The 144,179-nt window shown below is 40.4% G+C and overlaps 6 protein-coding genes across 14 annotated transcripts; 2 read left to right on the plus strand and 4 right to left on the minus strand.

Moving 5' to 3' along the window:
- Positions 1–1,570: 1,570 nt before the first annotated feature.
- Positions 1,571–11,430, plus strand: lad1 (ladinin). The gene is made up of 14 exons (XM_049582385.1): positions 1,571–1,753; positions 2,454–2,633; positions 3,141–3,420; positions 5,473–5,546; positions 6,153–6,324; positions 6,664–6,756; positions 7,070–7,113; positions 7,201–7,243; positions 7,436–7,479; positions 7,584–7,650; positions 7,761–7,895; positions 7,993–8,082; positions 10,645–10,770; positions 10,858–11,430. The coding sequence occupies exons 1-13, from the start codon at positions 1,716–1,718 to the stop codon at positions 10,741–10,743; spliced, it is 1,359 nt and encodes a 452-aa protein (XP_049438342.1). The 5' UTR covers positions 1,571–1,715; the 3' UTR covers positions 10,744–10,770; positions 10,858–11,430.
- Positions 11,431–13,346: 1,916 nt separating this feature from the next.
- On the plus strand, positions 13,347–27,088 carry tnnt2a (troponin T type 2a (cardiac)). Of its 3 annotated transcripts, none has more exons than XM_049582409.1 (12): positions 13,347–13,458; positions 17,233–17,289; positions 19,984–20,013; positions 20,285–20,306; positions 22,959–23,022; positions 23,140–23,256; positions 23,344–23,421; positions 23,532–23,642; positions 23,735–23,844; positions 24,013–24,103; positions 24,210–24,250; positions 26,832–27,088. In XM_049582409.1, the coding sequence occupies exons 5-12, from the start codon at positions 22,969–22,971 to the stop codon at positions 26,863–26,865; spliced, it is 636 nt and encodes a 211-aa protein (XP_049438366.1). In that variant the 5' UTR covers positions 13,347–13,458; positions 17,233–17,289; positions 19,984–20,013; positions 20,285–20,306; positions 22,959–22,968; the 3' UTR covers positions 26,866–27,088. The 3 variants fall into 3 exon arrangements, with proteins under 3 accessions (XP_049438366.1, XP_049438365.1, XP_049438364.1); XM_049582408.1 differs by lacking the exon at positions 13,347–13,458 and adding an exon at positions 14,916–14,973; XM_049582407.1 differs by lacking the exon at positions 13,347–13,458 and adding an exon at positions 16,885–17,117.
- Positions 27,089–30,200: 3,112 nt separating this feature from the next.
- On the minus strand, positions 30,201–57,403 carry LOC125892383 (plakophilin-1). The gene is made up of 15 exons (XM_049582368.1): positions 57,043–57,403; positions 52,798–52,916; positions 44,617–44,799; positions 44,333–44,526; positions 42,974–43,115; positions 42,468–42,675; positions 40,671–40,839; positions 39,820–39,937; positions 36,596–36,763; positions 36,346–36,513; positions 35,780–35,933; positions 35,488–35,674; positions 34,826–34,910; positions 32,940–33,055; positions 30,201–32,791 (listed from the first exon to the last, which is right to left on the minus strand). The coding sequence occupies exons 1-14, from the start codon at positions 57,212–57,214 to the stop codon at positions 32,981–32,983; spliced, it is 2,142 nt and encodes a 713-aa protein (XP_049438325.1). The 5' UTR covers positions 57,215–57,403; the 3' UTR covers positions 30,201–32,791; positions 32,940–32,980.
- Positions 57,404–64,016: 6,613 nt separating this feature from the next.
- Positions 64,017–86,284, minus strand: tead3a (TEA domain family member 3 a). 5 transcript variants are annotated; one of them, XM_049582394.1, is made up of 13 exons: positions 86,071–86,284; positions 78,986–79,228; positions 72,381–72,445; positions 71,210–71,272; positions 70,083–70,094; positions 69,558–69,668; positions 69,410–69,453; positions 69,237–69,298; positions 69,023–69,147; positions 68,762–68,932; positions 66,935–67,075; positions 66,677–66,829; positions 64,017–66,518 (listed from the first exon to the last, which is right to left on the minus strand). In XM_049582394.1, exons 2-13 carry the CDS (start codon positions 78,990–78,992, stop codon positions 66,405–66,407), a joined length of 1,068 nt encoding a protein of 355 aa, XP_049438351.1. In that variant the 5' UTR covers positions 78,993–79,228; positions 86,071–86,284; the 3' UTR covers positions 64,017–66,404. The 5 variants fall into 5 exon arrangements, with proteins under 5 accessions (XP_049438351.1, XP_049438350.1, XP_049438352.1 ...); XM_049582393.1 differs by lacking the exon at positions 71,210–71,272 and adding an exon at positions 71,381–71,443; XM_049582395.1 differs by lacking the exons at positions 71,210–71,272; positions 86,071–86,284 and adding exons at positions 71,381–71,443; positions 85,477–85,810.
- Positions 86,285–105,865: 19,581 nt separating this feature from the next.
- On the minus strand, positions 105,866–108,437 carry LOC125892397 (adenosine receptor A3-like). The gene is made up of 3 exons (XM_049582398.1): positions 107,306–108,437; positions 106,745–107,214; positions 105,866–106,603 (listed from the first exon to the last, which is right to left on the minus strand). Exons 1-3 carry the CDS (start codon positions 107,641–107,643, stop codon positions 106,353–106,355), a joined length of 1,059 nt encoding a protein of 352 aa, XP_049438355.1. The 5' UTR covers positions 107,644–108,437; the 3' UTR covers positions 105,866–106,352.
- Positions 108,438–113,699: 5,262 nt separating this feature from the next.
- Positions 113,700–135,051, minus strand: LOC125892402 (transcription factor Spi-B). Of its 3 annotated transcripts, XM_049582403.1 has the most exons (8): positions 134,948–135,051; positions 132,254–132,332; positions 116,557–116,992; positions 116,346–116,380; positions 115,088–115,295; positions 114,878–114,996; positions 114,570–114,729; positions 113,700–114,407 (listed from the first exon to the last, which is right to left on the minus strand). In XM_049582403.1, exons 4-8 carry the CDS (start codon positions 116,364–116,366, stop codon positions 114,100–114,102), a joined length of 816 nt encoding a protein of 271 aa, XP_049438360.1. In that variant the 5' UTR covers positions 116,367–116,380; positions 116,557–116,992; positions 132,254–132,332; positions 134,948–135,051; the 3' UTR covers positions 113,700–114,099. The 3 variants fall into 3 exon arrangements, with proteins under 3 accessions (XP_049438360.1, XP_049438359.1, XP_049438361.1); XM_049582402.1 differs by lacking the exons at positions 132,254–132,332; positions 134,948–135,051 and having other exon boundaries at positions 116,557–120,355; XM_049582404.1 differs by lacking the exons at positions 116,557–116,992; positions 132,254–132,332; positions 134,948–135,051 and having other exon boundaries at positions 116,346–116,547.
- Positions 135,052–144,179: the final 9,128 nt, after the last annotated feature.

The following is a 144,179-nucleotide window of genomic DNA, read 5'->3' on the forward strand; positions in this document are numbered from 1 at the left end:
GGAGGGGCTCTGACTCTCTGGGCCCCTGGGCCTTTCATGATGTGGCTTGGGTCCAACAAACCACGACTTTCACCCAAGAGAACGGTGTTCGTGTCCTGTAAGATTCTAAAGCTAAACCCTGTTCTTTTCCCTAAATCTAACTACGTTTTTGTTGCCTAAACCCAACCATGTGTGTTTGTTGTTGAAAGAAAAAGACATGTCAACAACCAACGCACCCAGGGTACCTTGCACATCGTATGTGAATGTGGAAACCAAACGTCAATGTGTGACGAGGTCAGAGTGAGAATGTGTTATATTGTCAGACTTCTCTTAATCAATATTCTTTCACAAATCTTTTTATCAATTTTCTATCAGATTTATGGGCAGTATACAATGACATATTAATGATGTCATAGCGAACTGGTCTCTGGTTGGTATACAAAACCTACAACAGTGAGAACATGAACTGAACCTATACTGTTAATTCGTACCCTAATCTCCCATATTCCTATACCCCTCCCACCCTTACTCAAAGTGATAATAATAAAATAAATATTCAAATCAAACATCAGACACAGATTGAAAATGATAATAGCAATAAGATAAGGGAAAAAAGTGGAAAAGGGAAAAAAGGGAAAAATAAAACAGAATAAATAATAAAATAAAATAACATGAAAAATAAATAAATAAAATGACATTGAAAATAAATAAATAAATAAAATAGGATAAAATAAAATAACAATAAAAATAAATAATTTAATAAATCAAATAAGATAAAATAAAATAACACTGAAAATAAATTAATTAAGATAAAATAAAATGACATTAAAAATAAATAAATACATACATGAAATAGGATAAAATAACATAAAAAATAAATTAAACAAGATAAAATAAAAATTAAAAAAAGAATGAATAAAAACAAATAAAAAGCAAAATGAAAATAGCAGTTATTATCCAAGTGAATGGTAGCCTTGCTCAAAAACTCCATAAAGGGCTTGCAGGTCTTATTACAGGTAGATTTACCAGTATCTCTTAATCAATATTCATTAAAATACAGAGGACCATCTCTTTGGAACGACCTTATTCAATCTCTACAATCATCATCTACATTATTATTATTCAAAAACATCTGAAAAGGACTATAATTTGCAAAGACTTTCAACACTTAATTGATATATTTGTAATTTATTTATTTTTTGTTTGTGAATTGTACATCTTTAACCATTTTATAATACTCCTTAGTCTGGAACTATTATTCAATTATGTATATATATCTTTTTTCTGTTTATGTGTGCAATATTGAATGCACATTGTTTTGACTTTTAATGTCTTTTTCCGGTATTTTCTATGCATGTATGTGCAAATAACCTATGTGTTATTTGCTGAGTAACTACCACAGCTTCCTGTTAACTGCATCACCTTTGCCTTGGTTATTACTGCCAACTGTGTTAGCTTTACTTGTGTCGCAGTGTCACGGCTATAATACCTGCCACATTTGCACCATACATGGAGACACACTCTCGCTCTGTCTCTCTCACTCTCAGGTGGGTCGCTTACCTTTGCAGTCACGTGACGCCTCAGTGAGCCGCAGCAGGGTAAAGGTGCACCGCTTTGTGCCGCACTGACTGTAATCTGACTGCCGCCCACAGAGTGCCCGTCAGTCGACTCTTTCCTGTCCGTGAGCGAAGTGCACCTGGAAACTTTTATATCTTTTTTTTTTTTTGTCGTCCAATATGTCCATTAGTCGGAAGAACTGGTCGGTTTTGTCCAGGTAAGATTAAATCTAGAGCTTTCTTTATAAGAGAAAAGACACCTGTGTTTGACAGCACCATCTGCTGCTGCTGCTTTTTGACAGTGGATGTTACAGACTTTGACTTTAGTCACTATAGTAGCATAGAAGTAGCTCACCTTTGCCTACATTAACAAAAGTAAGTTAATAATATTAAGTTAGACACTTTATAATATGTGTAGTCAGCAGTTGTGAAACACTGAGCTATTTCCTGTCTCCTTTCGTACCATTATTCTCATCACAGCCTCTTTAACCTTTGCTTTTACATTTGAATAATGTGCTATAAAGTCGCAGCTGGCTTTTTCAGGTTAAAGTCTGGAGATAACTAGATCATTTCAGAGTAAATAAATGCATGTGTTCCTCCAGAGGAAACATCAGCTCACTGTAACTGATAATAAATGCTGTGTTTTGCACACACATCCTGCATAATACTGGACTGAATGGTTTATTTAAGGTTGTTCAGACAGGCAAGCAACAGTTGATAGACGAGTAAAGCAGGTTCTGTGTAACCGTTATTACAACTCTAATCTCTCCTTTGCAACAACCAAAACAAGCCTTTAATTTAGATTTCATGGAAACTTGCATGTTGAGTATTGGACACCATTTTGTGTCTCTGTTTCATTTTCTGTTTCACGTTCTTGTTCTCTGATTATTATATGCGTGTCTTTCTAACTGTCCTCAGCCTAGCTCGCCAGTGGACGATGGAAGATGAGGAGGAGGTGGAAAGGGAGAGGAGGAGGAGGGTGAAGAGCTCCACCGCTGACCCCGATGATGACTTCAGCCACACAACCAGAGACACGCCCACCAGCGATAGCGCCTTTGGGACAGACTCCACAAGCGAGATGTCCCAGGGCCTCAGCAGGTTATTCTCACGATTTAGTAAAATACTTTTATTCGTTTGTACGTGTCAAAGCTTGATTTGTAGACTGTTTGAACGTGAGTCTGTTGCTGGAGGTGTGTGCTCCCCTCTTCTTCTCTCAGCTTGTGTACGCATGGCTACTGTGTCTTCCTGTTTCATTCTCTACATCTGTCTTGTATGTTAGAGGCCACAGGGATGTAGGAAATCATGGTCTTTTTTAGTGGATGGATTTCAGTAGCAGAGAGCGAGAGGATTCTTATACTTTTGTCCCATGGGTATGTGTCATTTGTATACTTTCCAAACACATGAAGAAACCCAACACCATGCAGTGAAAGTTTGAAAAGTTGTCAGAAACACCACCAGCTGAGTTCCTGGAGCAGAATCAGTCTTCAAAGAGAGAGAGGAACTATAGAGCCATTCACTGGGGAAACCTGATCAGATACAGGACTGACAGGTCCTTTCCCTCGCTAGAGACGATCCATATAATACGTACATGCTTTCTCTTTTCAGCATGGAGCAGATGCAGCTGGACTTTGTGGAGATGCTGCGTGTCCGCGATGAAAAGCGGAGGTTGAGGCACGTGGAGACATTGAGGAGACAGAAGGAGGCAGAAGAGGGCAAAGCAGAGGCTTGCGGGGGAGGAACCAGGGTGGAGCTACTGGGGGACATGGATGAGGAGCAGGATAGTGTGTTGCCCTCTGTGAACACCACGTCCAAACCACAACCAACCCCAAATACAGCTACTTACAACCCCACCAACAGCAGCAGCACTAACACCACAAACAGACAAGTAAGACTGGAGTCACTTATTACAGTACTTGTCAGCACTGTGAAATAAACTCAAGAGTCTGCCGAGAGCTAGAGGCTCTGTGTGGGAGGACTTGGGTATAGTGGGCTTTGAGCAAGCACTAAATACAAAGGACAGCATAGGCTGATGGGAATGTTATTAGTTTTGCAGTATTCAGTAGTCTTCAAAGTGAAATTTTGACCTGATGATCACACTACATAAAAAGCCACTCGATCATCAAAGCGATTACATCATCTGGAAACCATGAATGTCTGAACCAAATTTTATGCTAATCCAGGCAGTAGTTGTTGAGACATTCTAAGGGATATGTGGAAACTTTGACCTGTTCATGATGCTAAAGGAAAAGTGACCGAATCACCGAAGTCATTAGCATTCATCTTCTAGGGATCAAGAATTAGCTATGCACCAATAAGGGTCAATAGTAACTCAAACACCTGGAACGGGTCACAATGGGGCCGATGTATTCAATTCCATGCGACGTTTATGTCATGCACGTACAAGCAGCACACTGGTAGTACATTTTCTTTAGTGTATAATCACCTGAAAAAAAAAAAAAGTTTTGTATTTTCTTTACCTTAGAATGAGCTATTTCTATCTACATAGGAAGCAGGCCCTCATTTATGGAGACCGCCATGTTGCACCACCATGTTTCTACAGTAGCCCAGAACGAACAAACCAAACACTGGCTCTAGACAGGGCCATTTGTGTTTTTGCATTTTCGTTTCGGCCACAGTAGTTAGAAGCCAATCTGCGCCAAGCAGCGTCAGAAAAACACAGATTTTTCAGTGTTTTTACTGGTGTAAATTACTGGGTCTGTTTGTTTGAAGAGGAAGAGACCTCTGTGGATAATTCCTTCTGTTAAAAACCTCCTGAACAATGAACACTGGAGGATTTCTAACCAGAAGTAGTTTTAGCTGGCTGTAATCTACAATCCTAACTACTAGGTTCCACTAAATCCCCCTAAATCTTACACACTGGACCTTTAATTCCTGTTTGTGTTTTGACCAATTTGTTGCTGCATTTAAAAGTTGTACACTTCAACTCTAATTCCTGCTAAATCTGATTTTTTTTTTTTTTTTTTCCAACAAATTGCTGGTTGGTATTTGTTAGTCCCTGTCAGTCAAGCTTGATGTAGCCTTACATATAGCAGAATGATCCCGGTCACCTCCGCACAGCGAGGCATACAGCTTATAAACTCTGGTGTCGGATTGGTCCTCTGTATCGGCCGATACCCAAAGCCCATACAGTCAGCACAAAAACTCATGGCAATCCATCCAATAGTTGATGAGAAACTTCAGTCTGGACTAAATTGGTGGACTGAACCACCAACACTGCCATCCCTAGACTCATGCCGCTAGCGCATCAAAGAGTGAACCGCTTTCACTGACAGACAAATATTTTGACAAGACAGGTAGACAAACACTCCAAGCTATTAATGCATCACCCAGTCATGACACAATACTACCAACAGTGCCACCCTGCAGTGTGGTTAACCACAGTTAGCTGTTACCCCACGCGGAGGGAGAGACAAGTTAATCATTTCCTAGATTCTACAACAACAACTTTTTTTCCTCTCAGGGGAAGATATTTAAGTTACATGCACTGTTAAGACAAAAACTCTGAGTGTACATTACTGGCAATGTTTAGGTGAACAAAGCCAGACAGACAGACAGATATGTATTCAATAGTTATAAACAACTGTGGAATATTTTCTTTGAGACGCATCAGACCATAGAGATCAATAACAGACTTTGAGGAAAATACTGTAGGGGTCATTTCATGTGTCATTATTGGACTTGCATTTTTCCAGTGAATCAAATGACCATGCAAATCACCCATAACACTTTGATAAGGTGTGCTTAAGGTCATAATTTGAACTTTATCTTTTATGACTCTGGCAGGCAGCTCTAATTCAGTCTACCTGCAAATTAGGCCATAACCGCACTTATGTAATGCGAGGCGTGTCTCAGGTGTTCAAAAGCTTGTATGCTGTGCGCTCATGTTGATTGTCTCTCATGTTTGTTTCTTTGTCAGCACGAAAATGGAGAGTCGGCGAGCAAAGATCCCGTCCCCAAGCCATCGTCCAACCCGGCTCGCAAGTTTGTCAGGTTAATAAGCACAATTTTTTGTTGTTTTCATAGGTTAGTCATCGGGAAGGATCAAACATTTTTTAAGATGAGATAAGATAAAGGTTATTGATTCCAGACAAGGAAACGAAAGTGCAGCAAAGGAGAAAAACAATGTAGCAGAGCAGTCGAACAGCAACCAAAAGCAATACATCCTCCAAGTATAAAAGTGATTATAATGGCTTAGTTTATTGTTTAAATAATAACATTATGAAGACAACCATATGTGCTTACAAGCCAGTCTTCAAGAGCCACATTGGAGTATTTGACATGTGCCTGAATATCACTACAGTACATACAATAGCAGGATAGCTGGAGAGATTACTGTCTAAGAAGTTCGGATAATAAGACAGCAAGGAAGCCTTATATACAAACAAGTTCCCCATTGCATCATTTTATCATTTCAAAGCATTATGCCTGTCTTTATTATGCCAGGGGTGGACACAGATCTTAGACAAAAGGATACTGGTGCATAGGATGCAATAAAGACTTTAATACAGGATCAGGACAGAAGCAGGATCACTGGTTGCTTTCTCATGCACATCTCCAACCAACCTTTCAGCTCACTTGTATTTCTGGTATTTGCAGTTCTGTCTCCATCTCGCTCGACAAAAGCCCCTCCGCCAGCGGGTGCACAAGTCCCATGAGCCCTCGCTCCCCGACGGCCCCCCTGTCACCTCAACAACACCGGCCGTCGCCTTGCCAGAGCCCGTCTCCTCGGGGAGCTCAAAGCCCCGTCCCGAATGGTCACACACAGGAGGTATTTTGACACATGAACACACTGTTTGATGACATAATTCACAGCATAACAATCTATGCTTCATGTGTTGCTTGTCTCATGGAGTTTGGCTGCAAAGTGATGACACCACCGCTCATCAGTTCAGTGAAGCAACAGCACACTCTAGTGTTAAAAAGGAAAAGTTGCAGCCTTTGTGCCAATAAATAAAACATAATTGGCTCCATAGTTGTACCTGAAGCTTGCACTAGGTCGTAAACGGTCTTGAAGAATAGAAGAGATGCTCACTTGAGCTTCATCTTCATCTGATTAGGATTATAAACCTGATCTTGTGTGGCAGTAAATCATTTTTCTTTACCCTAGACCAGAGTGAACGGCTCTTCCTCCAACAGCAACTTTGAAGAGACAACCAAACCTGCGTTCGTCAGGCAGAGCTCCAGGACTATATCTTTCAGGGTAAGCACATCCAACACATGCACACACACTCCCTGCTAAATGCCAGCATTAACTTTTGCCTATTTGACTGTTAAAACACGATTTAATCTCGCATCAGCTGTTCGACTATCAGTTCAGGGTCATTTGCTTGCGCCACTTAAGCTTCAGCCTTACAGCCGAAGCAATGTTTACCAGCCTTTAACTGCTGACTGGTTGCTTTGTTAACACTGATGTATTGCAAGAGACAGGATGACTCTGCTGGTCATTAGCTGCTGATGTTTGGACGACTGTGAGATCTGCTAGCACACATTCATATATGCTTGGATTTCCACAGATGATGAGGAAGAAAGAAGAGGAGAGTGCGCCACTCCAGAGGAGGTAAGGAAACGTCCTTGTCTTTATTTTTAGTCTCTTTTCTATCCGTCTGCTTCAGTTTGATAGCTGATTGTCTTTATTCTGTTGTAGCGCGAGTGTGAGGATTGCCTCCAAGAAGTTTGAATCCAACACAGTAAGATAAGAATTTACATTTACCTGATGACACTGAATGCAAATACTATAATTAAGTTTGTTTGTATCATCGAGTTATCACTGTATTCTTTTAATATCGACTGACAGAAAGATCACAGATGTTGACTTGAGTCTTGGGTGTGTTAAACTTGTACATGGCTGATTTACAGAGTGTGTTATGTTAATTATCCAGGACCAAAATGAAGACGAAGACAAAGCATCATCTCTCCAGAGAAAGTGAGTTTAAACAGCCAAACTTTTTTTGCACCTCTTATTGTTATCTCAGTCAGGTTAAGTGTACACACCTGGACCCGTGTATATGTGCATTGTGTTTTGTACAGCTCTAGGCAGAGGATTTCATCCAGGTCCATCCGGGAGAAGATGGAGAGACTTGCTCAGGCTGCACAGGTCAGACTCTCTTCAATCAGAATAATGCAACTTGAGTAACTGTACAAGTAATCATTTCCTTACCCTATGGTAACATTTTTTTCTTGACTTTGCTTCCTACATGTGTGTAGAAGTCAGAATGCCCGCGATCCCCAGACGTGACCCAGAGGACCCTCTTCCTGCTGGACGAGGTGTCCAGGAAGAGATGCCTCTTTGAGAAGGAGCAGCAGGCAGCGAGCCCCACCAGCCCCGGAGTTTCCAGACAGGTACAGTCCCTTATTAGATGTACATGTTCCATCAATGCATGACATCATTAGCATATATATGTTGTTATTGTTTCACATCTCCATCTGAAATCAACAGGAATTTAGGAGCTTCACATCAGGAATGTCAGATCGCATCAACCGCTGGCTCAACAAAACCAACCAACCCGGGTCTTCACACATTGCAACTGTGAGGCTATTTGCATTGTTTAATTCCCACTAAAACTGCATCATGGAAGAGGTTATACAAGTGTAGCAGCTAGAGGGCAGTAGTGCTCTTTCTACTGTACTGAATGTGCCTCTAATGTCCTCAGCAGGGTTCATTTTTTCTTCCTGCTGCTTACTTTTGATTAGTAAGCTCATTCAGATTACGATCCTTGTTGTCTTTACAAATCGGTTTTCTCCTCCTGTTGTGGCAACTGATTAAACATTCAGTCTTCATTAATTCTGTTATGTTATAGTGGTGGATATTTGTCTTAAGTTTGGTGCTTAGAGACTTTGCTCTCTTAAGGTTAACTGGATAACTGGTTGACTAAACTTCAGAGGTTTAGTTTTAAAGTTAATTCCCAATTTCAAAAAAGTTTCTATGACATACTGCTGTTATTCCGCACAAAAATAAAATCTTTTTGGTTATCATTGATAACAGAGAAATGTTTGACAGATACCAGTATATACACACAAATATAAACACAGCACTTGTGCATTTGCCCCCATTTTTCATGAGTTAAGATAAAAGACCTAAGACGAACACACAAAAGACTTTTCTCAAATTTTGTTCACAAACTACTTAAAATTCCTGAGCACTTTGCCAGCATAGCTGTTGTCCCTGAATTGAGTGTTCGTTTCCGAGAATTTGGCAGTTCATGAAGCTGTTTGGCAGCATCTTGATATGCCATACCTGTCAGCAGGGTGTCTACAGATGTCAGACAGTAAATGTTAATGCTTTTCAAAACCTGTTCAAGATAACTTTTGACCAAATGTAAGACAAATATTTGGAGTAGTATATATGTGATCTTGTGCAGAGGTGTAGGAATATGGTTATTAGAATGAGTAAAGTCAAACTACATTTTGCCAACAGGTAAGTGCAAGTATGAAGTAAAATGACGTATTATAGTTTTTTTTTAAGATTTATAACATTAGAAATGTGGGCTTTTACACTGAAAGGCTTCACTCATTTTCAAGAAATTAAAAAAATGGATAAATGAGATAAAATGTTTGAAGTAGTTAAGACCTCACAAATTCAAATTTAAGACTATTTAATGACTTTTAAGGCCTTATTGTTATGACATTGAATTTAAGACTTTTTAAGACCTGTAGACACTCTGGTTAGGTGGGATGCATCACGGTGGCAAAGTGCTCACGAACACGGATTTAAATGAATTTGTGAACAAAATTTAAGAGAACTAAGTCTTCTGTGTGCATAGAAAAAGTCATATAAATATGTATACATATATACAAATATGTATACAAGGGGAGGAAAAGAAAGAGCACAAATGTTTTTTTTCTCCTCACTGTATTAAAGGAGCAGTGTGTAGGATTCATAGGATTTAGTGGCATCTAGCAGTGAGGACTGCAGATTGCAACCAGCTACACTTTGTGAACTTCCAGGTAGATTTCCTTACGTGTTCATTGTTCAGGAGGTGTTTTACCGGTATTTGAATTATCTGTAAAAGTCTCTTCCTCTCCACAACAATCTGACCTGGTGATTTAAACTGGTGAAAACACTGAATAAGCAGCTTCACGTTACAAATCAGTGTTTCTCCTATGCTGTTTGGCGCGTCACAGACAGGCCGCTGGCCCAGCACCTGCTAATGTGTGCTCACCTTATTTTTCCGATAACTTAAGATCCAGATGTTTAGAAGGTTTTTATCAGGAGCCGCATTATTCACAGAGGTTTCCTACTCCCTAAAACAAAAAATGGACCGATGATTTAAACCAGTGAAATTCTGAATAAAGCAGTTCAATGTTAAAAATAAATCAGTGTTTTCTGATGCTTCCTGTTGTGGAGGGGCAGCTAACTACGGCCTCGCTATGTAGATAAAAACGGCTCACTCTAAGTGTAGCGGCCGTGTCAACATACCACAGTTCCTGGGACACTTTGACTCGTATTTGTGTTCCTATTCTGGAGATCCACAGTACTTGCATGAGGAAGGGGAAAAGTTGAACAAGGTTTATTGAGAATACAAAAAAATAAACATACTGTCATGGCCGGCCAAGTCCTATTCCAAAATTACAACCTGTATGGTCCACTACCGACTTGATGTCCTTTTTATATATATTCTCATCGTATTCCCGTAACTACACTACAACACTGCATAACACGGTCAAAAACGTATTATGATCCAAATCAACACAATCTTCACGTCGTCTTTCACGCATGCCGCTGTCTACAATCTCCTACTGTCATGCGCACCATGGCACCACACCTGGCATAAATAAGTTGTGCCTGTATTCTAACACATAAATAAAGTAAATATAAACATAACTTGATAGCACTCCACTATTATAAACTATTCAAAACATATAGAAACTGTTGTGTAAACTTAAATATCGTCTGAAGCTATACGACATGCCATATCAACACAGAAATTCTTTCCAAATATTAATATGTGCTTAAATGGCTCTTACACTAATGTTACAACAACATACATATTATATTCAATTTCTGCCCAGATAACTCCCTAAATCCTCCACACTGAACCTTAAAGGACTGATTGTCTCCTAAAAATGAATTAACTATTTCTATTTGCAGGACTTGAGACATGTGGACATCACCAGTAAGAGGAGCCTGTTTGAGAACAGAGAGGAGGAGAGTGTCCCAAAAACCAGCCCTGGAAAAATCTACAAGTGACCGAAGTCCATTTATAATGCCTAGCAGGTACGTTTACTGTCCCACGCTGCACTTTGACAGAACATGTGTTTTCTTAATCATTAATTTCTCGCCTTTCTGTGCCCTTATTTGTAGGATTTAGCAGACAGCGAGAGAAGATGAAGACAACTGGAGGATTAATGGATGCCATGACTGACTGATTCTTTCTTCAAGCTTTTTACTTGATTTTTTTATTCCCTGCCAGACCACATGAGAAAAACAGACAGAAAAAGAGAGTTTAGCTGTAAAGGACTGAATAGGAGGATATTGTTTTTAAAGTTAGGAGGCTTAAATCATACACTTCTGCATCGCTTCTTGAAGTACAAGTATGTCTTATTTCCAAAACTGAAACTGTTTAATGTGTGAGGAAAAGAGTGGGAGGCAAAGTGGACATGAGAGGACAAGACATGTGACAGAAAACAAGGAGGACAGTGACATATATCTGAAAATGCTTCAGCTATTTGCCTTAACTTTGTGTAATTTTTCAAGCACTTTAAACAGGTAAGGGTCTTAATGGTGCCTTTTTTTTTTTAACCGAATTACAGTAGCAGGAATTCTGGAGCTGTAATTGTATGTTTTTGTCCAATCTGCAAAATATACCTTTTGTTCTGTGTTAATGTGGGCAAGATGCTGCCTGTCTGAGAAATAAAATGTTTTATTACCACAAAAGTCTGTCGTAAATTTCTTTTACTGGCTCACTTACACAACAAGGAAACACCCTCTAGTCTTAAATGCACATTGACTCTGTAACATCATTGATCTCAGCGGAGGGGGGGGGGTTGTAGATAAGAGCTGGATGCCTGTGTTTTGTCAGTGGCAGGATGCCATACAAGGGTGTGAAAATGTGTATGTGTGTGTGTGTGTGTGTGTGTGTGTGTGTGTGTGTGTGTGTGTGTGTGAATCATTGTCTGTGAGCAACTGTGGCTTTATCTGGATCTTTTTGGCATGGCGACCCACGCTCTTGCACACAGCGGCCTTTTTTGGGAATGGTGATAATGGAGAGTACATGCTATCTAAAAAGTTATTAATAACACAACAAGGGGTCCTAGAGCCTTTTCTCCGCTGCACAGTCTGTCCCTTTACCCTACGAGACTCACCTCACATTCCTCTCAGTGAGAGTAGGGACCCTCTGCTCTGCGGCACACCAAGTCTCGCCATCAGGTCACTTTCGTCAGCACTCTTACTCAGGTAAGTTTCACTGATTATGCGTGTGAATGCAACCAGAACACAGGGTTGGAAATCAACTTTTGAAACAGCCATTTGGATTTTTTGCCAGCATTTGGGCGATTGCTTGTGCTAATTTCTAACCCTGCCAGAACACAGTATTTACTCTATAAAATATTGATATGAATAGAGCTGGGCAATATATTGATATCATGATATAGGACTAGATAATGTCTTCGATTTTGGTCATCTTTCCCTGATTTTAAAGGCTGCATTACAGTGAACTGATGTAATTATTAAAACTTTCCAGACTGAACTGGCTATTTTATAAATACCCATTTCCCGGTAGTCATTATATCCACCTTAGTGATGGTTGTTTATAAAAAATATCATTGTGTAAACACTGTGAAAGCACCAACAGTCAATTCTATAATATCGATATTGAGGTATTTGGTCAAAAATATTGCCATATTTGATGTTCTCCATATCGTCCAGCCCTTGTTACGAAGCTCTGGGTGATTTCTGGGTGAATTCACAGCTTAATTTTTCATGTCCAGATCCACTGCTGCGCACCTGAACGCTCCCTGCCATGTCTGACAACGAGGAGGTGGTGGAGGAGTACGAGGAGTAGGTTCAAGCTCTCATTTGTTATGCATCACACAAAACCTCTTATGCATGTTAATGCATGAATGTACTGTACGTGTCTTGTGGAACAGTAAAAATACGCTATGTTAGACAACTATAATGGCAGGGTTTTTTTTTAACATATATTTCAATGACACCTTTATGATGTTAAAATGTGATGACGGACTGTTATGTACATCTGCCTTTATATGAGAATAATAACTCATGTATACGCGTTTGATTTTCACAGGGAGCAGGGAGGTAAGGACTCTCATCATGACTCACCATCACATACTGTACATGATCATGAGAGCACTGACAGATATGAGCTACTGTTAAAACTAAACCCATGTAGTTTTGACAGATGTTTTCTTTAGGTAATCCATTTGGATTATATAATAACGTGATACTACGGTATACGCTATGGAGTGTTACGTGGTTCTCAAAGGAATGTAAAGACATTTTTATGGTGTCTCCTGTGAATGAAAATGTCACTGATGTATGAAATGTAAATGCTCAGCATGTCTGTTCAGTAAACAGCTCCCATAACTGTAGCTGATGTACGTACAGTTGAAATGAGCGAGACACAGTACTGTATGAGTGAAAGGTTTGAGGCTTATCATAATGCAGCACAAAGTGTGTTTGTACCAAAACACTTCCTTGTAGAGTCAAAGACTGCAGTAGGTTTTTTTTGGCAGATCCACAGGATGTTAAGGTTATTTCTTCAAGGTTTTCAATAATGACTTCCTCTTCCTGTTCCTTCTTTTGCATTGAACTAGTTGAAACACTACAGCAAAGGTAGTTGTGAGCGTATAACGTGCTGTACTTTTCCTCATGTGATCACATTTGTATGTCCTTTCTGTTGTGTGTGTTCCCGGCTCTGTGATTCAGAAGAGGAGGCTGCCGAAGGTATGAGACATTTATAAATGAAGCTCTGGGTCATCGATGAGGGATTTGTGGTCATGTTTTAGTAGGACTCTTACCAGAACAACAGGTGGAATGATGAACATTGACAGTCAGGGTGCATGTGGTTAAAATACCACAGCTGTGAGTCAGTGGTGGAGGAAGTATTCAGATGTAAAAGTACTAATACCACACTGTAGAAATACTCCATTACAAGTCCTGCGTTAAAAATGTTTCACACAGAAGAAACTGGTTCCTCAGTGGTTCTTTGGCATGGGATGGGGTACTATATAGCTACCACACAAAGAACTCTTTAAGCCCCTGTATTGTTCTCTAGAGGTTCTCTATTGGTTTTTCTGCTTAGCTAAGTTTACTATGGAAAGACTAAAACACAACATTAAACAGTCTACAAACAGTGTATTTCCAGAGGATAACACACTAAAGGAATGTCTCTCAACCTCCTGTCCGCATGAGTATGAAAAATATTCCAGCATCCCCCACAGAGGACATGATAACCTGTCCCACAACTCCTAAGAAATGATTAATAATCATTTCATTCAGGAACACTTTAGTCAAAGAAAACTTTATGTCCATTTGCAGTATTGTATTTGGTGGTATGGTTCTGTAGGCAGGACAAAGCACTTTAAATAAGGCGTCCTGAATGAGATTCAACAATTGGTTGCATAGAAAAAAATCATGTGATCTATCAGCTGATCCACCAGTTGACTGGGCTGTTTGAGATCAGCTGATGTAGCTGGGATGTGGGCTGAGCTTGACATTGTGTCCTGCCTGAGCTAACGCTATGCTCAATTTATATTTTCAGTAAACGTGTCACTTAGAAGCATCTTGACTCGTCCATGGTATCATTCAAGGGCCCCCAGGCTCAAAAACAAAAACAATACAGTACTATGTAACCTCTCACAGTTCTATATAGCGATATTTGAAAAAGTCGCTATATGGTACCCCCTTTAAAAGATGGGTTCCATATAGCACCAAAATAGGTTCCCCTACAACCAACTTATCAATTTATCAAATAATAATTTCAGCTTCGCTTTAATACTGTTGGGAAGTTAAATTTATAACAAAGCTTTGAAACAATTAATAATGCAAAAATATTATTTGTAAAGTAACAACACAATATGTTGGTACTATGTGAATTGTAGTGGAGTAAAAGTAGAGAGTGGCATGATAATAACATTCTCAAGTTAAGTACAAATATCTCGAATATGTACTTAAATACAGTACTTATAGAGTAAATGTACTTAGTAACATCCCAACAATGGCTGTGTGATTCACATTTGTGAATGATTACAGAATCATTCATGCTTGATTTCATCATGCTTTGAAAAACTCTCTTCTTTCTTTCTTTCTTTCTTTCTTTCTTTCTCTCTGTTTGAATGCGGCTGGCTGCTTCGCTGGCTGACTGGCCTCACTTAACGGCTCTGTGCTTTTGCTCGGCAGGGGAACAGGGGGTAGAGGAGGAGGAGGAGGTGGAGGAGCAGGAGGAGGCGGCGGAGGAAGGTACTGCTTGAGCTCAAAGCTTTTTTTTCCCCCAGACTCTCCATAGACGGAAAATGTTGGCTGTGTTTGTGGACACAGTGCCAGTGCCAGGAACTTTTGCCTGTAACAATGACCTTTTAATCACAAACACACCACATGTAGAGTGATGAAGTTCACTGTGCACTTACACAGTATCTGGCCTTAAATATTACAATACAAAATATAACCTAAAGTAAAGATGTTCCAATATTATTTTTTTCCCCGATACCTACTGTGATACCTGAACTTGCATACTGGCCAATACTGAGTACCAATCCTACACCACTGCATAAAAAAATAAAAATGAACAGGTGTATACTACTAAGCCTGTATGCATGTGAAATGATTGCTATCATTGTTTTATGTCACGACTCAGAAATAATAGGACATTCCAGTGTAAAATACTGCCAAATATCGGACATTTTACGAACGGCAAATGTTACCCTATTAAAAAACTGAAAACTGCCATTTTATCCGGGTGTGAAACTACTTTAAAGGTCATAAATCAAATAGCTGCATAGACTAGAGTTGCAACTGTATAAGATTTTCACGGTACGATAATAACCGTCTCAGAAAATATCGCGGTATCACAGTATTACACATTTTATATTTTTATCATTTGAACAAACGTTTTATTACTATAACTGAAATGTGAAACCATTTTGTTAATGGAAATATGTGTAAAAAGTCTCCCCTTTGAAAAAAAAAAACTAAAATAAATGGGAGATTCAATGTCCAGTTGCATTTTCTTTTCAATATCATAGATAAGCAAATGTGCATAGTATGATAACCGTCACCTTTAACATCACGGTATACCCTGAAACTGGTATATCCCTGCAACCCTAGCATAGATTTGATACTACTTGATCCAATATTTTAGGCAGTATCAGAGACATTTCCCATACTGGTATCAGCATCGGAGTAATTTTAAAAATATAAGTCCTTAAAAGTAATTTAAAAAGTCTTAAAAATTTACAGTATTAATTAAATATTCTAGCAGACTATCCTGGGTTCTGACATCTCAGGAATATTATTGAAAAATAATGCCTGAACTGAAAATATACATTTGGCAAGCAAAGAGACAGGTACTATATGTACACAGTATGAAAAATGAATTAATCAATAAATAAAATATAAATAAATGCATTTCTTATTTATGTCTGTATTCCAATGCTGCTTTAGTGCAAGGTTAGCACCATCCACCCCATTACACAGACAAATAGACATAAATCTAAACATAGAAATATAAAAATAAATAAATACGTTAGAGACGTTCAGTCATTTAAATCACAATTCTACAATTATAAAATATTTATTTTGATTATATGTTTCTGTACTTTTTTCATCATTTGATGATGTATCTATTCTTTTATTTATGTATTTATTTCAGCATTTATTTAGGTACGCATTTATTTATTCATAATAAATAACTGTATGATCAGTCCTCTGTGGAGGAAGACTGATCCAACTTTTCTGGATTAGCAGTGTAAACTACCAGAAGCCCAAATAAACATTGTCTGGGTCCACAAAGTCAGCCTGTGTTTGCCGTCAATAATGGAGATATTTCCGCAAGTGTCACCTGATGAGATCAAATATTTGGGACTCTGCCACTTTGTTCTCTCTTATCTGAAGTTCCCAAATACTGACTGAACTGACTGTGTCCCAGTGAATGCTGTTTTTGTTTTTAAATGTGGGCCTTATCACAGGATAACAGATCCCATGTCAGAGTTGAGAAGATATTGTGCCATCACATCTATTGCATCCAAAATACACACACACATGCGCTCACACACACACACACACACACACACACACACACACACACACACACACACACACGCTCCGTCTCACCAGCTCTTGAGTGCTGTCTGCTTTAAATACCAGAGGTGGGTAGCTCACTCTGAACACTTGTTATCTCTCTGCAAGGTTTTCCATGGTGTCTGAACAAACTGTTTTCTATTATGCTAATACAGCGTCAGTCCAACAACCAAACTCACATCACCAAAGAGTGCGAACAAGCTCCTGGAAGCAAGAATGAGGGAAAAGAGAAAACAACACATTTAATTAAGTTCAGCAGCTGCTTTCTCCTAAAATTCCTTTCACTACGAACTTATGAAAAATGACAGGTCATTATCAAGGGAGCGATGCTTCCAGTAAGGCAGTGAGTCAATATCACACCCAGTGAGTGTTGAGGTTTCTCTCTGATATGTCACTATGTGCTGTCACTAACTTCTCTGACAGAGGCCGTGCAGGAAGAGGACACACCTGCTGCAGAGGGGGAGGCCAATGAAGAACAAGGTGAGGAGTTGGAGGGGAAAAAGCATGTCTGAGAATCCACATTAACAAACATAAATTCAACATATTGTTAGCAAGGCCTAAAGACTTCTAGTTTAGTTGACACAATTTTACGTCCACGGTCGTAACTATAGACTAAATATAGAGACGCACAGTGCATCTCCACTTACACCCACCATACAAAACTGAAGCCAAAATATCCTTGATAAAGTTGCTACCGTCTTGTGCTGGTGATATCATTTGGAGCCAGCATTTGTGCAGTACCGACCTCTTTGGTTTCAAGTTCTTGCCCGTACAACCGTCCGACCTATTGCAAGCAGTGCCAGTACACCGATTGGCACACACAGCTGTCAATCATGATGTCAACCCCCTTTTTTATAGCATCAAATAACTAATTAAAACCACAGTTATTAGGAAAACGAACACGTAATTATACAACAGCTTGATAAGAACCATATGAAATGACAGAAACCATCTTTGGGAAACATTTAGGCTAATATACAGTACACAACACTGATGATAGGCTAGCTAACGTTAAATCACTGTGCAGCACCTGTCCATAACAGCGAGGCTAACAGTTACCATTGATTCAAATATATTGGCCAGTTGGCTGTATCATTATTCCAAGTGTATGTACATTTATGTGGGCCACAATGGAAGTTTTGTAATTTTTCAAGCAAGTGAGGTCATACATGGCGCTTTAGACAACCCTACACGTTACTGCAGGCCCAGATTATACGCATATGCAGCTCACTTTTATACAATATATGTAGTAGGGGGTCCCTGCTCGATCCCATTTCCACTTAGACCCTGATTTAAACTGAAGACATGGAGTCAATGCTGATACTGTGTCAGCTTTGGTTACTAAGTGTAGTGTCGGGTGTTAACAACGCAGCAATGATGATTAATTTATTGTCGGTAATCATCACTCATCACGGGAAAATGATCTGCTATCTCAGTCACACTTCACTTTGGTATGTGACAGTCTGCAGCGACATGATGAGGTCGAGCTCTCATGTTTTCCTCGTTGTCTCCCTCTCTCTTAGTCACGCCAGACATAGCCACTGGGTGGAAGTAATCCCCAGGTCTTTCTGCCCTCCCAGCCCTCAGGCACCTGCCTATTAGTCAGAATTTGATATTTTCTTAATCAGCAACGTTCAGGTGCTTTTCTCTATTGTTTCCAGTCATATGAAAAGAGAGTGATATTAGTCAGAGGTCACATTTTCACCTTATCCGTGCTTCATATCAGCAAACGCCCTATGAGGCACGTGTGAATAAACTGTCACCTGTTGTGTCACAAACTGGAGAAAGGGACTGTTCGACCTGCCAAAATATGTGTCCTTTATTTAACCGGGTAAAAGATTTAACTCTCTTTTTCAAGAGTAACCTAGCCAAGAGGGCAGCGTCAACATCATTACAACAGTAGACACAAGAAAATGAGTACAACTGTCAAATCCAGAAATGAGCAAGCACAGCATCCAATTAAAATGCAACAAAAAAGTGTTAAATGCATAAAAATGTGCATTTAAAAAAAAAAAAAAGTTTTAGAGAAAATATGAGTAGCAAGAGTGCTATTTCATCAATCCATTAACTTAAATGCTCCCTTTGTAATCAGCTCAGACAATTTCAGGTCTGTAAATTATTTCAAGAAGACTCATCAGTGTGTTTAAAAGCTTTTTTGCCTAGTTTAGCTCAAACCTTGAAGACCAACAGCAGTAAAATTTTGTAAGAGCGCAGGCTGTATTGGTTTTGGTTTTTACACATGTATGTACACAGGTAAGAAGGAACCAGCCCAAGCAGAGATTTGTACTTAAAAATCAAACAATACAAATGTCTGCGGACGTACAGAGAGATCATTTAGCAGCAGCATGCAGCGTACAGTGGTGTAAGCAGCTTCCACAGCCACTAATAGTACCTCAAGCACAACGGTATACAGTATCCAACTACTTATGGTAAAAAAAAAAAGTTGCAGAAATCAAGTTTTTATAAGTCATGCAAGGGATGGTTTTGTCAGTCCACAACTTTAGTCCAGACTGAAATATCAAATCATTGCATATTTTGCCATGAAATTCTGCGCACAAATTCATGGTATAAATCCAACTGACTTTGGTGATCCCCTGGCTTTTCCTCTAGCCCCCACAACCTGATCAAACCTCTGATTTATCCAGTGAAGTATCTCAACATCTGTTAGCAGGACTGAAACAAAATCAAACAGACATTCATTGATCTCATGTGATTAAATCTAGTACCTTTTTATCTATCATCATCACCAGCTCAAAATTTCAGTTTGTTCAGCACTGTGCTTCATATGATCAAATACCAGTAAAACCATCCTTTCAGCCTAACCTTTACAGGCTCTGCTCCAAATTTTTGAGTGTCACTCAGAGGTTACAGATGCCATACCTTCTTTGGTGACTGACTGCTTATTATCTAGACAACCTCTCTGACAGAATGCTATTTATGATATGTGATGCACGCAACACTTAACTGTTGACGGACACACCAACACAGATAAGCAAACAGTACCTGAGTGTCTCAGTGCTCTATTTCAGTCGTTCTCTTCTTTTCATGTGCTCTGATATGTACTTATGTCTGTCAGCACTCCTAAAACACAGCTGTCCCCTGATGCGCACTCATTTGACACACACACACTAACAAACTCACACAAGCCTCTCAAGTATTTTATTTTGCTTTCAGATGGAGAAGAGGAAGCAGAGGAGGGAGAAGGTAACACTGCTTATCTAAATTACATCAAAATTACTGTTGGCACCCTTTACACATTGTCAGTCAGTTTTTCTTGGATGTACTCAACTTGCACTGGAGTTCTCAGATGAACTCTCTGCCGAACAAAATTTCCCAACTGTTACGCACGCACACAAGCTCTATTGTCACACCTTCCTGGCACTTCCTGGTAGGATTATGAAATATTTTGGTGAGTGTGTGTGTGGTTTTGACTGGCTTATTGGTGTTTTCTCTTTCTTATTTTCTTTCTAAACAGAGGAGGCCAAACCAAAATTCAAGTGAGTAATCCTCACTGATGTATACATATACACACAAACACACACACACACACACACACACACACACACACACACACACACACACACACACACACACACACACACACACACACACAAGTTTATTCCTGTACAGTTCTGTTATGCTAGGGAGTAATTATAATATTGACTATTGCCATATTTGAATATACGCTTAAAATGCCCCTCCCCGAAAATTGATTAAAATAGAAAAACAAAAATAAATTTGCTATGCTACAAAAGGACACTTTGCACCTCCCAATGTAATCTTAATCATAAGTTAAGTTAATAAATTCTCATTATTATTACCACTGGTTCTACTATTACAGTGTACTGCAGTTCTGTGTGTGGTTTGTCCAAGTGGTGTTGCCGTACCCCTGCAGAAGCCATTGCTCGACTGCTGTGGGTCAGCACAATCAGTATCAAAATCTGTAGCTGACTGTTATAGTTTCTGTAAAGTGTTAGTCATAAAAAAAATATCATAAAAAAGTCAGTGTGTGCACTTTTCCTGTGCGGCCCTCAATCATACGCTGAGTCATTCATCTAGAAATCAGTCATCAAAACATTCAAACCGCTGATCTAAGATTTTCCTCGTCAAAAGCTCTAAAATGTTGAGTTTAGCTGTTAAGTAAAAAAAATTTCTCCTGGGGGAAAATCCTCCAAGACCTGGCTGGAGGGATGGGTCACAGTAGGTGTGAAAAGACAATGGTCCCCCTACCAATGTTAAACAGGTGATTACAGCCCTGCTGTTATGTCATCCAAATATTTATCATAGGGCTAATTTTGTATTTATGTTTATTTTATTTAGAAAGGGACAGTGCACATTAGTTAACATGATCACTTGAGTCATGTAAATGTGCTAGATTTAGCCATACAGGCTAATTTTTTCATCTGCAGTCCCTGTCAGGTTGATGGTATATGTGTACATAAGAAAATGACATTCAAAATAACATACAAAAGCACAGAAGCACAGATAAAAGTGGACTGATGGCATATCCATGGAAGGGCACATAAGCACGGAGCAAGCATATAACCATACAAAAAGCACATAGCAAGGCACATAAGCAAAAACAACAAGACATAAGCACTATTAATAAAACAATGACATAACCATATCACCAAACATTAAGAATGTACTATAGAAAACTACAAAATAAAACTCAGCCCAAAGCACATAGCCTCAAATAAACACACAAACATAGCAATTTACTTTCTATAAAGCTTTTAAATTAAAGATATTTTGGGGAATACATTCTTGGCTTTCTTGCCAAAAGCTAGATAAGAAGATGGATACCAACCTAATGTCATTTATCATACAGTCCCAGGAGCCAGTTAGCTTAGCTTAACTTAGCTTAGCTTAGCTTAGCACACAGACTGGCAACAAGTGGAAACAGCTAGCCTAGCTTAGTCCAGAAAATTCTCATACAAGCACCCCTAAAAGCTCACTCAACACTTTATAACTTGTTTGTTTAATCTGTACAAATATACTGCCTCTGAACAAGAAATATTCTGAATTATATATTGTTTTTAAAATGTGTTTTTTTGTATGAATCACAGCCACACAATGATTGGAGGCAATTAACGTCCTTAAAACCCCTTTTTGTTTGATGCAATTTGTGCCAAACATAATCTCACTTCTTTTCGGAGATATAACTCTCTTAAATATGAACAAACATAAGACTTGTATTTTTAGACTTAGTGTGACTTACGTGTCCTGGAGGTATCAGTATGTCCATTGTCCATCCAGCATTAAAAGGCTTTTTTTTTTATCAGAGGAAAGTCGCCCCTCATCACTGCAGAACTCCCTTGAAAATATTCACGATTTTAAAGTTTCTTCAGCATTTAAGTAATCCAGTGATAGTTATCTTTGTACCAATGGGTTCATTGTAAAGGGGAACTTCTAATGAATAATTCGGCATACGTTTTATGATGCCACTTTGCCAAAATTTCAACAAATATATAGGCTAAAAAACGGGGCTCAAGTTTTACAAGCTAGTCTATAACATAAGTCTTTGTATCTTACTTCCTGTTTACGTTCCCAAAAGCATTATGGGAAGCATTATAGTATTTCCAAAATTTAGATCATGAATATCTACCAAATAGAGGTACGACAAAGAATAATTGGAGTGATAAAATACATAAAAAAACAATTCTTTTTCTAATTCTTTTCTAGAATTTGTAGAATATATCTGTTTAACTTGTTTTAATGTGTTTGCTTCAAACCAAAGCCCTAAGACTAACCCTGCACATTTGTGCATGACCAAAAACTATTAGTTATCAGCGTTTAGAAATGCCATTAAATGAAGATGCCAGAATATAAAATGGTTAAGACTTGAAATTTACAGTTTAGAAATTCTGATCTGCAAATGTCTCTGTCTACATTATCATGGTTAGTTTAAGTACATCATGTAACACTGTGGAACATACAGTTGATAAATACTGATTTAAAGAACCTGCTTCTAAGCATTCATGACATGCCCACACACACATGAATACACTGAAGGAACATTCATTTGGCATGTTAAACCTGCTGACTGCATTTATCGTCATGTGAAATCCACAGTGACAGTGTCTGTTTTCACATGTGACTGTTTAACTGTCAGTCTTGTTTTTTTGTCTTCCCTTTTTAATCTCCAGGCCATTTATCATGCCCAACCTCATCCCCCCTAAGATCCCAGATGGAGAGAAGGTGGATTTTGATGTGAGTGACAAACTTGCAGAATATACTGTGCATGGGTGTCTGCCTAATGCTGCGCAACCAATGAATCATACATCTGTACAATAAAGGACAAAAAGCACTAAACCCGTGTTTCTGTAGGATATCCATCGTAAAAGGATGGAGAAGGACCTGATGGAGCTTCAGACTTTGATCGAGGTTCACTTTGAGAGCAGGAAGAAAGAAGAGGAAGAGCTCATTAGTCTCAGAGAGAGGATTGTAAGAGCCTCATGCTATAGAAAATGCACATAATGTAATGTGAAGCCAGCTTTAAGATCTGCTAAGATGTGATGATCTGCTGTGCAGGAGAAGCGTCGTTCTGAGCGAGCAGAGCAGCAAAGAATCCGCAGTGAGAGAGAGAAAGAGCGACAGAAGCGGCTTGAGGTACAGTCATGTTGCGGTTATGTAATGTATACTTCCTGCATCAGTTGAGTGAGCCACCTCCTAACATTTCACTCCTGGTCCTCTTTCTCTCTGGATCTGTGTTTGTTTAGGATGAGAGAGCTCGTAAGGAGGAGGAGGAGGCCAAGAGGAGAGCAGAGGATGACGCCAAGAAGAAGAAAACCCTCACCAGCCTCCACTTTGGAGGTTACATGCAGAAGCTGGTGAGCAGTTGGAGGGTTTATAGTGGGAGGTTAAAGTGGTTAACATGTGAAGGATGTAGATCCGAGCCATGTTTTATTTCACCTCCCCACAGACTGAAAAACGGAGTGGTAAGAGGCAGACAGAGAGAGAGAAGAAGAAGAAGATCCTGAGCGAAAGACACAAGCCTCTGGACATCGAGAACTTGGGCCAGGACAAACTCAAGTAGGTGGACATATATTGTGTTATTTTACCATAGGAAAGATAAAGTAAGTAAAGTAAAGTAGGGACATTATTTCTGATACACATATGACAATGAAAAGAATCCCTCAATGTAACATAAACAACAACAACAACCATACTGTCCCATTTTTGTGTTTCTGTGTCTCACAGGGAGAAAGCTAAGGAGCTGTGGGAGTGGTTGCAACAGCTGGAGGCAGAGAAGTTTGAACTGCAGTACGAGATCACCAGACAGAAATATGATGTATGTGCTACAGGACACATATGACATATTACAAACAATGTTGAAGTAACACACAGGATATAATAGACCTCTTTGAAATAAAATTTGCATGTTTTCTTTGTTCCAGATTAATGTGCTGAGGAACCGTGTCAGCGACCATCAGAAAACGTAAGAAGGAACATTCTCTCCCTAATGTTGCGCACACTTTTTACACAGATGTACTAAACTAATGCACGTCTGATCACAGACTTTGTTCCAAAAATCATAGTCTACCTAATAGACTAAATCATATAACAGAATTAAGGACTGAGATATTGCATTCATGAGAATGAGACCACCAAATCGAATCAGTTTGTTGTTGAGTCCAAGTGGACGTTAGTGCCAAATTTGAGGGAAATTCCCTCAAAAGGTTTTTGAGATATTGTGTTCACAAGAATGAGATGGATGCAAGGCCACAGTGACTCTGACCTTTGAAACCAAAATTTAATCAGTACATTCTTAAGTCCAAGTGGACGTTTATGCCAAATTTGAGGAAAGTCCCTCAAAGGGTTTTTGAGATATTGTGTTCACGAGAATGAAATGGATGCAAGGACACAGTGACCTTGACCTTTGACAATTGACATTTAATTTACTCATGCTTAAGTGCAAGTGGACATTTATGCTGAATTTGTGGACATTCCCTTAAGGCCTTCTTGAGGTATCACATTCACTAGAATTAGATGAATCAGGACATTGTGATCTTGACCTTTTATCACAAAAAATCTAATAAGTTTGTACTGCCAAGTGGACGTTTGTGCCAAATTTGAGGACATTCCCTCAAGGCCTTCTTGAGGTATTGCATTCACGAGAATGAGATGAACCAGAAGACAGTTACCTTTCATCACCAAAATCTCATCAATTCATCATTAACTCACAGTGCATACTTGTGCCAAATTTAAAGGAACTTCCTTAAGGCATTCTTGATATCGCCTTTATGAGAATGGGACAGACAGACTACCTGAAAACATAATCCCTCCAGCCACAGCCATCACCAGCATGAATGCATAAAAAAGAAAAGACAGACACTGTTAAAAGAGACAGATAACAAACTGAGGCTGAGATATCTTATCTTTTAGTCCTGGGTATGAGTCAAGCCCTGTAACACTCCCAAAAGCTCCCTCTAATAACACAGACAACATTATACAACTCTTCCTTTTTGGTCGGTCCTCGCCTGACCAACCTGAAGAACTACTCTTAAAGTGCCTGTCAAGGCCAGTAGACCATTTTTCACAGCAGATATTTTGCTTTGTCAGAGCAGGAAATGCACAGGTGGACTTGCTAGCAGTAATGATGGCTGCATTCCATGTAGGTGAGCTAGTTCCAGTGCTCTGGTATTCTGCATGGTCACTCATTGATGTGGCTTATTGGGAAACCTAATGGAATGAAGCCGGCAAGACATCGTTGATGTTATTATTTACACCTGTGTTTTTTTGCTTTGACAGGTTCAAATGTCAAATGTCAAACAGGTTTAGCGTCATTAACAAAACGGCTGTGTCCAACTGTGGGTGAGATGGCCTCAGAGAAAAAGAAAAGAATTTGTTTCCCTCTCTCTGGGAACACAGGTTATATGCGTAACCTCCTGCTCTCACAGGTTGAGTAGTATTCCTCATGATGAATAGACTTCATGTGTAAAATTGGTGGAGTGCGCCTTTGAGGTTAGAGCTATGGCTGGGTTACACTCGAAATGAAGTACTTTGTACTTCTTACTAATTTCAAAAGAGTTGTTCCAAACGTACACAGTTGACAGCAAAGTCCCTTTTTATACATGCAGTCTGTCTGAAATGTTTAGGAACATTCCTGCAAGGGGTCACGTGTGAATCAGAGCAGGGATTAACATTCAGGGAAATCTTTACCACGTATTTCCAGCCTCAAGACCTGGTAGATATCAGGGAAAATACTGGTATGGTTTTGTGGTGAATGAAAGCAGTAATATTGCAGGGACAAGCATGCAAAGGTTTACGTCCGATTGACACCGGACAAAAATAGCTCCTCGTTCCGTTCCTGAAAATAATAAGAGACATCTTCCTTTGTGTTCTACTGCTGAGTAAGATGCAATACTATTTAAATATACACAGACATGTTATTCCAAGATGAGAAAACTTGCTCAAAACCAGGTGACAAAAATCAGTAATTATGTCTTGAATTCAAGCCCTGAGGTCATGCTGCACTGTGACTGGAAAGACTACAAACAAATGATCTGATAGCTTAAACTGCAGACATCAGTAGTCACATAGATATCTATTAGAGTCACAGACACAACATTTAAGTTGTGACAGCTGAGCTGTAATTTGTCGCACTGATCCCAGCATGCAACAGTGTTTTCATTTAAATGGTGGTGTTAACAGAAGTCCATCAGGTGTCTGTGTGCGTGTTCATTCATTGTCATGGAGGCTCTCTGAACGCTTATCACTGAACTGAGTGACAGTTTAAGGCCAGAGTAGTTAAGAGGAGTTAACAAGCCCCCCGAGGCTCTGTTACTCACTCAAACTGGGAGAGCTGGCTGCGTGGCTGGGTGTGGCAGGCGGGTCAGCTGTCACACCTGTCACAGACACACTGAGGGAGCACTTGAATGTCTCACAGTGTGCTAACTGCCTTGTTATTTTTGCAACGAACAGTTGAAGATTCTGCAACGTCAGTGTTGGCTAAATATGCATTTGCTTGGACAAACAAGATGTTTTTGCTTCATGTGAATCTTCCTTTTTTGTAATAGATCCAAGAGGACCAAAAGAGGCCTGAGGAAATAACTGTAGACAAGCTGAGTGATCATCAGCCCTGTCCTGCAGCCACCGCCTCAAACCAAGCCCTAGCTTTCCTGCCACACCCCGGTCCCACCTGTTTCACTAATACCATCACCTACAGTAACAATTACATCCAGTTTTCCAGCTTCATCTCACTCTGTTGTTGTCCTCTTATTCCCATCTGATAGAATCTGTGTTTATGGGTGCAAATAAAACCATTTTAGTTCAATCAATGACTTCTTGCTCTTTCAGACTTTTGAGCGTGGGTGCATGAGTTTCCTGGAACTCAAAAATAAAGTGTCATTCAAGACATGAGTGCAGAAAGCCTAAAGCAAAGTCAGGAAGAGACATCTTCCTGCTCACAGACAGGTTCTGACATGACTAAGGCTGTCATGGTGCTCCTCAGGCTAACGCCCAGACCTCCTCTCATGTAAATACACACACACAAATCTGGAGGAGAATGAATCATTTCTATTCAACATTGATCCAGGTGGGAACATCCTTTTTAAAATGAAAAGGACATTCCTCCTTTGACTGCTTTTCAACTTCTCTTCAAAGAGTATCATAAAACTCAAGGTGAATTCACGCTACAATATTCTTGCTTTGGATCAGACAGACTTGCATAACTAAATACCAATTAAGTCACTGGTGTATCTGATGTGGCACCAGATATGCAGGAAATGTTTCAACTTGTAATGAAACAAGCGCACCGCTCAGGGGTGGTATGATTTATGTTTTTGTGGCCAGATTTGCCAGATTAAATCTGTATCTATGTTTTGTCAACACCTTTTCATTACCTGTCAGGACAACTCTGGGGGCAAAAGTTGACTGTGATTTTATTGTTTAGTTAATGATCAGATCTGTAGCAAGATAAACGCCATTACTCAGTTTTTCACTCATCTGAAGGGTAAAAGACTGACAAAACAAACAAACAAGACGCTTGTGATTTATTCTGTCACTTAGGAACAGACTTGCTGGTCCAGTCAACCTCAACGAAAGGGAACGGAGAAAAAAGGGAAGAAAGATAATCAACTCTACATCATGTGGAACAAAATAAATCCTTCTCACTGTGTTGTTATTATTAGAAATTAACAAAGAATGTATTTGTTGTGAAAATAGTGCGATGCACAAAGTACGCATTCAATATAAAGGGAACCTATTACGTTTACCTTATTTTCTGTCATATAGACAGTCAAAGTACTGTCTTAATGTACCGTTTGGTTATCCAGAGCACCACACTCTCGGAGTGGCAGAGTGCACTCTAGGCACTCTGTCTGTGGAGACGGAGCAGCAGGGCGCCGAGTAGAATGAATGTGTGATTAACAACTGTTCGTTAATTTGTATAGAAATATAACGCTCTGTTTCTTCAACAAACAGGGCCCTCATTTAAGTTTAGAGTGTCAGACTGAATTTGCAATTGCACCATGTCAGGTCACTCACTCTCCGGGACCGCGAGTGTTACTTGAATAAGTAAACACTGACCAGCGGGATCAAACTGGCTGACCCGTGTGCTCTAACCCAGTTGATGGGTGATGTGACAGGATTGTTGAAGGTGGGATGGCCGGCTTTGTGGTTGATTACTATGCCAATCTTACAAATGAGGACGACACTTGATCAGTTTCCTTCGGTTTGTTTTGCTATCAAAGCTAATGTTAGCTAATGTGCCTTAAAAATTAGCATTGCAGAGAAATCCAATATTCCTCTTAATATCTCCCAAATTTCTGATTATGTGGACATGATAATACACATAATGTTATTCATCCCTACAACAGTAAATACTTTTCCCTAACCTGATATAAAGTGTGCACTGCACATGCAAGCCTTTGTCCAGTCCTTTCGTCTTATCGCTTTTAGCCACAGTTATCTTTGTTTTTGTTGATGAGCAGTGGCGGCTGATGTGTGATAAAATTTTAGTTTTGAGCCATGACTCCTTCTGTTCTGTCTCCCAATAAGACAAGAAGACAACATTTTAAGACTCCTATGTAGCCTACAGCCCTGTTGTGGAGAGTCATGTTCTGCCTCCAGACATCAGCTCTAAAAGGCTCTATAGCCAATACATTGTTACAATGTTGGATGTTCATATTAAACATGGCCAAAGGTTTTAAATAAAGAGGTGAATGTATATAAAAGTAATCCCTTTGAGCAAAAACCTCAGGTTGTAGACTTTTCTGAATACTCTGTTTCTAATAATCTTTTTCTACTTTGGCTATACGCTGACGTCAAGTCATGATGGATTTCTTTATATGGCCCAGACACAAGACTGCAAGTGTTAACATTATCTAGCATACACTGCTACACGTAGCAACATGCTAATGTCTTCTTTTTTTTAAATACTCTATTGCAATGTTTCAAGTATTTTGTGCAAATCATTACTAAGTCCATTGCATATTTTTATGCTTTTTGTGTAAATTAAAGCTTCGCGCATAGAGGCTAGCAAACATACAGCTACATTAATAAAGAAATTGCTACATGCTAACGTCAGGGGAACATGTAATTGTGGTTAGCCGAGGTTGTTAATTTCTTTTACAGAGCATATTTCTATTGCAACATGTCCTGTTGTGAAGATTTTGTGTATAGAAACAATTACAGGTGATTTTTCATGGGAGAAAGTGTCGCTGTACTCTGTTTCAGTCATTCCCTTGCTGCAAGCATGCTAACATACATGTAGCCACATGCTAACATCAAGGAAAATTTCTCTCTAATTTCGGATCATATTCCTGCTGAAACATGTCCTGTTGAGTTTTAATTGGTGACTTTTCATGTAGTCATTCTCCGGCTGTACTGACGGTACAGAGATTCTGACATATGGAAGACCTGCAAACACTGACCAATCAGAGCAGACTGGGCTTTCTGTGAGGGGTGCTTTAAGGGAAAGGTGCTAAAACAGAGCGTGATTATAGGTGTTCCAGAACAGACAGTATGAGAAAAATATAGTGTTTTTTGCACTATTAAAGCATGTTAACATGTTCTGGCAGAACTCCAAAATACAAACATGAACCTGAAAATGAGCAAAAGTCCCTTTTAAATCTTAAAAAAAAAAACTTGCCTAACCTGCTTCAGACCCTCAGACCCAATTTAGAAAATGGTCCTGACAGGCTTTTCGTTTTGTTTTCATAGTTGTTCTCTTAGTCATAGAATGGCATGCACGCACACCACAAAAGCCCTGCTGGAATGAACTTAATTAGTTCAAGAGAACTACAAGAAATGACTAACAGACACTCTGGTATCTTCCAGCATAGCTCATATCTATACGCACATAGTGTGAACCTTTTGTTAGCATACTGAATGACTAACTGAAGTTAGTTGCTGAGGGAAAAAACAACACTTACAAAGTTGTCTTCATCTCTGTTTTTTATTTTATGTACAGACTGAGTGACAGGGAAAGCTCCTAATTATATGCCACACGCATTTCTCCAGAAATACATTCTTAGCAATACTGACATCAATTTTCCCCTAGGCAAATGAACCTAGGCGGGACTATAATGTCTCAAGCATTAAAAAAACAGTCCTCTGCAGTGTGTTGTTGAAGCCATGGCATCTCTTTGCTTTAGCCATTTGTATAATTGGTCTTCAAAAAGCATTGGAGTTTTAAGAAGATTTAAAACCGATAAATAACAGTGGTTTGCTTATGAGAGCAGATATTGTATAATGAGCCCTTTAAACTTTAAAGAAGCAAAATTCACATATATAAGTTTTAGATGAAGAACCACGTGTTTTTAAATACAAACAACATTTATAATGTATGTTTATATATTTGGATGTGCAGCTTCTCTTGCCTGAGGTGGTGCAAACAGATCATAATTCATTAGCCTTATGTTTGAGGGTGCAGCCCCTTCATTATCTCCTTTGTGACTTCTGTTGAGTTAGATCAAAGAACACTTACAGTAGGAGACTAAGTGTACAGCCAGCAGCTAACTCCGACTGTTACAGGTTACGTCAACTGTTGATACATTTCATATTGGACTTAAAAGGGTTTTCAAAGAGATGTCTGACTACTTATACTGCTGCAAATTTCTATACAAGGGCACAGCTGGTGTTACATGTTGTGTACTATATTCCAATACCTCTCTGTCTCCTATTTCTCAGTTTATGCAAGAAAACAAAAAACGAACTAACAAAAAAACAAAACAAAATGTATATAACAAGACAAGTTTACGACAAAGCAACAGAAAAAACACAAGGCTTTAACTACTGCACTTTAAAAAACAGTTCAGTATTTTGGGAAATACTCTTATTCACGTAGAAGAAAGTAATCAATAATCTCATGTCTAAATATGAAGCTATTGCCAGCAGCCACTTAGCCTAGCTTACCTTAGCTTAGTTTAGCACAAAATCTAGAAACACTGGGAAAAAGCTAGTCTGACTCTATCCGAAAGCAACATATTTCTACTTCTTAACACTTATTATCTTGTTTGTATAATCTGCACAAAGAGCAGCGTAAAAGCGACACATTGTGGTTTTACAGGTCACGTAAACCTTATAAAACCACCAAGTCTTGTTTTCACACTCAGAACAAGATAGATTGTGTCAAGAAGTGAGCTTTAGAAGCGCTGGCAGGTGGATTTTACTACCTTTGGACTGGTCTGACCCTTCTACTATTTGTGTGTTAGGGATTTCAAAATCCCCTTCGCTAAACGAAATAACAACAATCTCTGAGCTAATGTACACCAAAAAAAATGGCAAGTTTTGATTAATAAAGATTCCGTCTCACAGGACTCTCATTCCCGATGTTCCTCCATTTTCTTACATGGCCATTTGGGGTTAATAAGCTACATCTTTCAAAATGTCTCCAGTCAAACGGTACACCCAAACCAACCCGATTCCATGCCAGATTAGCAAACTTTCTGTTGCTGCTGTCTCTGAAGCCACTCTCCCCCTGACGAGTTTGCAGCGTTAGCATGAGCTAACACAGCAGCAGCGCTAGCACCCAACCCTGAGCCATTTAATGATCCCAACAAACTAACACCAATACCAAAACGGTTTGACTCTGTTGTTAAACAATTTAGTAATCCTCATGTAACGTTAGCTACTTGATGCTAACAGTTAGCCCTGTTACTGTGTGACTGGTTTGATTGTGTAATTGTGATTGGTTTAGAGAAACACAAACAAGCCAGAGCATTTTTCCCCCTATAGCAGAATGCTAATATGGTGCTTCTAGCGCTGACACCTACAGCACTGTGGCCAGGCTAGTTGTTTCCCCCCGATACCAGCTGTTATTCTAAGCTAAGCTAACTGAATGCTGGCTGTAGCTTCATATTAGATGTATAAACATAACACTAACATAACTATACCTTAAACTATCTAGGCACTCTTGTTAAAAGCTGTTTCTGTTCATTTAAAAAAAATAAGAATTCTGAATCACAGAATGAAACAGATAACAAAACAATGAAAAAAAAAAAATCCATCTGGATTTACAAGATTCATCTGACAGCAACAGTATCACAACTACACATTGTTCTCTCTCCTTTTTTTTTTTAGCTTTTCGTATATTTTTCTTAGTACTTTCATTTTCAGCTACTCAGTCCTCGAGGCCACAATAGACAGTTTATCTTTAGCCAATGCAGAAAGACACAATTGACAACAAAGCCATTTGTGAATCTAAATAATCGCTGCATGCCTTTAGTAACTTTGACTGCAGATAACATTTTCTAGTGGCCGGAGGAACTGAGTTTCAGCACATGTACACTTCACCTACCAAAAACACACTCACCCCTTTATATACACAAACAGCATCATATCCAAATTAAATACATAAAACACCGCAGGATTTATCATGAAATTAAAAGCTCTCTTTTCACTAACGTATGTACAATCTGTGACTCACTCTTAACTGATAGGCTCTCTCAACAACGCTATTATGTGAAGAATGTAATTTTACTCTCCTCGTTGCACAGGTGTGGCTGCAGCAGTGTCTAAACATGCTGGTTTCCATCTGCAAGCACACACACGAGCACATGCGGGAAGAGAGACACAGAGAAAAGGTTTTAATCCTCATGACACAACAATGGGCTCATTTTTGCCCCACTGAGCCTTTAAAATATGAATATATGCAGATGCAAGCACTGAGGCGCAAATCGTACCTCTCAGCCTCTGTGGTGCCTTTTCCACTTGTCCGTCACACTCAGTCGATAACTTGCACTGACCTGTGCGCTGCTGTGGTGTTCTCATTGACAAAAAGTGTTTTGGCCATCCCCAGCTGTCGATCAAAATATTAAAAAAAATATCAGTTAAGGGTGTCGCACAGATGCAGCCTCCCACACACACATACAACAACACACCCTTGATCTAATTAAGAGGAAATGTACTGTGTCAGCAACTTGGAGAGGCCTCGGGCGAATCATGGCAGTGTGAACTCTGGAGTGTTTTCTCTCTCACGCCAGCTGTCAATATTATTTTTTGATTAATGGCATATGTAAATACATATGTAATACAATTCATGTAAGCACACCTTCTTATACATATACAAACATAGACTTTAATAATATTCTTTATATGTTCTGTCTATTCTCCACCCTGTCCACCTCCAGCTCTCTCTGTCTTGACCTCGTCTACATCTCTCCTTCATTTTCCATGTGTTACTCCTCCCATAATAGACAGTGAGCGCTGGAAACCAGTCTGCCAGGATTCCAGTGTGACTGTTTCTGTATTCACTGAACTTTTGGGTGTGGCAGAAGGGAAGGGAAAGTGATTGTGTGCACCATAATAAACATCCACCCTTTTCAGCTGGGCCCTCCTTCTGCGCGTGTAAGGCAGCGCGAGCATGTGCCAAGCTTTAATGTGATACACGGATACAAAAGGTTCGTGTTGTGTCTGCCTTAAGACGGGCTCACACTAAAAGATTTTTCAGATCTTAATAGATGCTGAAAACGCGAAAGACCCCACACATAACAATATATTATGATGAATTTAACAGTTTTGTTTCAATGGTGTGTGAGGAGAAACCACATGCTAACAGAGCTCCGACTCTTAAAACTAAAAATTACACAAATCTCTTGTGGTTAAATGGGACTAAGAGTATATAAACATGACAGGCGACAGGCGGGTGGAACTAGCTGTGAGTTTTTGCACTGCTTTTTACAGAAAATTTACAAAGAAGAATTTGAAAATGTAGATAAAGTCATGGAGACGGCATGAACATGGACTGTGCACGTAACAGCGTGAGCTGGAGGTGAATAAATTTTGAGTTGAATTCCAATACTGCATTTAACCCCCAGAGACTCTGAACATGTTGACTATTTGCGATTTAATATTGACCAGGATGGACTTTCAAGCAAACTGGGGATACAAAAACACTCCGAACATACCTTATACCACGGGAAGCTTGTTAAGGCCCAGACATACCAAACCAACATCGCAGAACTACTGGCAGCGAGGGCCTACTGTTGCATAACCTCACGTTGCCTATGGCTGAGCCAAAAAGTTGCATCTGAACACACTGCAAAGACTACAGCCAACAGCCAACCAGCATGTATGCTTGCACCAGCATGAGAGGAAATAACTCCATGGCAGCAGGCAGAGGGAGTGTGTATTTGCCATTAAATAAAGATCAACAGGACGAATTCAAGACGCTTGTTAGTTAGCAAGAACAAAGGATATTAACCGTGTGCTAGCCAACAATAAAATTTTGTTTTGGTCTTATGCCCTCTTGACTTTAGCCGTTTGTTTGCTTTCCTCACTTCCACTTCTCTTGCCGTGCACAGAGCCAAACTGCTAGTCAGAGTGATTTCATTTACCGACAGGCTCTGCAAGACGCCATTTCAACAGGCTGAATTGGCTGAAAAAAAGCCGAAAAGGGCCGACAAGTGCCAACGGTGCAAAACACACAATACTAGGGTGACAGACGCTCCCCAACGGCCCAATATGGACCGACGGCTGACCATCAGCTTGGTGCGTTAGTGCCCTTAGAACCGTCAAGAAATCAGGGAGAATTAAACACATAGTCAGCCACACTTTGTTTGCATTTTACCTTTTTCAAAACACCTTGCAAATTCTTGTCGTTCCATAAGCTGTAGAGCAGCAGGGAAGCTGCTTTGCTGCCTTTGGGGAAAGACCTAAGGGAGAAAGGCAAAGTTCATGAAGAAAGAGCAGAAAAAATGACACAGATCACACACAAACAAAAAAGGATTGCGAGGAAAGGAAGCAGTTCAGGCACTGAAGATACAACCTGCGCTACTGGTGTTTTAGATCCTCTGACAGCAGAAGACAAACGTTGACCGCATGGCTGTTTTAGTGTTAAAATAACCTTCTGTATGACAGCAGATTAAAAGGTTGCTTGGTATATGTACTAACTGTAAAAGAGGAAGAATGCCAGCAAATGTTTAAAGTGCCACTCTGGTTAATCTGCAGAACATGCTGCCAGTAGTTTTTGCCAGGATTTCTTTGGTAGAGAGAAGCTGACAGAGTTGTTGGCAGCGTGTTCTGTCGACTGTTCCAAGTAACAGAAAGATTTTCTCTGGAAAGAGGTGTTGCTGCTTGTTTAAGGGTGAGAGGCAGCAATCTCAAACAGATCTTGAAATATGGGTGGATGAAACTCATTAATACCCGCATGGCTAAATACCTCTTGAGGTGAATGGAAAGGGTTTATTTGTGTTGCAACTTTCACACACAGATTTTTAAACAAAAACTGACCTGTTCTCGCTGAGGTCGGCCACCGAAGACACCAGTTCACTACTGATGAACTTCTTGGTGACCTCAGGGTCCGCCAACATCAGACTGTGGGCTGTGTTGCAAGCCGTTGCTATAGTTTCGTCAGAGTTTCCCATCTCTCGTGGGCTGGAGGTGAGGAGGCCGGTGAGTTCAGGCAGAATCTGCTTTGCTACACAGAAGAAAAAGGAAACATTCAGTGAATCAGTTTTACGTTGACTAACTTTACATCCCTGTCTCTGCTGCCTGTGACGCACACATCAACAACATTCCTCACTTATGGGGGTCTGCAAGCTGTCGTTCCGAGACATGTTATTCAGCAGGGACATGGCGGCCTTCTGCAGGCTGCGGTTGGGAGACTTCAAAAAAGCGGACAGGTGCAGCAGAGCCCCCAGCTTTTGAACCAGAATCTGGCTCATGGCACTGGAGCCCTGAAAGAGAAGCAAAGACCATACAGAAGGGGGAAAACACATTAGCTGTATGTCCGACCTCTCTGTAGCAGTCCATGTGACACATGTGTCACATGTCGAGATTTTTGATCCATAGAAGCAGCTGATGACTGTAAACATGATCATTACAGGTGGTTTCACAATATTTGACATGTGCATCTCATTTTCCTTTGCTCTAACTTCTCATTTCTTTCTCTAATAATCTCTGAATCCATGAAGACCAAACTCCACTCTTTCTTATAAAGCTACTCAATTGTGCTGTTGTATCATTACCCTGACCACATCTGTCTCTCTGTTGCTTTTCTCCTTTCTTAAATCAACCTGAGTTAATCCAAAATGTCCATTAACACCTCACACAAACAGTAAGCGTAATAATCATCTTCCTTGTACTCACCGGTCCCTTGCTGGCAGTGAGGTTCTGCAGGGCGCCACAGCAGGCCTCCAGGGTGGCACCTTTCTGGGACGAGCCCAGCAGTGACAGGTAGGTCTGCATGGCTTTTGGATGGCACAGCCACTTAACACCTGATGGGGTGCTGTCCTCTGGCAGTTTGTCAAATGAAAACTGAGTAGAAAGGACAAAAACGAAATGAGAAGGGAACGGGGCTTTGATGGCTGGTGGTGGTGGTGTGGTGGTTGATACCAACCTCCTTCTGAGCCTTGCCGCTCTTCGGGCTGAAGCATCCAATTGGGGCGTTTTTCTTATTCCCAACTTGGCCTTCCACCGGAGGTTGGAACCTGCTGAAGCATTCAGGGGACTCGGCCTCCAGTTGGTAGGTCAGGTTATGGAGGATGCATGCACAGTTCTCCACAGACTGGAGGAGAGGAGAGGTTATTAAAAAACAGCAAATGATATGATGATATGATTCTTGTTTGCAAGTTTCCCAATGACATCACAAACTCTTTATTCACTGCCACTACATGATAAAAGAAGAACCCATTTGTGGTTATTTATTGTACATCTGGGTCTCAAATGAACTACTCTCAAGGTTTACTCTCATTCAAACTCAAATAAAAGCATTTAAAATTATTTTTTAAATTGAAATAAATTGATTGCTGGAATTTCCAGTGTGTCAATTTGGCCGGCCCACTAACAGCACTCAATTTCTTTTTAATTTGTGGTTCACATTCCCTCGTGATTAAGCATGCATCTAATAAGTTCTTAAGCAAGTGTCAGTCTTTATGTTCATTTAACAGGGAATAGAAATGGAAGTCTTCTAGCTTGGCATTGCCAGACCAATTTGTAAAAGTGTAATTAGTCTAGAACCTGTCAATTAATTTTTGATTTACAAGGGTGTCATTTGCAGCCGTAGATGGATGGACCTACAACCAATTAGAGCAACAAAACATGACGTAGCCCTGAGCGATGGACAAATTTAAACAGCGTGCAGAGATGTGGTGTGATGGTGTAGAATCAGTATATCTGGCAACGATTGTTGGGTTTTGCCATCAGAATTTTAAAATAGCTCTTCAACTGAGAGTTTGACATCACCACATATTTTGCATAAAGCGCAAAGGCTTCGCAAGTTTTCAGTCACTGTATCAAACATGTGCCATATTAGATAAACAGTTGTGATAGGCCCAAAGCTGGCAAGGTTGGCTAGCAATCTGTCTACAGACCAAACCAGATGCATCTGCCAGAGCAAATAAATGTGAACTGGCAGATTCATCTTGTTCCCAGGCTATAATTCTTCTAGCAATGCAACAGAAACATGCTGACCAAAATAAACTACTGGAGGTAAATTCATTTGGGTTTAGATAATAAGGATTGATTAACATTACAATGGTCTCAATCAGAAAGTCAGTGAGACACAATAATATGATGAAAACATAGTAATTCCACCAGAAACTGGGACATAAACGCAGGGACCGCTCCACTTTAGAAGCCTTCTGAAAGCTTGATCACAGAGTTATTGCGACGGGGTCGGTTCTCAGGGTCATCAGTCTTCTCAGTTAACTCTTTATTCTCTTGCTGCAGTTTTTCCAAGTGTTTCTCCAAGCTTGTCAGCCTATCTACGGCCAGGCTTCCTCCCCTTCAGCAAAGTGAGGCTTATTTGTCAAGTTTTTTGCAAAGCGCATCTAGGGATTGGTTTACGGATGCAAGGGAAGCTTGCATTTTGGAGGAGATGGCAATGTGGGTCTTCTCAGATGGAGGTGCAGAGATAGACAAGACCCCCTCTGTCTTGAGAGCTGTGCTGTGTCTCAAATCGCATACTTCTGTACTTACACTTAATATTTTGAGTTCATAAGTGCGTTCACACTGAGAAGTATGGAACAATGCAGTGCATTATGAGTACCTGGATGGTGCACTCAAAACGGTCAAGAAGCTGAGTGTGGAGCTATGGACACTTGGCTACGTAGCGGAAGGGGAGGGACCACTTTTCAAACTGGAAATGGCGGCCGAGGACTGTGCAACCGTAAACATCTCTGCATTGTACAAATACATGTGTTTTTTGCACTAAGCACCACTATACTGTTGTCCGGTATAAGCCAGCAGTATGTTTGTTGGGTTAATTTAGCAGTCTGTAATGATTTGGAACGATAGCGCGAATGCTAATGCTACTTTGCAAGCTAGCTAATTTGCGGTCATCATTTCCAGTGAGTGCACAGCGGCCATGTTTGGTTTGAGACAACACTACCCTGTCGAAATTTGCGCACTACGCCAATAAGTACATAGTGCACATAGTATACTAGATACAAGTGTACTAATGGAAGTACATGATTTGAGACACAGCACTTGTGTTGCTAGTTAGCCCCCAAGCTAATGGGCTATTGCTAGCTAACCCGTCAGCTTGGGCCGTAGTTTTCCCTTTTAGAGTGGATGCTTTGTTTTTTCCCGATGTAGCTGGGACTGCAGCTGTACTCGAGTTAGTCTACTTCACTGCAGCTGTAAATTCTTACAAATGGTGGTATATTATGGACATATATTGATCTATATACACAGAGCTACTCTCCGCACGTTCTCTCTAGTCTGTTGCCATGGAAATCAGATTGAAAACATAGAGATAAAGCTACAGGTATACAGAGTATATCACTAAAACCATTATAGCATCAACATGCATAAAGCATGGCGACTCTCTTCTTCCTTATCTACAATAACAGTTTATGATAAGAGGATAACTCTCCCTCTGTCTCTTACACAGACACAGTCACTCCACCACTTCATTAGAAGGAGTCTGTGTAAACAGTGTTTGCACAGACATAGAATTAAACACACATCCACACCCCAAACTTCCACAAATGAGCAGGTATGAGCACCCGCTAAACATACTCCACACGCTGACTCCGCCTGCAGTATTTACCTGCTTGCGTGTGTGTTTACGGATGTGTTTCTAAGCGTATGTATTGTATGTGTGAGTACATGTGCTTCAGGATATATTATGTGTACTGAACACTTTCTGTGAGAGACACACATAAGACACGTTCGACAGGAACTATGAGTGAACTAGAACACGTCACCAGACATGAATCCAAACACTCATCTGCTCACACAATCATAATCCAGTATTAGACGCACAACGTGGGAAAAACAATGTGTGGGCTTCTAGACAGACTGTGAAGCAATCGTTAAAAACTGTGATTAATGCCACTTTCAGTACAGGTGGGCTGCAAACAACAAATATTCCCTTTATTAAATGATTAATTGTTTTATAAAATATCTAAAAAGAGACAAGAGCATAAAAGCAATTGTAATGTATTAGTAGACTGAAAAATCTTATTATATTTCCTTTACAGTGGCCGACAATCAACAAAATGGACGAAGTTGCTGGAATAAAATGAATCATAGCCAACTCTGATGCAGTCTTTGTGTGGAGACAATTGCTCATGGTGGACAGGAAAAGGTTCTGCTGATAGCGATGAGCAACTTTACCTTGTCATCGGGGTTCTCCTCCGCCACACAGGACTGGACGTAACTCATGAGGGAGTCAATGAGGCCGCGGCACTCTCTCATCGCCTGCCTCTCCTTCTTCTGGGCGCAGCTCAGGTTCCTATACACATTTCAACCACCATTCATTTAAATCCAAAGGGAAACACTAACATATCTAGAATACAATAATAGACACAGAACCGTGAGTGTCTCAACATGTAGGTCGCACCGTCACGCCCTGTATGTAAACATGATCGCAGAGATTAGGCACGAGGTGCAGAGAAGTTTCTAAAGCTGTGCCAGTATTAAGTTACAATGAAGACTGTTGTTTAATTCACTTTCACTTCACATAACTGTCAACTAAGAAAAACACTCCTCTTGTATATGTGCAAACTGCACACATATCACATGAAGAACCTGACTAGGTGCTGCATCAAAGACAAGACAAAGCAGTGTTTTGACTAGGGCTGCAACTAAGGATTATTTTCTGCAAATCATTTTTTCATTAATCAATTAATTATTTTGTCTGTAAAATGTCAAAAAATATTGAAAAATATCCATCATATTTTCCCAGGAGTCCCAGGTTACATCTTCAAATGTCTTGTTTTGTTTCAGCAACAAACCAAAACCCAAAGATATTCAGTTTACAATTAAATAAAACATCAGAAGTTGGAAAGATTTTTGGCTCTGTTGCTTAAAAAATGACTTAAATCATTTAACTTTCTAGCTATTGATGGATTGACATCACAAAGACTTCACAAAAATGTCTGCGACCTCAAAACGTTGCTCAGCTTAATAAAACCTTTGGGAACTATCTGCTATGATAAACGGATTAATGAATCAAATGTCCTCACCGCAGGCATCCTGTAGCATTGTAGAAGACATCAGGGTGAATGTTGTTGTTGACGCTGTTGTCTGACCAGCAGGTGAATGGCACCACCACATTTTCAGTCAGGGCGGGCAGCGCCGTGGCTATAAGTTCTTCCTTCAGCTCATCGGCAGAGGAAAGGTTCCATAGCAGGCCTTCATGTGATGAGAAGAGTAAAGTTAAAAATCCAGCTGTGCGTTTCTGATAAAAGTAATTGATCCATGCATCACGCTGTTGCTCTTTGAGGTGAAGTTTGCTCTTAAAAACATGATGTTATACTTAGAAAAGCTCAAAGAACCTCCAACATAAGTAGAGTGGATAGTGATTTTAAAGGAAATGTATAACATGGAGAAATTTATTTTAAATTAAAATCTGTGTTGTTTTTATTATTTTATTTTTTTACTATTAGTATTATTATCATTATTATTATGTTTGGAATCAATTAGTTATTTTTTTATTATCATAATTATTGTGTGCTCTTATTTATTTGATTTTATTGCATTTATTTATATTTGTTATTTTCTATATATCTATATTTTTTTTCCCCAAGTGTGTTTTTCCCATGGCTGTTGTTTGTTTGTATGAACATACCATATTTTATACCGATACCATATTTTATTTTTATAGATGATGCTTCACAAAAAAACAAACAAACATTAAGATAATAAAAAATACAAATAAAAAAAATAATAAATAAATAAAATTATTAAATATAAAAAAATAAAAAATAAAATAAAATAGAATAAAATAAAAATTGAGGCCCTGAACAAAACGGTTATCGCACTGATTCACATGTGAATATGGATATGTTGCAGTAAGGAGGAATATTAGCACTTAGATTCTCCTAGCCTTTGTGTATATGATATTGTCTGTGTTAAGCCTGTATCCTCATCATTATTATTTACTATTATTACTAAATGTATGTCTTCTTTGTCTACTGAGTAAATTTAGGATCATAAATTGTAAATTTATGCACACTGGACAGGTGAAGACTGTGTGTTTCTAATAGGCCAATTATCTTTTTTTAATTTTTTTTCCTATGTCTTTATTTTGTAGTCTTTAGGTTCAGCTTAAACGTACAATTAAAGTAAAAAACACAGCATTATGTTCAGCACATGTTCCTGCTCAGTCTGTGTGATATTTAGGGATGAGGCATGGGCTTTATTTTTTTAGTAAAGGCCAGAGGTAGGACAAGTCGTTGTTTTGCAAGTCACAAGTAAGTCTCGATTCTTTGCACCAAAGTCCCAAGTCGAGACTGAAAAGTTCCAAGTCATACCAAGCCATAATGTCTGCCTTACCAAATGCTTTTTAAAAATTTGTGTTTGTAAAACAAGTTTATTGGAAGCTGTTGCACCTCCGTCTGTCTTTTTGACCTGCACGCTTTGCATACTGAAATCTGTTTTTTGTTGACCACGGCACAGTCTTTGTACACTAACAATTTGTCATGTCATTTATTCTTTATGATTCTGTCCTGCAACTTAATTGGATGCTGACAGGTTGGTTCAAACAATCTGGCTCTTCTGGGGAATTATCAGAAAATGAAGAGAAATTATTTTATTTGTGGCACACTTTTTTAAAATACCATACTCTTTGTTCTTTGCTTGGGGAAAGGTATCAAGTATTCTCAAGTCAAAAGGCTCAAGTCCATGTGAAGTCACAAGTCATCGTTAAGTTGAGCTGCAAGTCTTTCTTGGTTTTGTCAAGTCAAGTCCACACGTTTGGTAAAGGCCCGCTCAGCCACCCTACTACCCAATATTCTGAGGTCCCAATAAAAATGTCCTACCAGTGATTTGTTTCTGGGTGTCAGTAGAATCTGTCTCCTTCAGCAGCTGCAGAGCCTTGGCTATGCCACCACAGTGCTGAACCTCCAGCTTGTTGTCCTGGTCCTTGAACACCAGGTTCCTCAGAGCCCCAGCGGCAGCCTGGCTCACCACAGTATTGGGGCTCCGCAGCAGGGTCACCAGACCGGGGATACCTCCTAGCTGGAACACCTTTGACGCAGAAATGTGGAGGGAATGTGTGTTGAAAATGTGAAACTTAAAGGCGTGGCAATGATTTTCCAACACTACAAGTTACAAACAGAACCAGCAGCCAAGTGCGATGATAAATGCTTTCTCCTCCCTTTCCCTCAAGGCAGGTTACGCAAAGGTCTCCGCAGAGTGTTTGCAACGATCGTATAAGCACAACCAGACAATCCACACACAAACGGGATGTGAAGGTAAACAACATCCGTGTGTGTGTGTGTTTGGAGGGGTATCTGCGCAGTATGTCGTGTGCAAGTGCTCAGACCTGCTGTTTGGCGCCCTCCTCTTTGAAGGTGGTGTGGTGGATGAAGGTGGCTCCACACTGCTGGTAATTCTCTTCAGGGTGAGACAGGAACTCTACAGCCTCCTTTAGAGTCATATCTGGCACGTTTACTGCGCTGTTCACCCTGCAGTTACGGGCACGGGAATAGAAGAGAGAGGGAGAAATTAGATAGTAGAAAATAGCTTCTGATGCATTTTAAAGATAATGAGCTGCTGTTTTGTCACATAATACCTGGTTAAAATCCCAGACAAATTCATGGGTCAGTATGAGCATGTTTTTTAAATACACCTGGGTGCTAGCAAGAAAGCACGGAACATGGAAATGGCTGCAGCCAATCCCTTCAACAAAAGAGGAATGGGCTGCAATCGTCAACAAAATAAACAATATGGAGAAATTGACTTCTAAGTTGAGACTGAGATATGATCAATATGTAAAATACTAGCAAATATTAACTACATATGTGTTGCTATAGGATGTATGTCATGTCAACTCCTTCTTATTGCCTAAAAAAGTCAACAGAGAGGTGGAGTCCCTCCCCTTCCAGTGGGCCAGCATGGGACCTCATTTCGGAAAAAATATGTGGATCCCTTTTGAATTGTGTCGTGAATTCAATTTATGATGTTTGTAAATTTAAAAGGTAATTTTGCAAGTCAAGAAAGTTGCAGATGAAGTATAAGTCTGTGAATATACGTAATTAGAAACGTAATGTCTAAGTGACATCTGGGATCTATACACAAGAGCAACGGTTGCTTATTCCTTTGCTTCCTGGGTGATAAAAAAGAAGACCACGAGATGCTGGATAAAACGCGTCAGGTAAGTAATTTGCTTAAAAATACATTTACAGTGTTTGTACAATTAACTATTTACACATTTATGTTCACAATTATTATTTACATATTTACATGTTAAAATATTTGCAGCAGCATTGTTAAAAACAGTTAAATAATGTGCTGGATCTGCCTCAGTAACTCTCACACACATTTTCCTCAGTCTAAGTCCTTCTAGCTTCTCATTGGTTAGTTACAAGACATGTGACCCAAGGAAGTGTAACCAGGAAATGTTGTTATGAAGCTGCTGAAGTGTGGAGAAAAGTAAAGTGCTGTTTAAGAGTGTATCTGTCTCCATCCTGCTGCGTACTCCCAACGTGAGTGACCCGACCACCATACGTCGAACCCTCACGTTACACTAGCTAGCTGTATGTCATGGCACAATTCATAAAATCAAAATAGATCAAAAAATTAATTTGTCTCTCCCTGTCGACAACCGTACATAGTCTTTACAAAATAAGGACGGGGAGGAGCTTTGAGTCTATATGAAAGACAGATAAGCAGGAGAACTCACGCTGATTGCTGCTCAATCTTGGACATTTTGATGGTCCCCATCTTGCCCTCAGTGTGACAATGGACAGAGGGCGGCGAGACGATGCGTTGCTGGCTGCTGGTCATCTGGTTGCCGTTGGTCATAGAATAGGTGCTGTGTCTGTTCACTCGAGTCCGGAGGCTCTGCTGGCTCTGGACCACCTGCCCTTTAGCTCTCTGAAGAAAGAGAAATTACTTTCCTCAGAACAACATGGAAAAGGTGACACTGAAATTTCACACACAAAAAAAGAGAACAAAACTGCTCACCATAACAGGTGCAGGGACAGAAAAATGGTGAGCCAAGGCTGGGTCACTGCGAGCGGTTTTCAGCCCGTTGGAGCCCTGGGCCCAGTTGTTGGCGTTGATGTTTTGGTCCCATGTGCCCGAGGTGTTGTACATTCTTCCTCCCATGGTTTTAGCGGACAGAGTGCGACTCCTCTGAGTATGAACCTACAAGGAAGGAATGTCGGAAGGATTTTAAATAAAATAATACTTTTTTTAAAATTTGGTCCTGCACAGCATTTTATTCTGATCAGACTGAAAAATAGCCCCAAAAATACCTTTAATCACTGCATCATCTGAAAGGAAATGTTGTTGTTTTTTTTAACCTGGACCCAATGCTCTATATTTTAATGCCTAAGTAACTAATAGAGACAATTTTTGAAATTGGTCCAGTATTGACCAAGACTGTTGTGTGAAACTAGCTGTAATTTCTGCGGGCACTTGTGCACCGTCAAGTTACGTCAATTAAAAGTGCTAATATTTGCCACTGACAGGTTCAGATTGTTATTAGAGATGTACCAATACGACTTTTTCCTCCCCAATACCGATTCCGATCCCTGAACCTTAGGTATCTGCCGATACCAAGTACTGATCCAATACCAGCGCGTAAAATAAAAATGGATGGGATATGAATTGTTTTATGTCTCAACTCATAAAACTCTATGTAAAATATTAAGAAATAAATACATAATAGTAGAATGAATGCCATAAAACTTTTTTTATTATTATTATCCAGTGTTGACACAGATCAAGACACAGGTTAAAGTGCAGCCACACAATTTGGCAAAAAAGACATTTTAAAGGCTACAGTAGAATGCTTTTTAAACTCTGCTCCGTTTCCATTTTGTTTGCCTGTGGTGTGCATATGCGTAATGACGTGAGGCATTACGTGGTATTGGATTGGTCATAGGCTGTACTCGCCGATACCCAATACCGCATTTTAGGCAGTATCAGAGGCTGGTATCGGTATCGGTACAACTCAAATTGTTATTATGAGTGTCCGATACCACTGAGGAAAAGACCTTATAGAGAAATGAAACATTTTTCTTTATGTTTCGCTGATCTGGTCTGTTTGTTAGTGTGTGTAACCAAGTTTCACTCAAGGACAAGTCTTGTTCTGAAATCTTGCAGACTTTCCACATTGTCAAAATCAGCTTATATTTAGCCATGACATTGAAAAGGCGGCGTGTTGGTACAGTGGTTGGCATTGTTGCCTCACAACAAGAGGGCTCCTGGCTCCTGTGTCAGCGTGGGTTTCTTGGGGTACTCCGGCTTCCTCCCACAGTCCAAAGACATGCAGGTTAATTGGTGACTCTAAATTGGCCGTAGGTGTGAATGTGAGTGTGAATGGTTGTCTGTCTCTATGTGTCAGCCCTGTGATAGTCTGGCGACCTGTCCAGGGTGTAGGGCTGACCCAAAAAATTTGATGGCACGGGATTCGATTGTGAAAAAAAAAAATTCAAATATTTGGCCGTTTTTTTTCTCCCGTTTTTTGGGGGGGCCTTGAACGCAACACCATCTCCGACAAGGAAATAGAAACCCCGACATGCGATGAATGGAGACCTGTTATCCTGCTTGAACACAGACGACTAAATTCTTTCAACAATGTGACTCAAAATAATAATAAAATAGATTTTACTGATGTAAAATAATATGCTGATGGTGACAGTTTCCACCGGTCCACTGCGCTCTGAGTCTGGTGTCAGTGACACATGCTGCTCTGAGTCGCGCGTCTGTCTGCTTGCGCTGCAGTGCGTGCCGAGGGTTTTAATTTTTAGTGTTAAATCAAAAGTTAAACACTACTTATCAGCAACCAGAAGTGTTCTTTCATTTGTGAATATTTTTATCTTAATTCTAGGGTTGCAAGAAACTACCTTTTCGCCATAATTTATAAGTTATTAACTTTTTTTTCCCACTCAGTTTTGCCGCAGTGGCTGCAGCACGCTCTTTCTCAATACTGGGAACATGGGAAAACAGAGCCCAGATTGAAAGATACCTAAGTTTCCCTTTAAGCTTTTCTGTAGCAACAATCCAGGTCACACAGGAAAAGTACCCACTTTCCACTAGGACAGTTTTCAAAGAAGTCCCCTGTAAACCAAGACAGCGGAATCTAACCTGACACAAAGCCTGCATACCTTCTCCCCCTCTTCAGTTTATACTGAAAGCAACAGAACGCACCAAACGATCACACATACCAAAGTAACATAATATCTGTCATTGGAGACCGACACAAGCAGTTGCATTGGAAGAGTGCTGATACAGCCGAGCAGTTTCTCACAGAGGATCTTTGTGTGTGCAAGTCACACACAGCACCCGTTAATCCTGTCTTCACGATCCTGACGTCACTAATGAGCTTAATTTCATGTAATTATGTCTCGTTAGTGTATCGACTTATTGGCTTCATCTGTGTGTGTGTATGTGTGTGTGTACAGTGAGCGTTATTCAAGCTTTGTCACGAAATAACCGAGAGAGAAACATGGCAGAGCCTGAGCAAAATGACAGAACATGTCGAGCTGATGCTTTAACAGTTAGTCATTCTTGTAACCAAACCTCTGACTCCCATTGGCTGATTTGAAAAAAAAAAAAAAAATTAAAGTCACATCACAAGTCTGGCAGCGGAGAACATTCCCATCGGTCTTTGAACCCACACTGAACGTTAATAAGGAAGACAGACTGCACTAATGATCACCCGAAAACCATTAACATCACAGCTTAAGAACACATAACGAAGAAATATTGTCTAATGGGAAAGCAGGTCACACACACACACACACACACTGTAGGTTATGCACGGACTCTCTTTCCTGTTTCAAACCAGACTGGTCGTTCAGTCACCAGCAGGCTCTGCTACTTAGCAGCGAAAGCGTAATGGAGGAGAGATCTGTCAACAACGTGCTCGATAAGAACTGACAGCGTGTTTACTCTCCAAGTGCTACATGCTCCCTTTATTTGGCTACAGGCTGACTGAGCTGCTGGGGCCTCTCTACCATCAGACTGGACAGCAGAGATGGATGCAAATGTAGCAGAGCAAACAGAAGCAGCACAAACAGCAGGATGCATCTCATTCAGGGACATACATTTAGGAAGAGATGCCAAAATATTACTGCATTTACTGTTCCGTGTCCCTGTTTACTGTAGAAAGCGTGATCACATTTTAAGCAATATCAGCAACTCAAAACTTCTGCATCACTTGCCATGTACGAGCCACAATGTATTTAACCTCTGTTGTTTATTACTTGTTTAGGCTGCACACACATGTAATTGGGACAGGAGTGTGGTTTCACCTTATTTTACCTGCTCATTCACTGGTGTGGCGGCTTGTGATCAAAGGGTGTGAATTTTTCTGTTGACTGAAATATAACACAATGTAATGGTTCATTTCATGTCGTTGTGCCTCAGTTATCCCTGTTGTTTGTTTAATAAACCACCATAAAACGCATCTCTGGACTTCGGCAGGAATTTCTTTGAATGAGTCACAGTTTCGAGTCTACTCAGCCTCTCAGTGGCTTCTTCACTGATAGTTTCATTGATACTACATGCCATTTAGATTGTGTCTCTTTTAGTTTGTATTTCGAGTGGTGCATCTCTGCTGCTCTATTAATCGGATAAACTGTCTGTCTGCCTGTTTACAAGCTCTCACACAACTTGAGCAGTACAATCCAAATCTCATTTATCCAGTCAGATGCTCAGTACTTCCCAAACACATGCATTTTGGCTAAAACTGTAAGATTTAAAACTGAACTGAAAGTGAAAAATGCATGTGCACTGAGCTACGACTAGATAAATGAGACTTGGATTACACTGCAGGGGTTGTTTGAGACTTTGTAAATGGATGATTTGATCTAGTTTTGCTGATGTTAAGTGCAGTCCTCAATCAATCAGTCTATATGTTTGCTGTTGTCTGCAGAGGCATGCCAGGAGAAAAAAGTTTTCTTTGCAATTTCAAGGTAGCACTGGTTGACTGATTGATATAAAAATGATCAATTTGTGGGTGAAGTATTAGTATATAGGAGAGTTTCTGATTTCACTGACTAAATGTTGTGATGTAAAAAAGAGTCCACTGGTTCAACTTTTAAAAGAATTAAGGTAAGGATTTGCAGGCATCTTTTAAAGCAGTTCCAACTCTGACATTATTGAGCTAATCTTATGAGTCCTCTATAATCTGACAAACTTAATTAAATTTAGTATTACCAACATGATTTGCTCTGTCCCCAAAAAGCTTAATTAAGTTGAATTAAGTTGTGGTGACATTCAGTAGTCAAATTATATTATATAATACGGTGGTTCCCAACAGGTCCAGCCACGGGGTCCAGATTTCTCCTTAGTCATTAGTTAAAGGTGCAACCAGTTTTTTTTTTTGTTTTTTTTTTTAAGATTATTTTCTGGGCATAGTTTATTATATTTTTAACATCATACTCGCATTTTGCCATGACGTCGAGCTAGTTTATGTGTCTGTCAAGTAGCTGTCTGTTAATCATTTACTCTACAGCAGGAAACTGCACTTCAAAATAAAAGCTCTGTGCTGGATATTTAGTGCACTTAAAAAATAAAGTGTGTTTTTTATGCACTTGAGACATTTGGAAATCACTTGTGGTCCTTTCAGAATGGACCCAGGACCCACTTTTAGACCATGACCCACCAGTTGGGAGCCACTGGTTTAAGATAGTCCAGCTTATTTATTTTAATTCCATCCGACACAATGTCAAAAATGTTTTGATTTTGACAAACTTTTTAAAGCAAGTTTTCAGCTGACTAAAACAGGTTAATGTAACAAATATAATTATACTGAAAACCTATTTATATTAAGCATTACCCTCTAATATAAAAGTGGGAAAAATGTCACTGTCGACAATACAAACCAAAAGTCAAGAAATATGTGGCATGCTTAAACTTAACTTTATTAGGTTATATCTCTCTGTCACTTTTTAATATGTGAATTGTTTTGTGTTGCTGTTCTTGTTCGGCTTATTATCGTACATTTATTTTTGTTCCTTCACTGAGAAAAAACATATTTCTGCAGTTGTATTCTATGGTATCGCTTTCATTCAATACAGCAGTGCTAATACATGCTCTACTGTATGACGGGTGATTTAAGGTGATATATATACAAGACAAGAAAGTAGAAAGTAGACTTAAGTGGTAATTGAACTTAATGCGACAATTGACTCAACAAAATAAATGAAAACACAATATGACAGAGACGGATTAGTGATAATGAGCCCTCCTCAGCATCCTCACACTCCCTAGACATGCCTCGACTCACTGTCAGTAGGTCAGATCAGGCCAACCCAGAGCTGAGACATCTTCACACATGCACACACACACACACACACACACACACACACACACACACACACACACACACACACACACACACGCACACACTGATGAAGTCAGCATTACTCCTCTGTGGAATTTGGATTAGGCCAGTATTGCGTATGAGTTGAACTCTTAGTGACAAGACTTAAATTGAGAATGACAAACAAAAACAATATCTGTCCCTTTCCAAAATTAGGAAATCATGCAAGCCTGTGCTGCTGGATACACAGGTCATTATACTCACAGTACAATACAGTGCATAAGACACTGCACCACACACACACTCACTGACAGAAGACGACTAGCTAACCAGCAAAGCCATGTGGCTACACCAGGAGCTTTAACCAGCTCAAGTGTGGTGTAATATTTCAAATAACATCATGAATCAACTGTGACTGAGAGGTGCCTCCCATCTAGTGTTAACACCGACTCGATACCCTCCCAGATTCTGTTACTGCTTATAATTATGTAACCAAAACACAAGCTGTGGGAGCTTTAAGGCACCTTAAAAAGCAGGAAGTGTATCTTTAAATAACCATATCAGCATTTTTGTATGTTTAGCTCTGTTACAAAAACAAAGCCATACATCCTTTGCAGCCAGTAACTTTCCAGTATATTATATTTTCTTAAAGGAATACTTGAAACTTGACAGCACTCCCAAGTCTGCCCATTCAATATGAAGCTGGAGCCAGCAGACAGTTAGCTTAGCTTAGCATACAGACCTAAAACAGGGGGAAACAGCTTGCCTGGCTCTGTCCGAAGATAACAAAATCTGTCCACCAGCACCTCCGGATTATGTGCCAGAATATTTCTTGGCTTCCTGGAGACTCTGTGATTGCCTGAGGTCACTACACCCTGTCCAACAAATAACTGTGAAGCCGTAACTTGTCATTTTTTCAACATTCATTTTTGTATTGATTTAACAAACAAGTTATAGCATGTTCAGTTGTGAGCCTAAAGTGCAACACACACCGCCGCTGTACGCTGCGCTTCAAAACGCCCGCCTCCATTATATTCTATGAATCAACCCACACTGGCGCCGGACGACACGCCGCGCTGCGCCACTGTGCTTCAGCCCACTGCTCTATTTCCAGCGCGGCCGGCACTCATGTCGGCGCTGTGAGAAAAGCCTTTTATGTACGTCTCGTCTCGTAGGATCAAGGTTATTTCAAATTTTTAATAAGACGATTTTGATAAGAAACTCACCCGTGAAATTCAAGTTGTTGTTGCCTCAAAGTTTTTCCTCTTCTTCTTCTGTTACTAGCAGTTGGCAACCGTTGGCAACTAGGGTAGGCACAGCCAGCTAGAGGGCTGGGGTGGGAAATACATGTTGACAGTGCCGCTGCGCGCCGCTGCCAGTGTGTGTTGGGGGGCGGCCCTTGACGGCCACAGCGCCACGCCGGCGACGGTGTGTGTTGCACTTAAGAGGTGCTGACAGGCATATTTAGTTACGTTTGGACAATGCTAGGCTAACTGTTTTCCTGTTTCCAGTCTTTGTTGTAAGCTAACAACAACAAGATTACAACAACTATTATTCCTTTAAAGCAATGGTGCCCAACTGGTCCAACCACAGGGTCCAGATTTCTCCTTAGTCATTAGCTCAAGGTCCACACAGCTTAATATATTCAACGTCATACTTGCTTTTGGCCATGTTGTTGAGCTAGTTCGCCATTTCTGTCAAGTAGCTGTTCATTCACTCACTCTACAGCAGGAAATTCACTTTTGGAGCATGACCCACCAGTTGGGAATCACTGCTTTAAACTGCTCTGTCTGTCTACACAATCAATTGTATTCATTATTTTTTGTTTTCAAAGGTATGTTATCTTTGAGTGGTAATGCAATAACCAAACAATAACCTTTTTTATGGACAATAATGAATGCAGGTAGAACATCATCATGACCTACTCCATGTTTTGGGTTACTGCAAGCATTAAGCATCTTTCATTCAATAGAAAAAGAGTGAATTGAAACAAATGGCGAGATGGAAGAAAACATTTGAAACCCCCAAACCCTAGCAGTGATCCACAGTAATACACCATAAAATATTTGTGATTGTAGTAAATCTATGGAAGCCCATTGGGGACTTTATTAAAATAATAATGTAAACTTGAACATGAAACCACAACAGCATTAGAATTTTCCACGTATGTATGCACTATTCGAGTAAAAATTACAATGAAAATACAACCGCCTAATTTTAATTTTCACATACTTGTATGGGCGCTCTATGACCATATTAAATTTAAATGGAAAAGCTGTTTGACATTTAATTTTCAAAGTTGTACCCTGCTGTATAGTGGTCAATATGCAAATGATAATTCATATTTAAAAATTTAAATTCAATCTAAACAATGTAACCTGCTTTTCCATTTATTTATGCAAGTTAAAATGAAAAAGAAAATGCATTTTTTTGACAATTCAAAAATGACAGTCAATATTTCAAAGACTTAACCTGCTGCACAGTGGATAACATTTAAATGTTATATCAATTTGAAAATTAAAATGCATAATTAACAATGTAGTCTAATGTCTCATTTGTGCAGCTTATTTAAGTCGATCAAAATTAAAATGCTGTTTTCTAACATTTAAAAATAAAATTTGACATTTTGTTCTTAAATGTGAAAATGATGATTAGATTACTGCATTGTCATCCATATGTGGAAAATTATGATGCTTTTGTGGAATTACAGTTTTGTTTTCAAGTTCACATTATCATCAATTAAGTCCCCTTTGGGCTTCCATAGTAAACCACTGATTTGCTCCTTTAAAGTTGTATCTGTGTGAGGGGAAAGGCTCTGACTATCTGCACATCTACAAACAGGGCTGTTACATCACAGAAACATTTACCACTTTGTTGAAGCCCGATGACAATGCAGAGCTGGTGCGGCTGAAGGTGCCATTTGCTTTGAATGGAGCAAACTTGAAGGTTCCAAACTCACTTGTCGTCAAAGCCGGAGGAGACAGGCCTGTTGAAAGAGGAGACATATGAGAACTGAAATACACAACAGAGAGACGCAGAGAAGTAGAAGAAGAAGAAGAAGAAGAAGAAGAAGAAGAAGAAGAAGAAGAATGTGAAATAGGCAGTCAGACAGTTTTAACCTCAACACGTTACTTGGGGCGAGTGTAATAAGACCTCCAATGACCACCAAACACACTGGTAACAGCATGAGGGTGTTGTTGAAAATGTGATTTGGTGGTTGGTTGATTTTTTCCTTAATGTGGGCTTCAGTTTCCCAATCTGTGTTTTACTTGCACTCACTTTTACTTGCATTTTATAATTTATAACTATGTACAAAATATATGTCCACATGTTTTTGGTAAACAAAGATAGCCTTACATAATGATAGCCTTTTAATAAAAGTGATTAAGTGAATGATATTCTATTAGGGAAATAAAAGAGGATTTAGAAGACTTTACAAATGAATAACATATTGCGCAAATACAAAAATCATATTAAAGAAAATGATTAAAAAAAACCAATGTAAGAAGCAATTTTAAATGCATTTAATATATTTAAACATTATTTAATTGATGTTTAAAGGGATAGTTCCGTTTTTTTGAAGTTGGGTTGTATGAGGTACTTATCCATGTCAGTTTGGAGAAGCAGCCTGGAGTCCGACACAGAAGCTAAGCAATGCACTGCTGTGGATGGGGTCAGCAACAAAACGTATTAAAGTCACCTAAAAACATCAATATCAGTTTAAGTGTATGCTTTATTGAGAGTATTTTCATCGCTTAACCTTTCCGTCAGACAGCCCGTTCCACCGGGAAAGCCATCCATCCATACTCTGGTCAATGTGACCAGACTCCATTGACAAAAACAGCGATTTTAGCATGCTGAAGGGAGCTGCTGGTCTACCACTGCTTCAAAAAGCTAGTTAGTTTGTGTTATTGCGTGACTTTGGTGGATCCGAACTAAACCTTTTATATGCTGAAGTCACACAATAACACAAACAAACAAGAAAAAGGATATGCAGTGTCAGACCAGCAGCTCCTGTGTGCAGCAATGTTAAATTACTGGTTTTCTCAATGGAGTCTGGCTTTGAAGACAGCGATAGGACGGCATGTTTTTTCCCATTGGAAATCACTGTCTGACATTAAGGTAAAGCATTGAAAATACTCTCAGTATAGTGTACACTTAAACTGATATTGATGTTTTTAGATGGGACATTTTTTAGGCAGCTAAAATGCGCTTTGTGGCTGACCCAATCCACAGCAGTGCATTGCTTAGCTTCTGTGTCAGACTCCAGGCTGCTACTTCAAACTGGGGGCGTGCCAACTGACATTTACTGTATGTAATATACTGTCTAGGGAAACGTACCCTATACAACCCCACTCCAAAAAACTGAACTATGCCTTTAATTAACCATTTGATCCTCTATTTTTCATTTACTAACTCTGTTATTATTTATGATTTTAGATTGCTGTGGCAACATTTTGGTAAATCTGCCCAAAGAGCTCACTTAATCTGACTGAATGCATGAGTGTTTCGTTGGATATTAACAAATATTCACTTTAATTAGATCCATTTACTGATCGATTGATTCAATATTTTGTAAAGTATTACATTAAGTTTCTGAATCAGTGGCTGAAATGGTTAATAATTTGAGCTTTGCTGTAAACAAAATATTCACTTGTAAATTATTTCAACAATTATTCTTTAGCTGTTCAGTTCATTATCAAGTAATGGATGTCAAAGCATGATTTTGCTGTGTACCTTTTGTGTTGACAAAAACAGCTGAGAAGACTCTGACACACATATTACAGGTTCGAAACTCAATATAAATGCCTGGCAGCCACCAAATCAGACAGCGGGACAGACGTGACATAATGTCAGTCATGAGTCGCCTTACAATTTAAGTGTAAGCTTAGGGAAATCCAGCCATCACAACTTGTTTTAGCACCTTTGTCTGTCTGCCTCGTTGGATGATTCATGGGAACGTGAGGCTCGCTGCCACGTTGTGCCAAATGGAGGGATGTGACTTCACCATTATGGGATTATGATTGTCAAAACAGTGACATATCCATCATCGTTTACACACATAGCATCTGTGCAGGAGAGGAAAAATTCACCTGTCATAGTTTATCTAGCCGAGCAGATTGTCTTAACTTTATATCTGCCTCTGAAACCTGTGCTGCCACGCTGTATTGTACACTGAAGGAGGCACAGCCAAATTACATGTCCATTTTAGTCCCTTGTGCTGAACATAGAAATGGAAAGAATACATCTATAACACTAGTTTTACACTACATGTCACATTCACCCATTCACACACACATTCATACACTGAAGGCCGAGGCTACCAAACAAGCCGCCACATGCTCATCAGTTAATCATTCACACACACTCACACGCCGATGACACAGCAATCAGTACTGAATCAGTCTTCAATATCTTGCCCAAGGACACTTCAACATGCAGACTGGAGCTGCTGGGATTGAGCTGCCAATCTTCAGACTACATATTTCATCCATATTTTCTGCACGTGGCACAAGTGGCTGAGTTTGTGGCTAGCAACTAATGATGCTAACTCCAAACACAGCGCTATCAATAGCAACAGTGTTGAGAGAACTAACAGTGTTGACCAGGGGGTAACCACGCGGTGACGCATTGGGTTGGGACGGTGTTGTCAGTGGTAACCTCTTTGACACACATACAGACTCAGGGACGGTGTACCACAACAACAAACAGAGAAGACAAAGATGTTTGAATGACAACTCACGCGGAGTGAACGTGACTTTATTCTGTGGTCGACAGGACGCCATTGCTCCACTACACCCCAAACAGTTGTTTGCTGCTATATTACTGCTCTAAATGTTGTGTACACCTCCTTTAAACATGACAGAACAGAAGTGGTCTTGGGTGCTAACAGGTAAATCCCCAGTGGTCCCAGCGGTGAGGGTCTGAACAGTATCATCATCTTTGTCGCTCCAGCACTGAAAGTAAAACGGCTTCTCTCAACTGTAAGTAACTCATGATGAACACTGCTGAACTTGTTCTGTTAAAATTCTGGCAATGTTAAAGTAAAGCGCAGCCTCAGGCGTGTATGCAGCTCTGACCGTGTGGCTGTTTTTCTTAATATTCAGTGTTTGACTGCTGTTATGTTTAGTTTAGCTTCATTTTAGTACACTGAGTTTCTGTTGCATGACTCTAGAAGGAAAGATGATTAAGTAGCTCTTCATTATGTGGAGCACAGATGATAAAGCCTCTCATGCAGGCCACATTTTTCTACCTGTGCTGGGAACTGCAGTCATTTAAACATGCCAGAGGTGAAATTTCACAATCACTGAAAGCTTTGGATGTGTCAGTAAAACAGTAAAACAGCACACAGACAGTTTGACCCACTTTATAGATCACAAATACAACCCTCTGTTTGTGTGTAACACCCCTGCACTTCATCTCAACTCAACAGAAAGGCGCGCACACATTTCACAACATGAACATATTTTGTTTCTCAATTTTTTGGTGGATCACTTTAATGCCTCTTGCAGTAAAAGCCAAATACCAGAGTTGTTTTGAAAGACTAAAATGTAATTTTCTAAGTGTGTGTGTGTGTGTGTGTGTGTGTGTGTGTGTGTGTGTGTGCGTGGGCTGCATTCCTCAGTACCAGAGAGAAACCGCTGTAGGCACGCTCAGAAGAAGTAGGATGTGTCTCTGACAGTTTCTCAGAGCTCAAATATCAAAAATCACTTTCCTCTCACACAGCAGCCAAGGATCACATTTCAACAAATGTTGTCTTTCTCTTACAGTTAACTAGTTTAGACTGGAACAGGGGGAAATGTTTAGCCCAACTTGAGAGCCTGCAAAGACGTCATATTGGTGCGCTCTGGTTTCCCTACAGCAGTTGGCCATTACGCAGTAAGTTCAGCCTGTTTGGACGAGTAGCTGCGGCTGAAGGATACAACTCCAGGGGAAGTTTTGTGACGCATTATTCCCAGAAAATACAATAAACTCTAATATTAGGTAAGAAGTGTAGGAGTAATCTCCAAGAAGGCCCAAAGACAATATCACTATGCAAATATAGAGGTCACAGCAGGTATTGCGCGGTACTATTCTCAACATTATGATTATGTATTAGGTAATTTCCATACTTGTTGGTGAAGGCGACAGTGTGCCATTCTTTTTGGACTTGCTCCTCTTGATGCTGTGCACTTGATCCAGCACGCGCTGTTGACCCGAGCGCAGCTTGTTGTCTGAAGGCACCGCGAGCGACGTGTCCTCCGCGCTACCGACTGCCATCGCTGTACGCAGCGGAGCCATCATCTTCCCAGCACGGTGCCCTTTCGCGTAAACGGTTCCGTTTAAAACCAGTTTCCAAATAAAGCGCGGACCCCGGAGGAGAAGTGCGGTGCGACTCTTGCGGTGCAGAAGACAGAGACAAATATGCAAGCAAAGCTGAACGTTCCCAGAGCGGCGGCGGTGAACTCCACCCTCTGGACCGCGCCCCGTTGAGGTGGGAGCGGAGAGAGTTCACAGGCAGGTGCGGAGGGACGGGAGGGGCCGAAGAATACACGCCTTAAACAGTGCAGTGAGCCATACCTGCACAAGTGAGGCGCAAAAGAGGCTTTATTATCTGGAGGAAGGGAATATTCAGAGTTAAGACTTTACTCTTTTCCCTGCAGTCCTCAGTGAGAGCATTTAGTGACGACGTGCTACAGTGAAATGCGTTTTCTCTCTGCGCCCCTCCTACCTGTCACTGTAGACTACACAGTCAGACAGTTCAGGCATATGACAATACACAATGTGCAATATGAAATGCAAAAGCCGAGAGACACAACACACTCTCAAAGCACATTTAGGTTACTCAAGTACATGTAGCACAAATGTGAGGCACTTACTGCATTTTATGTTACTTTATATTTACACTCTACAATATTCCAGAGTGAAATATTATACTTTTCATTCCACTGCATTTATTGGCAGCCATTTTTAGGACCAATTAAGATTTTACGTACACAACATACAGTATGATGAGCTTATAAAATATGTTGCAGTGCTGCAAAAGTGAAATGTTACCTTCATATGAATGCATCTGTAGTAATAAAATGAATAACAGTGCAACACTCCCAGATCATGTCAGTTTTGATACTTCAATATTTTTCTCTTAATAATTACAAATATGTAAAGGAGGTGTAACCAGCTGAAACTTCTCCTGGTTAAAATTCCTTTGGTGTTCATTGTTCAGGAGGTTTTTACAAGAGGCCGAATTATCTGCAGAGGTCTCTTCCTCTCCGAAACAAACAGACCTAGTGATTTAAACTGATAAAAACACTGAATAAAACAGTTTCACGTTACAAATCAGTGTTTCTTTAATGCTGTTTGGCACGTCGGATGGGCTGCTAAACTAGCACCTGTTAATGTGTGCTCACCTTTTTTCTCTGATAACTTAAAATCAGATGTTCAGGATGTTTTCACCAGGAGCCAAATTATCCACAGAGGTCTCCTCCTCTCCAAAACAAACGGAAAAGGTGATTTAAACTGGTAAAAACACAGAATAAAGCTGTTTCATGTTAAATCAGCGCTGCTCTGATGCCGTTCTTTGTGTAGGGGCTGCTAACTACAGTGACTGATGCAAAACGCATATGGCCCCATCTAGAGTCAGTGTTCGGTTTGTCCATGCTGGGCTACTGTAGAAACATGGCGGACTTCTAAATGGCTTGTAAGGAAACAAAAACACAACAATTTTTATTTTCAGGTGATTATACACTAAAAAAACCATTATATTATAGTACAATAAATTCTACACACTGGAGATTTAAAACCAGAAAAGAAGTATTGAAGTACTGCTAATTCTATATATGTAAAATATGTAAATACTTTGTCCACTTGTGTTTAATGGGTGTATCCATTTTATGTTACTATATGACCCACTTCTAATCCTCTACATTACAGAGGGGAATATTGTACCTAGTGCTCCTTTACATTTAAATGATTCTTCAAATTAATACTTTACAAAACTTATTATAACCTTGTAAAATATATCACGTTTTTACAGATAATGTGTATCCCATATATGTGTGTCAGGGCTTTACAGATAAATTATAGTTCATTAATACAGACACATTTTGTGTTATCAAGTTGAAATACATTTTTAAGACAATATTCTACATAACGTGTGCCAAAGTACTTTTTGCTGACAATACTCATACTTTACTTTTACCTGTAATGTTTAGAACTGTCGGTGACTTGCTGCTAAAAGTCTACAATGGTAATTTTTATTTAGATTGAAAACTCTGTATACGTTACAAAGTATGTGATGATTTGTAAATGTAAAATTAAGTGAATTTGGGTTGTAGAGCTTGTACCATTTAGGCTGAGTCCTGTCTGCAGCAGCCTAGGACCCTTTGCTGCATTTCCTCCCTTCTGTCCCCTTTTCATATCTGTCTCTCACGATCAGTAAAGCATACATACTGCCAAAAATATCTTTTAAAAAAAAAAAAAAAGAATTAAATGTATTTATGACCATAGTGGACACTGCCTCACACACATGCAGTTTCTCTTGTATCATTATTATTCAGTTAGTCATTGAATTGACTATGTCTTGACATTTTCCTTAAAATCTTTCTTGTAATGCAAAATATTTTAATACATTTTTTTTCCCCAAGATTCAAACAGTATTTACTGCACAATGATATTCATTCGTCATCTTTATATTTCAGAGTCATTATTCCATTATGATGTACATAATGGATTCAATATCAGACAACACCTGCATACTCATGGGACCTTTTTAAATGTAGCAATATTTTCATGAAGAAGTGTGACTTTGACTGAGGTTAAACCATCACGTGTCTCTGCTGACGTTGAGATAATTATAGTTTTGTCATCAAACTATAATTATATGTTACAAGCAGGGCGTGACCACCTATTTTTCTCCCCTTGAATCCATAATTACTGACCTCTGTTTCCATTAGAAACATACAATCTATTGATTCGGACATTTTTTTGTGATACTGAATCCATCATGCCCCTGCTGTCTGTTGTCACCCACTCTGTGACTCAGCTTTTGTCAAAAGACAAAAAAGAAATTAACAAGTGAAGCCACAGAAAAGCCATCTTGGTTCTAACTTCAAATCGCCCAGTGAGATTTCCCTCATATCTGAAGTTATGGAAGTTGATTTTCTCAGCAGCCTGTGGGCTAGATTAGGGTGCATTACTGTTTACTATGTGATTTGCATTCAGGTAAATTGTTTAAGACAGAGATGAGACAGGTCAGGGCATGAGCAAGCATCTCTGTTTGAGAAGTGAGCCAAGAAAGAGACAAGAGTCAGAGTGTGTCAGATGGGGATGGATACAATGAACGTGAAGAGGAGCCAAGAGGGAAAAGGGAGACAATATGAGCACATGCTCTCTGTATAACCGGATTGTTTTGGCTAAGTTTCTGCAGGTGACATTTTCCCACCACACCCTTTGCCTCTACGCTGCCAAGGTAATAAACGTCATATGTGTAATGTAACTGTGATGTGTGTGTGTGTTTTATGACAATGTGGGCCAACGTGGGTAAATGCTAGTAGTTTTTATCTGAGCGAGAGGGAAGAAAGTTTGTTTAATACACTGATAGTGTAAACTCAACCAGGCAGGTGAGACCTGCAGCTCAGGACAAAGGAGTACTGTTTGACTGAAAGAAGAAGAGACAAATCCCATGTTGTTTTTGAGACTTATCAGATTTTAGTGACATAAAACTAAAGTCAGCCCTCAGTCATTAAGTGATTTAAGGAGAAATACTGCCATGAGCAACCTGTGAACTATGTTAGCTATAATCTTGTACTGCTGCTGTTGGCAGGCTTATGCAGTAAGTACCACACCCAGCCTGAGGGCTTTGTGTGTATGTGTATGTGTATGTGTGTGTGTGTGTGTGTGTGTGTGTGTGCATATGTGTGTCACCCTTCACCATTTGCAGTTTTGGCAGCACTGATATTGTAAGTCGAGCTTTTTCAGACAGATAAAGCTCTGAATAATTTCTGCCAACAGAAGAGCCACAACACTGAGTGTGAGGAATACTAGACATGAACAGTTGTATGAGTTGTTCATGACCTTGACAAAGTTATACAGGATTCCCACGGTCATGACATTCCTGGAAAAGTTATGAAATTAGACAAAACCATTGAGTGATTTAATCCAGTAATAACAGCGAATTAAGAAGTCCTGGCACTCTCATCGTAGAGACGCTGCCAACTACGGTTGCCGACACAAAAACGTTTGTGACCCTATCTAGAGCTAGTGTTTATTTTGTCCATTTTGGGCTACTGTAGAAACATGGCAGTGAAAAACGCTGACATCTACAGAGCCAGCTCCCTGTGTAGACAACAATGGCTCATTGTGAGGTAACGAAAACAAGATGATTCATATTTTCAGGTGATTAAACACTGAAGAAAACATTCTGATTATATTCCATTTCTGCCAATAACCCCCGTTAAATCCTACACACTGGACCTTTAAGACAATGTTCTGGAAAAGTTTGAATATACATTGATTTGGCCATGGATGAATCACTGCGTGGGCCTACCGGGCACTGCTTCAGCATGACAACTTTAACCAATGTTCAACCAATCCATTGCCGCATCCAATCATCTGCTTACCTGTATTAAACTTAAGACATCTGTATGGAGCTAGATGTCACTCTAAAGCTTTGTCACCACCGTCAAGATTTCATTCATGTGAAGAAGAAATAGTTCTGCGTGCTGATAACACCTCAAATCACCTGCACACGTAGTAATCGCTGTGACCCCCACTTTACAGCCCCGATATACACCCTATAGATTGTAAAAAAAAAAAAAAGAAAAAGAAAAAAAGAAAGTGCTCTTATCACTTACACTTTGCTATGCATGGCTTGGAAGGTTGCCAACATATATATATATGTATTTATTACATATAATTTTGATCCTGAAAAACTTGATTTACAGTGCTAGACACTGAACAGTAGAGTGTATAGGTAGATGCCACTGCAGGAGGCTTAAGAAGAAGGAAATATGTGACTGAGTATTAAAGTCTGGAGATACATCTGATGTGAGCTGGACTGATGAGATAGCAGAAGCTTTGTTGATAAATGTCAACCTTTGTCCCAGAGAAGCAGCATTGTGCAGCCATAGTTTGTAGCAGTTTCATTTGAACGTCCCTTAATTTTTCATCTTTTTCCCCTCAGTGGTGCACATTGTGTAAAAGCATGCATAATTTATGTGTGAATAATTTATATTCGCACATAAATCTGTTTTTTTTTTCTTCAATGTTTAGGAGTCTTAATCAAAGTTAATAGCGTTGTTTGTTTGAGTACACACCAAGATCTGTGCCAACACATGGGTGTTGTCTAAATGAAACACCAATTAGATTTTGTAACTGTGAGAAGGAGACTCTTTCCTTGTCACTCACACACATGGAGACTCACATTGATTATGTATGGAGAGAATAAAGCCTCTATATGTCAGTGCTGGACAGATACATTCATTCCAGACTCTGGACTCATCAAACCAGTCAAACACCTTGGTAGTGAGTAAAATTGAGGTGACAGCACCATCTAGCAGGCTGAATGAGAATTACAACCAATGTGTGTGAATCTTCTGAGTGTATGGGGTGTGAGAATAATTGATTTGAGATGACAGAAGAGATTAAACCCATCTATGTTGCTATAACATTAAAGAAGCTGACCACGCCAGTCTGAATTCTGAGAGTGGGTAAATACCTTAGATACAGGAATACGTACACTTCCATTCAAAAGTTTGGACTTGCCTGTAACAAAAGCTTGATGGGTGCAGTCAGATGGCTGATTGCTAATTGGTCCATCATGCTTTTAGATTGTAGAAAGTCCTCTTTACAAATGCTAATGCTTAAAGGAATGTTTTGAACATGGAGAACAGAATGCTGCACAACAGTTCTACCAGACTGACAACTGAAAGGGCAAAATGAGAAGACACCTCTGAGTAGGGATGCACCGAGCCGATATCTGGATCGAATAATGGCTTCAATATCATCAAAATAGATGGATCGGGTATCGGAAAATGCAACCTATACCTGAGGCGATCCTTTCTTTCTTTAAATCTATTGCGACGCGAGCTACGTCATCTGTTTCATCTTATCTTAGGAAAGAACTGTGTAGTCATCAATGCCTGATGCCTCTAGTCTTTTCTGTTCTACATGTAAAGGTATATAGCTTTTTAGGTCAACCATGGTATCGGATCAAAATCAGGTACTGGTTGATACTCAAAGCCACAGCATCGGGATCGAAACCGAAAAAGCTGGATCAGTGCATCTCTACCTCTGAGCAACAATAAGAGGAGAAGAAATCACCAGTCACTGGTAAAAGAACCTGAAAGCTTAGCATCAAAATGAAAGCAGATTTAGATAGGCTCTCATTTCAGTATCAAGTGCACAATAATGCCTATAAAGAGCTGGACGGAACAGGTGTGTTGTGTTAGCAAAGTTGTTCTTAAAAATTCACAATAGACATAGAAGATTACTGCTATTGGAAGTGGATCAAGGAGTATAAACTGAACATACTATGGGCTGACAAATCACACCCTTTGATTTTATAGTTACAGTTTACTAATGTATAAAACTCTCCACAGTATGAACAGTGGTTACATGAGCCTCCAAACCAGCTACAGCTCAGCCCTGACCGTCCTCTACCGACCAATCAACAGACTGCAGTGTTCACAGCTCCACCTTTTAGCACCAGATCTGTGTGCTAGGTACCCCAACAGAGGGGGGACCAAAAATGGGGACGTTACGGAACGGTTCCATTGATACCATCCACAACTTTTCACAGTGGAAACAGAAGAAAAAATGTACTGAACTGAACTGCTCGGTGGAAATGGGGCTTCAGTAGCAGTGGTAAAACAGCAACTCCCATGTTCAGCAAGGTAAAATTATAATTTTTGTGACCCATTTAACTTCACTTCATGTAGAATTTTCTTCTTGGATTCTATGTTCACCATAGGTATGTAAGAAAAAGTAAGTTTCTTCACCAAATAACTGTGTGAGTAATTTATATACAAATGGTCATTTGGGGTATTACTTTAAGGAGGACTTCCTTTCCCATGCATCAAAGTGTTAGTACGAAGACTCTAAACGCTACATAATTCTGCAAACACCATGTGATTTTATTGGTACAGCATAAAGGCACAGATTTTATTCACTGAGCAGACTAGACCAAAGGAGTGATGAGGCACAGCCAACCAGAGTACACTGATGGTAAAAAATAAAAGAATACATTTTTTTGCTGACCATTAAGTGAATATGGTTATTTAAAAACTGAACCAGTCGGCTCTGACTTCCAAATCAGTTGCCTTCAGTCTGGTTAAAGATAATCCTGCCAGGAGAGGGCGTAATAGAGTCAAGTAACATTTACTATTAAAAAAAAAAATTGCTGGTAGCAACATGTACCAGAAACCAACACATTACACAGAACAAAAGAAAAAAAATAAGCAAGTGTAAGCTGGATACTTTGTTAGTGTTATCAGACAAAAATCTACCCCAGTGCTCTGTGGGTGACCTTAGTGTGGTCTGTACCATACGTCATTTAACATACATCGAAAGATACAACCAAAACACCCATCATTTCTGATGCTTAGAGTAACACTTCTAGCTGTGCTGGTAAAATACAAAAACAAGATAGTTCATCTTTACAAAAACGGGTCTATTTACCTTGTTTTGGCTTATAAACAGTACCATTACAAGTGTAGTGTCCTATACATCAGTGCTCCTCAGGTTAAGGCTTTATGAACCAAAGCACATTCTTATCCCAACTCACGTGGAGGTAGAAATACTGCAGCGAGCCCACACAGTCAGAGTAAAAACAGGATTGTGTAAATGAACAGTAATAGATCATTCTTTCATTCAAAATGCTGCTGACACTAAAGTGTGAACTGAATCTGAAACTGTTTCCAAAGACATGTGGGCCAAACGTCAAATCACCTCCTTGACATTTGATCGAAACATCTTCCCTTCCTCTGCAAACCTTTACACAGCGAGGATGGCTCTCTTTACACTTTGACAATGTGTTTTCAAATATAAATATAGGTCTCTACATGTAGTGCATTGAATTCTGGGAAGAGGCTCACTCATACTTTCTGTCGTAGGATCCTTACAGTTCAGACTGAACCACCTGGAGATCGTGATTCTCCACACTAAGCAGTGACAGAGGATACACCATTACACATTCACTCCTTTCCTACCTTACAGAGAAGAGATAGTCATTGTGGTAAAAGTTACATTAACACTGATTAAATGATTTGATTGCCAACCTATATTCAAACTCGTCTCACATCAGTCACACCCATAACGTGAATGCATATGCTCAGAAAACTCCCTGGAAATGACAGTATTCGTTTGTAGTGCACCACAGTTACATCGCCATTGTATATTATGTGAATGATTGAACAATATCACATATTAAACTTGATTAAATGGAGTTTGCTGGTTTCTTTTGCATGTTTTATCATATGTCAGTGATTTAAGTTTCTCATTAAAAAGAAAAACCTAATGCCTATAATGAACCGTGATATTTTGAGCCTGACACTGACTACGTTTGCATGCACATTGAATTTATTACAGGTCATGTATGTGACATATTCCATTTAGATATTCTGAATTAGGCCTTATTCTGAATGTGGAATTTTCCCATTAAGACATGTGGGATATGCCGGTATTATTCAGGTTTGGGGAGCATTCTTTGGACACTGGGAAACTTGAGGTTTTCACCACAGTCTGTGACACACGGCCTCTTACCCGTTTACGGTCAGCTCTGTGTGCTGTCATGGAAGAAAAGCCCTCATTTCTGGTCAGAAGGAAGGTGTTGCAAAAATATTACGACATCTAACTTCTCAAGAACGTGTTTGAAGCATAAAATTAAGGGAGGCTGTTTGTGCTATCATTTTTTATTTTTTTTTAAAAAGTCCTATTTTGACGCAAAGAAGCCAAATGGAAGTGCAATTTTGATGTGACAGATGTCATGTTAGGGCACATTAATCAGAGTATGCACTGCTGCATGTATACAGGAATATTAATTTTCATTAACCATGTAAACAGCTTAGTCGGAATATTGTCTTTTTATGAATAAGGGCAAAAATCTGAATATTTTGTGCATGTAAACGCAGTCATTGAGAGATCAGTTTCACTAGGTGACACATATATGTGACTGGATAACACACTGATAACATCACAACACTCACTGATCATTATCGTTTTGGTCAAAATCTATAAAAATGAAATTCACCTCAGTGTTTAGGTCATTGTAAGTTGTTGAGACGTGTGTGTATTGTTTGTAGCGATGGAAATGCACTCACAGTAAAGAAGAGGAAAGAACAGCAACAGGTGTGACTACAGTGTGACTGTTGGTCTGTTAAAAAAAGTGTGTTTAGAGTAGAGGAGTGGAGATTCTGTGTGTTTGAGCTGGAAATAGTATTTATGCTGTATGTATCAAAAAGTCTGTGGAGAGTCTCTGCACGCACACAAAGTGCTGCTAGTCGTTAACTAGTCGATAAACGTGGTACTGTGCTCCATGTTCACTCGTGGACACTTCAAACACAAAGGCGATGCACAGCAGAGTCTCCTGAGTTTCTCTGTTGGACACCACCTGGCAGGAAAAAGAGGAGAAGAGGTTGGAGAGGTCAGGACTGAATAATAGTCAAACACCAGTTCAGAGATACAGATGGAGGAATACCAGAGGCACACACACACACACACACACACACACACACACACACACACACACACACACACACACACACTTACCTGTAGGATGGTGAAGTTCTCCAGTACACTGTTCATCATGTACTTCTCTGGCAAGTGTTTGAGCTTGTGAATGAAGTTGATCATATATTCACACATGGGAGAACGATGAATGCGAAACACATACTTTCCTCCTTCCATGTGTGCATATTCTGTCTGAATGGGAGGAATCCACACATACACAGTTAAACCACATGCTATTATGGTTGGATATAAGATCTATTCTGCACATTAAAAAAAAAAAAAGTTTCATCTTCTCACCTCAACCTTCTCCACCACCTGTTTGCCAAAGGAGCAGACCTTTGTTGAGACACTGATGGTGATGTTTTCTGTTCCACTGTACTGGCTGCTCACACCGTAGAACACACCGGATCCCTCCTCGATGTCGCTGCTCAGGTCCGCCTGACATGAGCACAGAAAGAGGGACAAAGTGAGTGTCAAAGGAGAAAGACAAACAGAGGAAGCCAGTACCAAAGATGGATATAACCATGTCTTATTAGGAAGGAAATACATTCCAACATGTTAGGGTACAAACAATACGTTTTGGTGAGTAACACTGAATGTAAACATAGCTTGTTTGTTCACAAAAAGACTGCACCTTTGACAGGAAACTTTTATATTTTAACCCAGACCCTGACGCTTGAATGATCCATTTTGTGTCTAAGTGTCTTCCTGCAAAAGCTCAACTCATTAGACTTTAGAACAAGACTCCTCCTTGAGCAAGACTTGGTTACACACACACACACACACACACACACACACACACACACACACACACACACACTAACAAACAGACCAGATCAAGCAAAAGGTAAAGAAAAAACCAGTCCCTCCAGGATTTCACTTTTCTAAAACACTGCAATGCATGTTATGATGTTACAATGTTTATAGGTGTCACTTTGCAATGAAATGGCAGGGGCAAGTGAAAATTGCAAAAATAGCTGTGATGCTGTCTCAGATTTGGAGCGTATTATTATGAGCATTCAGTGTTTTTACCACAGAATTAGAATCTATGTATGATGGTTGCAGAGCAGCAACAGCTGATCGCTACTGATCAGCTGGTAATGCCGTTTGACGCAGTGTTGAAGGACTGTCCCAGTGAGAGCTTCTCCTCTTGCTTTCTTTGCCTGGATAGCATGAGCTAACACAGCACAACATGATCTCATCACTACTTGTCATATTTTGCAACTTGCACAGAAGCCCTGCAGAAGCAATTAACATCCGATAGGGACTGACAACAAAACAGCTCGACTGTTTTTAAACCTGAGAATAACCACTGGATTATGTTAGCTGTGTGATGCTAACAGGTAGCCCTGTCACTGTGTGTGTTTGACTCCAGGCACAGAGCTGTGGTCCTGCAGCAGCAGTATTCTCATGATAAACATAGGATAAGGGAGACAGAGGGGCTGAGAGAATCAATGCGCTGCACGCAGCTCTACAGTGAAATTAGATTTTACCCATTTTAAATAGTCAAATTTTCGGTAAAGTTGCAGTTACAAAGTTGTAATGTGGTGCAGAAATCACGGGGACTGGCTGAATTTATGTTCATTGTTGCAATCACAATATTGTAAAATCCTGGAGGGACTGGTTTCATTTCTTTGTAGGGCCATTTGCATAAGGATGTCAGACACTTACAAAAATAATCTGTGGCTGTTGGTGGCAAAAACAAGCACTTTTAGTGGATGTACTTTGACACTGCCCTCCTGCCCAACAATTACATTGCAGCCTGTTCCACAGCTGCAGCGCTGTGGCTCTGGCTCAATTACATCAAGTGTTGTTCCAATTAGTCACTTAGACACGAAAACATGGGACAATAGGGCCCAGGATGAAAAATACCATTGTTTCCCTTTAAATGAAACACTGCTGTACAGTGATTTCCTATGTAAACCCCTGCTCAGGCATCACATGGGCTTTGCTTCCCCCATGTGGTGTAGCAAAGTATAACCTCAGATTATAAACAGGTTTGTCATGACATAAAACCAACATAAATAAACTATCTCATGCAAAAACTGTAACGTTTAAACTAAACTGCATGTTGGTGTCAAAGTTGTACATGAATCAGTGAGAACACCAATTTTGTTTACTGACCCAGAACTTGACGAGGAAGAACGCGTTGTGCGGCCCTTTTTCATACAGCTCCTTCAGGCCTCCTTTCTTCTCAGAGAACTTGTCGTAAATCTGCCTGACATCTATGGACTCCAACACGGGGTCATTGTAGCCCGGGTTTGATGGGCCAATGAGTACAAAAAGGTGTTTATACTGTGGGAAAGGGAGGAGACGTGATAAGAAAAAGAGGAAAGACTTGGTTTTGGCAAAATAGAAATTGTATAAATATGTGGATGTCTGTACCGTCTCCCTGTCTCTCTGGATCTCCATGAAAGCAGAATACTCCAGTAGCCGTAGTTTTGCTGAGGCGATGGTTCTGTCTTGCCATACAGGAGCTGCAGGGCGTGGGGGAGGCACGGGCTCATAGCCTGCCAAACATTTAAACCAAGTTAACACAATAAACACACCAATAATCACTGCTCATCACTCAAATCAGTGAGTTTGTATTCACACTTACTGATGGGTGCAGGGACAGGGGCTGGTAGTGTAGTGTACGGTGGCTGTGCAAAGGGCTTGATGCTGCAAGGAGGAGGAGCAGGAGCCCAAAAATGAGCAACTGTACCAGCTGAAGCTTAAGACTTTGTCCAATTTCAATCAAACAAAACCAACTAATCTGACAGAGATACTTACTCCTGAGAATGTCCAGGCTGTCCTGGCACAGGGCCGGGCCAAAACTAAACAAAAGGGAAAGAAAGGAAACGGGCAGATAGTATTACTCAGACTTTTACCCAGAAGGTAGAAAAGAACAGATGTGTGTCTGTCGGTGTGTGTGTCTCACTCTGACTGGCGGAGGGAATGGAGTCTGGGGTTTCATTACACTAGCAGACACAATCTGAGCTGATGAGAGGTTGGCTACTGTCTGCAGTGCCTTGTCTTTGGATACCTGGTCCTGAATGAGAAAGAAAAAGCAATACATAATGATAAATGCTCCGTAATGAAAAACCCTGCACAATTTAGGTTAACGCTCCGAAGTCAGCCAACCTCCAAGGTCAGTTAGGACAGCGAGCCAGCCAACGTATTAACAGTACTTCAGCATGATGCAGTAACTATGAGGGAAGACAGGACAGAGTGCAAAGCAGATATAGGGGGATGCCAAAGCAGGAGGCGCACCGAGCTAGCAGGCTAGGAGAGCTAACTGGAGCCATCACCAGCATTTGACTAAAGCCACTAAAAACAAAAGAGTAATGAGCAGGATTTTTGAGTCTGCCAGTAGAACTGCATTGTGGACTAGAAGTTATGTGATGCCAACCACAAAGCACAAAGCCTCGAAGCAGAAGATTGTAGTTGTGTAACCAAAACTTACCAAGTTCATGGCCTATGGCAAAGAAGACACGGTATTATTAACTTCAGTACATTCACAATAACAGCAGGTCACAGATTCACTATTAGGCCATACAGAAAAACACCTTCCTCAGTACATATAACTGTTTAACATTACTACAAACCTAACATGTCAAACACTCTCACACTAGGCTACAAAAATGAATCTCACACTGACAGGACAAGCTACATCATACTAATCTGTGCTGACGATTGTACCAGGAAATAAGCTGGCCTCAAAATCTGAACATGTTCTCCAAAATGTGAATTAGAGTGCAGCAAGTTAAATGCCTTCGGTGCAAAATGATGTCAAAGAGCCTTTATTACAGTGCATGGTAAAACCACAAGAAAAAAACTGCTTTAAAAGAAAAAAAAAAAAAAAAAGACATAAAAGGACTGAGGGAAATGTCTCAGAGTGAGAACGTGGAGATCAGAAATGATATAAAAGAAACTGAAATTTGTCACATGTGCAAATTAAAATCTCCCTGCATGTCTGTGTGTATGCAAGCATTTATATGTACATTACTACAGCCATGCACATGCTTAGGTCCACCCAGCCGGCTACTGAATCTAATGTAGTTATCCGTCCACAGCCACAAGCTTCTTAAACTAAGCAAACAGATCAAAATTACTGCCATGCATTAAAACAAAAAACCCTTTCTCACGCTAGCATTAAAATAAATCTGCTAGACAACAAATATACGCAAAAAGCAATGTTTGAAAATATATAATGAGTACGCAAAGCCACAGCCTGCCACACCACGTTCCCACAGCCACTAACACTATCTCAGTGCCCTAAGGATGGTATTATAAATCATGTGCCTAACTATTTGCAAACATGATTTATAATTCTCCATCAAAGCATTCCAGTGCTTCTGCCTTAGATGCCTATATAGGAGTCCTGGCATCATCACAACACTAAATAGATATGTCATGCTTTATCATTTAGAAATTGCCTCCACTCGTGCGTACATCGAGACCCCAGCAGAGAAGCGTAAATCTGCCATTAGCTCTCACAAAGACATCTAGCCTTAGATTTAATGTTAGGTTGGATCTGGGCCACATGCAGAGCGAAGCAGCTAGCATGGCAAAGTCAGTGAGCGTGTGTACCTTGAGCTTAGACTGAATCTCACGAGACTTTCTCTTGGCCAAGACTTGCAGGTGACTAGAGACCTGACGAAAGACAGGGCGCAGGACAGAGGATGGGAAGAAAAAGGAAAGGAAAAGGAGAAGGGATGTGACTACAGAGGGGAAGGGAGAGTTGATTCGGTGGGCACAAACCTTGATGCTGGTCTGGTATTCTCGTACCCTCTTACGTGCCAGAACCTGAATGTGACTAGACACCTATGGAGCCAGGGTTGCCCCCATGAAAGAACACACATTCACAGGGTGATTTTGACGTTTTAAATAGATAGATGTCCATTAATAATCACTTTAAAGGGATAGTTCACCCCAAAAATCAAAAATATGTATGTTTCCACTTACCTGTAGTGCTAATTATCAGTCTTGATTGTTTTGGAGTGAGTCGCAGAGTGTTGGAGATATCAGCCATAGAGATGTCTGCCCTCTCTTAAATATAACAAAACTAGATGACACTCAGCTTGCGGTGCTCAAAGTGCCAAGAGAGTACATTCAAAAACTCAACAGCAATGTCTCTTTCCAGAAGTCATGACACAGTTACTCATGATAATCCACAGACCTTGTTGTGAGCAGTTTCATGTAGGAACTACTTTCTTTCTACCAAACCACACCCACCAACTGTATCACCACGCAGCGTTCATCTGCTCATGGAGATGATAAACGTTACTTAGCTCAGTGGTGCTAGACGCACGCTTCCTTCTGTGCGGTGATAGGTTTGATGGGTGTAGTTCAATATAAGAAAATAGTTCCTCTATGAAAGTGCTCACAGCAAGGTCTGCGGATTCTCTTGAGTAAGCGGGTCAAAATTTCTGGAAAGAGACAGTGCTGTTAAGATTTTCAATTCTAATTCTTGACGCCTTCAGCACCACAAGCTGAGTGCCATCTAGTTTCAATCAAGACTGGTATCTTCAACACTATGCAACTCACACCAAAACAATCTAGATCAATAAATAGCACTACAATAAAGAGGGAAAATATATATTTTTGATTTCAGGGTGAACCGTCCCTTTAACAAGCTGCATGGGTAATTTGAAACAAAATAAAAAAACCCACATAAAAATATATGTAAACTGCAAACTCTATTACCACAAACACATGTAAATGTTGTCAATAATGCATGACTGTTGTCTTCTGTACATACCTGTTTGCGTGTGCGCGTCTTCCCAGTTCGTAGCTTGATATAGCGAGCTATCAACTCATTTCGACCTAAAATTGAGAAATAGATAAAATCAGAACGGAGCGCACACACACCCACACACACACCCACACACCTTAGTTATACACAATACAATATATGTTACTATATCAGACAGTAAGACAATGATGTTGCTGTTGCTGTAAATGGTGATCCATTTTAATAAGTTTGCTTCACTTTAGCTGATATAGGGAGTAAATAGTGGTTCAACGTTTTCCAAAGAATCACCACAGAAAAAACATGGCTGCCACTAAAGTTTTACCAGCCACTCAGTTACATTGTATGTCTTGAGGCATGTATGGCCCTAAAATTATGGTCTAAAAATTGCAATCAGTGTTCAAAGACTGATTTGTGCGATGTCGTTTGTCTGTGGTACACTCACAAAATAGGCCTGCAATTTTGTAATCACACCACTCCAACCCCTGGTGCAACCACTCTCATTTGGTCACTGAATCAAATATGAACCTAAATGGCAATGATGATGCGAGTGAGTCCTCTCACACTTGATCTCAAGTCCACTGCAGCACAGCAAACCACACAGTCTCTGTTCTGTATCTTATGACGTTAATCTTCTTAAGCAGGCCTACAATCACAACACTCCTAGCACGAGTCTTTTGTGTTTTACAAGCCAACAGGTCACAGTGACATTGAGAATTTTCACTGATCATTCTTTGGTACAAAGCAAAAGAAGATGCAGATGTGTTAACGTTTTCTATCCCTTTTAAATATATAGAGTGAGGGTCATAGAGTGCCTCACAATCTTAATGAAGGTGAAAAATAATGTGTATCTGCCCTGTGATTCAGATCCACGCATGCTACACCCTTACACCAAGTTTCATGAAAATCGGGCCAGTAGTTTTTCTGTAATCCTGCTGACAAACAAACAAACCAGACCAAAAAATAACCTCCTTGGCAGAGGTAATGTAGCCAAGCTTAATGCAACGGCACTTATAGCATGACATGTGAGAAGATGTTTGCTCTCACGCAGCTACATGGACTGTCACGCTTTGAATTTCTGTGGCTGTATGATATTCTCATTAAGGACAGCATGTGTTAATTTAGAGTCAGCACTGGCCTTGCCCAATGGCAGAGCTCCAAAGCAGATGGACAAGTGGCGGGAATGAAGGGGAGACGAGGAGAGGTCATCATAAACAGACTTCCAAATTGTGGTCACTGCAGACTGCATGGTCAGCTCTTTCTTTCCCTGCCTCCCCCAGCTCCAGCCTACACCTGATGATCTGCCTGTCTCTGATCGTAACTGCTGAGCAACTCCCGATTCACATATGGCAGATGTCAGAATTAGAAAGGCTGAAGATAAAAGGTGACCAAATGAAGCCTTGCAGACTGATTCCGCAGCTTTAATCATTTAATCACACACGCACTAACATCATCGACATCACCATCCTCTTTTCTGGGAAGTGGTGCGATGCTGTAGGGACTTAGGTCACATCAGGCTGAGTCACATCAGCTCTGTGGAGTTACCAGAACACAGAATTCCCCAAAATCAACAGAAGGGTCTGACTCAGACGCAGCAGTCTGCTCCAATTCCCAAAACAGAGCACATGCACTTTCCTGAAGCTTAGCACTACTACACATAAGGCCAAATGCTTTTTCATCAGAGCTCAACTCATGTCTCATTTGTTACAGTGTGTGTAATTTACACCTTTACATGAGAGCAGAGGGCGCATGGTAAGATCAGTTTGGAAACATGGCGACACACTTCACAAGTCACTTTAACTTCATGATGATTATCTCCCTGTTTCTCCCCTCATCTGCCACGTTGCCCCAATTTTTTTACCCTTTCACTTCCTAGCTTAAGCTACAAATGAGATTTTCGTCATGAAAGAGATAAAGAGAGCCAGACACCAAAACTAAACAAACTTGAGTTAATTTTGTCATTGTTTCAGCAGGAAATGACTGCCAAAATGCTGTTTGGCAAGTATCAAACATATTTCCCTTTGGACCAGTGGGGTCTGACTCTCTAACAGCAGATCTATAGTTGATAATCTGAATGAGCCTGTCTCTGACTCGACTACGTCCCATCAAAATTCTCCAAACAAATTCAACCACATACCAAAACAGATATGATTTAGTGAGCCTTGAGCTTTGTTCAGCAGAGCCTGTGTGTTTATACTCTTAAATTTGAGAGAGACACACTTTGGAGGAATTGTACACAAGGTTATTGATCACGATAATTAATATTTTAGCAAAAGAAATATAAACAATTCAGAATGATTTTTTGTGCATATCCATTACAACCACTCCAGTTATTTAATCCCCATTTGTATATTTACATATTATAAATAAACCGGACTGTTGTTAAATGTAACCTGTTGATTGTTAGTTAAGATATTAAGATAAGATAATTTACTTAATCTTTTTTTCCAGTAAAACATCATTCAGTATAATGTATTTTGTTTTAAGAATTAAAGGAATACTTGACCTACAAAATGACCATCTGTTTATCAATCAGTCATGCTGTTACCATGAATTCATGAAGATAACTTTTTCCCACATGCCTGTATAGATAATGGTAAAGATATTGATTATTTTGTGTGTGTTCAGGAAGTATCGAGTGAAAGACTGGATAAATCAGACTTGGATCATACTGCATGAGTTGTGTGTGAGTTTGTAAACGGATGGTTTGAAATAGTTTTGGCATTGTTGAACGTAGTTGCCAATCAATCAATATGTTCACCGTTTTCTGTGGAGAATGTGAGAAAAATTAAAGTTTTCTTCATGAATTCAAAGTAACACCACATTACTAACTGATTTACAGAAGGTAATTGTGTGGGTTAAGTATTCCTTTAACAATATGTCAAATGTTACTCTTTGCAGCAACTAGCAGTAAATCAATATCAATAAGTTGCTTGATAAATGTGTTCTACTCTTCACACTCAAGTTACTCCCAAATTGGCTCTCGTAAAAGCACTTCTTCATTTGCAGTCTTCAATATGTTGTGCAATTTAAAAACAGTGGACACAACATCAAGAAGAACATTGGCATGATGCTAAAATATCATCAATAAAACAAGCAGCCTCTGACTTATCTGTGTCCCCCTGTGAGTGCAAGTGATCCATCTGCTGATCATCCTAATTTCGGAGTACATGCTTGACACTGTATTCCAGGGTGACATCATGGCAGTTACATACGACTGAGAGCACAGAGACGGGAGCTCAAATACAACTGGCCCATTTTTAGCAGGAGGAAGTACATACACGCATGGTATTCTGATATGAGACCAGATAGAGTCTGGGATTTTGCACATTGTAACATTTGTATATATCAGATTTATTGTCATCTTTTCCTGGTTTTAACAGCTGCACTGTGTTATTCAATTTCAGAATGTGTGTTGAGTTAAATGAGCACTTAGTATTTCTGATTGCCTGACTAATATCATTCATTTATCCACTTGAGCTACTTTTAGGCATGATCTGTGATCTTTGAATGCTATGCTAAGTTTACCAGTTGACTTCATGTTTGAAAAAGACTTTCTTTTATCTGTAAAAGACGCCCTGGCAATCTGCCTATTTAGGACGCAGTAATATTTCTGTAATGTCTTCTGCAGAGTAGTGACATTACTAGTGGGTAAGTTATACATTTATAGTATACAGTAATTCAAAATTTGCTACAGTTTGTACTTGCCTTGACTTACTGGATGATTTTATGATGTGGGATAGTATTAATTTAAGGAAATGAGATCATTGTGTAGGATATGGATGGGGAAGCACAGACTGAAATTCTGACAAACTATTAAATCATAATGGAACAAATGAAGCAGTTTTCTTTCTTTGCCCTGTTTTTTTAATGTATTTTAATTTTAAAAATAAACCTTTTTTGTTTTGTTTTTAGTTATAGGTAATTTCAAAAATGACAACATATTATGCAAAATGTTAAAACAAAAATGGGTACTCAGAGATTCTCACAGGACTATATCAAAGGATCTGTTTATGACATTAGGAGCAAATCTATGACTCAGAGTTTGATTCATGGTTTTCTGAACATGGTTTTCAACACAGAAGTGACTGAGCCAGCAGCTAGCAGCTAATAGGGCTGGACGATATGGACAAAAATTCATATCTCTGTATTAACAAGCTGACTGGCAATACACGATATATATCTCAGTATTTTCGAGTGAATAGGCTACATGTTTTTAGTTGCAGGTCAAAGCCACATGTCACAAGTTTTTTTTTAAACAGACTGTGATCAAAATAAAAAGGCAATGACAGGGATTTTATTCCCCTGTTTGAAAATATACAGCTGCATAACAGTTACAGCTCCAAAACACTAGTCGGCAGCGAAGTTTCTGGTAAGTGCTGTCAAGTTCAGTTGAATAAAAACACACCCCAAACACACATTGCACAAATCTGCTTCACTAACTCGCAGCATTCACAGACAAAGCACTTGACTTTATCTGGACACATTTACCCCCCAAATACAACATGCTAATGTTTTTAGCACAAGCCTATGGCATTTTACATTGTATAAATTAACCTAGCAGCTAGTGGATTCTCCTCCACTCATATGAAGCCAGGGACAACAGCAACATTTAACAAAGGTAGCAACATTCGGTATTTTTATAACTCACAAGGTTCACCGACAAAACTGTTGTACTAAACACGTTTACTTAACACGTTTTCCAAACAATACATTTTACATTTTATAAATTAGCCTAGTGAATAGCAGAGATTTCCTCTGCTCATATGAAGCCAGGATAAATCACACACAAGACTTATAATGCTGTTTTTGTGGATGCTTTATTGTCTTCACATTTTATTGTTTCATATTTGTGAAATTAAAGTAAATAAAGGCATTGTTTCCACTGAGGGAAATGGTTTCAGCTTACAAAATTAGACAGGAGGTCTGTGTCGCCGTGTGGCATAGTTATATTTCTGGGGAGGCGCACATAAAGCTACGGCTCACGCAACACAACCCTATACTGATTTAAACGGTGTTGAAAATATATCAATATATCGTACATAGACGTTATATTGCCCAGTCCTAGCAGCTGACGGGGCTAACAGCACAAACAGCGCTAACAATGTCAACAGTGCTGACAGACCTTGCATTGTTAACATTGTGGGGAACTGGAGGATGGGCACTATACTTCAGTGACGATGCTGTGGGTCTGGACAGCGTTATCAGCAGAAACCACGGTAGGAGCGCAGTGCAGAGCAGCCGCGATTAACAGGCCAGTGGAATACACTCACACACATATACATACACACAAGGGCTCACCTGCATGCGCCATTCAACTGTTTAATGCAACAATAACAATGAAGCTCTGATTACAGCTCACACAGAGTGTGTGTGACTTCAGCAAATAGTTGTTTGCTGCTATGTCAATGCATTGAATGTTGCATTTAGAACCTTTAAGATGCAGTGAGTGAAAAGTTTGATGGTGGTTTGAAAATAGAGGAGACCAGTGGAATACTTTGAGCGTGCGGATTATGTTCAGTGTCAGTATTGCTTTCCAATGTGTGAAAGTGTGTACCAGTGGGACTGTGCTTGTTTATTCAGAAGGAAGTGGGGGTGGTCAACACAGTGAGCCCACACTTCCACAAAAGGAGAAAATGCCACAACGTTGAAAGAACTTTCCCTTTCCGTCGCATGGGATCACATTTCCTTTTTCCCCCCTCACAACACACACTTACACATTCACAAATGCATGACACAGGCTGCTGCAGACGGGAATGCTAACCCTTAGCTGGGAAAAAAAAAGAAAAAAAAAAGAAAAGAAAAATGCTAGGAATGTTGGGCGCTAGCCAAGGCCTTCAATAAGGTAGGAAGAAACCGTCAAAACACATCAAAGCCCTGCTCTTAGGCAGCATCCTGAGCAGATCCTAACAGAGCAAACACTACTACACTGGTTATGGAGTCCCAGAGAACAACATGAAATAACCTTTCAGCATCAAGCAACTTCTTTATGTGCTAACCTCAGCCTAACCTGAGATGTCAACTTGCTCTAACCTTTGACCCTGTCAGTGCTGGATACACTGTGACCTCACGCTACACAGCTCTCTCCAAAATAACTGCAGTCAGATCACCTGTGCACAAACTTAGAGGTCTTTATAACAGCAATCAATACCCCTTGGACTCCAAAGTGCTCACACTAAATCATTACTGGTCTATTCCACGCTACCTCAGAGAACCAAACCATACCAGGAATAATGTTTCCTTTTTATATGACATTCTGTAAAGGTAAAGGCTGATGTAGTGCTTTTGGGTAATTTTGGCCATTTATCTAATAGGGAAAATTTGCCACCTTTTATGTGGATGTCCAATCAGTGTTGATGGTATATATAGACTATTGATACAATAAATTCCTCACTGTGCGCTATACTGACCAAGTAAACTGGGTTTTCCTGCTTGTGGAGCTGTGCCAGCCATGCCTATATGTACCAGGATGGATTGCATCATTCCCTAATGACGCTGCTATAATGGTTGATATATATATCATCATATAAAAGTCAGCCAGGCATCACTATAAATAAAAGTAGACAGGATGGACGACAATCATTACATTAGGACAGAAGTTTCCTGATCCTCACCATACATCTTCCCCTCATCTGAAAGTATGATCTTCCTCCTGCCGCAGGGAGGGTAGATGGCCAGAGCTTCCTGAAAGCTCTGCTCAATGTCTGGACTCCACACGCCCTCGGGGTCGCCGTCCAATCCGCGGTCCGCCCCGTCTCCCAGGCCCTCTCCATCGCCGCCGTCCTCCTGCGCCCCATCAGGGCTGCCACGGCAACTCCACTCCGACGCAATGATGACGGCTCCTGGCCACAACGCACCTGGATCACACAGGACAAGACATTTTATGGATTTCACATCCTCTGTTGCTACGTCTGTCAAACTTTTTGTTTTCGCATGGCATGCAGTTTACACTGATAACAGTGGCAGATTTAATACTCAAGTTTAAAATTAATTTTTTAAAACAATGGGTTGATGTCACACAAAGGTAGACAAAAGCAGCCTAAAAATTTAACCTGTGAATGTGGATTTTAAGGCTGAAATAACAAGTGTTGCTGCAGATTTTAGTGGTAGCTAGTTGTCTAATTGAGCTCATATTAGCTCCATGGGTTGCCTGATGTTTTATTGTTTCACACTGACTAATTTTACATGTGCACAACAGCTACCTACACAATACTAGGAAAGCCGAGGCTACAGCTGTCAGGTAGTCCTTGTATTATAACGACAAAGAAAAATAGCCTCTTATTTCAGTATTCTACAATCCTATCTTGCTTCTTGGTTCGTTAATATCTGTGCTTGTCCTAAATCCAGGTTTCAACATGGCTTTTCTTCCACATTAAAAAAGCATTACACCAAAATATCTACAGAAATGTGAGAGTAGTATTTGTTTTCATAGCTGATGAATTTAGACAAAAAGGCATTGCAATCAGCAAGGTTTAAAGAAATTAATGCAGCTGTCTCCTGGATGTTTTAAAAACACAGTGCAGCTTTAAATCATATTAGAGCAACATATACAAACCATTAAGTGTATAGTCTGTGTATAAGTAATAATAAACTAAAGAAGTTTTTGGGGTTACGGAGATTTTCTGTATCTTCATCTCACCAAAAAGCTGGAACTCATCAGCACACACTTGGTTATCCATAAAAAATCCTTTATCTTTAACTGAGGGCAGTTTGTTCATAAACATCTGGTTAGTTCTCAAACTGAAACTCCTGACTGGACATTAAATGTGCTGTTTTGGAGCAAGAAGTGGAGAGGCAGCACAGAGCAAGGGAGGATGCCAAGGCAGCACTGAATGCAGCATCAGCACTGAACCAAACATGTGATAGAGTCATAAAATGGAGTTTGATTTGTTTTTTAACACAATCTCAGAAATCACTGGCATAAACATTGAATCATATTCTCTTACTGCACTATTTGGGGACTAAAACAGAAAAAGATGTAATCCCCTTTGTCACTCTGCTGGCGAGATGTTTAATTTTGCTCCAATGGAAGTCCCCTGTACCTCCTTCCCGTTCTCTTTGGATTCAAGCAGTTTTAACTTGTTTAAAACTGGGGAAAAAAAATCAGACTTAGACTTAGACAGATCTAGAAACAAATTCTCTGCAACATGGACACCTTTCTTCAAACTCAAACTGGACTCCACTGGCCTGCAGTTCCAGATTAATACATCTTCTAAATCTATGCAAGAGGCCTGTCCTGTCTTAATGTAACAGCTAAACATGCTAAATGTAAATGCAAATATTGTTCTACTTGAAAATCCAATAAACAAAGTGGGGAAAATGGAGTTTGATTTAAAGTATAAACACAAAATAAACACAGATCCTGGACTATTTATCCATTAAACCTTTGAAATCTGAGCAAATATACCTGATCCGAGTATTCGCACCGATCATGTTATTTTTTACAAAATTGGAATCGCTAATAAAAATCTGTGTTGTTCATTGTTGCCTCCACTTCCGATGTATTGTAACCGAGTGTCCTGGGTTCGCCTAACTGAGTGCAGCTAATGGGCAATAAACGGACAGAAGTCGAGACAACAGGTTCAGCGACCATCGCTTCTCTCTTTATTCCGAGCAACACAGCCACACCTAACGTCGGAACCTCGCCTACCACATCCCTACAGCAACTCTGGAGGGACAATTTGTTCACAATTTAGAATCTGTTTACATTTTGTGCTGCTGAACCACCGATAAGCTTTTTGGATACTATTTAAATAAATAATAAACCTTATGGGACAACTTGGATGCATTCTCTCTTTTTTTTCATTCTTAATGTTTTGTAAAGTATCAGATCGGACTCGGTATTGGACTCTGTTTAAAAATAAAGGACTCGCTATCGGATCGGATGCAAAAAAAATGTGATCGGGACATCCCTACCCAAAACTGGCAAAAAAATATTAATAAAAAGTCACAAGAAAACTACCTGAAAATTACCAAGAACAGTAAAGTAAAAGGACAACAATAAAAAAGGAAATGACCTAATAAAAAGAGCTAAAAATTGAAAAATACATACACATATGTATTCCATAACATACGTTATGGATATATATATATATATAATAATCATGAGTTTGCTGGAAATTAATTCATTTGTTCGTTTACCGTAATCCTGGTTTTCAGGACATTTTCCCCCATTTTTTTTTAAATAAATTACAACAGATTTAACAACAGATTTTCAGGTCATTTTCTTTTCAGCTTTTACCAATTTTTTGTCCCCAAGATTTCGAAACAAAATACAACCGTTTTGCTCAGGTTTAAAAGATTTAAATGTTTGTAAAAGGCGTCTGAGTGCAGCACAAGAAAACTGATGTTGATCCAGGTTTCAAAGGGTTAAAATAAAAACTGAAAAATGAACTGTTTCAGATTTTGATAACCAAATTGTTTCGGTCATTTTTCAAGCAACAATTCCCCAAAACTCTGTTTCTAACTTCTCAGATATGAAGATTTGCTGCTTTTTCCCATGAATTACCATAATTAAACCTCTCTTTATTGGATTGACAAAACAAAGGAATTTGATGATGCCACTTCAGGCAGGCTCTGTGAAATTATAATGGGCAGTTTTCACTATTTTCAGATATTTTATAGCCTAAAGCAAACAATTAAGTGAAAAATAATTGGCAAACTAATTGATAATGACAATAGTCCTAGTATGTAACCATGCAAACTCAACTTTTTTTTAATTTCATGGGCATTATGTTTAGGAGGGCCTCACTATTATGACTTTAAGAGGAGCAGAGCACTCAAAAACGTTCTTGCAAACTCACTTTTAATAAAACAAGAGTGTAAAACTGAATCCCACATGATAATGAAATCAAACCTGTGAGTTTTATAGCTGGGGCCAGTGGCAGGCAAGTCAAAAAAAATCAAAGGGGTCCTGCACTTTACATCAAACACATTGTGATGGATAGACGGGACAGGGATTAACTTTGCGGCTGCCGAGAATGGCGACAGATTTCTTGGACTTCAAATGTCTCCACACTTCACCAGGAGTGAGATCAGGTTCGTCTGAAGTTGTTTACAGCTTCCATGGGCACCGGGTGTATTAATAGCCCTGGCATTCGGGGTTAAAGACCCGACAAGCAAAATGGCAAAACATTAAGAGCTTGTAAATTTACAAAGACACTGGCCAAGGTCAATGAAGACCCCACCAGTTGGTCTAGGTTACACCAGTGAGTGATGGCGAGACCAGGTAGGTATTTTCCTTCAGCTGACTGTCCTGGAGAAACTACATTAAAGGCAGAACTTGAGCCATATGAACTTTCCAGAAGCCTGCAACTTTAGGCCACATGAGGAAATTACACATTCTGTTGTTATTGTTGAGGATGCTCCAAGTCTCCTCAAACACAGGCACACATATGCAACATGAATGCTGCCTGGTGTGTAATGTTTTCCAGAGTGTGGCTAACATGGTCCCTGCCACAGAGGAACCGCAGAGGATCAGTGTGGTCGCAAGAGCTTCCCCTGCTGTGGTGGGCTTATTGGACACACTCTGCACAGGGCCAGCCCAGCTTCAATCACTGCTGGCGGGACTGTGCTGTTGCCATAACGATCAGACAGGCCCTGGTGAGATGGTTAAGAAAGAGCAGTGCCTGAAAGAACATTGTGATATTCAAGGGGACTTGATCGTTTTACTGTGTGAGAAGTCGGATCTGATTAACCTTAAAGGGACAGTTCACTCCAAAACCTAAAATACATATTTGAACTCTGAACCTTCTCTTAATGCCCTGATTGTGGTTCAAGGGACAAAATATTAATATGCACAATATTGTTTTATCACCTTGATACTTCATGAATTTCCAGAATTATATTAGAATTGCTGATAATGATTTTTTATTAAATTGTTTGAGTTAGACCATTCTGGGATATAATTGACCCTAAATATAAGTAACATCACTGTAACATAAGTTCCCAACCTAGGGGTAAATGTGAGGGGTCTTTTTTCATGTGAAATCCTGCATACCTTCACCTATCTCGGCCTATAAATGCCTTTAAATTTAACAATATGAGACGGATATATTACATTTAACTACTCAAAGCTCACATCTACACTGAGGCCGTGATCTGTGATGATGGGTCATAGGTATACAGTTGTTCAATTCAGGGGGATCACAACATAAAAACATTAGGAACAGCTCCTGTAGGACACTGATCTTTATATGTCTGTGAATGGCTTTCAAGCAAAGTATAAAAATTTGAAAAACTAATGTGTTCATACACAGTTAAGTACACCGGCATTGTTTTTGTTTTAATAATAATGCTTTATGGTCATTTTAATGTTTTGTCACCCTGATAACAATGTAAGCTCAGTTTGTGGTGAAGGCACAAGTTCCCACTTCAATACTTTTTTTCTTGTAGGATATTAATAAAAATCAGAGCAAAACAATTAAAGGTAAAACTTTATTTGGATAGTCCACCTACAGATAGTTTATAGCGTATTTGCAACATTTCAACAGCTTATTAACTGAGATTCAACAATTCAGCTGTTTTGCTTTGTCAGATACATTAGTACATGTGACAATTCATCAATAAATCTACATATTTTCAGAATAATTTAGTTTAACTTGAATTATTCATTCAACCTATGCAGCATAGGCAGAGTGAATTATTAAAGTTCGACTAAATTACTCTGAGAATTTATCACATATACTCTTTAAATAATCTGTCAAGCAGCTACAGAATAAAGCAAAACATTTGAATTATTGAATCTCAACTAATAAGCTGCTGAAATGTTACAAATTCTCTATAAACTATCTGCAGGAGGGCTATCAAAATAAAGTGTTAACAACAATTAAAAAAAAAAAACACAGGTGTTAGGTGTGTGGGACCCATCACAATGAGGAAGTAAGGCCAAATCTTACTTTGATTAAATCACTTCAGTTAACTCAACCCTTGAAACAAAAGCTATTATTGACAGTACATAGTACACTCAGTGGCCACTTTTTTAGGTACACATGTAAAATCCAATGCAATCCAATACAACAGCTTAGCCATAAAGTCTGCCTTTACAGTTATAAAATTATTGTTCTGATCCACACTGTCAAATAGATATTAATTATATGTTTATTACTAGGGTTGGAGTGTGACAGGTGTTGAAACTGACTGCATTATATTTATGTGTTTCTAATGTTCTGCTCACCCCATATACTAACATGAAGGAGGAAACACATTTCTATGATGCAGTCCACTAAAACACTCATTACGACATCAGTAGAAGAAGAAGATATACTTTAAAAATCCATTTTTTCACTCTTCAAATACACACACATGCACAAACAGGACCTATACATGCATTAAATGGAGAGATGTCAGAGTGCCCATGGACAGGCACCCTGAGGAGTTGGGGGTGCAGTGCCTTGCTCAGAGGCCCTTTGGCAGTGCCCAGGAGGTGATCTGGCACCTCTCCAGCTACCAGTCCACACTCCATATTTGGTGCGGGTGGGGACTTGAGCCAGGTTCCCAACCCAAGTCCCTATGGACTGAGCTACTACCACCCAAACTAGTAACGTGAGTTATTAAAGAATGAACATTGTCTTAATTCAGGTGTAATGTGTGGCATAAGTGCTGTACTGGATTGCATTACATTTAATATTGTGTACTTGGCCAAGTCTGAGTGCAAGATTACTGCTGAGTGATGTGGCTGAGATTTGAGAAATCATGCAACACAGCCACCACAGCCACAGCTTTGTCATTTACCAGAGAAGTGGTGATGCAAATGTTTGGGACCAGCAGCATTACCAGCAGCAGTGAAGGCATATGCAGCCCTGCCAGTATCAATATAGCTCCCAGTGGCCAAAAGGTCATGTGTTTAGTGCAGTGGGGAGCACTGCGCTAAATAAAGCTATGAGCTCAGCAAACACTGACAAGACACATGCACACTACGGGCTGCCTTCAGTGACATTAACCCAGCTAGATCTCAAACTTACATGGCCACCTCAGCACACTACTACAGACCTCTGTGGGTTTAAGGCAGCAAATCAATCAGACTTTGAGTACTTTATATGAACCTAAAGGTCACATCTTACACCAGCTGTATAATTCAGTCTGGACAGTCGTGCTGTAGACTTACAGAAACTTCTTGTAGGGCCTCACATGTTGGTGACACTCTCCCAATACCAATAAATTAAACCCATCTGCTAAATTAGCATGAACGTTAGAGGGGAAAACAAAATCACACTCAGCCGTTGGAAGCCGTTTAGCCAACTGTGAGTTAGCAAAATCTGTTTTTGATCCAAAGTATGACAAAAATGAACATGTAACTTAGCTTAACAACTGTTAAAACACCACACAAACACTTTAAAGTGTAATGAGGCGTGTTATTTTTTGTATTTAAGTGGCTAAATCCGAGACAAACCACTGATAACACTCTCGAGCTGATATGCTAGTCGGTTAGCTTGCGGGCTAATAATACCTCAACAAACTCCAAACTAAGTACGAGAGACGCCTAAAAAGTCGCGGCAATTACAACACGGGTGGCTGGGTAAATAAAAGAGGACCTCCCTGCTAAACAGAGGCGGCTGATTCAGCAAAGCGGCAGCGGGAAAATGCGAAATATGTCAAATATCCCAAAACTTCCAGCGCACACGAAGCAGCGAAGCAGCTGCCGCAGCAGCAGCGTGAAAGTTGCAGCACACAACAAAGAAGTATCTGAGAGCGCACTCACCTTACAATGGCTCTGCTGCCCCGCTGCTACAGGCACACACTCCTCTCCGCACACCGGGGCTTCTAGAGCACTTTTGCTTTGTGTATCGCGAGTAGTTTCTCGGTAAAAATAATCGTGTTTGACAGAAAAAGGCGGAATGCCAAGTATGAGTTTGGTATGAAATCAACGCGCGGAGGAAAACGCACAGAGGCGTGGCGACGGAACACGCGCACACGCAAAAGTTTTGTGGGTTCCAGTGTAAACTCCTCCCATGACACCAGACTCCTGGTGGAGGAGGAGATGGGATAGGGAGACATGGCAGCGTTCATTTTACTGTTCTCTTTCAAAACTATAGGCTACGTACAGCCTTTATACAGTTTAGTTATGCTGCTGTAACATGCTCTTATAATGGTGATATGATGATATTCAGCTTTTACTGTACAAAGGCTACTGTCTAGCATGTAACTAAATCAGTTATTGTGTTAACAAGTTACAGGCTATGAAAAACATTATAAATTCTGTAACTACTGAGATCTGATTTATAATATCCAGTCATGAAAATATGATGATAATAATAATAATAATAATAATAATAATACATTTTATTTATCAGCGCCTTTCAAGACACTCAAAGTCACTGTATATAGAGAATAAATAAATAAAAACAACACAGCAGCAATAATAAAACATTAAGAAGTTAGCAGCAGGCAATGACATTTAGCAGTGATAGGCTTGTTCAAACAGATATGTTTTGAGGTTGTATTTGAAAGTGTTCAGGGATTGAATATTTTGGATATCAGGTGGGAGGGAGATCCAGAGATGGGGAGCAGAGCGGCTGAAGGCTCTGGACCCCATGGTGGTCAGGCGGGCTGGAGGGACAGTGAGGCTGATTGTATGGGAAGCCAGTGGAGTTGATGGAGGACAGGAGTGATGTGCTGGATGGATGGTGTTCTGGTGATGATCCAGGCGGCAGCATTTTGGACCAGTTGAAGTTTATGGATAGATTTGAGGGGGAGACCAGTGAGAAGGGCATTGCAATAATCCAGGCAAGAGGTGACAAGGGAGTGGACCAGTTGGGTGTGAGGGAGGGACAAAGTCGGTTGATATTGCGAAGATGGAAATATGCAGTCCAGGTGACGTTATTGATGTGGGTTTGGAATGATAGAGTACTGTCCAGGATGACACCCAGACTCTTAACCTGAGAGGAGGGGGAAACAGTGGTGTTGTCTATGGAGATGGAGAAACTGCTAGCTTTTGTGAGGGTGGACGTAGAACCAATGAGTAGAACCTCTGTTTTATCACTATTCAGTCTGAGGAAGTTGACGGAGAACCAGGATTTGATGTCCTGTAATCAGACACAGAGGGAGGTGGGCGGGAGGACAGAGGTGGGTTTGGTGGGTGTCATCCGCATAGCAGTGAAACCGTATATTGTGTTTTCGAAAAATATGGCCAAGGCAGAGGAGATAGATAATGAAGAGGAGGGGACCGAGGACAGAGCCCTGGGGAACACCGGAGGAGAGGGGAGATGGCTGGGACGTGAAGGATTTTAACTGAATGAACTGGGTGCGGCCAGTGAGATATGATTTAAACCAGTCGAGGGGGTGTGTTGGATATTCCAATGGATGCCAGTCTGTCGAGCAGGATGGAGTGGGAGATGGTGTCGAAGGCTGCACTCAAGTCGAGGAGGATGAGGATGGATAAAACCATGAAAGTATATGTGCATTTGACTGAATTAAAGACACAACAACCATTTTCTAAAGTAATTATTTTGGGGGAAAATAAAGATTTGCGAGCCTGCTTGCAATGGAGGTTGTTTAGATAATGTGTGCAGCATTTAATGAATTAAAAATTAAAATGTGATCATATTTCTATAGTGGATCAAGTAATGTTAATACTGTATATCTTGGAGAGTGGAGTCATATGTGAGGGGCCCAATGTTATTTGCTTTCTAGTGTGGCTTAGGACAGGGGTAGGGAACCTGTGGCTCTTTAGCCCCTCTCCAGTGGCTCCCTTTGGCTTTGACAGAAACTGCTATACAATGAAAACCCTCTGTTGTAGGCCTCAAGTGATTCTTACATTCTTCAGCTGTAAAAATGTGTGGCTTATACACCAACTCAAAAAAATGTTTGACATTTCGTCAGCTAAAATGTGCGTCACACGTCTGGCCTTGAGTCTTGAGTCTTCGTAGCTAGGTTAGCTGTGGATTTCAGAAGTGCATGGACAACTGTATTTGCTTTTATCAGCAACGCTGCAAAGTTTAAGTACCAAATAATCAGAAATATCTCACTGTAGAGTAGCCACCTTGCTCTAAAACATATGTAACCATAATGACTGCAAACATTATATTTATGGGTTATTTCTATTACTTAAGTTAGAGTGTTATTTATGAATGGGTACATTATTTATATTTAAGTAGTGATGGATTCAGCATTATTGAGTTACTGGTAAGTTATTATTTAATTGTCATTCATTATACTTTGTATATTGTTTCATTTGTGTTTTCATGTGCAGTGTTTAAGTGGAGTCATTGTGTTCCCTTGGTTATGAGCTAATTGGTTCCTACCTGCCCCTGTGTTGTGGGGACAGGTATGAGTGATACACGAGAGAGAGTGAGTGTCTCGTGCATAACGCTGAAGAGAAGTTACTGTACCCCTAAGTTGGAATGTGTTAGTACTGTCTTGCCGTGTTGGTAATAAATATACGAAGAGGTAGTAACAAATGTTGTAGCCCGTTTATTACCCACAAACTGGAAGAACTGGGGAACACCAACAATCAAGAAAAGAGGGTTACAATCAGATGCACAGCCTGCTTTGCCTGGGGGCCACTTTTGCAAAATGACAGGAATTTGGGGGGCCAGTTAACAAACGTTTACCAGTAGCCTATAGCTATATAATGAATTAAGTGCCTGTTTTCAACCTTTTGATGTTTGCTGTCCTCACTCATCCTTTAAACAGGTGGCTTGTGGGTCTTTCAACACAAAACTCTGAGCACCAAACACTTAACCTACTGTGTTTGGTATGCGGACTCCCGCACACTGTCTAACTAGCAAAAATGATGATTTTGATTGACTTGGTGGGGCGGAGTGTAATTTGACTATTGTCTGGTATATCTTGATGTCATTTTTACTGTGACATTGTGGAGGCCTTGTTGCATTTATTGTTAAGTTTCCTACTTGTGTATCGATGCTCATTCTTGATGTAAACACACCCCTATAGGTTTACTTTTTAATGTACCTTCTAGATTTGGATATGTATGTTTTTAGAGAATGCAAGTTAAGAATAAGGACTAATTTTACATCTCTATTCCTCTATTTCTGTGTATGTTGTTGATTGTTACGCTAATTGATGTTTGGTATTAAGCCTTTCCACTGCAAGTGGGTGATGTGAGTATAATTGCACACTCACAGTCTTTGTTATAAAACTGTTTGCCTGATGAAGGTCTAGTCACTGAAATGTTGCAGCATTAAAATCATTATTTTTGCAAGTTAGACAGTGTGCGGGAGTCTTTTCTACAAGTTTTATTCTTCTCGTCCCTCTCCTACGCACCTGTTTGGAAATAGATATGCAAAATATTCCCATTGTCCTCAAATGGGACAACAATAATGTCCCAGTATCTTCAAACGAGTACTTCCTAATTAACAATTCTAGCTTGTTACTGTTGATAAAATCCTTCAAATTCATTGCTATGAATGAGGACAACAGGTCTAAGTTAAGTATAAGGTCTAGCAAACCCAAAATGTGATGTCCTCATATGAGGACACAGGGTCTCAGGAGGTTATTCCTGTAGTCTAGTGAATCAGTGAAATCAGTTTATGGTGTAAATAAATGTCATTAATTTTGTCAAAATAAAAATCCCCTGCTCAGTGGTGTAAGGCAGTTACAATGCACCCCAGTGTATGATGGGTCCTAGTGCATGCTATTGTGCACATATCATCTTGTCACATGATCAGACAGAGACTCAACACTGGACAGCATCACATATGCATTACCCAGTATTCATCTTTGCATCTGAATATGACAAAAAATACCAAAGAAAATAAGAAATTATTCATTTGATTTAACCCTCTCATAGTTCATTTACAGTTTGTGTAGAATAAGCGTATAAGTTTGTTGCTACTGACTATTTTCTAAAAAAAACAGATGGTATTTCCTTTTCTCAAGAGTTTATATTGCAAATAGCACATTTTTGAATTTTATTAGAGTTCTTCTTTGAACATAGGTATATTTCTAAGGTGGTCTGTCTGGTGGGCTCTGAGGGATCCTCATTTTCCTTCCTCCCACATTTTTTTTCTGATAAAAAAAAAAAAGCTATTTGGTTGTTTTTACACACTCTTGCACTGTATTTACATGTTAAGTACAAACAAATCCCAATGTGAATCAGTTGTTTAAAAAAAAAAGAAAAGAAAAGAAAATGGTCGGTGGGCCACTCGTCACCCTATTGCAGGCCAGACTCTGCCCACTGGCCCCAAGTGGAGTATCACTGCTGTATATGCACTGATATTGTCTCTCTGACAGGAGGAGGAGATAATAAAAATAGTTATTACAAGTTAAAGTTCTACAGTCAAAATATTACTTAAGGAACCGCACTGAGGCATTATAAGCAACATTTAGCCGATTTAAGTTTTCAAAAGTAAAAGTACTCAAACAGAAACACTCCTTTCATCGTGTTAATTAATGGCATATTATGGCCTACTATTGGATTACATACTTGATACTGTAATTTGTTGATGTGTAGCCAATTTTTGGTACTGTATACTCCACTGAGGAGTTATAAAAGTACTTTGTTTTTAAAGAGTCACAAGCCAGAAAGTATGAGAACCACTAGAAAAAGCAAATCAAAGCAGCTACAACCAACTGTGAAGTATATTTAACAAAAAATATGAAACTTTTATGTTGCCAAAATCAAGGCTGCATTAAGCCTGCAAACTGGGTTTAGGGGCTTGAGGAAATCCAAGCTGAGTCAACAGGTCTTTGCTAATATAACAGAAAATATTTACCGCTCAAACACAATATCAACTGATATGATAAGGGTCCAGTGGGTTTTGTTACATTACCTAATCATGAGGCCCTGTCTTGAAGAGGTGTCAAAGGCTAGTTTTAAGATCTTGATTGTTTCAATTTTGTGCTCATATTGTGCATATTCCCAGATTAATGTGTTTAATCCAGCAATTCTGGGTCCAGGTGATCTTTAAGCATAGAAAAATTGTGCACAATGCACTGACAACAGGGCGTTAAATGCGGCCTAGTAGCAATATATATTTGCACCATCATAGGTTAATTCGGCCTTGGCATAGATATAGTCTCATTGCATGTTTTAGCACAGTAGGCCTGGGTGGATTAATTAGGATTCATGCTTTCATATCAGTCCATTAACCCTACATAGCTGTGCTTTTTCTTACATTTTAAATAGTATTTATTTGATATACTAACTAATAATAATACATATAAAAGCTTTCTTTGCAGAGGGAAACCATCATGGGAGACATGGTGACATGGCAGCTTGTGACCATGACTGACACACTTCATCCTGTCAGCCCATTATTTTCATAATTCAAGAGTTTATTTTAAAAAGAATCTTTATTAATTATCCATACTTCACAAAAGAAGAAACATCTACTGTACGTCCCCTCTCATGATGCCACATATTACACCACATTGTGAAATTATACAACTCATAGTGATGTGCTGTGACAGTAGGGGGGGATAGACGTCTGTCAAAGCTGCCCTGGTTAATGATTTACATCACCTACAGTATTATTCTCCCACACTGACAAGGTGAGAGTAATTAGAGGAAAAGGCTCCGCTCAAGCAGCCGAGACATAACAGTGATTCTATTGTGAAAGGAGATGTAATGGCCTCCGAGCGAAATGTCACGAGACTGACAAAGAGACTTACACCCTCTTATTCTCAACATGCCCCTTGACTGCTAACAATAAGCTCCTGTTTAATGGTACAGATTAAAGGCTGACATCCGAGCTGGAACTCCCACTTGCACCTATTTTCAACAGTTGGAGTGGGATCAGTACAGGTCAGGGAGGCTTGATGCAGAACTCACAACAGCATTATCACCACAGTATTGTGAAGACTTGTTTGCTGTAGCTGCATTTGCCTAAAAATGCCCTTAATTTACATGCAAGTGGACTGATGTCATCCCTCCATAGGGCCACTGGAGGTCACTGTTACCATAATCATGGGTATTTCTGGGGCTAGCAGACCACAGCTGACATGGTACCAACTGATGAAATAAGAGTTTAACATTCACGGCCAGTAAGCAAGTTGTTTTGTATGTGTTTTGCTTTGGTTTAACTGCTCCTGTGAGTTTACGAAAAAAACTCAGAGCACAAATGAGCATTAAAGTGTGAGCCGAAACTCATATAAAAACACTGTAAAGGAGCAAACCAAACACATAAAGATAATTATGCTGATAATTATGACTTATGGACTGGCCTCAGTGCCTCGGGGTGAAATATACAGTAAATGACAGATTGCCTAACATCAGCTGGCGCTCCCTGGTTTCTTTTTGACATGTGCGAACACGTCTATGTCTCAACCTGCCCCTACAGAGTTCTCAACCTTCCCCAGTGAGGTCTGTGGCATCAGTGGAAATCAGGTAGTTGGAGGAAGCTCATTTTCTTTCCCAGCTTCCAGACAGAGTGAAGGAGAAGGAGAAAAAAAGATTTTAAAATTCAAAACCTGTCAGAAATAATGGTTATGCATCTTGGCATTGGCATGCATTTTAAAAAGGTCAACTCTCTGCTTTTTATTATTGTGCTGTTTGAATACAGAAAGTACATGGGAAGTAAGCATCAATCCATCTTTCTTACCCTTCAATACTTTCCACCTCTGTCTCACTCACTCAAGAGCTGGCTCGACGGCAGACGCTATAGAATTATTAATTTCCGTTTCCACAGTGGTTCGGCATCTCATACTGGAAACAAAGAAGAAGAACTTGAACAGTCATTCCATCCTTAATTCTTCTTTCCCACTTCTGTGTCCTACTTTATATTGATTTTTGACACTTTGGTCATTTAGAAACATTGATCTAAATCAAAAAGTCTGAAGTCTAAAGTCTGAGTCACTGGCTTTGTTTGAGTCTCTCCTAAAAACGTCTATCAGAAAGCATATCTTGGCTTTATCTGAACTGTCTGTCTATTTTGTTGCTATCTTAATGTTATTTCCCATTTATTATCTTGGTTTTAGTTTGGGCCTTTTACATCTTTTTGAGATGACATTTTATGACATGTTATTCCCCTTGTATTTTAAATGTGTTTAGTTTTATTGTACAGCACTTTGTAATTGTGTTTTGAAAAGTGCTATATAAATGATAATAAACTTTATTTTTAGTCCTACAAACACACACAGTCACGTGTACAACTGCACTTGTTTAAAGTGCAAATACTTTACTAAAATGTGTTCATTTTTATTTTCTTTCCCCAGTCTTTACTTGGCTTGTCTGGTATTTTTATATGCTTCCTGCATGGACATCTAGTTCATTCTTTCATCTTCTCTGTTTAATGGATTATATTTAAAATTAAAATTAAAATAAATACAATGGAGCAACCGATTTCCTTTTTTTCTCATTTATGTCAAGAGAATGGTAAATACTGCTACACACCTACTGGTAAAATATCGATGTTAGTGTGAAATAGCTCCACAGATCAGAGCTGAATCTCATACTATAATAGAGTAATTCAAGGAAGAGGAAATCAGGAGGCATAAAAAGACAGCAAGTGCAAAAAAGTGAGATTATTCTTCCTAAATTTTCTTTGCAGCTCATAGAATGCATTTGCAAAAGTTTGCCACTAGATGGGGCACTTCATCTTTCTGGAGTGAAAACTGCTCAAGATGGAAGTTTACCAAAGGCCAGACAGTGGAGTGAGCTATAAAGGTGTGTAAGGCTGTTAAACGTATTACTTTAAGCCTTTAATCTGACTATTAGTGACATTTGTTAGTAAAGAAGGTGATGCATTTATGCACAAAAAACATGGGACCTATTAAAGTGGACAAATTTAGTGTGCACACTTTAATACCTAACTAGTGTTAAATACAACATTTATACATATATTTCTTTCCCACGAGCCCTTTTTAGTTTTCTTTTGAACAGAAATAAAAAGATCCAAAAGGGATGTATCATATGACCATATTTATCTGTAAAAATATGGTACAAGGGCTGAAGAGGTTACACAGTTGTATAGATAGAAGACAATGCTGAGACAAACTGACTAAAAGACTGTTAACAATACTGAAAAATAAAAATAGATGAATAAAAATATAAATAAATGAATGAATTAATCATTGGCAGACGAGACAACACATTTCTAAATCAGTTTTAAGGATTTAATCCAGTATGTGATCATATAGTTACATTAGGGACCTTTGATGAAGTAGATGCAGTCTTAATTACTATTGGCTACTGTCTTCTGTAAATCAGCCAATCACAGCAAAGCATAAAGGCATTAATTCACCTGTTGACGGTTACTGCTACATTTATACTTATTATCTGAAGTTAAAACAGTCATAGGCTTACATGGATTGAGTAGCCACTTACAATAATATGTAACGCTGTTTCAGTACATTACAGTGTGTAACATTAGGTTTTCACCTATTCTAATTTATGGAGCCTTGTTTTGTCTCTCCAGCAGCTAGCAGAGCCTCCTAGCCAGGTAAGCAGCAGTTCAGCTCTAATGTAGGAATTGTCAGAAGTTTATTTTTTATTTTGGTTTGTTTACAGAAAGTTTCACAATTTCAAAAGCACAAATTTTGTTTTTCGAAGTCGGGAAATATCTGTTAAAATTCTTCAAAACGGGCCAGCTATTAGCTTGTAGCCTAGCAACTGCTAGCAGCTTTTAGCTAGTAGCAAGTAGCTTTTAGTTAGCAGATTTTAGCTAGTAGCTATCAGCTAAAAGTTACTTGCAGTGCGCCCGTGCGCCACAGCATTTTGTGGGGTCTGAATCTGTGTGTCAGGTCTCTAAAATAATTCAGTGAACAAGCTGTTACCTTTAATAAAATCTATTAGTTTTAGTTATATTGCCCATATCACAGTTTTGCCTCATTTGGCTTCTATTTACCAGTCTTAAGCTCATTTTGGCATTCATTAGCAACAATGTGCACAATGTTAAGGCTAGCCGTCGTTGTTCTAAGCCAGGGGTTGGAAACCTTTATTATCAAATTAGCCAAAAAAGGAAATAAAAACCTGTCTGGGGCTAAAACATAGTTGAGCCTCATAATAAAGGTGAAACAACCTTTTAAGTAGAATTTTGCCTATTAACATTACTAATAAATCTAAATGAGTATTTATTTATATGTTTTAGCACAAGGTGGCTACTCTGTAGTGGGTTATTTTTGATTATTTGGTACTTCAACTTTGCAGCATTGCTGATGAAAGCAAATAAATTTGTACCATGCACTTTTAAAATGTCTTATTTTCTCCTGAAACTTTTCCCTTTTTGCATCTGGAATACGCAGCAAGCCTAGCTAGGAAGACTCAAGACTCAAGGCCAGACATATATTGCACATTTTAGTTGATTTTTAATTGATGTATAAGCTATCCATTTTTACAGTTGAAGAATCTAGGAATCACTTGAGGCCGACAACAATAAATGAAAATTAACATGTAAAAAAAGGTTATTCATATATATAAATCCCCTTAGCTGCTGTCAAAGCTAAAGGGAGCCACTGGGGAGGGGCTAAAGAGCCACATATGGCTCTGGAGCCGCAGGTTGCTTACCTTTCTCCTAAGACTCACACTAGAAAACAAATAAAATTGGGCCTCTCAAATGTGACTCCAGTATTAACATTACTTGATCCACTATAGAAATATGAGCACATTTTAATTAAAATTTCTGCTTTGTTGAATGTTGCACACATTATCTAAACAACCTTCATTTCAAGCAGACAACACATCTTTATTTTACCTGGAAATAATCATTTTAGAAAATAGTTGTAAAGTCTTTAACTCAGTTAATCGTTTCCATTTTCATGTTTGGATATTATCAATCAGACCTCACTAGTTAGTGAATTTAAATACATTTCATAGCCTATAGCATGTTAATACAACAACGTAGGAATGCCTTTACGGTATTTAGTTAATAAGCTAAAATAAGGCTATATTAGCAGGTTTTGTGTAACAGTTATGGCAGAATATCTTTAAACACGATAAGAGTAAAAGTTGTACATTTTGGAAGAGCACTGGAAACAGGGTGTCCATTATATTATCACTGAAGAGTAAGAAACTGAAATAAAACCTAATTATTTACTTATTAACTGAAAAGTTAATGCTTTAATTGGTCTTGTAATTAGGTGGAATAAAAACACATTATAAGTGAATTAAAAATAGAGTTTAGAGAAAATAATTATTAAATAATGAGGCGACTTTTTCTCTGATAAACTGCCTCCACATTACAGTATTGAAAACCCTGTCTGTGCACCAAGTTGAGGTGAGTAAATCAGTAACAGTGTTCATGCGTGCGTGTACTTATGCAATGAAAGAGGGCCCACTTAGCTTTATCGTCTAAAATAATGTAAATATTTGACGTTTCAGATGTTCTTGCGTGCATGTGTAAATCTGTCTGAACACACAAGCAACTGAGCTGCTCTTGTTATTGATACCAGGAGAGATAATAAAGTGAGTGTGTCCTTGTGTGAACTGGGTGTGAGCAGCAAAACACACTGTTATCAGACTCAGCTGTCACCCTCAGTTAAAGGCAGACTAACATCACCAGTGTGGCACAGCCGTTTGATACTCAGCTTGGTGTCTCGAGGCATGGCTAGTGTTTGACCCGAGTTCTACTGTGCAGTGCTTCACTGTTGCTTATTTTAAATGCTGAAGGAATGTCACAAACCTCTCTCTTCCTGTGTGAAATAAAAATGGTTTCTGCACATTCAGAGTACATCTGCTGCTTTAACTGTACAGTACAGTCTCCCTGTGACTATATTTGTCCTCCCCTCCTTCCCTCTCTTGCAAGGGGACAGGAGAGTCAAGAGTTGGACGGCTGCCAAAAGAGGCCGGCCCGCCATGCAGCTGAAACTTTTACAAGCCAAGCAGGAAGAGACACGGGGAGCGATCGAAGAAGAAAAGGAGGAAAAGAAAAAGTGAGAGAGACATCTGAGCTCCTTTCTCTCCCTCTCCCTGTCTCTCTCCTCTCTGTGTCTGTCTGTCTGTCTCTCTTTTTTTTTCTTCTTATTCCTTGTTAAAGCCATACTGTATTTGCCCGCCTTCGTTGGCAGGGGGTAAGTGTAGGGCTGGAGGACAGGGCGGGAGGGGAGGAGAGAGGAGGGGGACGTTGGGTTCAGAGAGTTCAGCTGAGGAGAGAAATAAATGCATAAACAACAAAGGAGACGTGACGTCAGGTTGAGGGGCTGTCCAACCTGCTGGCTGAATCTGAGCCTCCATGGAAGAACCGGATTGTTCGCACCACATGTGTGTGTGTGCTTGTGTACAGTATGAATGTGTGTGTGTGTGTGTGTGTGTGTGTGTGTGTACGTGTCCATTGTCCTATCTTGGAGAAAAGACTCATGTGGAGTTTAAGCAGAGAAGCTGGACTATTGTGGTCTGTTTTGTCTCCGCGGTGAGTGTTTGAGGACTGGGAGAACCCTCCAAAAATGTGTGTGTGTGTCTGCGTGTGTGTGTGTTTGGTCAGTTTGAGGACTCAATAACTCAGGTATTACAGTAGCTGCTGTAAGGATTTTACTGTTTCGTGTGCAAAAGACAAATCAAGCTTTGTTTTTTGTCTTCAAGTGGCTGATGTACGTTTTAAACAACGAGCAAAATTATTTGCAGTTTAACAAGTATGTCTGTTTTTTTCAGAATTGCACTCTGCATTTTCAAAAATGACGTCAGCTCGGAGGCGAACTCTGACTGGTTGGTTCGGCTTGGGATACCCGCTCAAATGCCGGTGATTGGTTCCGGAGCAGGGTATAGAGAAGGTCGGCCATTTATGAACAGATGGATTTATGTTTTCTCTCCTAATGATTGGGGTCATCTAGAGGCGACAGCTCGCTGATCCAAGATCTGCATTGGTGTTCAACTGTCTTGCTGGTGTGAGAAAAGCAAAGGGAGACCTGGGAAAGATGCCAACGGCTGTAGGAAAAAAAAAAAAGTGACATTCTCTGAAATATCCACCCTCCTCACTCATTGATTCATTTAGCTGAACTCCTTCAAACCCCTCCCACTGAGGAGGGCAGATATTATCCCCGATGGAGGGAGAGGACGAATTTGCGGAAGGATGGAGGCAGACGCGGGCAAAAGCAGGCGGAATAGAGGTGTCGAAAAAGAGACAGACTCCTCTTATAGGCGAGAGAACTTGACGACGAATGTCCGTCAGTTTAGAGTTTGAATCTGAAGCCAGTTTTCGATCTATCGATTGTAAAAATATGGTGAGACGGAACAATATGGCAGAAGTGCTTGTCTGTCTCGCCATCCGTCTGTTGCTGCAGGATAGAATAAGTGCAGTACAAGGTGAGAGGTGTGTTTTTGGATGTTGGATGATTAACATACAAATTCTCGGAGTGCACACAGCTGCTGTCCTGCTGTTTTGTGTCACCGCGTCTGCTCACGACAGTTTCTTCTCTTTCTTTTTATTGTCTGTATGTCTGTGTCTCACTCTCTTTCTTAACTCTTTTTTCTGACTCCTCCTCTTTCTCCTCTCTCTCTCTCTCTCTCTCTCTCTCTCTCTCTCTCGCTTACAGCATGTCCCTCCCTTCCTCTTTCTGTCTATACCCCCCCCCCCCCCCCCCTCCTTTTTCTCCCCTTCCCTCTTGGCAGCAGTGCCAAAGTGGGCAGGCGGACCGAGGCAAACACAGCACAGGGCAGAGCAGAGGGCGATCCAAAGGCTGGCGAATTGATTATGTATATGTTTGTGTTTTGAAGTGTCCTCCGTCTGTGCGCTTGTGTGTTTGCCTCCGTTTTGGTCATACGCAACTGCAAGTAACGTGAGTCTATTGTGAGTCTCTTTTTGTTGTACTCAGAGTGTTTGATACTGTGGCTTGTGTGTTTTCTGTGTATGCGTTATAGGGCTGTGTGAGAGCAGACGTCCCCCTGTCACCCTGTGTACGGACAGACGCACTCACGCCAGTAGGAGGGGATTGTGGGAAGGGGGTGTAGCTCTCAGAGGGTGTGCTCTACTCCTCTCTTTTCCCTTCTTCCCGCCATCACGGCCCTCTTCTCCTCCAGTCCTCCGGCCCAGCCCGCCGCTCACGTACAGGCTCCAGGTATTTTTGCTTTTTTATCCTGCGACACCTCTTCCCATCTTTTTCACAGCCCTAAAATCTTTCTTCTCCGGTTCCTCTCGCCCTCTTCTCTGTCCTTCATCGTGGTCTTCCTCCTGTAAATGTGTCTATCGTCGTCAGTTGCCACGCTGCACTCCGCTCGCCGCCATTTTGGCTCAATGGACATAACAGGAGAAACTTTTCTAGAGCTCAGAGGGACTCCTCGACTCCCTGCTGACCACCTTCTTTCTCCTGCTTCCATTATCTCTTTTTTTCTCTGTCCCTGTCCCCCACTTCCTCTCCCCTCTCTGCTCCAGGACAGCAGGCTCTGACAGGGTGGTAAAGTCTTTCTGTGGCTTTTCGTACTGAACAGGTGTCTCTTTGTAGACTGGCAGGAGAAAGGACAGGCCTCCTCTGTTACTTTCTGACCTCAGAGGGTCGACCAAGCCAGGGAGCTGTTGTTGTGTTCAGGTCAGTGCAAGTTTAGCTGCTGACCAGCGCTGAAGAACTGCGCCCACAGGACAAGTGGCAGGTCTCTTATCATCCCGAGCCGTTATGATAGCTAGTACGAGGGTAATATTGACTTTGTTCCCCTTCACACGCTGTGTGCACTTTCTGCCACTGTTAAAACTCAGATATGTGGCAGTTATTTCACAGGATCCTGTTTGTGCGTGACTTTTATCTCTCTGCGATGCAGAGGTGTGACAGTTTTGTTAAAAGGTGGCAACTGCAATGTTTGCCTTGACACACTGCGTCATGAGCTACTGTATGTGATACTTTGCACTTCAGAGGAAACTGAGGCAGAAATGAAACCCGAGTTAGATCAAACAAACAAACAAACGACGCTGTAAAGAAATGTTTGATGTCTGCGTTCTTCAGTAGTTCTTTATCATTGTATCTGTAAAGCTGTCGATTTATTTTCACCAGTGTGACCTGCCTGTCGAAAGAGAGGTTAAAAAGGAAACCTAAACGGTTGCGTTTGCCTGATTGATGTGTATCTTACTCATCTGCAAGAAAACAAGTTTATTATTCACATTACACTGCATATTTTGATTACAGTCTCATATCAGAGGCCAGAATACCAAGAAAAAAAGCATAATATAGGCTGCACTCTCCGAATTAGATAAAACAGCCGATTTGATCTTTTAGCTTGCTTTTAGACGAGAAATTTAATGCAGATTGAATGGTTTTATGGATCTTCATATTATATGTACAATCGGGACTTTAACTGGACTGCTTTTTGTTAGTACTGTATGTTGATCTAAATACGGGTTGGTGTTAAGATGGCGCCTTCGTGCCACGTGTTTATGAAACAGTGAATATGGGCAGACTCTTTCAACATGCCCCTCTCAATTCATGGGTATACTACTCCTAATTCCCCTGCACCAGCCTCTGACATTTAAAATCAACCAGCTTCGGCATTACACAGCAAATTAATTTACATATTACAAAAAACGGAACAAAACAAACTTCTCTTCGTGTATATTGACATGTGACGGTGACGAGAGGAAAATGTTAAGAAAGAAGAAGCTGCAGCAATAGAGAGAAAACAAGGGTTACAGAGACAGAATGAGAGGCAGGAGTGGGAGAGTTCTTTCCCCGCCCCTCGCTTATCCTCAGATAAACTTATCGTGTTGCCTCATAATATTTCTGAGTTTTTCTCCGAGAGGCAGTCAGGCTAACTTCCTGCATTCAGACTCAACATAGCTGATTGGTTGATATCTTGGCTGACCAGCCGCAGTTTACAGCGAGGCAACAGGAAGTTTCTCTTCTCATGCAGGAAGCTGCAGCTGTTTCATCCTGACATACACCACTTTGCACTCTTGCACGCGTACTCTCTGTGTACTGTATATGCAAACAAATATGCATGCACACCCTGTATGTATGCGTGTGTGTGTGTGTGTGTGTGTGTATGGCGTGCTCTGTGTGGCATTAGTGAATGCTATAACATGTGGGCGTGTAGCAACATGCCAGGCCAGGCATCTGAGCTATCAGAAACATTTGAAACCATGGTAACCACACATCTCATCAGCACATTAGCAAAAGCATAGACAAGTGGAAAAGAGGAGAGGGGATAGAGAGAGTAAATGAGGAGGAGGAAAGGAACCTTTGATCTGCATTTTCTTCATTCAGAGGTTTTAGAAACACATCTGGCCATCTGGGTAATTGGAGGGTATACTTCAGCTAATACACCAATGACTCAGAAACTGTGCTCTTTTTTCTTTCATCAGCAAATAACCCTCATTTTCTGGAAGATTCATGTATTCATATGAAAATGCATGTCTAATGTTGTGACAACCTGAGAAGTATAGATGTCAAAATAGGAGATTTACAAAAGTGGAATGAGTGCGCGCTCTGCCGCCTTTTTAAAATACTTATCGTTAAACTTAGCTCCACTTCTCTGTGTGCATCTGTAGTTGAAATGATTGTTGGACACTGTGATAGTCAACACAATGGCTCCCTTATACTCCTGCCTTATCTGGGTCATACTATCTTTTCATCAAACACGTTGCCCGACATGTTTACCTTGCTCTTATGCCTGTGAGCCTAACATTTGTCTGTGCAGCACTCTGTCTTGCAGAACAGAGGAGTTGATGGCAGAGGACTGGAAGCATTTTAATTTAATTAACGTTTGGTAAATCAGGATCAGATAGGATGAGCTCCTTTCATGTACACAGGTCAAGCAACTGCGCTGCGTCTGCCAGTGTGTGTGAGCACATGTGTACGTGCAGTGTATTTTTGTATACATACATACACATGAGCATGAGCCTTGTGTGTTTGCGCTTGGTTAATGAGGACATACAGAACATCAGAGCGGGCACCATGCCAAGTGGGCACGGAAGAGGCTCCCGTCCTTCGTCATTTAATGTAGGAATCAGGCATTCCTTAGGGAGTGGGGAAGATGATAAAGCAGGTACGATAAAATCGCCATAGCGCTCTATTGAGGGGCAGCCCTCCGTCTCGTATCTGCCACATGCCTGGGCACAATTTTATCTCCAGAGTAAGGCTGGACGCGAATAAGACAAGACATCCGTTTGCATCTTTTTAACTGTGGGAATTCTTCGTCCTGCCATTTATTGTGTGGCATACTTCCTCTGCCAACTCCAGCTCCCCCACCGCTCCTCCTCCTCGTTGCCCACCATCACCACCTCCTTCCTCCCTCATTGAAATTCTGCCTGGCACACAGACACTGCCCATTCTTGGCACAAAGCTCAGAGAGAGAGAGGGAAAGAGAGAGAGAAACACACAAGAACCTGTACCAATCGTCTGGTGCCCCCTCCGTTGTGTCTGCCAAGCATTCATCCCATCTCGCGGACCAAGGGACCAGGCAATCCAATAGGTATTTCCCTGCCTCTGCTTCCTGCGAAAATCTGCTCCAATTCTAAGGAGTTTTGTTGGCAACTGAGTGCGCTGTGTGTGCTTGGGGATTCGCTGATTAATTTGTGTGTTTACGTCGTTTGTGTCGAGTGAGGAATGAATCCGACGAAACCTGCATCCTTTCACAGTGTCGGGGAGGAAGCTACGGCCTATTGTTTCCACGATATTTTTCTTTTTCGCATGGATTTTGATTTGTTAAGATGGCGCAGTAGCTGTGGTTTTTCTTGTGTTTTCATAGCACAGCAGGTTGATTTTAGAAGTTTATAAAACCTGTAAAATAATCACTGGCAGTTCACTTTAGCAGCCATTTTGATTTGTTGTTTTAAGTTAACAAAAGAGCGGAATAAGTAGATAATTTGATCGTAGCATCTTGTCTTTTTTTTAGGTGGACACTTTTTAATTTTCTTAAAAGGCCATCTTATCTTACAGTTGTTGCAGTATTATGAAAATGAATTTGTTTAAAACAAATATTGGACGTTGCATGTTTGAAACAGTGTCAGGTATGAGTTTATATATGCTGTTGCTGTGTATCTGTTTGTTGTAGAAAAAGATATAATTCCCAGTACTTTATCTGATGTGGAGTTGTGGAAAACCCAAAAGAAACATGTGACTGTCACTCAAAAAGATTAACATACTAATGCAGGAAACTGACTCCAGAACAACATATCCTGGTTGATCACAGCAGAGCAGCCTTACCAGAGGGCAAGAGAGGACAAGGTCTGTGCTTCTTGGCTTACACAGAATACTGCTAATATGAATTTACCACCATTTAGCCGTAATCCTGCTGTGAAAGATGCACAGACAGACTATCTGATAGGCAGATGAAGTCGACTCAGTAGACCATATTTCTTCCTCTCCTCGTCTTTTCTTCAAGATCCCCTCAGCTGCCCCACTGACAAGAGGCTCATTTATTTTGGAGCTGTTGACAGAGAAAATGATTTGCCCCAGCCGAGCCATGTGTGCCCCTTTATGTGCCATAGACAAAGTCCACGATCACAGACAACAGCGCCCAATAGAGCTCACATGACTGACCGAGTTTGGCCTCAGTGTTTCCAAAACAGTCGGGAGTTGTGCAGGGAATGGGACGCCAATTTTCGCAATTAACCCAGAAGCACAGAATTCCCCACAAGCATTTAAAGCATTTTCTTTTTTTCATTCGAAGGCCATGCTCAGATGTCCTGTTAAATCTTCATTAATTTGACCCATTTTCCCCGGTACACTGTGTCATATCACTATTAGTCTGTCGTCCAAACACGGCTCCAGTCAGGGGACAATTCTCGGCGACCGGACAGAACTCGTAGATCTGTCACTGGCACGGTGGCAGAGTTGGGCATCATGCCAACACCCCCCTGCCCCCTTCTGTCTGTCTGGTCTTCTGTAATCAGACTAGCAGGGTCTACTGCATGCTAACTATGGGCTGGTCTGGACCAAGTCTCAGGGGTTGTGGCTGTATGCTAATTTATGCAAGCAGTGTACCTCCTAACCCCTTCTCTGTCTATCTGAGGCCCAGGTCTGGCATTTAGTCTGGCACTCATTAACCCTTCAGTAGCTGCCATGTTAACCTGCTGGCCCATCCCAACCTTTATCCCGGAAGAGTTCAGCTGTTAGCCGCCTGATGATGAGCCAAGTCTTCCTAGTGAGGTTAATAAAAGTCTTGGAAACCAAAAATATAATTAAAGCTGAACTGTTAATGGTACCAGTGATGTGCTGTATGTGATGTTGCTTTTTCTCCGTGAACTTTCCGGCTGTCTTGAAAGAACTGTCCGAGTTGCTCTCTTACTTTGTAAGAGCACCCGTGACAGTGAGCATGCCGTTGTGTCTGTTGGCTTCGTCTCAGTGCTTGGCATGAGATTGATTCTCCGTCACTGTCGATAGAACAACCGCTCTTTCTTCATCAACAGACAGCAGGCTCAGATTAAAAAATAAAATAAGAACAACAACAAACGAAAGTTAGACCTTATAGTGTTTTTTAGCAGACCTAAAATGGCCGATGTGCGAGACGCCATTTTGTGTTTCCTTGTTGTGTTTTGGGGGGCAGAATCCCAGCCTTGTATTCAATCAGAGGCAGCTGGTGGAAGCCATATTTGCAGGCATCTGTGTGTGTACCTCCGTCTGAGAAGCAGCAGCCAGCCTACACAGGGATAGCCCACTGGAATGAGCTCAGTTTTTGGCAAAAACGGAAACGAATTCCTGGCACAGAGTCGAGCAGCTCGTTTTTTTTTTTTTTCTCTCGCTCTCTCTCTTTCGATCACATGCCAGAGTCTCAGGAAGCCAGTGAGTTGTTTGTTGGGTTTTCACACATTAGTGCTCTCACTTTCTGATGTCTGCTTACCGTTAAATTATTTGTCTCTGATTTATTTTAATGGAACGGATTTCTTAAAGACACTCAGCTTCGTGTCCAACCCAAAAAAAAAAAAAAAGAAGCTTGGTTGATCGGTGAGGATGTGAGGATGTGCCAATATGTAAAATCATCTTTTGTTAAGAAGTGATAGATGCTTTTCCAAATCTCGGCCATTGAAGACTTGTTGTCCTAAAGCGGTTTACAGCCATAAGTCATGATTTTGAATCAATACCAGGAGCAAAAACAAAGAATCAGAGATCAAACTGAAGATACGATCACACTCCTTTGTGCTAGGACTGAATTTAAACAGTCGAAAATGTGACGCAAATATACACTTAAAAAATGACCGCCTAACCCAGTTTTATCTTGCATGTATTTCCCAGAGAATAGTTAATTAAGATAACCCTCTCTTGTTTTTCTCTGTGCCATTGCAGGAGAATTACCTTTGTGGATCTTTGATGCTGAAGCAACGTGGATGCTGTCCTTGGGGCTGAGGTAGTAGATTGAATAGTTGTGGGGTTGTGTAACCTCTTTTTGAGATAACTATACAATCTACTGTCTTTCCCAAGGAGACAGCTGAGTCAGCCACTCGCCGACTGTCATCTCCAGATGGGCAATCATGCCGTCCAATCAAAAACGTACTCTCGCAGCAATCAACATAATGCACTGTGTCAAGCATTGTCTTTTTTTTTTTCTTTTTTTTTCTAGCGCAAGTAAATTAGGTTTCAAACAGGACATGAACGTACGGTGTGTCTGACTTGGGCTCTGTCAGGGTGAGGTAGTAGGTTGTATAGTTTGGTGGGTGGGATTGCACCCTGCTCAGGTGATAACTATACAGTCTATTGCCTTCCCTGAGGAGCTCACTGAACACTCATGAATGCTCAACACACTCTCGTGGCTAAGTATCACATTTATTCAGAGATCTCAGAAAGACAGGAGCAAGTGCGGCAAAGAGTTAGTGATGAATTGATAGAAGCTATCACATGACAAAAATATGTACATCTCAATAAAGTCATATTTGCCTCAAATCAGTGGTCCAAAAAGAGTAAACCTTGAAATTGTGTGTCACCCACTGCAACTCTGATGGTTTCATGGTTTGTGTACAGCAGCAGCTGTTGTGTTTGTTAGTCTACAGCACCCTCTAGTGGCGACTCTTGAGATAGCTTTGCTAACTTAAAGTTGCGACTGAATGCCGTGGCAAAGTGAGAGAATGCAGGGATCCATTCAAACCAAACACTACACACAAATTCAAACTCTCACTGGCTGTCTGTATTCTCATAGTTGGTCATGTTTAATAAAGCCTTAAATGATTGTTGGATGCAGTGATTTTCTTGTGAGTGGGTGAAAACTTCCTGTCAAAAGTCCCATGAACTCAAACCTCAAACATACTGGACTGAAAATGACCCTCTGGTCTTTTCTAAGGGTGTGGTCTTCCCTCCTGATCCACATGTCTCTGTGCGATTGGCTCGGCTGCCTGTTATTGATCGGCGAAGTTGCTCGTCCCCATGGCAACAGTTCAGCCTCACGAGGAAGCGTCTCCATATTTGACTGTAGGCTTGTTGGATCTTTGGGATGCGACAAGCATAGACCACGGGGTTGACTGCTGAGTTGGCATGAGACAGGAGAATACCTGGAGGAAATGGATTTATTAGATTTCACTCTAACTGCTAGTAAGTAGGTAAATTTTAAAGACACAAGGGGAACTTTCCAAACTTATTTCTCAGCATGAGAATAAAAACATGACTGTATACGGACTACAAAAGTCACCTGCCTGTATAGAGTGTCCCCTGTGTGACAGCCTGAGGACCCTGAAACAGCAGCAGACAGTTCATTAGGTGCAGAGGAATCCAGCAGCCGGCAAACAAAATGAGAACCAGAGCCAGGGAGAGGGCCAGCCTCTTCTCCCTGAGCAGAGAGGCCTTGGCTTGGGGACAGCTGTCCTTGAGACGACCCTGCAGGCTCCAGAAGATTCTAGTGTAGAGCAGGGTCATGACCAGCAGGGGTGCCATGACACATCCCAGGAAGTTGAAGTAGACCATGAAGGGGAGAGAGATCACTGAGAGGAAGGTGCATGGTGGAGAGATGGAGGAGGAGGAGGAGGAGGATGTATTGGTGGAGTCAGATGGTAGAGAGGAGTAGTTGCGCCAACCAAACAGAGGGGTGAACCCCAGCAGACATGAGAGTATCCAGCACATAGACACAGCCATCCATGTACGCCTCTGTGTAGCCAGGGCTTTGTATCTGACAGGGTCAAAACAAAGATGTAATGAAAGACGGTTATTCTACAAATCAACATGCATGTTATCCATGTTTGTCAGAATGCATACCTCACCTGAGTGGCGTGTGTAACCGCAGGTATCGATCCACGGCAATGGCAAGCAGTGACAGCACAGAGGCCTGAGTCAGCACAAGCACAACGCAGCTTAGAAGTAGGCACAGGTCAGGGGTCACACTCACCCAGCCATCCAACAGTACAGCCAGGGGCACAGCGGCCACACCCACTAGGAGGTCAGCCACTGCCAGGGAAACAAGGAAGCAGAAAGTGGGCTCCCGGAGAGAATCCCGGATACCAACACACACCGCACACACCACCAGCACATTACCAAGGCAGCACGCCACAGCAATAATCACTTCTAGTACTGTGTACGCCACCCAGCTCCACTCAGCCATCACTGAAGATGGAGCCCAGGGAGGGTAGAGATGCTGTGGAGTGTGATAGAGCAGGTTTCCTTGATGGCTGTGGACAGGTGGGATGAATTCCACAGCGGAGTTAAGTCCAACATAATCCCGTGGTTGTCGTTCAGATAGTGTATTCCTTCCTGCGTTCAGCTCTTGGCTTCAAATGGCCAGAACTGTGTTGAACAGATGCTTTTTATACGCAAACATGCATGCGCTTCTCTTCTGTGTGCACACACAACAACAGGCGTGCGCTCCGTGGAGACGCCATCTGTATTTCATCAGTGAGTGAAAATCTTTTTCTCACTCTGATAAATGTGCCTCTGTAGCCTTAGAGGAGACGACTTCTGAATGAGCCATGTCACTTTTTTCACGCAACAGGAGTGTTTGCCAGTGGATATTTTACTATGTAAAAGTAGCAATACTACAATGTGGAAAGAAATAGTGGATTACAAGTGAAGGAAAATGTACTTAAAACATCAAAATACCCTCTTTCACTTTCATATTTTGACCATTATTACATTTTCAAGCAGCATTTAATAGTTTGAACTAAATTGAACAACTTTACATGCTGTTGGGTGGTTAAATCATTCGTCATGCATCACTTTTTATAAGGTGATCATATGTTTTAAGTGTAAAATCTGAATCTGCAAACAGAGCTGGCCCTATCCATTAAGCATTACAAGCAGTTGCTTAGGCCCCGTGATCACTGTGGGCCCCCTAGAAAGCATATTTTTTAATGAATACGAGATATTAAAGAAATAAAAATGAAACTTCTAAAACAAAAACTGACAAGTCGCAGCCATTACTGACAACACACTGCTGATATTTCAAAAGGTGTAGAAAAAGTCACTTTAAAAGAAAAAAACATTCATTTTATTGAAATTAGACTAAACTACACACCTTTAATTTTCCAAACTAGTGCTCCAACAGATTTTGCTTCTATTAAAATATTTACATTTACCTGTTACTAGAACTTTTGCACTTTTCTTGGGCAATTTTATGGTAACCTTTGATTTAAACAGTGCTCTTTGTCTTTCTTTCTCCTCCAGTCACTGTATCAGACGCTGCACAATATTATTTGACATTTGTGATAAATGCATGTTCTTCACCACATGGTTGCCTCGTGCATCGGATCTTTTTGGTTGTGTCAATTGCTTCATTCAGACAGGGAGATTCAGCCCTTTCTAATGAAAATATAGATTAAGTAAAAGGCCCTGGAAGAGAATATTCATATGGTTAGGGTAGAGGTAGTCAACCTGTGGCTCTTTGGCCAACACATTCTCATCACATATTGTCGTTTGCCCGTGGACTTTCCACATCTACATATGACGTGCAAGGTACCCTGGGTGCATTGGTTGTTGACGTTCTGGGATGCCATGTCAAGTTCTGCCTGTTACATGCATTGTCTTCTTTCAAAATACACTTCCGTTTTCATGGGAAATTTCACACACTTCATTGGTACAACACTGCGAATTGATGTTTTTTTTCCTTCAACAATTAACACATATAGTTGGGTTTAGGCAACAAAAACACGTGGTTAGGTTTAGGACAAAATAACAGGGTTTGGCTTTAGAATCTGAAGTGACACAGACACTGCTCTTTTGGGTGAAAGTCCGTGTTTGTTGGACCCATCCACCCCTAGTCGAACTTTTGCTGCCTTAATTTTCGTCCTTGTACCGCCATGTTTCCCCCTGATGCTGCCGGGCACCGTTAAACTACAACAGCAACCAGCCGTGTATCATGGTGACGTTAACGGACGCCTTTTTGTAGTTGATTTGTGACGCTGTAAGTCACTGCCTAAGCACTGGATTTCGATGACTTTGGAGTGAGACCAGGCTCCTTTGGCCCCTCTCTAGTGGCTCCCTGTGACTTAAAAAAAATTACACGTAAATGAATAATGTAATTTTTCATCACTGATGTAGGCCAAAAGTGATTCTTAAATTCTCCAATTGTAAAAGTGTGCAGCCTACACACTGCATAAAAAATGTTTTAACGTTTTGTCAACTAAAATGTGCATCATCAGTCTGCGGCCTCGTACCTTTTCCTCTGAACCAAAACCTCAATAGCTATTGGTAGTCTTGAGTCTCCCTAGAAAAACTGAGAATTTAGTAGTGTGTGGACAGATCCATTTGCTTTCATCACCAACACTGCAAAGTTAAAGAACCAAATAGTCATAACTGTACACTTCAGCTATGTTGTGTTAAAACATATTAATGAATACTCACGTAGACCTATTGGCTAATTTAGCCTCAATAGGCTGTGTTACTTTCGTTTTAAGGCTAAACATTTTTTTTGTGGGTCCAGGCATTTTCTTTTTCTTTTTCTTTTGCTGATCGGAAAGGTTACAGAACTCTGTGTTAGGGGGTAACAGACAAATACTATTTACTGTAGTCTGTTTAACAATAGTCCATCCATCCATTTTCATCTGCTAATCCGGGACAAAGCACCCCAGACGTCCCTCTCCCCAGCAATGCTTTCCAGCTCCTCCTGGGGGACCTCAAGGCGTTCCCAGGCCAGATGAGATATATAATCCCCCCAGTGTGTTCTGGGTCTGCCCCGGGGCCTCCTACCATTTGGATGTGCCTGAAACACCTCCAGCGGGAGGCCCCCAGGTTTAACCATAGTGTTACTGTTATTAGGTCTTTACATGCTTATTTGTGCATTATATGTGCTTGAACTACTATTAAATGTGGCAACACGTTACAATGAGGAGGTCCCACAAATTAAATCTTATCTAAGGCCCCCAAAAGTCATTGGCCGGCCATGTCTACAAAATATCTAGTAACCAGAGCCGTCAATAATGTGTCGCTTTTGTACATGTCTCATGTCAGAATTGAAATTCTCAAAATTGTTTCTTCAGCCTCAACCTATTTTGTCACCTCTGCACATCAAAAAAGTAATTTTCCATTCGTCTGAACAAACTTCAAATGCTTTGGCACATTCATACAATAATTATATACACTTGTCTGCTGTCGCTTATGCCATGTTGATCAAATGTATTATACTGGTTCTCTGTTGAATAATCTCACCCCTCAAAACATCTAGGCATTAGTTGATTGCATAGCTGCGTAGGTGTGAGCACAATGATTGAACCAGTTGTCACAATCTGTCAGGCACACTTTCTATACATTTCCATTAGCCATCTTTTGTGTTCTGAACTGATGAATTGCTCTCAGGGTACTCTTGACTTTCACTAATGACAGGGAATGTGTGAAGCGTCAGGTCAACCAATCATCAACCAGTTTTCTAAAATAGCTCATGTGCAGCTCTGCCAAAGGGGAGTTTCCTATATTTACGTTTCTAATTTTGTGTGTTTTTCCATTGTGCTGTACAGAGCTGTACAACAGTCTTGTCTTTTTCTTTTCTTTATCGCAGATTTATGGTCTGTCAACAAATTACAGTACAAACAGTAAAGGCATAAATGTGAATCCTGGCCACTCTCCTGCAGTCAATCTCCTGCATACAGTAATGTGTAACTCTGTACTGATGAAATTAAGATATGCCGAACAGAAAAAGTGCATTTTCAAGCACTGTCATCAAAACGTTAGCCATACTGTGCTTTTTAAAATATTTACAGAGTACACACTGTTATACTGACAACATGAATAAGTGCTTTGACGATCTTGTTTGTAGACAATGACACAAGGACTTGTCAGTGTGAGGGACCAACACGTTCATTGACATAAATATTAACTTCTGAGAGATACACTAACAAATGCCTGATATCGGACCGACTTGTCAACTCGTAACACTCCGTTTCCATTTTCAACTGGTACTCAGGAGTGTGGGCAGATTCAGTGGTCTGGACCAAGGCAACATAACTGAACAGGTTACAGCTTTTGCAGGTTAACCACTGTGTGGCGCTGTTTTTACAAATTGTTTGGAGAAATGCAATTCTGTTTCACAAACGTTAAGGATGATTCGAGGAATGTACCAAAGTGTCTCAGTAAAATGTTCAATATGCAGATTTTTCCCCCCAAAATACACAGTCCTCAGTTCACTCCTCCATAGTTAACTTTGGCTTCGAAGTTGACCTTAAATGTATCCCTATTGTAGCAGTCTGTTAGCTAGCTAGTTAGCTAACTACCTAGTTCGTTTGTTTCCATGGTTATGAGACTGAGAAAGTGGTGTTTTTGTTGCCTAAACCTAACCGTGTGTTTGTGGTTGAAGGAAAAAGAACGTCAATTTGTGGTGTTGTACTGACGTAGTGCATTTATTTTGAAAGAGACTGTATGTAAATGTCAAATTTCCTGTGAAAACGGAAGTGTATTTTGAAAGAAGACAATGCATGTAACAGGCAGAACTTTAAACCGTGTCCAAGAACGTCAACAACCAACGCACCCAGGGTACCTTGCACGTTGTATGTGGACATGGAAAGCCTATGACCAAACATCAATATGTGACGAGGTCAGAGTGAAAATGTGTTGGTAGGTTCCTGTAACTGTGTCACGTGGGTGTATATCCCCTGAAGGTGGTGGTGTCATATAGAGACTAAATTATAGAAGGGTGCTGCTGGTGATGGCACATCTGGGTGATGCTGCGCTGTGCATTATCATGTTCAGTGTGTTTCTATTCATATACCTACAATATATCCTGTTTTGCTTTGCATCCTAAGGCTGCCTGAGGATAGGGAGTAACAATAACACCCGAAATCTTGTTGGTAACATGTTATATTACGTTGGTACAGCTACATTCTCGGAACCCATTGGCTGTATTCGGCGTCTGACTTCCAGCAGACGGCAATACAGCCTCTGGGGGCAGCCCTCCAATTTTTTGGCATTCCCGTTTGATTTGAGTGGAGGAGGCGAATTTCCGTTTCCGACTTCCGATTATATATAAGTAAATATGCTGAACCATTGTGATGGATTCAGAGTTTGTAGTGACACCAATTATGTTCCGCCTCGTTAGTTCACCGCACGGAGCATTTAACCTGGCAACAACTGCAGCCGGCTCAAACGTGATTGGTCAATATCACGCGGACTACAAACAGCCTACAACTGGAAACCAGGGCTCTTACACTCTTCTTCCAGAGTCAAGATCTCTGGGGTTTGCCTACAGATTTACGACTTTCTTCTCGTAATATTATGACTTTCTTCTCATAGTTTCACAACTTTATTCTCGTAGATTTACGACATTATTCCCAAATATTGAGATTATTTTTCTTTAACATGGCCTTTACACTTTCGTAGATATCAGATATTAAACTAGCAGATAAACAAAATGAGCGACAAAATAAGGAACAAACATTAAATTTATACTGTATGTAGTGCTGTATTGTTTTGATTTGATCCATCCACACGATGTTTACTAAACTTAAAAACAAAGTGTGAGTATGTGGGGGAGAGATGACCACGCCCACTGAGAAGACCTGAAGTATAAACCACTTTGTACCATTTGTGCAACTTGTAATGCGTTGTCTGTCGTTATGGGGAATTTTTGATTATAGTTTCCTTAAAGGCTCCGTGGAAGTAAGCAGCAAATTGTTGCAGCGCAGTAGAGGTGCAGCAGAAAAGAGATGCACTTTTAAAGGGCAAGACATCTAAAGAATCAGATTGTATATTATCAGCATATCTGAATCTAAATGTACATACACTTGAACACTTTTCAGCACTCATTACTGTAAATATGTCACACCAGAAGTTTGTTAAAATTATCTAACAAAAAATACTATCCTGTGTAGTCAGGAATGACAGATGAGGTGTGTTGAACATTATGTAATGAGCCCGTGTCACTTTGTTTTCAGTGTGTGTGTGTGTGTGTGGCCCTGTCATTTGACTATGAAAATTAAATTACTTTACTTTGGCAACCTCTGTGTGTGTGTCAGGGGACTTTGTAGATGTTACTGATTAACAGGTCTGTTGTCAGAGCCGCATTTTAAATGCATGCTCACTTTGCATACAATTTTGGCTACGGGTGCGTGTTTGTGTGTGTCTATATGTGTTTGCTTCAGTTCATAAGTGCATCTGTGTTTGCATGGCTGATATGCACCTCAGGATAGGACATCAATGTTCACACAGACAGATGGATAGATAAGCAGACAGACAAAATATATTGGGTATTGTAAAATATTTTCATTTATTTCATCTTAAAAATGATGTTTAGTCACAAACAGATCATGTTTACACAACCTAATTTTGTCTATAAAAAATCTTTTATCTGCTGAATATCTGCAATACAGAATCACACAAAACAGAAAACCACACATTTTATTTTAAGAACACGTTAAGTTCTACTTATAAAGTAGATGTTATGTTATGTGATAACCCTTTAGGTTTACGTAATTTTTCTGACCTGCAGTGTTGCATCTGCTGGCTTATAGAAATACTCAGTATTCAGTTACATGCCAGAGAATTAGAATCAGCAGAAAGGACATTAATGGGACGACCATCTGAAAATCCTTTGTGCTCATTTTATTTCTATACTTATATACACTCTCCATCATGCTTCCTACACTGTATTAGAGTCTCCTTGTAGGCCTCTCAGCGTCTTCTCATCGAACCGATACGTGAGCTTCCGCTTCACCTTCTGTATCTCGCCGGTGCGGTTGTAGTTCCTCAGCGCCCGTGCCATCTTCTGGTAGGTCATGGTCTTGCGATTGCCCTTGCGCCGGCCCCACAGCTGCGCCAGGCGCTCCTTGTTCTGGGAGGAGAACTGGAACGTGCCAGAGGAGGACTGCACCCACCAGATGCAGCTCCGCATCGATGGAGTCTGGAGCATCTCGAAAAGGAACTGGAACAATCGCTCTTTCCTCTTTCCTGCGGAGAAGGAAGGGGATGTAAATACAACTATGAGGTGACAGTGAGTCAATGACGTGTGTGTGTACGCGTGAACAAAAATCCCCGACAGAGCTTAACGCCAAATACACAGAGATTTGGTTTGTAGATATGCTGATGTGTTGTGTTGTTGTGTGCATGTACCTGAAAGTGGGGCAAGAGGCAGGGAGTCTCTGTCCTTCCTGCCTCCTCTGTCAGATGATGGTGACGGGGAGTCCTGGTACTCTTGGTACTGGGAGCTACTGGACAGCGAGTCTGAGTCAATGTATGCAGGCGTCTCGTAGGAATACGAAGCGATGTGGTCCTGAAGCAACAGCATATAAAAACAGGTTAATAATTCACAGTGTAACCATTCTCATAAATCATGAATAGAGTCAATCAAAAAGGGATGTGTTGCAGTATTTAACCAGGAAAAAGGTAATTTATTAAGAGCCTGAAGTCCTTGAACTTACCCATTGGTTGTCATGGGAACTAGGCCAGGCTGGAGGCAGGGCTTGCTCTTCATAGTCCTCGTTGGGAGTGTGAGGGCCACTATGCCACTGATACGCATGCTGACCTGACCAGTTGTTCTCTACAGAGAAACATACAGTCAGACAAAAAGACACAAAAATCTACCAGCATCATCACGTTATCGTCTTCTTCACTGCCCCCACCACACTAACCTATGATCCTGGTGCTCTGGTGGAAGTGTGTTTGTTGCCCCACAGTGGTCGGAGGTGAGGTGGGTGCGTGCGCAGGCTGGACCTCCAGCGAGTGCTCCTGCAGGTACTCCTCGATGACCTCCAAGTCCACCTCGGGGCAGGAGGAGGGAGCCACTCCGCTCCAGGCCCCGCGACCTCCACTCAGCCTGATCTCGGTCACATAAGCCATCTGACAGACAAAGAGCGGGACAGAACGTCACACACACTCTGTTGTTTTTTTTCTGAGTTCTCTGCGAGGCTGGCAGAGAGAAAACACTTTGCATGATGGGTGGCATTTATCTTGTGTCAGTCATAGCCTGAGGTGTTGTTATTATCAGACCGTACACCTGCTGTGTTTTTCTCATGAAATCCCATTGTTGTTTTGTTGTGGTGCACTTTGGAGCTGCGGTGGATCACACGGTGAATAATCTTGCTCTGAGATCTGAAGATTAGGGATGCACTTCTTTATTAATTCTAAATGAGCTGTGAATATATGAATCATGCATTTTCTGCATGATATTAAACAGCTGTCATCATTCTCATAATATGATCAGTTTTTTCCATCTAGCATAGATTTGTCTCCAAAATAACCAAGTGTAACTTTGGTTTGAGAAGCGGGGTGGACACAATAAAACGACGGGTCTGAGGGACGTTCCCAGAGATTTAAATCACAGTTTCCTGCATTTCTACATACATTTACACACTAAGGTCACCGAAACAAAATCTGGGAAATACTAAAGTTGGTCTTCATGCTAAATTCTGCCAGAATGGTACTAAATTTGCCGCCTCTCTGTGGCATTTTTTGGAGTGTATTAAAGCAAAATCAGCAGCTCTTGATGCCTGGCGACACAGTAATAGGCATGAGAGACACAAACAGGATTTTGAAGGTCCCCCAATGTAAACTGCACCTCATAAAACCGCACGCTAATGACATTCACATGCACTGTACAATATTTAACCTGATCTGAGCTGCATGCCAGTGTGTGTGTTGTCTTGGAAATGAGCCAGGTAACAACACTGTGACCATGTGTATTTTAGTTTGACTGGCAAATTTATGCAAGTGTTTGTACGCTTACCGACACAGGTAACAGTGATGTGTGGCTTAGTTGCTTTTCTTACATGTAACCTTTTACCCCCAGCCAACACACATCAGTTATAATAGTATTATTCCTGGGCTGATTTAAAAAAAAAAAGCACAATAACTATTATCATAATTAGAATAAAATAACATCACACTCACCGTCTCCATTTTTGCCAGCATGCCAAAAGTGTAATCTGGAAAGAGAGAACACACACTGGTGAGACAGAATCAAAACTCACAGCATGAACAGAGAAGTGAAAGAAGCAGTCTCACACACACTTCTCTAACTTATTAGCCTGACAGACAGTCACATGACGGCCAAACACAAAAAGTCACAACCTGAATAAATGAATGACAAAGACATCTGTACCTTATGAAGTCAGAGGTGTGCGCTCCTCCTGCGTCTGCTGCAGCCAAAAGTATCCTCAGGCAGAAGAGGGTGGAGACATGAGAATCTGACTGCCTCACCTGTGTGATGCTCCACCTGGACGTCACCTCTCTCTTATAGTGTTTGCACAATTTTGGCCAAACCCCTTTAGCCATGAGGGTTGCTTGAGTGGGAGTGGTTTACAAAATTAAAGTTTTTTTCTTTTTTTCTTTTTCCATTGTTTGTGGATTTCAAACAACAGATAGAGTTTTAGTGACTGTTTTTTAGCTTGTTAGGTTTTATTTCATGGAATCAAAACTTGTGGTGTATCTGTGGTTTCTTATCATTTTAGTCACAGCAAAGGTATCGCTGGAGATAATGATGTGGCTTTAGAGTTTTGGCTTTGTAGAAGGACTGAACAATGTCATCATGATTGAATCTAGAGAGTGGGGAGGACAGAGCAGAGAGGGGAGGTAATAATATTTATTAAAAAAACTCCACACACACACACACACACACACTTGCACACATTTTGCATTACAGTCCATTGTAATGTATTTACCCATATGTGCACTTTGTGTTTTGACCTCTGTCCTCATTATATGTGGTGCAGTTCACGAACCTTTCTCCACACGTGGGAAAAGTTTATGCGAAGAGCCAGTTGACAGCACTCGCAAGCTTTTTTTTTTTCAATTTTATGATAAAATATTGCTGCGAAATACTTTAAAAAAGAAATATGACTTAATGAGAGATGTGTTTATTTTGGCTTAGCACTATTCAATAATGTCCACAAGACCAGATGAGGGTAACGTTAGTCACCTTTGGCCTCATGGCAGTAAACACTATATTAACATGTAATAAACTGTTTATATTGAGCAGATACAACAATGTTTTAAAGTGTTTGTCATTGTATTTTTTTTTTTACAACGTTTATTACCTCTCCCATTGAGAGGTATTTTATAGAAATACAACTGTATTATAGTTTACTGTCATTCATTATCTGTTTGTATCCATCTTATATTTAGCTCCCATTACATGGGTGTAACTTGCAACACTTCCTGTCACTAAACTGTAATCAGCATTTTCCATGATAACACTATGCTAATCATCTGTCATAGCATAGTTTGGAAATAAAAAGTGGTGATGTCATCACACCTCTGCCTTCTACTACAATCGAGGAATGGGAACGACCTGAAGACATGGCGCCACATAATGTACACTAGCATATTTAGCTAATTTATTGACTACAGACAGTAAGGCGCATTACTTCCATAATAATAATATTGGTTGTGTATTGTTAAAGGAGGTGGGAACCTTAGTTACCTTAAAGCACACGTAGAACCTGGTTAAAGTCCCACATCACTGGGTCTTGGTGCTAGTCTCTAAGTCAGGTAAACCTTACAGCCCCGCAGCTGCAAAAATGCTACTGTGCAAAGTAAAAATGACGATTCTTCTGTTATATGATTGTTTCTAATGCTGTAACAGTTGACTAATGACACGGCTAAGCGCATTTTCTAATGAGAAACTTTCTAATGTCGGTTGAGAATGCAGTCAGACAGGAAAAGACGGGGCTAATCATGTGCTGACATAGTGTGACTGACGTGTCTTCCTCAGTCATTCTCTTCCGCAAAAAAAAAGATTAATCTCCGCTATGTCTGCTACATTTAGCATTAAAGTAGGGTGTGGACAAAAATGTGGGACAAATCGTGTCATGTATTGATTCAGTATGGGACAGTATGGGGATGGGAAGCAACTAGTTCCTCATCTGTAGGTAGGCAATGGAACTTTTACTGTATGTTACGAGAAATTTAGCTCAGTCTTGTTAGTACAACTGCAACCAGCACAGCAGGTACCAGAGCTCCATAAAGACATTTTTAGAAAATGCTTATTTAATGTTAATTAAATACCTGTTTAAAAAAACAAAGCAGTATGTGCTAATCGAAGGCGATTATTTTTGAAAGACCTGCTGTTGGCTGTTAGCCACAATGGTTAGCCCCAAGAATAACGTGGACTAAAGAATCCAGTTACGAATGCTTCTTAAAGTTAAAGCTGTTGAAAACTACATCGTTAAAACTTGAAAAGACTTGATGTCTGCTTACAGCTACATAATATTGTGTCATAAACCATTTATAAAACATTTTTATGCTACTCAATATTTGTGGCGACTCCAGGAAACAAACTATAAGCCACTGAGAGGCTGAGGCTGGGATTCGCTGAGATCCAAAAATACGTCCAATGAATTTATTCATGAAAAGGAATAAACTTACTATAACGTGCACAGACTTATAATTAAGATGATCACAGCAAACAAAGAAAAGTGCGGTCAACAAAAAATACGGTGACCCACTCATCCCCACTCTCCAACCAAAAAAACGTACAGGTGAAGATGAGATGTTCATATAGATTATGAGTGTCAGAGCCCATTTTCATGTGACTGCAATCACAAAAAATAAGAAATAATAACATCCCAAAACACCAACAAAAAATACATTTAACAAAAAATATAAACCATACCAAAACTAATTAATCCCTTCCTTTCTAAATTAATTCATGACTCCGTGGGGCGAGTGTGTGTATTTTTTAATTAGCTTCCTAACTCTGTTATATAAAAATGACATAGTTCCTCATGACCAATTGTGGGGAAGCGAACAGCCGCAGATATTGCATCACATCCATGCTATGAACACTCAGAGTCATTCATAGTTCACTTTCAATATATGCTACCAGCGAGTGTGTTCCCTTTTGTTGTTGTTACGTATAATTATTTCAGACGTGGATTCCAGTACACCACTGGCACTGCAACATGTGCCTTCTGTCAGGGTGTGTGTCGCTGAGGGATTTCCCCAAAGCTTGCTGGGCCTGAGACAAACACTGACTGTAACACAACAAAACCAGTCCACACCAAAGAGTCAAAGAGCCTGCTATACACACAGGACAATCTGATGTGTAACGACCAACGTTAATGAGGCGATTCTGAAACGTCTATATTCAGTTCACTCTGAGTAAGGATGCTGATTCATCACGATATTACGACTAAATTGTAGTCGAAGCCTGGAGGCAAAGCGTTGTCAGTGGCAGAATTTACTTTCCACTCAACTGTCCCTCCTATTTCTCTACATCAGAGTGCATATTAATGTCAATGCATAAAAAAACGTAGGGTCAGATCCATCAGGTCCCTGTACGCTGGTCCTCTGTGTAACTTGCGCTCATGTGACTTTCCTCAAACAGTCCAGGCACGTAAATCTGTTCGACTACAAACTCTAAATGTTCACTGTTGAGAAGAAGAATGTCAGGGATTCTACAGTAATGGATTCATTTGTTCAATTTCCTTGACTGGCTGGGATGAGAATCAGCACCTCCAAGTCTGAGGCCATGGTCCTCAGCCGGAAAAGGGTGGATTGCCCCCTCCAGGTCGGGGGGGAGGTCCTACCGCAGGAGTTTAAGTATCTTGGGATCTTGTTCACGAGTGAGGGTAGGATTGAGCGGGAGATTGACAGGCAGATTGGGGCGGCGTCAGCAGTGATGCAGGCGCTTAACCGGTCCGTTGTGGTGAAAAGGGAGCTTAGCCAGAAAGCTGGGCTCTCGATTTACATGTCAATCTACGTTCCAACCCTCACCTATGGTCACGAGTTCTGGGTAGTGACCAAAAGAACGAGATCGCGAGTACAAGCAGCCGAAATGAGTTTCCTCCATAGGGTGGCTGGGCTCAGCCTTAGAGATAGGGTGAGGAGCTTGGACATCCGGGAGAGACTCGGAGTAGAGCTGCCGCTCCTCCACATCGAGAGGAGCCAGTTGAGGTGGTTCGGGCATTTGGTAAGGATGCCTTTTGGACGCCTCCCTTGGGAGGTATTCCGGGCATGTCCAACCGGGAGGAGACCTCGGGGCCGCCCCAGGACACGCTGGAGGGATTACATCACCCGGCTGGCCTGGGAACGCCTCGGGGTTCCCGCGGAAGAGCTGACGGAAGTGGCTGGGGAGAAGACTGTCTGGGCTTCTCTGCTGAGGCTGCTGCCCCTGCGACCCAGACCCGGATAAATGGAGGATGATGAGTACGAGTACGAGAATTTCCTTGACCGCTTATCCTGGTGCAACATCATGGGCGTGCTGGAGGCTAATCCAGCTGTCACTGGGTGAGAGGCAGGGTACACCCTGGACAGGTTGCCAGGCTATTACAGGTCTGACGCAAAGAAACAGGCAACCATTCACTCCCAAAGGCAATTAGAGTCACCAGTTAACCTAAAGTGCATGTCTTTGGATTGCGTGAGGAAGCCGGAGTGCCCCGAGAAAACACATACTGACACGGGAAGAACATGCCAGCTAGTGGATTCAAACCCACAGCCCTCTTGCTGTGTTGTGCACCACCGTGCTGCCCACAGTAATAGATACTGTTAAAAAATACCTTTGACACAGGCATTTACGGCTGATAAGCAGTGTCATAATAAATCCAAATGCAGCGCCTGTAACCTCCTTGGACTGATGATATATGACACATATGTCATACGAGAGGCAGCGGGCATTGGTACACCCTGTCTTTTATTCCTGGGCTATCATCTCAACATGATAAAAACTCAAACTGTGCTTACAGGAACTTTACAACTTGTCAAGTTTTGGGTAGAAATTCATCACAGTGACATATCAACAGCAGGCACCTACACTGTAAACCTACCAGAGTAAACACAGAGAGATGACTTAAGGTCATGGGAGGTCAATGTGCCAAAGTTTATGAGAAATGACTCAGTTGGTTTCCAAATTTCCCTAAATCTGGGAAGAACAGAAGACTTCTCTCTGACTCTCGCTATAATGTAGACTTTTGGCTAGACAGTGTGCCGGAGGTTGTCTGCAAATTTTAACCTACTTGTCCCACTCCTACACACCTGTTCTGAAAAAGATGTTCTTCTGTTTCTTTCTGGGTTTACCCAAATCATACATTGTTGCTTATGTGTAAAACTCTCAGAATATTGATTGAAACAGTGCAGCAGCTGAGCCAATAGTGCCAGTGATTTCCCACAGGTGTGACAGGCTGACCATCTGGAATATTGCAGTCTTTATAAACCACCCCCCTCTCTCTTTCTCACACACACACACACACACACACACACACACACACACACACACACACACACACACCCATACACTCAAGCATAAACTGCCATGCCCTGTGAAGTGTTAATACTCCTGCTGTATACACATTTCACAGCTTTAACTTGCGCATGTGCAGGAACAAACAATTACAAAATACGATCCACAAGATTCTGGTTTGATCGATAAATTTGATCATGAATTGATCGCTTCACGCATTTTGTTTGTTTATGAGATTTTACAGTGCTCTGTGGTTTTTCAAATGAAGTCCGCTACGGTCGGTAAACCTGTTCAACAAGGTGGAGAAGTAGCTTCCCTGAAATATCAAGAGCGTTTCCCGTACTCGATGCGCATGATGTCATACACCCTTTTTAACCCTCAGGATGCTAACTGTGCATGTAAAACAGATGAAAGCACATCCTAAGTAAGGAATCAAACTGCAGAGTGGGCCATAATCTTTACGATGCGGTAAGACATCAGTTAGTGTGTCTAATGTTTGCTTACACTGCAAAAGTTATAAATATAATTCCCATCAAGGCAGATACAGCCATCCTCCCCTGCCCCCATGATATGGATCGTTATTCTCTTTAATGAGCCTTTGCTGTCAGTGACGCAAACACAACATCCACCTTTTAAGAAACTGACATCATGCCAAATACATGTTGTAGGCGTAACTTCCTTTGACATACTTATGCACGCATACGGCATGTACTTAAACCACAAGCCAGTGCTATTGTCATTCACTAATTTGCTGCAAAGCTTGGGCAACATTTAAGCAACTTTTATATCACTTAAAAAACATATTTTATTTAGAAATTCTTCAAGATATATTATGCAGGATTTTCCTAAAAAAACATGTACAGACTCATACAGAAGTAGTCCCTCTCAATCATCACTGATGACCCACTAGAAGTGTGTGGCGGTGTATTTATCTGCAGGGACTCTGCCCTCTGCTTGGATTTTCTCAGTTTCTTCTTATTATCTTTGCTTGGGACGTTTATGGGTGTGTACCCCCACAGCGCTCAAGTGAAGTCCGGGCTTTATAAAAAGGATAGCGACCAGGTGCCATACTGTAAGCAGTAGGCATGCAAGAAATACAGTGCCAAAAAAAAAAAAAAAAAAAAAAAAAAAAAGAAACTATAGCGAGGCGAAACACCAAACAAGAGTGAAATCCAAAGTGTGGGATCATTTTGAGAAGGTGAAGGACGAACCCAAGGTGATATATAAACTCATCTTCATTGGTCGACTACAAACATGACGAATCATCTGAAACATGTCAGTAGCTACATGCCCATTAGCCACTTAGCACAATCACTACTGCTTTGCCGACAGCATCATTAACAGGCGGCTCGCTCAGTGTGTGACGTGCACTTGTAGATAAAATATAGGCCTGTATTAATGAAGGTTCATTAGTACGGTTTTGTATTTCTCTGTAATGTAGCACAGTGTTAACAATGTTATTGATACTATTCATTAATAAATATTAATTAATTAATGATATCGGACGACTAGTCGACTAATGGCCCTAAATGATGACTATTGGTCGACTGGGAAAATTCTTAGTCAGGGGCAGCCCTAACCTGAACACACTGCAAAGACTGCAGCCAAAGGCCAACTAGCATGCATGTTCTGCACCTGCGTGAGAGGAAATAATTATCCACAGCAGCAGGCAGTGGTAGTCTGTATTCATCATTCACAAAAGGACGCTGACAGGATGGATTAGTTAGCTAATTAGCACATTAACGACACAGCTGAATGCTAAAGGAACAAAGGATATTTATAGTGTGCTGGTGAACAATAACACAAACTATTACAAACCATCGTCGCCAAAAAGCTCAGTGGCTAAAAACATAATCTTGCCTAGGCTAATATAACAGGTTTGTTTCAGTCTCATACTGTCTTGACTTCAGTTGTGTGTTTGCTTTCTTGTACACTGACTTAAACTGCCAATCAGGGTGAATTCATTCACCTTCGGGCTTCAAGTCTCTGACGCTGATTCAAATCACTGAATCAACCAGAAAATACTAATCCTAATCACAATGCATACACTTGTACAAATATCAAAACAAACACAATAACAACCACAACATCAGAAGACAAAGAAGACGTAATTAATATTAAAGTAGCCAAACTGGATCTAATTAAGGTCTAGTGGAAAAGTTCTAAACAGACGTTGGACATCATAGAACAAAAAATATTGAGCTTCTCATGTCACAGATTTTCTGAATTCATGGGAGTTATGGGCTTAAATATTAAACTTGTGAACTATGACACACACCTATACAAGGCCTTTTTCTCAACAGGAATTTTGTCTACAGTTCTGCATTTAAGACCCGACATGGTTAGATTTAGGTAGAAAGATAAAACACATGTTTACAGACAGAAACTCTACTGTCCATGATGTGGAAAACAATCTTTAACTTCAGTAAGACAATCGCAACAAACAGTAAAAATGTCGGAAGAGCCTGGAGTTCAATCAAACAAAGACACGTGAGGGTTTATGTGGCTAAAGGAACCATTTGACATGCTAATTCACTTTCGTGCTGAGAGTTAGATGAGAAGATCGACACTACTCTCATGTTTCTTAAATGAAAGGCCACAGGCAGTTTAGCTTAGTTTAGCATGAAGACTAAACACCTCATTTATTAACATGTTATGTCTTGTTTGTTTAAACTGTGCAAAAAAAAAACAAAAACAAAGTGCAAGAAGGACACGTTGTGGTTTTATGTGCCAAACTATTTCTTGACAGGGCACAGTAACTTCCTGGAGTGTCTGCTGGTTGTTGAGGCAAGACTCCATGGAGTGTCTTAAATTACATACTTTTGTTAGTACACTTCTATGTAGTATACGGTGTGCACTACGTACTCATTGGCGTAGCGTGCAAAATTCGACAGGGTAGTAGTGTTGTCTCAAACCAAACACGGCCGTTGTGCACTCACCGGAAATTACGACCGCAAATTAGCTAGTTAGCAAACTAGCATTAGTATTTGCGTTATCGTTCGCGGTACCAAATCATTACAGACTGCTAAATTAACCCAACAAACATACTGCTGGCGTATACCCGACAACAGTATAGTGGTGCTTAGTGCAAAAAACACATGTATTTTTACAATGCAGCGACGTTCACGGTCGCACAGTCCTCGGCCGCTATTTCCAGTTTGAAAAGTGGTCCCTCCCCTTCTGCTACGTAGCCAAGATGGCGACCATTGAGGGCGAGAAGTGTCCATAGTTCCACACTCAACAACCGTTTTGAGTGCAGCATCCGGGTACTCATAGTGCACTGCATTTTTCCATACTTCTCAGTGTGAACGTACTTATGCACTCAAAATAGAAAGTGTAAGTACAGAAGTACGCAATTTGAGACACAGCACCAGTCTTTGTGCAAAGCTAGGCTAACTGCTTGAGGTAGCTTCACATTTATCTTATTCATATGAGAGTGGTATTGATCTTTTTATCTAACTTTTTTGCAAGAAAGCAAATAAGTGCATTTCCTAAAGTGTCAAAGTATTTGGTTGAGGTTGGGGCAAAAATCTGGATATGGAAATCCATATCAAAACAATGCATAGAGGTAATGACAGTGGCAGCGGTGGTTGTATCCCCCAGTAGAAGTTGTGGCAGGATTAGTGGTAGTAAAATTAGTTAAAGTAGCACTAATAGTATAGTAGTAGTGGTGATAGTAGAGGAAGTAGGTTTTGCAGTACAGTAACAGTAGTAGTTGAAGGAGCAGCAGTGTAACTAGCTGTCACCACTCAAGAGCTTAATATAAAGACTTGATAAACGTGTTTGGAAAAACCCTGAGTGCTCAGTGAAATGGGTGACGGTTAGGATTCCTATAACTCTGCTCGCACCTGGAGGACTCAGACGAGGTGATAAGGCCAGAGAGACATTGGACCCTCGCAGTCAGAAGCACACAGCGTGAGGCAGGTGAAACTTGAGAGGTGTCGCTTTATTAGGACTACAGGCATTACACTTATCTGATCCGCGTTTTTTGGAACTGCCTTAAGTATGTTGTTGATCATCATTTTTTAAGGATGAGCGGGGAAGTTTGGTTCTAAAAATAAACTCAAGGTTATGGAGGAATTCAGAGAGGATTAGAAATAGATTCTGTGTGTGTGCAGCCATATGGGCAAAAGAAATACGAAAGACATAAGATAAATTTTTCTTTCATACATGCGGCACTAGTACTATTATCTGAGTGACTGAACAACTACTGCATACTATATATTAATATCTTGACAGAAATCAGCTTGCAGTATCCGTCTACAGGCCATGCAGGGGTGACCACTCATTCTGTTGTCAATTTTAGTTACATTTGCATATTTCTTTTGTAGCTGAGCACATATGTGAGTGAGGTAGATTTGATCGCCTGCCTGAGTCGCTCTGTGGTAATTAACGGTCACAGAGCGGCAGGTGAATTGGAAAACTGACGTGAATACACAAACACAAACACACACACACACACACACACACACACACACACAAACTCTGTTGACCATTAGTGTGTGAAGCACTTAATGGTTGCACTGGTGTTATCAACACGGTCATCAGTTGCTGATGAGTAAGGGGCCGTGTGAGTGTGTGTGTGTGTGTGTGTGTGTGTGTGTGTGTGTGTGTGTGTCCAGGTGTAGTGGGTTTACAGTTATAGCCAAACCCCCTAGATTAGTGAACATACGCAAATCACCTGTACACATGCAGGTTACTGGGAATTCCCCCAACGCCTAGACAAAAAGGTGTGTGCGCTGGGGGATGTGTGTCACAGTGATAAGTGAAGAAGCCATAACCCCCCCATGAACAAACACCAACATGCGCTACATATGGTGGAATAACTGAACTGAGTAACATGTTGAATATTTAGCAGTTAGCATTGCTCACATTGTTGATTGAACTGCATTAAATTTGGGGGCATAAATTCACATATAATTTCTATATCCCATGCTGCTTCAGTTAATGTATGTATTTGCACTAATGGTAGCGCTGAGGATGATTTTAACAGTTTAAAAAAAAATGTTTGATGTTCACACCCATGGGAAGGGCCCCAGTGGAGGCCAGGTGAGTCAGGTGAGCAATCTGGCAGGTGAGGAGGCAGTTGGACACGGCGTGGCGTTGGCATACGCGCTGTGTATCAGAGACGCTGGCAAGTATGCAAAACCTGAGGTTGACCCTCCGACACCACCTTCACCACCTCTCTATCGCTCTCACACACTTCTGTCTCTTTCTCTCGTCTGTATTTTCTCTCTGTTTCTCTTCTCTGAGCTCAGTGCAAAAATGTTTTTATTGTTTTATTATTGCCTGTTTCAAGTTGTAAATGTCTAATTTGGTATACCGTTACTTTAGTGTTATATTTGTTATGCATTTGCAAGTTGTAATTTATAATTTTAAAGTGGATTACTGTGTTGTAATGCTAATTAAACTAATCTTAAAACTGCAGCATGCATATAAATACATTTCATTTACATACAGTTACCAGGACTGCAGCAGTCAAGTGGTCCCAGTTAAGGAGGATAATATACATTACTCATATGGGAATGCTGGAGATAAGGAATGGGATTGGGAACTGGTGGGACTTTGCATTCCCACGGAAGATTGTTTGTGTCCTCCAGTAGGCAGTCCTACAATCTGCGGTCTCAATAAACACTCATAAACCACACAGACACAGACACTCACACAGACCCACCAGCCTTATCAGAATAACACATAAACTTGAGTGCGAACACTGTACATAAATCATCTGTTTTCACAGCGAGATAAGCACCAGACAAAGAGAGCCAGAGCAAGAGAGTGAAATTTTATCTGAGCTCCGAGGATCAAATAAAACATCTCCACGAGGTTTTCCATCTCGCTCCCAAAGAGTACAATAAAGGGCTGGTCTTTGATGAGCTATTTTGAAACCAGTCCCTATTGCACAGAGGAAAGCCCACACATGCAACGCTCGGGGAAGCCATGCATATTTGTCTGTAAGCACAGCTTGACCACATCATGGTGTGTTCTCCTGCTGGAGGCCCACACCTCCACTCCACAGCTGTTGTCATGAAGGGAGGGTGGATGAAAACAATAGCTGTCTTTTCTATCAGCCTCCCACACCTGAACTCATCACCTCAGTAGCAACAAACACACACGTAACATCTGTCTGTTGTCCTGCTTTAGGTTGTGAATATGAAGGTGATGGTGCCTGATCTTGTTACTATGTCAACTTTATAGAACAAAAAGATTTGCTGTCTGATACCCTGTACTGTCGTATATGACACTGATACTGTAAAATGAAACAAATAATACCACGGTTTGCTACTGTGTGAGATGGGACCAACAGCCCTGATAGATAATCTGGTATAGAGCAAAAAACAAAAACTGTCGTGCAGTTACATGTCACAATGTGAATGATATTGAATTTTACAATAAACAGAGAAGAGTTTACAGCCATGTGAGCAGCTCTGTGAAGCTATCAGGCCACCAAGAAGTGCGCCGGACTTTGACGCCAATATGACACAGTGGCTTAACAATTGAAATACAACTTTTGAGTCTGTCATGTGATGCCATGGAGCCCAAAAATACTTTTTCCCATAGACTTACATTGGGAAAGAGACGTCTGTAAATCAGTAGATACATTTTTTTTTGAGTGTCACAACCCTGCAGAATGAGTCATTTCACTGTCGCAATTTTTTAAAAGATTATTATTATTTTTTTATTTTTTTTTATGGCCATTAGAAAGGACAGGTTGAGAGTGAAGGGAGGAAAGAGGAAAGACACCATGCAGTAAAGGGCCACAGGTCAGAATTGAGCCCACAGCTGCTGCAACAATGATATGGCCTTTGTACATGGGGCACCTGCTCTACCAGGTGAGCTACTCGGCGCCCCTCACTGTTGCGATTTGATCCATTCAGTCCAATAACATTTTGAGAGTCTAGAAAAGCTGCATGATTAAATCATTTTATTTCCATTCAAATTAGCAAAGGGCTAAATCAGAAGTAGCAGGCTTGGCTGGTTGAAGTTATCCGCTTGGCAGGCAAAAGTCTGTATTGCACTTGTTCCATGGGCCCACTGATGCAGAAGATCAAGATCAATTTTACAACTGTAAAGTCGGACTTTTTTGGCTTCATGCACCACTGACCAACTTTCATTGGAGTGAACAAAGCTCCGCTGCCAACGCTGTATCCAATTCTCTTTATACATCCATGGAGGCTATGCTTAGGCCCAGCGTTGCTCTGAGCTAAATGCTGATGTGACAATGATAACATGCTGATGTTTAGCAGGTACTGTAGAATGTTTTCATTCATTCATTCCGACCTCTACTTGAGACTCAGGAAATCAATTGAGGGAGACCCTAATTTTCAATGATGCCCAGCATGAACAAAGACATTAAAAACAATCAATAAGCAACAAAGAACCATCATGCATACCAATTAAAACAGATATGAAATCACAGAAAATAACAAACGACAATAGCAATAAATGATCGCTTAAAGTAGAAATAGAGCGTGATAAACATGTTATGGTGTAAAAGCATTTACACTCAATTAAACAAAATCTGAAATGAGGCATTTAAACAGCCATAAGGGTGGTAGAGTGTCCAAGTTTAAGGTCTTTTGCAGATTATTCCACGTATAAGGTGCACTGTAAAAAAAATGACATTCTTCCTAGTTCCATTCTGATTAAGGGAGTGTGAAGCAACAACCTATTCTGGGAACATATACCAAGATTATGTGAGGTCAGAGTTAATAGGGATGAAATATAGGGTGGAAGCATCTGCATCAAAAGCTTTGATGGCCGCACAGCCAAATGTGGCCAGGCAACCTTTCGGTAAAGGTGGCAGTGATGGGTGCTGTAAGAATCACCTATTATGAACCTTAGGGCTGAGTGGTAGACAGCATCCAGTGATATCAGTGTAGAGACAGCAGCTTTTCTGTATATAACATCCCCATGATCCAGAACAGACAAAAATACAGATTCTACAATTCATTTATTTGTACAAAAGGAAAACAGTTCTTATTTCTGTACAGAAAGTACTGTCCTCAAATTGGCAGTCAGAATTTCAATATAGTGCTTAGAATTAAGATTGTTGGTCTTAAGATTGTGTAAAATGTTTACCATGCTCACCAATTTAGTGTGAAGTGTATTGGCCATATAAAATGTATTACTTGATGCAACACATTCTCACTCCCAACTTGTCAAATACAGACACTTGGTCAGTGGCCCGTCACGTCAAAATATGACGCACTAGGTACCCCTCCTGTGGCAGTTTTGGATGCTCAGGACCGGCAAATCAATTTACGCTTCTTACATGTGTCGTCTCTTTTCAAAATAACCTTATGTTTTCACAGGAACTGTACACTCTCTACTCGCTAAATACATAGTCTTTTTCAAAATAAACTTAAAACATAGGTAGAAAAAAAGTCCTTAGGTTTAAGCAACAAATATATGTGGTTAGGTTTAGGAAAAAGCATCATGGTTTGGCATAAAATAAGTACATTTGCTACATATACTAACATACTATGTCGTCATTAGAATAACTCAATTGACTTTCGGTTTCACACGGGACAGAAACATTGGTCTACCAAGTGAAAGTCCAGTGTTTGTTTGACCACCCACCTCTCCTCCCAGAGGCCCTTTGCTTTATGACTTCCTCTCTCTTTATATTATGTTAGTTTCCCGGAGCTTTCAAAAAATGTCGCCACCCAGGGCTTCTCATACCGCCACTAAAGGGTGCCTTGGTGCATCAGTCTCTGACGCTGACAGGACACCGATCAAAAAGCCAGGAGATTGGTTTACAATACTTCATGGGGAGGACATGAATGTGTACCAAATGTCGTGACAATCCACCAAATTGTTGATTTCACTCAAAACCACAAATCTGAACCTCATGGTGGTGCTAGAGAAAAAGTCAAGGGGGCATTAAAGTTAATAGGATTCCTCTGGGAATCATAAATGTTAACAAACTGTTATGGCAATCCATCCAATAGCTGCTGAGATAAGTCTGAACTTAAGTGGCTGACTAACTGACCAACATCCTGTACGTCTCACTGCTAGCCTGTAAATCTGGTAGTAGAAACATATGGAAGAATTCAACTGATTTCTGGGGAAAAAAGCATTGTTTCATGCAAAGAGCTTCAATCCAAACTATCATCCTATGATCAATAACTTTTTCACCAGTGACACCTTCAAGAACTCCTCTTACCATAAAGTTACAGTGTATAATAATTCCTTTAAAAGTACATTAAAACAAAGTCTCTCAAGTCAAGTGTTTGCAACTGATACCAACTTGAGTTACAACTAGTTTATCCTTCTGTTAAACTTTGTCTTACATCTACATCTCTGCTGTAAGATGACCTCAAGAAAAAAACATAAAACTCAAAGTAAATCTTGGGTAACAGTTAATAAAAAGGGATGGAGAATTTCCAAAAGGGACATATCACAACAATGCATGTCACAGTTTGATTTGATTAACGTTGAATCCATGGAAACCACATTCAGTTGGGTTTTTCTGCTGTGATTTCTGCACCTTTAGGAGTGTCCAGCGGAGTTGGGTCAGCTGTATCAGCGTGTGTTCTGCACTTTATCAGCACTTTATGATTAGCCTGCTCTAGAGAGAATGTGCGATAATATGACAGGGAAAAGGCTTCCTCTTTCCCCAGAAGAGCACGTCATTGTCTGGTCGACTATTGGATATTTGTCACTTCTGCTTTGCTGAAATCTTCAAAGGACAAAATGTGGTCGGCAGAATTAATGACAGGACAGTTTGTGTTTTAGTCTGAGATCCTGTGGATTACGTCTTTGTGCTGACAGTGCAGTAACAGAGTCACGGTGTTAAAGCTAGAACTACAGAGCTAATGAAATTCTCTTTTGATTTCATCATGTTTTATTGTTTTACAACAGTACATCACAGTGAATGTAATTGGATTTAAAATTATTTGATGTATGATTATTGATTAGGATGAAAAAAAATCCTGAATGTCAAAGAGAACACTTTTTTGCACTTGTTTTTTTGCAAAGTTCGCTTGAAGTCTGACTGCCACAATTTCACAACACCGTGTAACCTGATAGACTGGAACTTGGAAGGGGCTCTCCGGCTGCACAATAGACTATATCAACTTCTGTCTACAATGCTTCCGAAGGAAAGACCCTGATCACACTGCACATTAAAATGTCTCCTCAGCAGAAAGAGACTCATGCCTTACGACAAGGAGAATTCTGACCAGCGGCAAACCACAGATGAATATGAAAAAAGAGAACAAAAGCACGTGCTTTGTGAAGGAGGTGTGGACTTGGATTCATTGCAACAGGCAGTTGATTGAGGAGATAGATGCAAAGGAGAGCCCACCCCTGCAAAAAGTGTTTCTCCTCATCTATTGTTTAATCTCACAACCCATCGGCGGGTTTGACAGGGATGTTTTCTTTAAAAAATTACCAAAAGGACACAATTTATCACAGCCAGGAACTGTACAATTAAGCGATATCATAGAGGGCGTGCTCCTGTACTGTACATCAGCATGGCTGTGATTTGGTTATAGACACAAGGCCACAGGCTGAGTCCATGCAGAGACAACACCAGCCACAAGCACTAGAAATGAGAACATTCCCAGATTCGCATACAAGCTCAGGGGAATGTGCAACCGCATGTACCACACACCTGTATTTGAGTCAGTTCCTTCTCTGATTGGTTGTCTTCTCACCAGACCCTGGAGAAGAAGCAGCAGGAGCAGCAGCATCTGCAGGAAGAGATCATATGCATGAATACTGAGACTATGCATGCCACAGAGAATCACTAATCTCCAGAAGAAAATAAGTGATCACTGCCATAAAGGTAGTACCTGCAGAATTTAATCCTACAGAACGAATCACTGTCATGTCACTCTAACAACATCAGTCACTTCTGTGTAGACAACTTGATTTCCATTGCTGAGATAAGTGAAATCGCAAACTTCTTTATTAATTTCTTTATTTATTGTCTGATAATAGTCAAACACAGTATAAAACAGATAATAATAATGTTTTCTAGGGTGGCTTTTTCCTTTCTTTTCTTTCTTTCCTGTACTATCTAAAATGCCTGATTGAAGAGGCGCAGACAGATCAGGATATAATTTATATTTAAGCAGCCCAAAAAAATCAATAGCAGTTTAAGCATACACTATATTTGGAAGCAGTGGTAGATCAGCAAAAGGTGGGTGAAACCTAACCAGTTGAGGCACCATTTGCTCAGCAGCTTTTCATTTTAAGCCATGACGCAAGTTTTTTTTTTGTCCACACCTAACAGAACATACTCTTTTCAAGGCACGTCCTTTTCATACAGATTCATGGGAATTAAAGCATTCAGAATGTCCAGATTTTTCTCCCGTGCATTTGGAAGAATAAGCTCCATGTTCAGAGGAACCAAGAAATCACAGATAGACAATGGAGGAGGAAAGAGAAAGAGCTTGTTGCAGAAAAAAAGTGCATGAAGAAGTGATGCTGAGGGAGGCTTGCTTGGAGCAAGTTCACTGCAAAAGCACTTCATGTCGATCAAGACTGGCCGGGAGAGGCAAGAGTTTAAGAGGGGGCTGAAGTAAGAAACCGTATTTTCAATTTTTTAAACTTATTTTCACAACATGAAGCAGTATAAATAGTAGCATAAGTAAGTAGAATACCACTTACAACCTGCAGTAGCATGGTCCAATCAGTGTAGTAAAACTGCACGAATAAGCAAGAATAAAGGCTTAATATTTGTTTCTAAACTTAGCTATACAGTTTTATTATTATTAATTTTGACTGCCACTTCTATCCTTCTCCACACAGGGTGCAACAGGAAACAACCCTTAAACAGAAGGAGGAGGAGGAGAAGCAGCGTCAGAAAAACACACCATCACGCAGAAACCATCCAAAATCAGGTAAAGGAACGTGAGCTCTCAGCCATCGCTAAGCGTACAAAGGTCTTCAAGGAGGCCGATTGGTTGATGGAAGAAGCCCGGCAGGGATGTGTGCGCCTCAATGAGATCAAAGACAAGAAGCTGAAGGAACTCAAGTAGGTACAAGCGGGTTAATGGGACTTTTTGCGGCTGATATTTTGACATGACTGTCTTGAGGTGAATGAGCCTGACGTGTTTGTCAATGGGCTACGAAGCCATCACATTTAGAGTCTCATTTAAACAGGAAGAACACGTTCCAAGTACTAATGTGAATTAAACATATATAAGAATATACAAAAAAAGCTTTCTGTTACTTCTGTTACTTTATTTGCTGTATAAGCTTTTGATCATTGGTGTGTGCACAGTTTGGTAGTTGATTGTTTTTGTTATTAGGATTGAAGTGGAAGCATATTGCAAAAAGAGAACTTTCTTTTTGAGACATCACTTCCTCTCACACAAACTGACCCCATGGGAGACTGGGTACGATGTTAAGTTTTTGTTTAGACTAGTATTTCCCTTTCAACTGAGTCATATTCTTCCACGTATCAATGACAGATCCGCTTTATTATTTTTGTGCATGACAACAAAACGGAATTCAACTTATGTTAGGGTTAGGATGACACACACACACAGCTGAACGTATAGAAGGAAATGAAATGGTAACTTCTGTATTTTTCAGCTTGGACCATATTTTCCCATGTTTATGCACCCAAGTGACTAATTGGAACAATTTTTTAAAATTTTTTAAAACTGTTTCTGGTCAAACAAAAAGGATCTTTATCTTAAAAAAGTCTTTCTCTGAGGAGATCCTTGTTAGAATCTTACAATAACAACCTGAGCCTGTTAGTGACAAAAAAATAACCTACTTTTGGTGGACTTAAAGTGAGCCCAGACCCATGCTTTGGCCTTTTCTAGCAAGACATCTTGTTATGTACAACTAGAAGTCTAACCTGTCCCCTCTGTTTGGACGCTGGGTCAGTGATTTCATGGCTCACCTGAAGTTGGAAAAGCTCTGATATATCCCTCAAGGATCAATCAATGAATAGTATGGCAAACATTCCTGGACAATTATAATAATGTCAAGAAATGTCTTGTAATGCCTATGTGTGCCTATTATAGTATGGAAATGTAAAATTCCCCCCCCCCCATGAGACAAGCCTCTCTCCATATCTGCTGCCTGTGACAGTGAACTTTGCCACGTGATGCACTGTATAGTATCTGCTGCTTATAAGTGACAATGTCTTTGTAATCGGTAGGGGAGGTTAATGGTCAACTCTCTGCCCTGGAGCTTATTTTATCTGCTACCATGTCCTACAGGCCAGCCAGAGGACTTGGAAATCAGTAAATCAGTTTGTGACATCAACGCTGTGCACAATCTGTTTTCCTTAGGCACATATTTATTAAAAGGGTCCTGATACTTGAGACATTGCTGTTCTTTTTACCTGTTGCTGTTTGTCCATCAGAGGATGTTATGGAAGAAGTTCTCAGATTGATGTGGTTAATGATTCACTGTGGAGTCCAATAGTCACAGCAGACCCTGGGGGAGGCTCCTCTCCAAGCGAGTGGGTGTGTGAACTGTGGTGATCTTCAACAGCAAAAGACCTGTCAGACAGAAATAGTGCGTTCAAAATGTTTACAGAGTCGCAAAAGAGAGAGAGTGCACAGTCATTGTGGGATGTGGACAAGTTAACATGAATAAGGCATGATATTTAACTCTAAATATGATTAACAAGCTCAAACAAGTCTTTTCTATAAACGTTCATCCATTTACAAAAGAAATGATGAACAGCCTGTGATATCCTGAGAAAAAATATGTGCTAATTCAACAGTATGTCTCATTTTTCCCTCATTCAGTTGGTCTTCTACTCATTTTATTACATGTGCATTTTTTGATAATTTTCCCCCAAGTGGAAGCTGTTGAAGAAGCAGGTCAAGTCATTCCCTGCCTTATGGACCATTTACGATCTGAAGTTTTGTCAGAGCCTCAGCAACAGGGTTCCACCCACATTGTTTAGGATAGACGTCTGACACAGAATCTTTTGTATTGAAGCTGCTGGCTGACAATATAGAAAGTATTCATTATTATTTTAATTTCTCCTAAAACCTCTGTGCCTTCACAAGTGCATCAATATTAACCTTTGTTTGACACCCCTGGTCTATGGTGTGTGTGCGCGCGTATGTGTAACCACTTGCTGATGTAACTGCTCCTCACATTTGTGGATTTTGTTTCTACAGAACTGCTGCGGTGCGAAATGGACAAAAATCCACACACAAATATGAGGGAAGTCACAAAGGTTAAATGGCCACAAACTGACAGGAAGTGATCCACGAAGGTGGAAAAACTTGCGTCACGTGTGTGAATGGATCTACAAGTGTATAAATATGACTTTACATGTAACTGTTATGGTGATACTATGTACATTAATTTTTACGTCAGGTTACAATATGCATATAAAGAGTAATGTATGCATATTTGGACATGGCTCTGTATTTTTGTGGATGTGACTCCACACAACACAAATAAAAAATACAGGTTTGTAGATAGTAAGATATTGTGGATCATGGTTGGGTCTGGGCAATATGGAGTAAATCAAACATCACAACATTTTTGACCATAAACCTTAAACTTAATATTGCAACAATACTGTTAAGCTGACTATTGGTGCTGTCACAAAATATCTACACAATGAGATTGCTGATAAATGATCATCAGTAATGTGGATATAATGACTAAGTTGGTAAAGGCAAATAATAGAACAGAAAGAGCAGTCGTGTAAGTTCATAAAGTACATCACTTTAATGTTATGCAGCCTTTTAAAAGCAAGAAAAGACAACACTTATGATACGATGATATCCAAAATCTAATATGACATCTAATCTCATATCATGACATTGATATAATACTGAGAAACTGCACTGCAGACTATGAGACGAGAGGGATGTAGACATCAGCTGGTTTTTCAGTTCCTGACCTGCTGCAGTGACGCTATTCTGTCTTTTGGCTGAAGATGGCGCCATTTCATCAGCTACCTCAGAAGTCTACTCTGGAGCCCATAAAGAGCTGTTCACACAATATAATGGTATGATTTAATGAGATTACTGTAATCATGCTTTTAGTGATGATAAGTTTCATTCTTCCCAGGTGCCTAATTTCTATTTTTACAGCAGTAATCTTTCAACTGCTGCTCTGTACTTTTCAGACGACTGGAATTCTCTGCGTCTCGTGTAAAACCTACAATAATACGGCTCTTCTCTTCATCTCTCACTACATTGTGTTGAGTCTCCTGCTAGTCCTATCTAGGTTCTGCATGAATGGGACTCTGTGGAGACAGTCCAATACTTTCAGTCACTGTTAACATTCCACATCAGTCTCCCACCACTCTGACAAGGCTGATACTATCAAGCAGAACTGGGTATGATGGCACAAACATTCATCACTCACACACATGCATGCACAAGTGCACACGGACACACACGCACACTGCTGCAGATGTGAACTTGCACACACACATACAGAGACATGATTAATCTTTGCCCCAGTGATCACTACTTTTTTTTAATCTAGGTCAATCAACTTTTTATAGATAGTATTTACAAGTGTAACAGTCACGTAGACAAACACATGCACCCACAAACTCACTCAAAAGCACACACCCTCTGACTGCAGCGCCACTGGCGTTGCTCAGAATAGCATCAAACGGAGTGGAGCGCCTCTCTCTTTGGCAGTGTACAGGTGCAGACCTGTCTGCTTTAGTCAGCCTATTTCACCATATTAACCCTCGTATATCAGACTGTCACTGCAGAGAAAACAAGCAGAGTGGAGATTAAAACACAAGAAAGCTTTGTCTCATGGCAGAGACGTCTTAATGTCAGGGAAAGTGTTTGTGTGTAGTTCTTTTGAAGTTATCTACCTCTCTTAAAGGGTAACTGCAGTATTTTCCTACCTGGACCCCATTTACACATGTTTTCGTGTCGAAATGATTGATGGGGAACAACAAGTATTGATACTGGTCCAGTATTGAGAGACACTGCTGCAGCCAGCAGCATTAAAACAGGCTGCAATGTAAACACTTATTGAGCCTCGTCAATTCACGTCCACTAAAACTGTTTTTGCCATTGATAGGCTCAGACTGTTATTTTGTGTTTGACAACATTGTGGAGAGGATCCCTACAGAGATAGAGTTTTTGTTACAAGTGTAAGATCCTTGTTGTTTAACGAGGAACAGACCTGACATCTCCATCACCAAACCCACCAGACTCAGCATGCATAGATCTTACATGTTTTCATATCTATCTGGGTGAATTAAAGGTTTATTTCAAACAAACCAGAGTTAGTGATTGTTGGAACAGTCGAAAGACAAACCAAAAAGGTTTTTATAAGTTTATTTTGTTTCTCTCGGCTTTAAACAAAGAGTTTTTTATGATTATAAAATCACTGTTTATTTAAATACTTATTTCTGTGCGTCAGTAAGTGATGCTACAACTGCCGCTACAATTTTACACTCCTATTACACTGATATAGTGTGCCATGCAAATATTTTATGCTATATACCAATGCAAATATATGTATATATCCGAATAAATATAATCTTTTAAGCTCTCAGATTTTTGATCATATTGAAACTTGTGTATACAATTGTGTGAAAAGTCTCCTAAAAGCTTCTCAATTCTGTGACCACTGACAGTTTTTATTAGCCATGCTAGCAACCTGGCTCTAAGGATGGCAGTGTCTATCAATCAGTTGGTCCAGACTGAAAGATTGCAACAACTATTTGATGAGCTGCCATGAAATTTCGTACAAACATTCATGGTCCCCAGAGGATACATCCTACTGACTTTGGTGATTGGCTTTTTCTCTCGCACCACCATGAGCTTCAAATGTATGTCTGCGACTGAAATCAGGAATTTTAATTTGTCCAACACTACATAGAGTGCTGTAGGAATTAGTCCTAAAATGCGAGATGGGTTTACATTTCTGTGCTTCTGGTTCGTCTCAAGGTCAGAGAGTTTTTTTGAATGAGTTTCTAGTTAAATGCCCGACATAAGGTAAGTGGTTACCACAAGCTTAGGAGACTTTCATGTTTTGTTCTACGACATCAAATACATCAGTAGATACCCTACCCTTAAATTTTAAAGCTTCTAGGTGTCTTGAAAAAGTTGGCTGCCAACAAGTGGCTAAATAAGACTACAGCATATCATTACACTGAACACAGTTTTTTAGCTTTGTTGTGGTGGCGACTCTGAAGTCATGCGACCATGGTGTAGTTTGTTAGCGTTTTATTTCTGCTAAAAAAATTATGAAAGTATCTTGCCTAACAAAACGTTAAGTATTATACATGTTTGTTTGCCTCAGAGCTTCTTTTCTGCAATAACTCAAAGTCAAATAGAAAAATCCTTGACAATGGAACCAGGGCAACTCTAACTTTCAGCTCAGCCTACAAAAAAAAAAGGTCATACCTGCAACACCATTCCTGTGAAAGTAATGACATTTCCATCAGCCATCATTTTAAATTTGTCCAACATAGACGTCTTGTTTGCATGGCGTATGTAATGTACTGCTTTTGATAATTTTGTATCATGTGCCCTGCCCTGTTTGTTAAGTGCTGCTGTAAAGCATCAAAAACAGACAGTAACCTCTGACCCTCTGGCTGAGGTGAAGACTTCTTGCCAGCCTGTGATGGATTGCTTTGCTGATCTCCGTGACCAACCAGGTCCCCAGGGCCAACTATTGACCCACGCAAACCACAAACACACAGGAAAATACCTCTACCTCCACTCCTGTTTTGCCCACTTGCGAGCGACCCCCTCCTCTCCACCCACCTGCCCCACCCTTGCATCCTCATCCCCTTACCTCATCCCCCTTCCGCCGCTGCTCTTTCTTTCATTCATTCATTTCCTTTGTACTGTGAGATGCAGAGAGGAAGAGAGGGACGGGGGGAGGAGGGATTGAGAGGAGAGGGACCTTTTGTTGGCTTTCAGGTGGTTTCACATGAAAAGCCAGAGTACACACCTAGGTTGCCGCCACTGGCGACCCACGGCGTCTCACTTGCTTCCGCTGAGTATACCTGAGTTAGCCTTCAATTGGCTCTGCACAAATACAGACACGGGCACGTTTGTGATGCAGACATACACATTTGAGTGTGCACAAATAGACACACATTTCTGATGACGTTTTATCTGTCTTATGGAGAGCCACTGGTAGGTGTTGGATATGCAGAGGTAGGGTGGAGAAGAGTTTTATGAGGGGGGGGGGGGCAGGGGATGTGGGTGAGGAGGTGAGGTGGAGTGTGTGTGTTGGGGGGGTTGATTGCACGGCTACTTTCTCTGTTCTCTCCCTGAATGGAGTCTTCTTGCTGCTAGGAGCTCAGGTAGCCTTGTGTGTGTATCTGTGTGTGTGTGTGTGCGTGTGTGTTTTATTCCCAGGTAGACCACGGTGAGTGCTCTCAAGTTAGTGTCAGGTGTCAGGTAGCTACTTGTCTTTGTGTCTTCAAGGCTGCCGTTGCTTGGATAGTGTTTACAGCCCATAGAGGGAGAGAGGGAGTATGGGGGAGGAGAGAGGAGGGAGCTCTGGCTTTGATCTGATGCAGACTATTTGATAGCGTGTGTGTGAGCGAGGGAGCGAGTGTGAGAAAGGAGAGAGAGAGGGGGAGAGGGAGAATACAAGTGCACTCATACTTTTTCAGTGGCATGTACAAATGTCTGCACACATGCTAACAACTGTGTGTCTGTGTGTGTCTGTGTGTGTGTGTGTGTGTGTGTGTGTGTGTGTTGGAGCCATTCATTCAATCCAGGGCCTGACCGAGTCTTTCTGGAGCCCTGAGAAGAATTTCATTTGACCCCCCTCCTAAAGAATGTGCGATTTAGGCCCGATCACACAGGACATGTTTTAGCAGCTGGGGGCGGTTTTTTGTAATTGTTTTTAATGAGAATGAAGCTTTTTGCTCGCTGTTTTTGCGTTGCTGCATGCCTCATGCTTCTGTGCTCAAGACACCCAGCGTTTTTGCTGCTTTCGCTTTGAACTCCTCGAGTTAAAAAAAACCTTCATCTCAGAGCGGAAAAGTGCCCCACGTTATCTCCGCTCTTTCTCCATTATCCAATTGGATGAATTAAGAGGTGGGCCTTCTGTGGTGGTTTACAGTTGGTAAACAATGGAGGAGAAATTGGTGGTAGTGGTTGCTGGATACCCAGAGCTACAGTATACAGCCCAAAGATAGACAGCAGGTTGTCAAACCGCCCCCCAGTCACCCTAAATATGCCTGGAAATAGCCATCATCGAGGAGAAGCTCCTGGACCAACTGGTGGTACTCCCCATGATCCACTCTCTTTTTCAGTTTCTCATGTACCCACAAAGATCTCCGTCTCCCTGTGCACAACAAACTATTTGCTGACAGCCTCTCACCCTCAACCAGAGCTACAACAAGTACCCTCTGCCTGTCCATTTTACTAACTAGATACTAATTACTGTGAAATAAGGCAACCCTGAGAAGAGGTGTGGTCTCAGGCGTCTATAACTTAATGTGTATAGATGCCCCTAAAGCATATTTTTCTGTCCAGCTGTCTTGGTAGCATGACCTAAATGCATCTCTGACTGCTTCTCAGTGGAACATAATTCAGAGGTTGGCTTTGAGATCTTCTAAATGTGTGAGATTTAGGCTTATACAATATAAGATTCTGTGCAGAGCATTTATTACTTTTGTTAGATTATCCAAGATGGATGACATGCATCAAGATTTATGCCGGTGTAACTGTGGCAACCAAGGTTCTTTATTCCACCTGCTCTTGGATTGTCCAGCTGTTAAAACACTCTGGTCAGAAGTGATATGTCTTATGTCAGAGTTTTTCATTGTCAATTTCCCAGTGTGCCCCAAACTATGCTTGCTAGGCCTAAAGTTGGACAATAATAACTGTGGAGCACCTATGGACACTGGGTTGCTTATCTACTAAGAGACTAATCCTGGAACTGGAAGGAGCGTTAAACAGCCTGCTTCATAAGGGACTCTTGGCTGAAGGAATACCTGGACTTAGCTAAACATGGAACAGGCAGCCTGCCTGTTAGAAGATTTCGATAACGGGCTGGAAGACCAACATGACACTGTCTGTACACTTTTAAAACAGTAGCCCCCAGTTTAACAGGCTTGTACACAATGGAGATCTGAGATCCAGTGCATGTTATATGAATGTCACCCTTGCATCTTTCCCCTTTTTTAAATTACTGTTTGATTTATACTGTTTTGTTTCTGTCTTGTTTATTTTCTATTCTTGTGCCTTTCCTATCTGATTTTCCCTTGTTGAATGTGTGCTAAATCTTAAAGAAAGAAAAACAATAAAACTGTTAATAACAAAAAAATACTGTGAAATAAATGAAATCAATCAAAACAAAGAAATGGTACACTGATTACATGATTCATTTCTTCAACTAAGAAGAAAAAAAGGCAGTGTGGCGTGCCTTGCGTTTTGGAACTTGTGAAATGCTTTCTGTGTGATCAAGGATTTCAACATGATTGACACATAGGGCCCATTAATCTAAGTGATACGGAAATAAACTGTAACATTAAAGTGCAACACATTTAACACGTGTTAATTGACAGATTTAACCCAAAGCAAATGCGTCATACAGACAGATGTAGGTGTCAAGTAACTGAGATGTGCCCATAAGGGAGCTTTTTTTTTTGTCTGGTGTATTGGGAGCTTATGTAAAGTTATAGTTAGTGGGAACTTTTTCATCTTGAACAGTATCAGGCAGACTTGTGGATGCCATTTTCTGTCTCTGTGTGAAGAGGGCATGCTGAATGTGAGATTAGCCCGGCCTAGTTAAATCACTGATAGTAAAAGATCAGTGGCAGCTCTGCTAAAAAATACGCCGCCACTGCTGAGGGTTTAATGCTTTAGTACTCAATCGTTTTCACAAGTATATAGAAATGTATGTATTAGCCCTGTGCCTTGCACGTCATATTTTCCCAAAAACTACTTTATGAACTACTTTTAGAATTGCCTTTTAGTGAAAATGAAGTGAAACCAGGTGCTGCAGTGGAATTCGCCCATAGGAGACAACTGGATTAAAGGGATCGATCATGCAATCTGACTAGTCAAGTAGACATTTAGAACGTGATCAGGTCAGCACACCGTCCTCATCACTAAAATTATAACTCTACAGTGTAACCTCCAGAAGTGAATCAAAAACCAGTAGGCCACAGTACTGATACAAATGGATTGTTTTGTTGTTATTTTGACTTATATGGTGGGCTCAGTTTTGATACATGGTTGGAAGAGGATGAGAAGAACTGAAAACCAACTAGAAAACTGTTCCAGTAAAGAGCAGATCCGCCAGGCGGCCGCATTCCAGCTGCCCACTTTGATCGTGGCCACTCTAGACAATTCTTGTAATTCCAGCAGACGCGCCACAGCACATTTCAGAAGACAATGTAATTATGATGATGAATGTATTTTTAATAAGTAACACAGCTACAAATCTTTGATCCATGTCGTTCACGACTGGACTTTTAACAGTATTAACTTTGTCTGTAGGCTATAGTGCAACAATGTAGAGAGTAACAACCTTACACACAAAAACAACAGACAGAAACAAACACTTCGACAACATAGCGTTCTAACATACTGATGGTAGAAGCACAATTATCAAGGAAAAATTACCAGTCTTCAAAATCTGACTGGCAAAATGTTCCCGTTTGACATAACAATGTGTAGCGGATAAAACAAAACCAGGTTGCAGCAATGGCAGCCGATAGATAGATACATAGATAGCCGACAGTCAAGTTGGCGGCAGGATAATGAAACTGATGATTTATTCACCTTTTATTGTGTCCAACTTTAGTGGATCATAACAAATTGGGTATGGAATTTGTCTACGGATTCTCTGATTCAAGATAAGACCAAACTTTTCTAAGGATGTCACATTTTGAACCACAACAAAGCCCAAAATGTGGCCTGCAGCAGACGGTAAGGCTTGTTGTTTTTAGCCGAACTGATAACTGAAAAACTTGTGGCCCTTACTGGCTGGTTAAGAGGAGCGATGAGTCAGTAGATAATGACAGTATAAAACAGTCAATAAAACAGGTTTTTCAACAATTATGAATCACCACAGTCATGAGAGATACTTGAGTATGAAGTAAATAATGTGCACACAAAATAATAGACTGATTGGTCCAGTAGTTTGTGAGATTAGGACAGACAGATACACACACTCAGTCTCTCACGCAAAAACATGACCAAAGGCATGATCCCCTTCAACTTAAGTTAACTGTTATTGGCAATGCTTGGATCACATCAGCTGTGCCAGTGAGTCACTAACACGGCGCTGTCTCAAATTTAGACTAAATGTGAAGTTCATGGGTGTAGCAGCTAAATCTGGTCATAGAAAAATAATTTTTTCAGCAGTTTTGTGTTAATGTGTGTGGTATTTATTCAGTTTGGGAATCCCACCATCTCTACAAAGCATTAATGAGAGAGATGTACCAATACCACTTTTTCCTTCTTGATACCGAGTATCGATCAGATACCAGCATGTAAAATAAAAATGGATGGGATATGAATCGTTTAATGTCTCAACTCATAAAACTCTATGTAAAATATTAAGAAATAAATATATAATAGTAGAATGAATGCCATAAAACTTTTTTTTTATTATTATTATTATCCAGTGTTGACACAGATCAG

The sequence above is a fragment of the Epinephelus fuscoguttatus genome, linkage group LG7 (assembly GCF_011397635.1).
Source record: "Epinephelus fuscoguttatus linkage group LG7, E.fuscoguttatus.final_Chr_v1".
NCBI classification, from domain to species: domain Eukaryota; kingdom Metazoa; phylum Chordata; class Actinopteri; order Perciformes; family Serranidae; genus Epinephelus; species Epinephelus fuscoguttatus.

Excerpts from the sequence above, each read along its gene's own strand:
- tead3a (XM_049582394.1), bottom strand. Across the intron at positions 69,148-69,236 it reads CCCTGTCCCTGCACCCATCA|GCTATGAGCCCGTGCCTCCC; the intron begins GTAAGTGTGAAT and ends AATGTTTGGCAG. Across the intron at positions 68,933-69,022 it reads TCCAGAGAGACAGGGAGACG|TATAAACACCTTTTTGTACT; the intron begins GTACAGACATCC and ends CCTTTCCCACAG.
- LOC125892402 (XM_049582403.1), bottom strand. The coding sequence starts at position 116,366 with ATGCTGGCAAAAATGGAGACG. Across the intron at positions 114,997-115,087 it reads CCAGAGCACCAGGATCATAG|AGAACAACTGGTCAGGTCAG; the intron begins GTTAGTGTGGTG and ends GTTTCTCTGTAG. Across the intron at positions 114,408-114,569 it reads GCCTCTTGCCCCACTTTCAG|GAAAGAGGAAAGAGCGATTG; the intron begins GTACATGCACAC and ends CCTTCTCCGCAG.
- tnnt2a (XM_049582407.1), top strand. Across the intron at positions 23,023-23,139 it reads GAGAGAAGGTGGATTTTGAT|GATATCCATCGTAAAAGGAT; the intron begins GTGAGTGACAAA and ends GTGTTTCTGTAG. Across the intron at positions 23,643-23,734 it reads GAGGTTACATGCAGAAGCTG|ACTGAAAAACGGAGTGGTAA; the intron begins GTGAGCAGTTGG and ends ACCTCCCCACAG.
- LOC125892397 (XM_049582398.1), bottom strand. The coding sequence starts at position 107,643 with ATGGCTGAGTGGAGCTGGGTGGCGTACACAGTACTAGAAGTGATTATT. Across the intron at positions 107,215-107,305 it reads CGGTTACACACGCCACTCAG|ATACAAAGCCCTGGCTACAC; the intron begins GTGAGGTATGCA and ends TGACCCTGTCAG. Across the intron at positions 106,604-106,744 it reads ACAGGGGACACTCTATACAG|GTATTCTCCTGTCTCATGCC; the intron begins GCAGGTGACTTT and ends CATTTCCTCCAG.
- lad1 (XM_049582385.1), top strand. The coding sequence starts at position 1,716 with ATGTCCATTAGTCGGAAGAACTGGTCGGTTTTGTCCAG. Across the intron at positions 1,754-2,453 it reads AACTGGTCGGTTTTGTCCAG|CCTAGCTCGCCAGTGGACGA; the intron begins GTAAGATTAAAT and ends AACTGTCCTCAG. Across the intron at positions 7,651-7,760 it reads GACTTGCTCAGGCTGCACAG|AAGTCAGAATGCCCGCGATC; the intron begins GTCAGACTCTCT and ends ACATGTGTGTAG.
- LOC125892383 (XM_049582368.1), bottom strand. The coding sequence starts at position 57,214 with ATGATGGCTCCGCTGCGTACAGCGATGGCAGTCGGTAGCGCGGAGGAC. Across the intron at positions 39,938-40,670 it reads AATGCTACAGGATGCCTGCG|GAACCTGAGCTGCGCCCAGA; the intron begins GTGAGGACATTT and ends AAATGTGTATAG. Across the intron at positions 36,764-39,819 it reads AGGAGAACCCCGATGACAAG|TCTGTGGAGAACTGTGCATG; the intron begins GTAAAGTTGCTC and ends CCTCTCCTCCAG.